The 140,926-nt window shown below is 54.2% G+C and overlaps 3 protein-coding genes and 1 long non-coding RNA gene across 9 annotated transcripts in view; 1 reads left to right on the plus strand and 3 right to left on the minus strand.

Moving 5' to 3' along the window:
- IGSF21 (immunoglobin superfamily member 21) overlaps positions 1-7,208 on the minus strand; it is a gene marked incomplete at both ends in the record, with an annotated part of 49,617 nt that extends 42,409 nt beyond the window's left edge. The window contains one exon of the mRNA XM_082295935.1: positions 7,145-7,208. Within this exon, the coding sequence (XP_082152061.1) occupies positions 7,145-7,208 (64 nt within the window). The remainder of the gene's footprint in view (positions 1-7,144) is intronic.
- Positions 7,209-48,458: 41,250 nt separating this feature from the next.
- On the minus strand, positions 48,459-117,016 carry ARHGEF10L (Rho guanine nucleotide exchange factor 10 like). 6 transcript variants are annotated; one of them, XM_082295813.1, is made up of 29 exons: positions 116,882-117,016; positions 107,524-107,595; positions 105,951-106,172; positions 105,825-105,852; positions 104,961-105,046; positions 104,739-104,822; positions 103,354-103,517; positions 99,851-99,946; positions 96,656-96,764; positions 94,523-94,629; positions 91,828-91,905; positions 91,511-91,690; positions 90,031-90,147; positions 84,505-84,597; positions 78,477-78,650; positions 72,875-73,020; positions 68,636-68,650; positions 68,283-68,461; positions 65,567-65,682; positions 65,318-65,445; positions 64,025-64,125; positions 62,010-62,131; positions 61,022-61,108; positions 60,718-60,938; positions 60,475-60,629; positions 58,475-58,620; positions 55,278-55,446; positions 51,683-51,805; positions 48,459-49,403 (listed from the first exon to the last, which is right to left on the minus strand). In XM_082295813.1, the coding sequence occupies exons 2-29, from the start codon at positions 107,546-107,548 to the stop codon at positions 48,922-48,924; spliced, it is 3,753 nt and encodes a 1,250-aa protein (XP_082151939.1). In that variant the 5' UTR covers positions 107,549-107,595; positions 116,882-117,016; the 3' UTR covers positions 48,459-48,921. The 6 variants fall into 6 exon arrangements, with proteins under 6 accessions (XP_082151939.1, XP_082151937.1, XP_082151940.1 ...); XM_082295811.1 differs by having other exon boundaries at positions 99,851-99,967; XM_082295814.1 differs by lacking the exon at positions 99,851-99,946.
- A 17,879-nt stretch (positions 117,017-134,895) lies between these two features.
- Positions 134,896-139,749, minus strand: LOC309581156. Its single transcript, XR_014227025.1, has 3 exons — positions 139,617-139,749; positions 137,697-137,789; positions 134,896-135,294 (listed from the first exon to the last, which is right to left on the minus strand). It is a non-coding gene; the product is annotated as an uncharacterized lncRNA (long non-coding RNA).
- Positions 139,686-140,926, plus strand: part of RCC2 (regulator of chromosome condensation 2) — a gene marked incomplete at its 5' end in the record, with an annotated part of 30,270 nt that continues 29,029 nt past the window's right edge. The window contains one exon of the mRNA XM_082295602.1: positions 139,686-139,997. Within this exon, the coding sequence (XP_082151728.1) occupies positions 139,686-139,997 (312 nt within the window). The remainder of the gene's footprint in view (positions 139,998-140,926) is intronic.

The raw sequence follows: 140,926 nt of genomic DNA on the forward strand, positions 1-140,926 counted from the left end.
CATCCCATGGTGACAATCATGGGCCAAAAATGTCCCTTCCATCACTTCCCTCTTTTCCAGACCCCAGATCTAGGAGCAAATCCCACCTTGGGACCAGCCCAGCACGAGCGGCCTCCAAAGCAATGTTCTACCCATAAATCCAGGCTTATCCATGGAATTCATCCCAAAAAAAAAGCATTTCCGTGGATGGGAGACTACCACGAAGCAGATCCAAGTGTCACCTCCCATCACTCTTCATCCCACCCATCCCTCTGATCCCAAATTCCCCCCATGGAGCATCTCCCTGGCTCCGGCCCTTCCCTGTGGCTGCAGATCCTTGGGAAAGGAACAAAGAGGTGCAAAAGCAGGAGATGCATCCCAAAGGAAGATTCCCAGCTCCCGCTATCCCTGTCCTGGCCGCATGGGAAGCAGCTCCAGGATTTATCCCTGGGCACAGGGAGGTGGAGTAGGGCTTTCATCCCCTCTGCCCTCCCATCCGGAGAAAATTGACCAAGGAATTACAGGAATGGGAAATTATTCCGGAGCTTTGAGCAGGAGACAAACGAATTCCCTGCCTCCCCTGCTCCAGGCAGGATTTTCGGGATGGAAAAGCACTGCTGGCACCAGAGGAGCCAAAATGTGTGGCCGGGAGGCCGGGAAGGGCTCGGTGGAGCCACATTCCCACCTCCACAGCCCTGTTCCCATTCCCTCTGCTGGGAATTGTGGCGTTTCCTGGCATTTCCCCAACCTCCTCGGAGCTGAATCCAAGGTGGGAGTGGAAATGAGGCACCTTCCCTGATCCAAAGGCTTTTGGAGAGCCCCAATCCCTAATTGGATAAAATCAACAATTCCAAAGAGGGAACAACAGCCGCAGGTTATTATCCCTGCCTTTGGAATCCACCCGCCCTTGGCATTCCCAGCAGATCCGGGTCCCAACGCGCTGAAAACAAGGCCGGTGATTGACGGGTTATTTTGGGAAAGAAGAAAAGAGGGGAAAAGCGGGAAGGAGAGAATGGAATGGGAGCGCCAGCCACGAGTTCGGAACGAGCCCGGCAGCGCGGCCGCAAGCAAACAAAAGGGCAAAGAGAGCAGCTGGATCGGGAACAATTCCAGCCCCATCCGTCAGCTGCATCCCTCCCGCTGGGATTCGCAGAGCCGGGAATTCGCACAGCCGGAGCCGCCTCCCAAAATTCAGGATCTGGGGGCTCCTCACCTCGTTTTGCCTCTCTGTGGGGTCTGAGCACAGAGCCGGACACGGCGTGGCTGAAGTCAAGGATTTGTTGTGGAAAAGTGGGAAAAATCCCCCAAATCCCATCACTAGGGGATCCAAGGGGGTGATGCTGCTTCGTCCCCCTGCACCTGTTCCAGGCAGGAATTTGTGCCCATTCCCAGCCATCCAGGCTGTGATTCCAGCTCCATTCCCAGCTCCCTGCAAAGCTTTTCCCTCGGCAAGCGCTGCCAGAGCCTTGGGAAGATCCTTGGCTCCGTCTCAGCCGAATTCCCACACCTGGATTCACTAAAACCCCACTCTTATCCCGAGAGCTTTTCCTTGGCAGATCCCAGAACATGAGGTGAGAGTCAGTCAAGCATTCCCAAATCCCAAGGATTTCCCAGCAGGAAAAAGCATTTTTGGTGATGGCTATGGGGAAAAAATGGGAATGGGAAACCTCTCCATGGGAAAGGGCGCCTGGTGGGATCATCCGGATGCTCCAGGACCACCCATGGATTCGGGATGCAAGACCTGGAAGAGTCTGGAGGCACCTGAGAAGCCTCCAGGCTTCCAGACCTGGAGAAGTCCAGGAGCGGCCCACAGGAATCTCCTGAGGTTTAACAGGAGCAGGAGCTGCACCTGGAGCGCGGCAATCCCGGGGATGGATCCAGGCTGGGATGAGCACGTGGAGAAGGACCTGGCCATGGAAACCTCCCAAGTCCAGGGCTGATCCCACAGCAGGAAAAGTGGGAATTCTGCCCTCTGGAGCTGCTGGAGTCCAGAGGAGGCTCCAAGGAAAAGCTGGGAGAGTTGGGAATGTTCAGCCCAGAGAAGAGAAGCTTTGGGTTGACCCAGTTTTGGCCTTTCAGGAGCTGAAGGAGCTGATAGAAAAAACGGGAAAAGTCTGTTCAAAAGGGCCTGGAGTGACAGGACACAGGGAATGGGTCCCCAGTTCCAGAGGGAAATTGGAATGAGTTTTTGGGAAGGAATTCCCGGCTGGGAGGGTGGAGAGGCCCTGGCACAGAATTCCCAGAGAAGCTGTGGCTGGATCCTTGGGAATGTCCAAGGCCACGCTGGAGCCACCTGGGATAGTGGGAGCTGTCCCTGCCCGTGGCATGGGATGGGATTGAAGGTCCCTTCCCACCCAGAGCATCCCAGGATTCCGTGGGATGGAGCCGGGAATATTTAACAACTGCACAGGGCAGGGCCCGCTCAGCTCCGGGCTCCCGGCACCTGGATCCCAATTCCTTCTCCCAGGCCGAAGGGCACCAACATTCCCAAGCCAAACCCTGCAACATTCCCAGGCTTTGGTTTTGGGGGGATGCCACCAATCCCAAGGGAATTTGGGGAGTGAACACCTCCAAACAGAGCTCGGGGATCTTTGGGAATGCTCCGGGAGCAGCCACGATTTAACACAGGAGCTTTTCCATGGAGAAATAAAGCCGGGAATGTCTCCCTGTCCTGAAGATGTTGGTTATCCTGGAAAGGCACAAGGAGAGGGAAGATCCTTGCCAGAGTCGCAGCTTTTCCCCGAGCTCTGGATTGGAAGTGGCAGCTCCCAAAAGCAGCCAGTGGGAAGAGGGAAATTGGGCTAATTGGGGAAGGGCAATTAGCACAGCGAGGGGGATTTTCCGAAGGGGCTGCATGGCCTGGATTTACCCGGAGAGGCTCCGTGGAAATGCGGGATTCGTGGACACAGCGGGAAGAACTTCCAAAAACAGAGCTGAATGCAGGATTTGATGGGAAAAGCGTTACTAGGAAAGGGTGGCGGGAATGTGGGATGGATTTTTGGGATTTACAGGTGAATTAAAGCAGGATTCCATCCCCTGCTCCTCCTTTTCCCACACAATTCCCACCAAATTCCTCCTTCCATTAAAAAGAAACAGGAGCAGGTGGCTCCTACTACCCTGGGGAAAGCCCCACGCTGGGTTTTCCCTCCAAAAACGAGGAAAAATCGGCTTTTCCAGGTTGGAAAAGGATCCAGCCGGGGGCTTCCGTGTCAGCTGGGAAAACCCCTGCCAGGAAAACCTCAGGGGGAACGGAGAGGGGCGAGAATTCCAGGTAAAATCCCAACCGCAAAGAGCTTTTTTCCCAAACTCGATTTTTCAGGGATATCCCCAAGGACAAATCCCTGAAAAGCTTCAGACACTTGGATTTTCCCTTTTTTTTCTCCCCCCCCCCCCTTCCCCGGCTGGGGGTGGGCAGCAGAAGCCAACGCAAATCACCGGGATAAAACCTCTGGAAATCTCCGGGAACGCGACACTTCCATCCCTCCCCGGAGGCTTCGCCACGGCCCTAAAACAACCCCCGAGGAGCCCTTTCTGGGGCCGTATTTCAGGCGGGGAGTGAACGAGCCAGCCCTGATCCCGGAATCCATGGATTTGGGGAAGAGGGGCGCTTTTCCAGCCTCTTTTCCTGGCGCTCCGGCTCCTTTTCCATGGTCCAGCCGCTGCCTCCTCCGCGTGGCCTCGTTTTTCCCTCCTGACGGCTCCTTAACCCACTTAGCCCCGGCCCCGGCGGCTTTTTTCCTTTTTTTTTTTTTTTTGGACAAAAGGAGAGGTTGAGCCGAGGACAAAGGAGAAAAAAAAAGCTGGAATCCGAGGGGTGATGCTCCCGGAGGGCTGGGAAACACCTCGGGAATGATCCCAATCCCGCCCAGCTCCGTTCGGGGGTCACAAAAGGGCTTTTCCTGACCGGGTGAGGGATGGAAAAAAAGGGCTGGAAAGCCCAACGAAGCTTCCCAAGGATGATTTGTAGGGCGGGAAGTGCTTCCAGAGGATTTCTGGGGATCGCTCCGGCAGCGGGATCCTCCGGGATGCGGCAGGGATGAGGGGGTCAACGAGGGGACAATAAAACCAGGCGAAATTCCCTACAAAACAAAAGGGATTTGGGGGTCATACGGCAAACGGGGGGATGAACAGCGGGAATCGGCGCGTTGGGGACGTGCCCACCTGGATCTTCCCGGTGTTTTGGATCCCTTGGATCCCTCAGCAGGCGGGCTGGGGAGGGCACGGAGGGCTGGGGAGGGGACAGAGGGACGGGGAGGGCACGGCGGCGGCTCCGGCCAAGGATGCCGTCAGCCAGGGAAAAGCCATCTGCCCTCGGAAATTGGGGAATGGCAAGCGCTCTGCCTCCCCGAAATTCGGGAACAACGCTCTGCCTCCCCGAAATTCGGGAGCAGCTCAGCCCCCGCTGCGCCGAGCAAAGGGAGGTGCCCCAAACCCAGGATTTGGCCGGGATTTGGGGCTGTGTGGTGCAAAAACAGAGCTCGGGCTGGGGTTTTTGGGACAGCCGAGGGGTGGAATCGCAGAATTCCAGGCCGGGTTGGGTTGGAATCCCAAAAAGAGCACGGGCAGGGGCGGCCTCCATAGGGAAGGAGATGCTGAACACGGCGGATCCTCGGGATCCAGCAAAGCCGCGAAGTTCCTGTGGGGTTTGAGAGCCCAAATCCAGCTCCTGGATGTCCAAATCCAAGCAATTCCCGACGCTGCATCCATCACTTCATCACCCGCAACCCCTCCGGGCTCCCCGAGCTCCTCCAGCCCCTCCACGAACCAACTTTGATCCCATTTCCCCCCCTCCCCCGCCCAAAAAACCCCCCCACCCCACAAACAGAGATTTCCCCGCTCCGGAATCAACAGCACGAGAGCAACCGCCCGATCCGCGGCGAGAAAAAAGCAGGAGAGAGGCAGGAAAAATGATCCCTGCGCCAGTGACAGACAGCTGGAGCTACGGAAAAGCCGGGGGGATGCGTTGTTCCTTGGAAATTGTCTGTCCGTGACCTTAAAACGGCGGCGGAGGAGAGCGGGGAGGGGAGGGAGCCGGGGCTGCGTTTGGCACAAGTTCCCCCCCTCCCCTCCCCTCCTTTTCCCGAGCGGGTTTTATTCCCGATGCTGGGATCGTGGGGGATGCTCGGGATGAAAGCGGGGGGGGGGGGGGGGTGGGCTCGGAGCAGCAGCCGCAGCCCGGCAGGACCCAAATCCCAGCGGGAAAGGCAAAGAGGGATGCGGGGAATTCTTGCCAGAGCCCAAATCCAGGCTGGGCTCCTGCTCGGAGATCCCGGAGGGACGGAGCGGGAGCAGCCGGCGAAGAATCGGCTCCTTTGTGTGGCGCCGGCCCCGCAGAGCCGAGGCTCCCCCGCCCCGCGCCCTGCAGCGGCTGCCGGCGCTTCCCGGAGAGGAAAAAGTCCATTAAAAACCCAAAAAAAAATGGGAGATGCCGAGCAGGCTCCGCTCGCGCCTCCAGCTCCCGGAGGCTGGAAAAGCTCCCGGTTTCCCGGGAGCAGCCGGGGCTCGGGAAGGAGCGGCCACCTGAGACCCCCGAGCGGGGATTTGGGGGGAAAAAAGGAGGGAATTGGCCTCAAATGGACATGGAATACAATTCCACGGCTGCTCCTGAGGCTGTGGGATGAGAGGAGGGGAAAGTTTCCCTTCCCGGGTGTTTTCCCCTCCCCGGAGCCGCGGGTTTGGGGCTGCGGTGGGGAGCGGAGTCCCGGGGGTTTTTTTGGGATCTCGGGCAGCTGCAATCCCCCAGCACGGCGGGGATTTGGGGGATGCTGCTCCCTGCTCGGGGTTTGGGGGTCCCAAAGGAGCAGGAGGGGCTGTGACCCCCCCAAAACTGAACTCGTGGGGGTCCCCAGAGCACAGATTCCAACCCCCCCACCCCCGTCTAGAGCAGGGCTGGGATTCGCAGCCGGAGCCCGGGAGAAGCGGGAAAAGGGGACACGGGGGTGGCCCCATGGATGAGACCCCCCGGCCTCTCCCGGGGTCCCCCAGCGCCCCATTGCTGGGTGCAAAGCAGGCGCCCCATTAACGGCACCCCATTAACGGCACCCCATTAACGGCGCCCCATTAACGGCGCCCCATTAACGGCGCCCCATTAACGGCGCCCCATTAACAGATCCCACACCAGTGCCCGGTTATGGGGTGCCCCAATAACAGATCTCACACCGGGTTAGGGGGTGCCCCATTAAAACCGTCCTCTTCAGGGGGTGCCCCAATAACAGATCCCACACCAGTGCCGGGTTATGGGGTGCCCCAATAACAGATCTCACACCAGTGCCGGGTTATGGGGTGCCCCAATAATAGATCCCACACCAGTGCCCGGTTATGGGGTGCCCCAATAACAGATCTCACACCAGTGCCGGGTTATGGGGTGACCCAATAGCAGCTCCCACACCAGTGCCCGGTTATGGGGTGCCCCAATAACGGATCTCACACCAGTGCCCGGTTATGGGGTGCCCCAATAACAGATCCCACACCAGTGCCCGGTTATGGGGTGCCCCAATAACAGATCCCACACCAGTGCCCGGTTATGGGGTGCCCCATTAACAGATCCCACACCAGTGCCGGGTTATGGGGTGCCCCAATAACAGATCCCACACCAGTGCCGGGTTATGGGGTGCCCCAATAATAGATCCCACACCAGTGCCGGGTTATGGGGTGACCCAATAACAGATCCCACACCAGTGCCCGGTTATGGGGTGCCCCAATAACGGATCCCACACCAGTGCCCGGTTATGGGGTGCCCCATTAACAGATCCCACACCAGTGCCGGGTTATGGGGTGCCCCAATAACAGATCTCACACCAGTGCCGGGTTATGGGGTGACCCAATAACAGATCCCACACCAGTGCCCGGTTATGGGGTGCCCCAATAACAGATCCCACACCAGTGCCGGGTTATGGGGTGCCCCAATAACAGATCCCACACCAGTGCCGGGTTATGGGGTGCCCCAATAACGCCCCCAGACCGCGTGTCCCAGTTACCAACCCCAATTCCCCGCTCCAAACCCATTCTCCTCTCCATGGGCGCCCCCCCCCTCCCCCCTCACCCCAAACCCCAGGGCGGGGGCGCCGAACCCCGAGCCCGCCCCGTTCCCAGAGAGGGTGCGGGGGTCACCCCATCCCTCCCGCGGGCCCGCGGGGTCCCTGTCCCCTCGGGGGGTGACACTCACCCAGAGCCAGGTGCCGCAGGTGCCCGAGCAGGAGGCAGAGGGGCAGGGGGCTCATGGTGCGCATGGTGCCCGCGGAGGGGGCTCAGCGGGGCCCCCGCGCCGGGGGGCGGGCGGGCATCGCCGGGCACGGGGAGGGGGCTCGGCCCGGTCCGGGAGGGGACGGGAGGGGAGGGGGCTCGGCCCGGTCCGGGAGGGGGCTCGGCCCGGTCCGGGAGGGGTCTCGGCTCGGTCCGGGAGGGGGCTCGGTTCGGTCCGGGAGTGGACGGGGCTCGGCTCGGCTCGGTCCGGGGAGGGGGCTCGGCCCTGTCCGGCGCTGCCCCCCCGGTGCCGCAGCTCCGCCGCCGCCGCCGCCGCTGCCGCCCTTAAGCCGATTTGGAGCAGCCGGAGCCGAGCGGGGCTGAGCGGCCGCCCCCGGCCCCCCCCGGGCTGAGCCCGCCCCCGGCCCGGCCCCCGGGAGGGGCTGAGGGGGGCGGGATGGAGCGGGGGGGGGAGGAGAAAGGGGGGAGGGATTGAGGGGGGGAGGGAGCGGGGGGGGAATCACGGAGGGATGCGGGGGGATGGATCCGGGGGAGGCGTGGATTGAGGGGGATCCAGGGGGGGAGGGATTGAGGGGGATCCAGGGGGGGAGGGATTGAGGGGGATCCAGGGGGGAGGGAATGTGGGGAGATCCAGGGGGAGGGATTGAGGGGGATCCAGGGGGGAGGGATTGAGGGGGGATCCAGGGGGGAGGGATTGAGGGGGGATCCAGGGGGGAGGGAATGTGGGGAGATCCAGGGGGGAGGGAATGTGGGGAGATCCAGGGGGAGGGATTGAGGGGGATCCAGGGGGGAGGGATTGAGGTGGATCCAGGGGGGGAGGGATTGAGGGGGATCCAGGGGGGATGGATTGAGGGGGATCCAGGGGGGGATGGATTGAGGGGGATCCAGGGGGGAGGGATTGAGGGGGATCCAGGGGGGAGGGATTGAGGGGGGAATGTGGGGGGAGGGATTGAAGGGGATCCAGGGGGAGGGAATGAGGGGGGATCCAAGGGGAGGGAATGAGGGGGATCCAGGGGGGAGGGATTGAGGGCGGACACAGGGATGGATTTTGGGGGGGATGCAGGGATGGATTTTGGGGGAGTCGGGGGGGGGGGAAGGGATGGATTTTGGGGGAGGAGGGGGATCCAGGGATGGATTTTGGGGGGGGTTGCAGGGATGGATTTTGGGGGGAGGAGAGGGATCCAGGGATGGATTTGGGGGGGGTTGCAGGGATGGATTTTGGGGGGAGGAGAGGGATCCAGGGATGGATTTTGGGGGGGGTTGCAGGGATGGATTTTGGGAGAGTGGGGGGGGGAGGCACTGGGAGCTGAGGGGGTGGAAGGAGCAGGGGAAGGGCAGAGCGGTGACAGGAATGGGGACACGGGGGTGAGGGGGGAACATGGATGCAGGAGGGGTTGGGATGTGGGATTGGGATGTGGGGTCCAGGATTGGGATGTAGGATTGGGATGTGGGATGCAGGGTTGAGATATGGGATGCAGGAGGGGTTGGGATGCAGGGTTGGGATATGGGATTGGGATGTGGGATGTGGGATGCGGGATGCAGGAGGGGATGTGGGATGCGGGGTTGGGATGTGGGATTGGGATGTGGGATGCAGGGTTGGGATGCGGGATTGGGATGTGGGATGCAGGGTTGGGATGTGGGATGCAGGGTTGGGATGCGGGATTGGGATGTGGGATGCAGGGTTGGGATGTGGGATGCAGGGTTGGGATGTGGGATTGGGATGTGGGATGCAGGGTTGGGATGTGGGATGCAGGGTTGGGATGCAGGATTGGGATGTGGAATGCAGGGTTGGGATGTGGGATTGGGATGTGGAATGCAGGGTTGGGATGTGGGATTGGGATGTGGGATGTGGGATGCGGGATGCAGGAGGGGATGTGGGATGCGGGGTTGGGATGTGGGATTGGGATGTGGGATGCGGGGTTGGGATGTGGGATTGGGATGTGGGATGCAGGGTTGGGATGCAGGGTTGGGATGCGGGATTGGGATGTGGGATGCAGGGTTGGGATGTGGGATTGGGATGTGGGATGCAGGAGGGGTTGGGATGTAGGGTTGGGATGCAGGGCTGGGATACGGGATGCAGGATCCAGGATCCAGGAGCAGGGACCCACAGGGATGTGGGATACAGGACAGGTTGGGATACAGGATTTTCCCACAGGATTGGAGGCAGGGGGAGAAGGGAGGGAAAACCCAGGAATTCCAGCAATTCATGGATTTAACTGGATGGGGTTTGCATGGATCCAGCAGAGCCTGGGTCCTGTCAGGGAGGTTTTTTGGGAATCAATTCCCACCAGTTTGGATCAGACTGGTGATACTGGGCTGGAATTCCGGCTGTTCCCCATCCCCCTGAAAGCCAATTCCATGGAAAACCCCCCAAAATCCCACCCCAGGATCCTCTTTTGTTTAGGGAAAAAACACCGGGACAAAGTTTTGGAGTCACCCATCCCTCAATGCCCGGAAATCCGGGACAAAACCAACCCAAACCCCGGTGTCCCACTCCAGCTCCTCCATTTCCCCCCTCACGAGGAGTTTTCCATGAAAAACCGAAACACCAGGAGTCAAAAATTCCCAAATCCATCGTTGCAGGATGACCCAATCCAAGACTTTTTCCCAGCCCGAAGTCTGGCTCTTCCCATCCGTTTTTCCACGGGAAAACCGCAACCTCCACATTCCCAAAATTCAGCTTTCCCAGCATTCCCGCTTTCCTTAGCTGAGGGCTTTTCCCATGGTAGAAAGCTCCCATTGGATGGGAGTGACCCCTGGATGAGGCAGGGGAGGATTTTAGGGAAGTCGGGAATTCTTTCTCAAAGATTTTGCGGCTCCGATGCCTCCTTGGAAAACAAAATGGAACCGGGTTTTCAAAAATTCCCACATTTCCACTGCTTCCCAATGGGAATTTCAGCCCTGGCTGCACAACCTCCACCCAGAGCCACGATCCAGTGGGAGAAGGATAAATGGGAATAACTCGGAACGCTGCGAGCCGGATTTGTGATCCGAAGGCAAAGCTTCCTTGGCAGCCTCCAGATTCCACGGGCAAATCCCGGGAGCAGCTCCCGGCCCATCAGGCGGCTCCCAGGACATCGGAGGAGACAGGGAGCGACGGAAATGGTGGGATCCGTGTCCGGCTCGCTCCGATTTCTCCTGGCTTTTAATTCCCTGTGAATCCAACGGTTGGTGAGAGCTCCCTTGGAATGCCCCAGGGAATTCCCGGCCTCGGGAAGGGCGGGAATGATGCTCCTGCCTCGTCCGAGCGCATCCACAGGGGCGATTATTCCCAATGTTTTCATAAAGAAGGATTTTCCCGCTGCCCCTTGCAAAGCCGGATCCCTTCACTCCCTAAAAAAACCAATCCCTGCTTTCGGACGGAGCTGGCGCCCTCTCGTCCTTCCCAGATTCCCGAGGGATCGATCCGGCCTGGAAAACCAGGTGCAAACCTGATTCCTGCAGTCCTTTGGGAGCAGCCGGAATCCAGGGCAGCGCATTCCGGGTGAGTTTCCTCCACCCGCCCTCGGCCATGGGAATTTGGGCCAAAAAAAGGCTCCCGAAGGGAGAATTTCCCAGTTTGGTTCTTTTTTCCTGACCTTTCCAGAACAAATCCAGGTGCTAAATCCCAAATTAGAGAAGAAAACCCTGAATTCAGGGAAGAAGTCCCAAATTTTGGGAGAAAGTCCCAAATTCAGGGAGAAAGCCCCAGATTTAGGGAGGAAATCCTGAATTGTGGGGAGAAAGTCCCAGATTTTAGGAGGAAATCCCAACTTCAGGGAGAAAGCCCCAAACTGGAGGAGAAAGTCCCAAACTGGGTAAGAAAATCCCAAATTTAAGGAGAAAATCCCGAATTTGGGGGGTAAAATCCCAAATTTAGGGAGAAAATCCCAAATTTTGGGGGTAAAGTCCCAAATTTATGGAGAAAGTCCCAAATTGGGTAAGAAAATCCAAATTTAAGGAGAAAATCCCAAATTGGAGGTGGAAATCCCAAATTTAGGGAGAAAGTCCCAGATTTAGGGAGAAATACCCGAATTTGGGGGGTTAAATCCCAAATTCAGGGAGGAAATCCCAAATTTTTGGGAAGAAAGTCCCAAATTTAAGGAGAAAGCGCCAAATTTGGAATAATCGGGAATTTATTCTGGAGCGTCGCCCTGGGAAATGAATCCCGGGGTGGGGGAAGTTTGGATGGAGCATCTCCTCGGATAAATTCCAGGGAGTTTTGAGCAGGGCAATCCCTCCTGGAATGGGGTCTGGGAACCAAAGAAATGGGAGGATTGGGATGGAAAATCCACCGGTGACCAAAAACCGGGAAAGGCAGCAGGAAAATCCAAGAGTGGGAGCGAGGAAAGGCCAGGAATATTCCCGTGCTCCCAGAGCTGAGCTCCAGCTTCCAGAAAAATCCCAGGAGCTGGGAAAAACTGGGGAATTGGGAGGGGAAAGAAGGGAAAACTCGAGGCTCGAAATGGATTTGGAATTTTAACGGGAATTTCCTTGGAATTGAGGGGGTGAAGGATGGAGTCGGAGCCAGGTCGGAGCTGCCCGTGAATTCCCACGGGGTTTTTTGGGATCGAGGCGGTTCTCTGGTGGCTTTGGCATGGAGAAGCCTGGAAAAAAAGTGGGAAAAGGGGGGAAGAATTCCCCATTCCAAAGAAGGTGAGGGATGAGGCGGAGTCAGAGCTGAGCCTCAAAATTCCTGCCCGGATGAGAGAAGTGGATTTGGGATTTCTGCAGGATTTGGGATTTCAACACCGATTTGGGGAGTCAGGAATAATCCCGATTTATCCTGCAGGGATCCAGGAGGTCGGATGGGAACAGGGGGTTGGTTTTTTGGGAAGAAGGGCTGGAAGCGCTGCTTTGGGAATGTTTAGGGATAAAACGGGATCGGTGCCTGGATGTGGAATTTTTGGGATGGACGGGAAGGATGGGGAATCCCAAGCCTGGTTCTGCAGCACTGGCACTAAAAATTCCCAAAAATTCCCAAAAATTCCCAAAAATTCCCAGAAATTCCAAAAAAATCCCAGAAATTCCCAGAAATTCCCAAAAATTCCATAATCTCCTCATTTCATGCTCAGGGCCACTTCCACAGGGGAAATTTCCAGTGCAAATCCCGAAAAAACCTGACTGAGGCTCGGGACAACGGGAAAAACCCCTTGGAGCATTTGCCGGCCCCAAATCCACCCCATGGAATCCTCTCCCATCCAGACGGACACAGGGAAAGCCCCTTGGAAAAGCGGGGACAGCTCCGCACTGCTCCAGAGCTGCTCCCCCCAAAAAAGTGGGATTTTAGGATATTTCGGGCATTTCGTGAAAGCATCCCTGGCTTTGCACCGGTTCCTCCTTCCTGCCGCTTGTTTTTCCTGGTTTTTCATGGAATCTTCTCCCTCTGCAGGTGACGCCAGGTCCCCGAGCCTGGCCCCTGCTGCCCTCTCATCCCGGAGATCTCCGGGATTTTTTTCCGGATGTCCATCCCAATCCTTCACTTCCCAAGGCCTGTCAGGTCCTCTTTGTGTCCAGCGCCTCGCTCCGCCCACGCTGGAACTTCCAGGAGCCTGATCCCGGATTTTTCCTGGATATTTCCATAGGTAACAGGACAACGCATCCATTTTTCCATGGGAAAATCACTCCTAAAAGGGTTTTCCTTGGGAATTCAGGGGGTTCCTGCCCTCAGCGCTGGAACATTCCCAAACTGGGAATGCCGCTGGCAGTGGGAGCTTTTCCAGCTCCGCCTCCGTCCCTTCCCGACCTCTGCTCCTGCCCTAAACCTTGGGAAGAGCCAAGGCTGGGAAGGATAAATGGGATTGGACAGGTGCCTGGAGCCGCCGGGAATGCAGCAGGAGCGGATCCGGTGGGATTCCCGTGCCTGGCACCGGGATGAGCGGCTTTTCCGCACGTTTCCCGCCCCAAAGGCTCGGGAGCAAACACAGCCGGGGCTGCTCAAACAGCGATGCCGCCGGACGGATCCCGGGATATTGACACTCCTGGAAAAACAATCCCACCTTCGCAGCTGGCACCTCCCGGCACGGCTCATCCCCGATTCCCAAATTCTGCTCCGTCCCACATTCCCGGCTTGGGAATTTCCCATTGAGGAATTCCTCCCGGAGGGGCCAATCCGCTTTCTTTGGGAATTCCAGAGCCTGGAGGGGCTGATCCGCTTTCTTTGGGAATTCCAGAGCCTGGAGAGATTGATCCACTTCCTTTGGGAATTCCAGAGCCTGGAGGGGCCGATCCGCGTAATTCCAGAGCCTGGAGGATTGTTCCGCTTCCTTTGGGAATTCCAGAGCCTGGAGGGGCCGATCCGCTTAATTCCGGAGCCTGGAGGATTGTTCTGCTTCCTTTGGGAATTCCAGAGCCTGGAGAGGCCAATCCACTTCCTTTGGGAATTCCAGAGCCTGGAGGGATTGTTCCACTTCCTTTGGGAATTCCAGAACCCTGGAGGGATCAATCCGCTTCCTTTGGGAATTCCAGAGCCTGGAGGGATCAATCCGCTTCCTTTGGGAATTCCAGAGCCTGGAGGGATCAATCCGCTTCCTTTGGGAATTCCAGAGCCTGGAGGATCGATCCGCTTCCTTTGGGAATTCCACAGCCCAGAGGGATCCGTGGGTTTGAAGCTCATTCCCAAAGTTGTCAATGGGATTTTCCTGTTGGGTGGGATTTTCCCATCCTGGAGTATCGTTATTCCTTGGAATAAAAAAGGTGGATTATGGAAGCGCTGCCAGCAGCTCGAGCTACTGCAGCAGGAGAGCTAAAAAATCCTTGGATTTCACCCAAATTGGAGACATTTTGGTCAATTCCCGGCCATCCGTGGAAGGAAAAGGAGCTCAGGATTGGGTTGGGAGCAATGCCTCAGTGGGTGAATATTCCCAGAGAGAATTCCCAGGGAGGAAAAGCTCCAAGGCCTCAAAATGGGGATTTGGGACTCCTGAGCAGGCCGGAGCCAAATTCCAGGTTTTGAGCAGGAGGAGGGATGAGGAGCAGCCAAGCCCGAGGGATTTCCTTCGGGAAAAGGGGATAAATCCCGCTGCCCCTCAGCCCCGAGGATCCTTCCCGGGATTTGCCAGGGAAAATGGGGATAAAGGATTTCGGAGGAGACGTCGGTTCAGCGCCGCTCCTCCGGAATTTGGGAATCGCTGTCAAATCCTGCCCTGATCCTCCCATCCCAGGGCCTTCCCAGCTTCCCATCTTTCCATCTTTCCACCTTCCCATCACTGTGGGAGCAGCCGGAGCAGGAGCTGGGATGTGAAACATCCGTGCGGCAGCGTCGGAATTCCCGCGGGATGAATCCCACTCCTATCTCCAGGAGAATCCGGGCACCTCCTGCTTCATTAAGTCCGTAGAAAGCAGCGTTTGGATCCCAGCACGGAATCCTTGGAGCTGGAAAATCCCTTGCGGAGTTTCCCATTCCGTCTGCTCCGGCTCCCGGCAGCTCCAGGGTGAGGAGAAAGTGGGAATAAGGCAGGAAAAACAAGATCCTGATTCCCGCGTGTTTTCCCCCTCCGTATTTTCCCCCTCTTCCCATCCCTGCTCCACCTCCCGGCGCTGGGAGCAGGATGAGCTGGGGATTGCAGATCCCAGGAAAGGAATTTAATAAATATGGAAAAGGCTGCTCCTCGGGCAGGAGAGGGACGGGAAGAGGCTGGAATGAGGGATTGAATCCATCCGAACACCTGGACAAGAGCTGGAGGAAGCGGGGCTGGAAAAAACAGGTGGGAAAAGGGATCCGAGGGCGACAGGGAAGATTTTCTTGGAAAACGGCTCCAAACCACTGCACACAGGAAGGGAAAACACCTAAATCGGGAAAACAGATCCCAAATCCAGAAAATAAATCCCAGACCCAGAAAATAGATCCCAAATTCAAAAAATAGATCCCAGATCCAGAAAATAGATCCTAAATCCACAAAAATCTATCCGAAATCCAGAAAATAAATTCCAGGTCCAGAAAAGATCTCCTAAATCCAGAAAATAGATCCCAAATCCACAAAATAGACCCTAAATCCAAAAAATAGGTCTGAAATCCACAAAATATCTCCCAAATCCAGAAAATGGAACCCAGATCTGCAAAATAGATCCCAGATCCAGAAAAAACATCCCAAATCCACAAAATATCTCCTAAATCCACGAAATAGATCCCAAATCCACAAAATAGATCGCAAATCCCAAAAGTCGATCTGAGATCCATAAAACACATCCCAGATCCAGAAAATGGAACCCAGATCCACAAAATGGATCCCAGATCCAGAAAAGACATCCCAAATCCACAAAATATCTCCTAAATCCACGAAATAGATCCCAAATCCACAAAATGTGGTCACATTCCAATCTTTTCTCCAGTGAAGTTTCCCCCAGGGATTTTTCCAGCCTCCCGATTCCTCATCTTTCCCCCATCCCACATTTCTCAGGTCCGGAATTCCCGTCTTCCAGGCTCTGCTGCTGGAGAAATAAATCCAGCCTTGGCCGGGGCCCTTTGGAGAGGAATTTTTCCAGGACAGGCAGCTTTGGGAATGTTTCCCCCAAAGGAATAAATCCTGATTTTCCCCCTGGGAGAATTCCTTGGTGTTTTAGCAGGAGTGCACCGGAGCTTTTCCCAAATTTCCAGCCCCAAAAGCTCCCCAATCCAAGGAAAATCGGCATCCCTATAAAAGGTAGGAATAGGATCCGTGGGGATGGGAACACAGCCCTGGAATGGGAGTGATGTGGGAGAAGCCCCTATTTGCAGCCCGCAGGGTTCAGATCCTAAAAATCCTTGGAAAAGAGCCAGAATTCCCAAGGAATGTCGGGAATGGGACAGGAGGGGTTGGGGCAGCACAGCTCAAGCCGTGGCCTTGGCAGCCAAAATTTGGGAATGGGAAAGGATGGAATTGACCTTAAAGGATGTGGAAGAGCAGCCGGATCCAGAGGAAAATCGGGAACTTTTCTTTTTCCAGAGTAAAAATTGGGACAAAGGTGATTTTCCATAAAATTTGTTCCAAAATCCATGAATTTAGTCAATAATGACTTTGGAGCTTCCGATCCTCTCCCGGCCTTGGAAAAACAGGAGCTGGAGCTCCAGGTTTTTCCTGCTTTTGAGCAAATCCAACAGGAATAAATCAAAGCCAGGAGTGGGAAGGAGAAGGAAAAAGGGAAAGATCCCGACCCGGCTCCCCCTGGGATGAATCCAAGAGAGTTGGGACCCCCTGGCTTTGATGGAGCCGATATCCAAGAGAAAATCCTGCTTTTCCAGAGGTTTTGGAACCTTTCAGAGGAGGCTTTGCCCTCCTGGAGCTCGGAGTCTCTCGGAATTCCGGGCACATCCGCGGCCTTTCCTGGCACACCACGGTTCCCTCCAGCCTCAGGCTGGATCAGGAGATACTCCAAGGAGGAAAAGGACCTGGAGGAATTGGCAGGAAAGGGATTTTTAGCCAGGATTTTCCTTTTGCTTCCCAGATTTCAGAGATCGGCAAAGACATCCCCTCTCCCAGGGGACATCGGAACAGGACGAGGAGTCACCAGCAGGAATATCCATCCCGGGATGTTCCCTCTCCTTCAAAGCAAAACCTTCTCCCAGGAGCTTTTCCAGCTCCAAAAGGCGGAGAGGGAAACATTCCAGCTGGGAGAGGCGGGGATGAAGGACGGAGCGAAAAGCGGGAGACGAGCAGCGGAATTCGAATGAAAATTCCTGGATATCAAAGGGGAGTAAAACCCCAGCAAATCCCAAATCCTCCAGCGTTTGCTTGGAATGCTGCCAGGAGAAGGAGCTTGGGAAAAGGCCACGGAAGGAGCTGCCCCCTCCGCATTCCGGAGGCCTCGGAGCTCATCGTTCCCGATCCGGCTCCTTGGCTGCGCTGGCAGCGGGAGGCGAGGAACTGGAATTAAATCGGGATGTGGAAGAGTTCCTGCTCCGTGTCCACGAAGGAGGAATCGGTGGGAATTGCCAGGCTGGGAATGTCAGGGATGGGGGAAGGCGGCTGGTTTTAGGGCAGGGCGATAATGCCAGGGAAATCCAACATTTTCCAGCTCAAAATCCAGCTGGGAGCACCTTCTCCTCGTTAGGAATCCAACCGGCACCTTTTTCCCACAGAAATCCCAGGAATTTCAGGAATGGCCCAAACTCCACCTGCAAATCCCAACCAGAGACTTGGGAAAGGGTGGAAAATCCATGGAATACCTGGGAATGACCTTGGAGACCTTGGCAGACAAAAAATCACCCGGAAAACAGGGTTGGGTCGGAATTCCCACCCCTCTGGAGTAGCTCAAATCCATCCAGGAGCAAGGGATGCGGTGAGCTGGATGAGAAGCTTTTCCTGCAGCCAACATTCCAAAGAATTCCTGGAATGAGGCATCCCCACCCCGCCCTGGCAAATCCCATGGGTGACTCCAGGAAGTCGGTCCAGATCCGGCCACTCCACGTCCCGAGGGATCACCTTTCCCAAGGCACAGAGATGGGAAGGAGCTGAGGAGATCCCAGATCTCCCAGGATTCGATCCCGGGAAAGAGCCGGGAGCTCCGAAAGGATGGAAAAGAGGAGAGGAAGAGGCAGAAGGAGCCGGTTTTAGGTGGAAAATCGGCCGGAATGTCCGGCCTTGGAGCTTCACGGCAGGACAGGACTTGGATCCGTTCCAGGAGGAATTTCTCCATCCTGGGAATATTCGGCTGGCGGGAAGCTCCGGAATCGTTATCTCCCCACGATTTAATTAAAGTCTGGCATTAATGACACAATGGCCGCTAATTAATTTAATTAATTTAATTCATTTAATTCTTTTAATTCTTTTAATTCATTCTCACTCCGCAGGAGATCTGGGAGGGTTCGGGGATTTTGGTGGTTTTAGTTGGGAAGCGAAATGGAAGTTCCAGCCTGGGAAGCGCAGGGGGGGGTTGGGAAAAAATGGGATTTGGGAATGCGTGGGGAGCATCCAGCTGTGCCCACGCAGGACGGGGAACTGGGAATACCAGCCGGGAACTGGGAATGTTGGCTGGGAACTGGGAATATTGGCTGGGAAATGGGAATCTTGGCTGGGAACTGGGAATACTGGCCAGGAAATGGGAATGTTGGCTGGGAATTGGGAATGTTGGCTGGGAACCGGGAATACTGGCCAGGAAATGGGAATAGTGGCTGGGAATTGGAAATATTTATTGGGAATTGGGAATGTTGGCTGGGAACTGGGAATATTGGCTGGGAATTGGGAATCGGCTGGGAACCGGGAATACTGGCCAGGAAATGGGAATATTGCCTGGGAACTGGGAATAGTGGCTGGGAATTGGGAATCTTGGCTGGGAACCAGGAATATTGGCTGGGAATTGGGAATTTTGGCTTGGAACTGCGAATGTTGGCTGGGAATTGAGAATTTTGGCTGGGAAGTGGGAATCTTGGCTGGGAATTGGGAATACCAGCTGGGAACTGGGAATATTGACTGGGAACTGGGAATATTGGCTGGGAATTGGGAATATTGGCTGGAAATTGGGAATACTGGCTGGGATCCATAAATATTGGCTGGGAAGTGGGAATCTTGACTCGGAACCAGGAATATTGGCTGGGAACTGGGAATGTTGGCTGGGAATTGGGAATACTGGCTGGGAACTGGGTTGGAAGGGACCTCAAAAATCCATCCCGGGTTGCTCCAACCCAGCCTTGGACACTTCCAGGGATGGGACAGCCCCAGATTCCCTGGAGAAGCTGCACCAGAGCCTTCCCATCCATGTTATTCCCACACCATCCCGGAGATCTGGAGGGACCACGGCAGCGAGCAGGAATTTCGGGATGAAGCGGAACCGTGGGATCCAAACAATTCCGGCTGCTCCAACTGGCGGCACAAAATCCAGGGGCAGAGTTTGCCGATGGAAGATGAAACTCCTTGGAATGACACTAAAAGCCGCCTTTTCTCCCAAAATAACTTCCCGCGCCTCAGCCGAGCTCCGAGCTGGCACTTTTTTGGGAAAAAATCCCCTTTTTTATCTCAATCCGGCTCTTTCAAGCAGAATTATTCCTGGTCGGAGCCTCCGTCACTCCAAACGCTCCACGGGGATTTCAGCTCCGCGCTTTCACCTCGTCAGCAGAGCAGGGATTTGGGAATTCTGCTTTCCCCTCCCTCCCCCTTCCCCAGCTTTTGGCTGCTGGGAGATTTCCCGGCTTTCAGCCTCAGTTTCCCGGGAATTTGGAGATAACGAGGCCCAAATTGCTTTGATCTCTTTAATTCCGGCACCCCCGGCTCTGCTGCTCCTCTTAAATCCCTGGTGGGGGAATTAAACATGGAATATTCTCATCCCAGGCCGTGAAGTTCTCCAGGGGTCTAGGGAAGTTTCGAAGCTTCGAGAGAATCCCTGGAATTTTTGGGTCCCTTATTTATGGATTCCACCCCCCCGGGATATCCGAATAAATCTCGACATTCCAAAGGGTTTCCTGTAGGAGATCTCCAGCAGATCCCATCTTCCTGCAAGGAAACCCCACTTCGGGAAGCTGGGAATGGGGATTTTCTGGAGATGGCAGAAACGTCCGGCAATTCCGGCTGCTCCAAACGTGGGATTGCCATCCCTGACATCCCAAAAAGTGCAGGTTCATCCCAGCTGATGGATGAGGGATCCTCACACTCCCTGCGGATTCCTTGGATTGGCATCTCTGGAGAGGTCGGGCTGCTTTGAAAGCTTCAAGTACCCATGAAACATCCCAAAATTTGGGGGATTGGGGGAAAATCCTGGAAGATGCTTTTCCTGGCGGCACGACCTTGACTGGGAATGTTGCAAAGACATCCCGGAGCATTTGCATCCATGATTTTCCTCCTCCTCCTCCTCCTCAGCCATCTGCTGCCCTGGAAGGGTTCCTGCTCCTCCGGGAGAAGTTTTCCAAGGCTGGAAGCAGCAGGAAAAGCTGGGATGGGAGCAGGAAAATCCCCGGGAGGGATTGGGAAGGGAGGGATGGAGCCGAGGCAATGGCCTTTTCCTCAGGGATTGTCCCAAGCTTGGACATGAAGGAAAGAGAAAGGAAAAAGGAGGAGAAAAAGGAGGGGAAAAAGGAGGGGAAAGGGGGAGGGAAAATGGAGGAAGAAAAGGAAGGAAAAACAGGAAAAAAAGGAGGGAAAAGGAGAAAAAAAGGATGAAGAAAAGGAGGAAAAACAGGGAAAAGGGAATGGGAAAAAAAGAGGAGGAAAAAGGAGGGAAAAAAGGAGGAGAAAAAAGTTGGAAAACAAGGGGGAAAGGAAGGAAAATAAGGAAGGGGGAAAGGAGGGGAAAATGAGGAAAAGAGGAGGAAAAAAGGAGGATAAAACAGGAAAAAATGAGGAAAAACAGAGGAAAGGGAGAAAAAAAGAGGAAAAAGGAGGAGAAAAAAAGGAGGAGGAAAAAGGAGGAAGAAAAGAAGGAAAAAAATGAGGAAAAAAGGAAGGAGAAAAGGAGGGGGGAAAGGAGGAAAAAAGGTGGAAAATAAGGGGGAAAGGAGGGGGAAAGGAGGAAAAAAGGAGAAAAAGGAGGAAGAAAAAACGAGGAGGAAAAAATGAGGAGGAAAGGAGGAAAAAAGGAGGCCAAAGCAGGAAAAAATGAGAAAAAATGGGGAAAAATGAGGGAAAAATAGGAAAAGGGGAGAAAAAAGAGGGAAAAGGAGAAGGAAAAAAGGAGGAGGAAAAAGGACGAAGAAAAGAAGGAAAAATGAGGAAAAAAAGGAGGAAAAAAGGAGAAAAAGGAGGAAGAAAAAAGGAGGAGGAAAAAATGAGGAGAAGAGGAGGGAAAAAGGGGGGGGGAAGGAGGAAAAAATGAGGATAAAGCAGGAAAAAATGAGGGAAAAATGAAGAAAAACAGGAAAAAGGGAGGTAAAAAGAAGGAAAAAAGAGGGACAAGGAGGAGAAAAAAGGATGAGGAAAAAGGAGGAAGAAAAGAAGGAAAAAAGGAGGAAAAAAGAAGAAAATAGGAGGAAAAAGGGAGGTAAAAAGAAGGAAAAAAGAGGGACAAGGAGGAGAAAAAAGGATGAGGAAAAAGGAGGAAGAAAAGAAGGAAAAAAGGAGGAAAAAAGAAGAAAATAGGAGGAAAAAGGGAGGAAAAAAAGGAAGGAGAAAAGGAGGGGGAAAAGGAGGGAAAAAGGAGGAAGAAAATAAGGGAGAAAGGAGGAAAAAAAGGAGAAAAAGGGAGGAAAAAAGGAGGAAAAAGGAGGGACAAGAAGGAGAAAAAAGGAGGAGGAAAAAGGAGGAAGAAGAGAAGGAAAAAGGGAGGAAAAAAGGAGGAAAAAAGAGAAAAAGGGAGGAAAAAAGGAGGAAATAAGAGGGACAAGGAGGGGAAAAAAGGAGGAGGAAGAGGGAGGAAGAAAAGAAGGCAAAAGGGAGGAAAAAGGAGGGAGAAGAGAAGGAAAAAGGGAGGAAAAAAGGAGGAATAAAAGGAGAAAAAGGGAGAAAAAAAAAGAGGGAAAAGGGAGGGAAAAAAGGAAGCAGAAAAGGAGGCACAAAAGGAGGGAAAAGGCCCCAAATGGATTTTTTAAAAGGGAAAAGATGAGCAAAATGCTTCCCAGGAAAAGCCTCCTTCTCCAGAGGCCATTGGAGCAATTATTTTGGGAAGAGGGATGTGGCTGGAGAAAAGCTTGGGATCCTTTGTGGATCTTTAAACATTCCCAAGAAAATCATGAATAAAACACAGAGGGAGGGCCGGGAAAAATTCCCGTGAAAGCTTTGGATCTGATTCATGGGATCAGAGCCCGAAGGAGCGATTAATTGGGAATTCCTCCAGCAGAAAGGAGCTGGAAAACTCACTGGGGAGAGGGGGCCGGCTTTGCCAGGAAAATCCCAATATCCAGCAGGAATTCCTCCTTTTCTCCCTCCAGTGTTGCCCCAAAAGCAAATTTCTCACCTGGCCTGGCCGCACCGTTCCATAAAATCCAAGATCGTGGAAAAATGTGGGCTGGAAAGGAGCTTTAAATCCAATTTAATCCAACCCTGCAACGATCAGGAACGGCTCCAGTGGGATCGGGATGTTTGGAGCCCCATCCAGCCTGGACCTGGGTGATTCCAGGGATGGAGCAGCTTCCACCTCTCCGGGTGAACTCTGCTGGTGTTTTCCCACCCAAATCCCAGCGGAATGATCATTCCTGTTGGAATAACGGCAATAACCGCATCCAATTCCATATTTCCCCCAGAAATAATCGGGAGAACCTTCTGTGGGAGCTGGGAATTCACCCGGACTGGAATTTTGTGGAGTTTGGGGGGAATTTGGGGCGATGTCGGAGGCCGGAGCCTCAGCCAAAAGTGAGGGATCACTGCACATCCCAGGGGGGTTTTCCCAGCTCTGGGAAGCTCCATAAAACATTGAAAAACTAAGGAATACATTAAAATAACAAGGAAAAAATCCCAACAGCCGTGGCCAAGCCGGAGCTTCCCGAGGGTTGGAAGCGGAGCCATCCCAAATCCATCCCAAATCCACCCCTTTGGAGGCCTCCGGCGTTTTCCTTCTCCTCTGGAGCTTTGGGAACTCAGGGAAAGGGACCTCGGGGGTGGCTGAGCCAATCCCTCGTGCTCTGAGTCACTCCCAGCCGGATTTAGCTGCTCTCCCACGCACATTCCGGGTGTCCCGGCCCACCTGGATTTGTCCCACTCCCGCTGAGTCAGGAGCGCTCCCTTTGCACCCCCCCCCCCCCCGATCCCACACAGTGAATTCCAGGGCATCGGGAACAGCCCGGATTGGGGGGGCCATTCCCTGGAAAAGTGGGGTTCCACGGATGCTCCCAGTCCCCTCTGGCCGCTCCCAAAGGCGCATCCCAGGCGGAGGAATCCCGTGGGATTTTCCCACCGTTTCCCACCAGCCCAACTCGGAGCTTCCCTTTCCTCACTTCATCATTCCCTTTCCCATTCCAGCTGCATTCCCAGCCCATTCCCAGCTCCCTGTGGGTGAAATGCCTTCATCCCAATGAAATCCAGCTTGCACCAGGATCCCAAAAACCCGGGAACCCAGAGGTTTTTCCTCTGTATCGCTCCCAGTTTCTGCACCTCCGCTCGCCCCGGAAATAATTCCATACAAAATTTGGGATGCCCGGCTCTTCCTGCTCCTTCCTCGGCTTCCTTTCCCAGAATCCCTGAGGTGACACCAGCACAATGTCAAAGTTCGGCCCTGCGAAATCCCAAAAAGCCCCAAATTCCCAGGAACACCAATCCCGTCGTCCTCCCAGCACAACTTCACTGCTTTCCTCCTTCAAATCCCAAAAAATGCCCAATTCCCACCAAAACCTCTCCTGCTTTCCCAGCACTTTTAATCCCATCCCTTCCTTCGGCTTGGCCGGGAACAGATCCAGCGGGATCATCCCACACTGGCAAAACCAACCTGACCCCACAACAGGCCCGGAATCGGCAGAAATTCCCCCAAAACCCCGGCTCGCCGCATTCCAGCTGCTCCCTGCATTCCCGGGATCTTCCCACTCCCACAGCGATTCCCTGGCACCGGTGGGTGCTGCTGCTCCCACCTTCTCCTCAAGAACTCGGGAATGATGTCATCCCACAAAACAGAGCGGGATTTTCCCAGCCCCCGTAGGATCCCTAGAAATAAAAACCAAAAAAGGTGGAAAATAGTCCCAGTGCGAGGTGGTGACGGACAAATCCAACCCCGGCTCCAATTCGCTTGGCTGGAAGGATCCTGCTGGGATTTCACGGCCCTGGATCGGGAAAGGAACAGCTCCCAAAATTCTGGGGGAGCTGCTGCTCTGCTTCCCGAGGTGAGGAGCTTTTCCCACCCCTCTGGTTCCAAAAAGGGTCTTCCTGATCCCAAAAATCCGTGAAAATCCGATTTTCTTGCTGCCGGCGCCTCCAAAGCCATGCTTCTCCTGGGAAAAGGGAGCTCAAGAAACAAGGGGAAAAGGGAAAAAAGGGGAAAAAGGGAAAAAAAGGGGAAAAGGGGGGGAAAAGGGAAAAAAGTGGAAAAAAGGGAAAAGGGGGGAAAAAGGGGGAAAAAGGAAAAAAGGGGGAAAAAGGGAGAAAAAGGGGAAGAAAGGGAAAAAAGGGGAAAAAGGAAAAAAGGGGGAAAAAGGGGGAAGAAAGGGAAAAAGGGGAAAAAAGGGGAAAAAAGGAAAAAAGGGGGGAAAGGGGAAAAAAGGGGAAAAAAGGCAAAAAGGGGGAAAAAGGGAAAAAAGGAGGAAGAAAGGGAAAAAGGGAAAAAAAGGGAAAAAAGGGGAAAAAGGGGGAAAAGGGGGGAAAAAAGGGAAAAAATGGGAAGAAAGGGGAAAAAGGGAAAAAAGGGGGAAAAGGGGGGAAAAAGGGGGAAAAAAGGAAAAAAGGGGGGAAAGGGGGGAAAAAGGAAAAAAGGGGGGAAAAGGGAAAAAAGGGAAAAAAGGGGAAAAAAGGAAAAAAGGGGGGAAAAGGGGGAAAAAAAGGGAAAAAAGGGGAAAAAAGGAAAAAAGGGGAAAAAAAGGAAAAAAGGGGAAAAAAGGGGAAGAAAGGGAAAAAGGGGGGAAAAAAGGGAAAAAAGGGGGGAAAAAGGAAAAAAGGGGAAAACAGGAAAAAAGGGAAAAAGGGGGAAAAAAAGGGGAAAAGGGGGAAAAGGGGGAAGAAAAGGAAAAAAGGGGAAAAAAGGGATAGAAAGGGAAAAAAAGGGGGGAAAAGGGAAAAAAGGGGGGGAAAGGGGAAAAAAAGGGAAAAAAGGGGGAAAAGGGGGGGAAAAAGGGAAAAAAGGGGGAAAAAAGGAAAAAAAGGGAAAAAAAGGGAAAAATCTCCATCCACAGCCCCGGCTGAAGAGACAACGGAAATTTCCTGGGGAAGGAGGCGAATCAAGGCTGGAAAACCCAAGGAAAGGGGGGGAAATGCTTCGGTTCCCCCCAGAATGCCACAGAGGAGGAGAAAAACCTGGAAAAAAAGCCCCTCTGGGAATTTTCCAGCCTTTATTCCCACCAAAGTGGGATGGGGAAGGGTTGGGAGAAGCCGACTTGGATCCGAGTCGGCTCCCAAATTCCACGGGAAGGGCCTGAGCAGGCAGCAAAGCCCCGGGTCCAGGGATTTGTCTTTCCCCGAGGTCATTGCAGAGAAGAAAACGGGATTTGTGTGGGATTTCACCAGGAAATCACTCGGATGAGGCACGAACTCGACTTCCCGGGAATTCCTCCCTCTCCGGGGTGATCAGGTGAGCTCCCATAATAACTCCTCAAATCCGGTCGTTTTTTCCGGCTCTTTTCCACCTTCTCCATCCTCAGGCTGGAATGCCGAAACCAGGACTTGGGAATGAAAACACGGATTGAATTCCGACTCCAGGATTATCCCGATCCCGCGCCTCTGCCACCCTCCATAATTCCATGAATCATCCCTAATTCCCTCAGATCTTGGCACGGATCCCGATGGGACCACGAGCCTGGACTGACATGGTCATAACTTATCCGTAATTCCCTGAAATCTTGGGATGGGATTCCACGTCGCCTCCAGGCACCTGTCCATCACTCTGACAGGTGATTGACAGCTCGGGATAACGGAACGAGCAGGATCCATCCATAATGTGGGGATGGAATGGGAATGTGAAGGATTTAAGCCACAAAAACCTGGAAATGGCTCATTCTGGGCATTCCCTTCCCAAAAAACAGCCGGATTTTGGCCATGGACCGAGGGATCGTTTTCTCCTTGGGAGCACAAAACCCTGGGAGCTGCTCGTCTGCCAATAAAAACCAGGAAAACATCCCAAAAATTCGGGATTTGGAGCGGCACCATGGTCCATCCCCATCCTTTGGCATTGGATCATGGAATTAAGGTGGGAAAAGGCCATCGGGATCATGGAGTCCAACCATTCCCACGGCACTTCCATGCACCAAGGGCCACATCCGGGGGGTTTGGAACAATTCCAGGGATGGGAAGCTCATTCCAGGGCTTCAGCACCTTTTCCATGCAGGAATTTTCCCAGTATCCGACCGAAACCCCTCCTGCTGCACCCTGAGGCCGTTCCCTCTTTTCCTGTTGGTTGTCCCCTGGGAAAAGGGATGGATCCCTGGGAACGGTGGCGATGGAGAGGCTCCAAGGGGTGAGGAAAAGCCTCATCCCAACATCTCCCCAATCCCTCAATCCCTGGCTTTAATCCCTAGAAACCTCAGCCAGGAGGAAAACCGCCCCAAGTACTTCCGGTTATCCATGAAAAAGCTGGAAAATCCCATCCCAGCAACAATCGTGGATAATTCCGACGATCCCAGAGGAGGAGCTTTGGGATTCAGCCTCTCCAGCCTGTCCAAACTTGGGAATTCAGCCGTTTTGATTCCACGGATGGATAATTCCCGCTTCTGGGGGATGGGATCATTGCTCTCCACTCTCCTCTCCCACCCGGATGCTTCTCCCGTGGATGGGCCTTTCCTTAAATCCCAAGAAAAGCCAATCCTGAAGAAAAACGACCTTCCAGATCCCACAGTTGATCCCATCCCATCCTCCAAGCTCAGCCTCGGAGGCTCCAAAGGCCTTTCCCTCACCTGGAAGCTCAGAGCCAACATTTCCCCAGCGTGGAAAAGCCAGAGAATTCCGGATCCTTCCCGGGAAAAACACCGGAATGAGGGGCTGCCCTGAGGATCCCGTTTTAGAGGTTTTGTGTTCGGATAAACCGGGAATTCTGGCTCCCTGCCAAGCTTGGGAAAGCTTTTCGCTCCCAAAAAAACCACCAGGGAATGGGTGAACTCGAAAAATCCAGGATCTTTCCCACCCTTTCCTGCCTTTTCCCTCCTCCAGCCGGGGCTCCTTTCTTTGGAGCGAGTTCAGTGCTGGAAAATCTCCTTTTTCCAGCTCTTTTTCCCTCCCCTCCTCCTTCCCTCTCCCCCCCCCAATTCCTGATGCAAATTTATGCAAATCAGGCAGCGCCTGCTCCCAGCCAGGGATAATAAAGGAGAGGTATGAAAAGAGGGAGGAATCCCAGCACGGGAGGGCTGGAAAAATCCATTGTTCCATGGAAAGGGGTGGAATTCTTTTCCTGTTAAAGGCAAGGTTGGGTTTAATTAAATTTGTGTTTTCCATGCTTTTAATCAGCTCCGTTGGTGGGTGGCTCTTTCCCGAGGGATCGCGGTGGGAATGGGAAAAGGGGGATCCGGCTCATCCCAATCCCAGCAGCGCTTGGCCGAGGATGGGAAAGAGCCGAACGGGGGTGAAATCCATCGAAAACGCATTTTTTCCTGGGAAATTCGACCGTGATCCCAATTTAAAGTTCATATTCCCAAAAATGCTGCATTTGGAGGATCCAAACATTCCCAAATCCCTCAAATTCCCAAAACCACCACGTTTGGAGGATCCAAACATTCCCAAATCCCTCAAATTCCCAAAACCACCACGTTTGGAGGATCCAAACATTCCCAAATACCTCATACTCCCAAAAAATGCCGCGTTTGGAGGATCCAAAAATTCCCATGTCACTCACATTCCCAAAAATGCTGCATTTGGAGGATCCAAACATTCCCAAATCCCTCACATTCCCAAAAACACCGCGTTTGGAGGATCCAAACATTCCCAAATCCCTCACATTCCCAAAAACTCCGCATTTGGAGGATCCAAACATTCCCAAACCCCTCACATTCCCAAGCACACCACGTTTGGAGGATAAAAATGCCCAAGGACCCCTTGGAAAGGAGATCAGAGCCAAATCCAGCCGGGAATTGCAGGAAAAGCTCCTCTGCAAAGGAGCCAAATCCCAGCAGGAACAGGAGCGAAAGCAAATCCGAGGAGATGCAGCCCATGGAAAGCCGGAGATGCTCCAGAGAGCCCCATTCCCACATCCCATTCCTGCTCCAATCGGCATCGCCACCGGAAAGGCCGATCCCTTCCCTCTCCTCCTGCTCTCATCCAGCTTTTGGGAGGGGTTTCCATCCTTTCTTCCTTTCCAGGGAATGCGGTCGAGGCCAGTGGGCGCTTCCAGCCCTTCCCGCCCGCTCCGATGCCATCTCGGATCGCTCCATTCTCACTGCTCCAATAATCCCGATCTAATTTGCCGGGAGCCGGCGCCGAGTTCCTTCGGCACTTCATTAGGGAGCGTGAGCAGCATCTCATTATCCCCACCCCGCCACCATTCCCGGCAAATTCCCCACTGGAAAAATCCCAAATCCAAGCCGGATTTGGGATCCCTTGGGATGGGGGATCCCGAGTTGATCCTTGGTCGCACAGGGAGCAGTTTCCGCTCTCCAGGCCTGGATTTATCCTTCGGGATCCCCCGGGTTGAGCTCAGTTTTAGCTTTTCCCAAAAATTTTGACTTCTTGGACATTTGTGCTCATCCCAAGCTTGGAATTATTTCTGGAAATCCACATTCCCACGGGCCAAGGGATCCTGCTCCCAATCCACGTGCAGCCATTCCCTCCCAATCCATCCCAACCCCATTGTGCCCAAAAAAAGGCTGGAAAACATCATCTTTCCTTCGGGAAACGCACAAATTTAGGGATATCTGTGGGGTGGAAACCCAGTGACGTGGTCGGGGGGGAGTTTGTAGGAAGCGACTGCCTGGATTTGGGAACATCAGGAAGGATAAAAGGAAATACAGGAATTAATTATGGGGGATCAGGGAGGAAATTGGGGGGGGGGTGCATAAATCCAGTGAAAAATTCCCCCACGTGCTTTGGATGCTGCCGATTTCAGGGATGAGGGGGACATGGATGAGCTCAACCCCCACTCCTGGATTTTCCGGCGGCTCCTCCTGGCAGGAGAAGGGACAGACAAGGAGAAAAGAAGACGGATCCGCGGGAGGGAGGGAGAGAGGGAGGGAGGGGGAGCGAGCACGAGCCGCGGTTATTTATAGGAGCTGCGTTTGTGCGGGAGGAGGGAGCGCTGCCAAAAAGGGATGGGAAAAATAATCCCGGAGCCAGGTGCTGCTGCCTCGGGAAGAGCTGGGGGGGAGCTCAAGGTGAGGCAGAAAGGGAGGAAAAGGAGGAAAAAATAAAATCGGGATTTGTTTGGGTTTCTCTGCCAGCTCCGGCCTCTGCGACCCCCTCGTGCCACAGAATCGGAGGCTGGGCACGAAGGATTTTCCTTCCTGCTGGGAATTTGGGATGCGGCCTCGCCTCTGGATCAGGGTTTGGGGAGAGGAGGTCCCCGAAATCCAGAGGAAGGGCCTGGGAAGGGATTAGAGTCAGGGCACAGCTGACAACAGATTCCCAAGGGAACCGTAGGGAAAATAACCCCTGCATCTGATGATGAATCCCAGCCCGCCGTGCCCCATGGATGGAAACCCTCATCCCAAAAATCTGCATCCCAAAAAACCCGTTTCCACAGCTAGGCTCCTGCCTGAATTGCATATTAATTAAAAATTCATTAACTCAGCCTGCAAAGGTCTTACCCTCGCCTTGGGGGCAAAAAGAGGAAAATTCCCTATTATTTTAGGGAAAAGACCCATTTTGCCCTAATTTTGGAGCCATCCCGGGGTTCTTTGTGCTCCAGGTTGGACGTGGGAAGGGACAATCCCGGATCCACGTGGATCCTTCCACGTCCTCGCATCGCACGGCACTGGGATGGCTCCTGATTTATTTACGGAAAACCATAAATATAAAATACGTAAAATCTATAAAAATAAACCCGGGAAAAGCCGGGAGAGGCAGGGGAGGACACGGATCCCATCTCCCAGCGAAGGGGGAGGCGGCTCCGGCTCCGAGGAGCCGGGATGGGATAATCACGGTGAGTGTGAGCAGCAAAGTGGCATCTCCACGTCTCCTTGGTCCTTCCCTCCCTCCCTCTTCCCAGTTTTTCCCCCTCGCACGAATCCATCTCCTCCCCCTCTTCCCAGAGCCGCTGTCATCACGTTGTCACCCGGCGATGCCGAGTTGGGCTCTGAGTGAGACGGGAAAAAATCCGGAGGGAAAAGCAGGAAAAAACAGAAGAAGGTTCCAAATCCCCGGAACTCCATTTGCCATCCCAGGAACACAAAACCTGGGAATTTATTCCTAAACCGGAGGCGGTCTTGGCAGGAGGAGCTGGCAGCAGCGAAGGGAAGAGGGATCACGGAACTGGAGGTTGGAAAAGATCTCCGAGGTCGTGGAGTCCAACCATGAACTGAATTTGGCCCCAGGGGCCACGTGCACAGGGTTTGAGCGCTCCCAGGGATGGGGATTCCACCGTTTCCTTGGGAAAAGGAGGAGGAGAGAGAGGGGCCAAGCCCCGCTGGGGATTTAGGGAGGAAAGGCCAAGTTGGGCTTTAGGAAGGAAAGGTCAAGTCAGGCTTTAGGAAGGAAAGAACCAAGTGGGGCTTTAGAAAGGACGAGCCAAGTGGGGCTTTAGGAAAGAAGAACGAGTCAAGTTGGGCTTTAGGAAGGAAAGAACCAAGTGGGCTTTAGGAAGGAAAGGTCAAGTTGGGCTTTAGGAAGGAAAGGCCAAGTCAGGCTTTAGGAAGGAAAGGCCAAGTCAGGCTTTAGGAAGGAAAGAACCAAGTAGGGCTTTAGGAAGGAAAGGCCAAGTCAGGCTTTGGAAAGAAAGAACCAAGTCAGACTTTAGGAAAGAAAGAACCAAGTGGGGCTTTAGGAAGGAAGAAAGAGTCAAGTTGGGCTTTAGGAAGAAAAGGCCAAGTCAGGCTTTAGGATGGAGAAGACTAAGTCTGGCTCTGGAAAGAAAAGTCAAGAGGGGCTCCGGAAAGGAAGAGCCAAGTGGTGATTAAGGAAGGAAAGGCCAAGTCGGGTTTTGGGAAGAAAGAGCCAAGTGGGGCTTTAGAAAGGAAGAGCCAAGTCAGGCTTTAGGAAGGAAATGCTAAATCAGGCTCTGAAAATCAAGGGCCAAGTTGGGCTTTAGGAAGACAAGTCCAAGCCAGGCTTTGGAAAGAAAAGGCCAAGTTGGGTTTGGGGAAGAAAGAGCCAAGTGTGGCTTTAGAAAGAAAGAGCCAAGTCAGGCTCTTGCCAGAAAACACCAAGCTGGGCTCTAGGAACAAAGAGCCAAGCCAGGCTTTAGCCCGTGCTGGGCCAGGATTAATTCTCGTTGCGAAGCAGACAAGAAAAACCCCCTGGGTTTTATGGCTTTTCTCGCCTTTCCCGCGTTCCCAGCCCGTGGAACGCGGGAGGACGAGGCCAGGAGGGATCTCCCCGGCGCTGCACTGACAAGGGGAGGACAAATGAGAGCATTTAGGCTCTAATTAGGCACTAATGACCCGCTCCGAGGTCTCCGGCGGGCAGGAATCGGCGCAGCCGGGCGGGAGCTCAGCAATTTGTCAGGTCCTTGCCAAGCCCGGGGGAAGCGCGGCCGAGTCATTGACCCCATTATGGACTCTGCCTCTTCCAGACACCCGGCTGGGAATAAAACCACGCTTTATTCCCGACTTTTCTCCAAGCCTGGCTCCTGGAGGCTCTCGGAACAGAGCCAAGAGGCTTCCCCAGGGTGCTCGAGGGTGCGGCGCTGCCCCGCTGAGCCGACGTGGGGAGAAAAGAAGGGGTTTAGCCCCAGTTTTCCAGCTTTTCTTCCCCCAAAAGAGCCTTTGGAAATGTTGAAACCTCTTCCCGTCGCTATTTATAGAGGATATTTATAGACGAAAGGAATTGATTGTACTTTGGGGGGAGGAAACGGCGGCTTTGTCCAAGTTTCAGATTCCAACTCTGCCAAGCTCCTGCAATTTTAACGAGGGCTTTGGCACTCTGCTCAGCTGCAGCGAAACCTCATCGTCCCTCTCTGCTGCCGCGGCTCCGAGAGACCCCAAATCCAAGCAGCCACGCTCGGCAGGGCCTGGATGGGATCCCACCCTCCTGGGAAGGAGCTGCATCCAAGCGGAGCCGCCCTGCGGGGAGTTTGGAGCCGTCCCGGGGTGGTTTTGGCAGAGAAAGCCGCAAAGACGAACCCCACACCGTGACGGGAGCAGACGATTCCAGGCCTGGCACCGGCACAGTTTGGTTTCTGCTCCGGATCCAAGTCCAAGCTTTTCCTCCCTTCCAGTTGACTTCCTCCCCACAGACGCCAGCGGGATTCAGGCATTTCAGAGGCAGGAAAAGGATGGAAAAAAGGCAGGAATCAGATTCTTGGGCCGTCCTGGCCCCCAACAGAAGGAGAAACCCAAGGTGGCTTCACCTTCAGCATCCGAGATGGCTTCTGGATAATCCCAACTCATCCGTGACCTTCACGCTCCGGAGGAGCAAAGGGAGAGGTTTGAGCAGGAAGGGGGAGGAAAAGGACGTTAATTCGAGGTAACAGCGCCCCAAAGGTTCGGATGGCGCCCTGGGAACGAGCACAACCTGCCACGGCACCAGGATCATCCCCACGGGCACCAAATCCTGGGAAAACTCAGCCCTGTCCCGCCGCATCCCGCTCCGGCAGCTCCAGGGATCGCACTCTCCCTGGATTCACCGGCGTGGCCATCAGGGATGATCAGAGCCTCGTTAATAATCCCTCGGCTGGGATCATCTCCAGGCTGGGATCATCTCCCGGTGCCAGCGCGGGGCCTCCTCACACCCTTAATGCGCTGTGACTTCCGCAGCTCCGGCGCCGGCTACGCCGCAATCCCGGGATCGGTGCCACCGATCCGGTCCCCGACCTGTCACGGAGCCTTAAAATCATCCAGGGACGGCTCGGGGACACAGCAGTGCCGGCGAAGGGCGTGAATAATTCACGGAAGCGATGCGACAGCGCGGGAGAGGATCCCGGGGGGAATCGCGGTGGGGCGGGATGGGGAGCGCTCAGCGGATCCGTGGGGAAAGGGGAAAGGTGGGAAAGGTTCCATGCTGCTTAATTAATTAGCACAGATCAGAACGAGGGGTTTGGCATTGCTCTGGTTCCCAGAGGTGGCCTCGTTCCCCAGCGTTGTTTCCCGTAAGAAAAATTCCCATGTTTTCGTAGGATTAGGAGCATTAAGTGCCACAAAAATCCCCAAAAAATCCCAAAAAAAAAGACAGGAGAGACCCAGCACACGGCGGGGCAGGAGCAGCCCTCACCGAGAGGTTATTCCCAAAAAATGCAACATTCCACCCCAAATCTTCCCTTTCCCCAAAACCCTTTAAATCCACGAAAAGCCAACAGCAGCGAAAATCCCACTTGGAACGGGAGGGAAAATGGCCCCGAATGGGGCTTTGCTTCTCCTGGAGAGCTTCCCGAGCTCACTGGAATTCGTTTTTCCCGTTTTCCCAGCAAATACAACCAGGAATGTTGCACAGGAAGTGTCGTTGATGACCTCAGGTCGGGATGGGGCCCACGTCACATTCCAGGAGCATCCCAAGGGAGAATTGGCTCCTCCCAATGCTTCCAATCCCATTATTTGGTTTATTCCCAAATTCTGGAGGATCTCTTTCTCCCTTTTTTTCCCCTTCCCAGGCACAAAATCCGAGATCGAGGAGGACAGGGAGACACCCGAGGTCATCCCGGAGCTTTTCCAAGGGCTGAACCTGGAATCGATGCTCCGGAGCTCGGTTACACGGAGCTTTCTTGGGATAAACATGAGCTGGGGGGTGAACTCATCATTTCTGGCACCTGGAGCATCCCAAACAAGGTCATTCCAAGGTCATTCCAAGGTCATTCCCACTGGGATCCACCAGGAGCCGCTGATCCATGGCCAGGGATCCGCTCCGGGTCTGGAAAGGGATTGTTAAGGTTAAAACCCAAATATTCCTCCTCACTTGGAGCATCGAATCCAGGAGTTTTGTGGCTCATTCCATGGGGTCAAATCCCACTTCCAGAGCTCCAGATCCCAATTTTTCCATCCACATGGACAGAGGGCCAATGCCTGGTGTTCATCCCTTGGGGCCAGCCCCTCCCATCCCTTTGAATTCCTTATTGCCTCCCAAAATTCCCTTTTCCTTTGCAGAATTCCTTATTCCCTCCACAAAATTCCTTATTGCCTCCCAAAATTCCCTTTTCCTTTGCAGAATTCCTTATTCCCCCCACAAAATTCCCTATTTCCTCTGCAAAGTCCCAGGAAAACCCCATGGAGGGAGTCCAGTGCTACGGAAATTCCCCTCTTCCCCCAAACTTGATGGTTTTGGAGGCCTTTTCCAAGCTCGGTGGCTCCAGCAGGGAGCCATCGATGGCTCCGTCCCCGGCAATTCCCAATTCCCGGCGCCTGGAATTGCAGATAAGGACATCTCCCTGTTCCCAAGGCTCCTTGGCTGCTCTTTTCCCGCTGATAACGGGAATGTGTTTACGTTGGAGGAGTTTAATTTAACGGAACGACGCCCGATGCCTCCGTTTATTCCCTGCCATCGCCTGGAAACGCCTGGAATGAGCAATTCCACTAAAATTAGAGGGAGAGAGGGGGGAAAAAAAAGATGGGAAGTAAGAGAGGATCGCGGATTTATGGCTGGAGCGAGGGAGGCTCCGGGTCAAGGACAAAACGGGAATGTCTGGATTAAAAACTGACTCCACCTGGATCAAAATTTCCCTGTGATGGTCCAGCAGCCAGGAGGGAACACGGCATTCCCGGGAAAGCAAAGAGGACGGAGGAGGGAAAAGCGCAGAGGGCAGGAATGGGGGTAAATGGGACGGGAATGGGGCTGGAAGCGATTCCAACGTCCTTTCCCGGCATAACCCAGCCCAGGGGGTTGGTGCAAGAAAGGGAAATGAGGAAAAAGATGGAAAAATTCAATTCCGGGACGTGGATTTGTGGATGGGGTGGGAAAATGCTCCGGGCACAAGAGGGAAAAGTTTTCCCAAAGCAACAAAATCCCCTGATCCTGGCGAATCCAGGATTTCCCCTGAGCAGCCGGAATTTGGGGAGGTGAAAATCCTGCCTTGGAATTGGGAAGCTCAAGGATCTCCATCCCATTCCCTGCAGGAGCTGGAAAATTGGAGCCAAGGCCAAGCTGGGACACTCTGGAATGGGAGGGTAGGGAAGGACAATGCCAAAAACGATGATTACCCTTCAGAAAAGGGGGATTTATCCCCAAATATCCCAAAAGATCCCAAAATATCCCAAAAATCAGGCTGGAATGGGACGGCAAGGAAGGGCAATGCCAAAAGTGATGATTATCCTCCAAAAAATGGGGATTTAACCCAAAATATCCCAAAATATCCCAAAAGATCCCAAAATATCCCAAAAATCAGGCTGGAATGGGAGGGCAGAGAAGGGCAATGCCAAAAATTGTCACTGTCCTTCAAAAAAGGGGGATTTATCCCAAAATATCCCAAAATATCCCAAAATATCCCAAAATATCCCAAAAATCGGGCTGGAATGGGAGGGCAGGGGAGGGCAATGCCAAAAATGATGATTATCCTCCAAAAAATGGGGATTTATCCCAAAAGATCCCAAAATATCCCAAAAATAAGGCTGGAATGGGAGGGCAGAGAAGGGCAATGCCAAAAATTATGTTTATCCTTCAAAAACCAGGGATTTATCCCAAAATATCCCAAAAATCAGGCTGGAATGGGAGGGTAGGGAAGGACAATGCCAAAAGTGATGATTATCCTTCAAAAAAGGGGGATTTTTCCCAAAATATCCCCAAAATATCCCAAAAATCAAGCTCTAACGGGAGGGCAGAGAAGGACAATGCCAAAAATTGTCATTATCCTTCAAAAACCAGGGATTTATCCCAAAATACCTCCCCTAAGCCAACACCTCGAGTTAAGCTGGATAAGATCCCAGTTCTCCCAGTTCCTCCTACTGGTCCATGCAGCGATTCCAGCGGGTTTTTAGGGAAAAACGAGCGGGATTTCCTTTCGATCCCAGCAGAGCACACGAGGCCGTAACGGCTCCATTATCCAGCTCTCAAATGGCCCCGAACGATCCCATTAATTGCTCTTCCCTCCCCTTCCACGGGAGCTTTTCCACTCCGAGCTCATCCCATCACGGCTCCAAGCTCATCCCACCACGTCGTTTCCCATTTTCCTCCTGCTCCGTTAAAAAGCAGGAATTGAGCTTTTCAGTCGCGGCTCCAAACGGCACAAATCCCTCTCCAGCGATTCCCTGGAATGTTCGGCCTCTAAAAGGTTCCCAAACGTGCCGGGAATGCGGCCTTTCCCTCCTCTCCAGCCCGATCCACGCCGGCATTCCAAAGAGCGGGAGGTCCCACGGAATTTTTGTTCCCTTTCTTCGGGAAAAGCTCCCCCCCCCCCCCCACCTTTGATGTTTCCGCCCCAGCGGCGTAAAAATGAGGGGGAAAAGGCAGATTTCTCACTTTTCCCCCCCAAATTCCCGAATTCCGGGTGTTCTGCAGCCGTTGGGGGTCCAACGCAGCCCCAGCTCCGTGCTGGAAGCTGCCACAGGGAGAAGGGACACGGAGCAGTTGCCACTTCCCAAATTAATGGCCTAATTACAAACCCTGCTAATTAAACTCCTTGCCGGGCCAGAGGATGGAGGAAGTGGAGCAGATCCCAAAATCCAGGACGCTGCCGGCACTGGAGCGACCCCAAAAAGGAGGTTGGGACGTCAAAGGTGCCCTCAGGGAGGCGTCCCCCATTCCAGAGGCTTGGAAAAGCTCCAGGGCGGGCTGGGATTCATGGAAGAGCTCAAGGAGATGATGAAATCCCAGTTTGGGACACGGGAATAGCACAAAACCCATCCCAATCCCAGTTTGGGACACGGGAATAGCACAAAACCTATCCCAATCCCAGTTTGGGACACAGGGATGGAACAAAACCCATCCCAATCCCAGTTTGGGACACGGGGATGGAACAAAACCCATCCCAATCCCAGTTTGGGACACAGGGATGGAACAAAACCCATCCCAATCCCAGTTTGGGACACAGGGATGGAACAAAACCCATCCCAATCCCAGTTTGGGACACGGGGATGGAACAAAACCCATCCCAATCCCAGTTTGGGACACGGGGATGGAACAAAACCCATCCCAATCCCAGTTTGGGACACGGGGATGGAGCAAAACCCATCCCAATCCCAGTTTGGGATACGGGGATGGAATAAAACCCATCCCAATCCCAATCCATTCCTGAATCCCCGATTTCTGTGGCTGCAAAAATTAAAGGGGAAATTTAAAAAGGGGAAAAAAGGGGGAAATTGGAAAAAAATAATAAAGAGAAGTTCCAAAAACAGTGGGGAAATTTGGCAAATAAAAAGGGGGGGAAAAAAGGGGGAAATTGGAAAAAAATCAAGGGAAATTAAAAAAAAGGAAAGAAAAGGGGGGGAAATTGGGGAAAAAAACAAAGAAATTGCATTAAAAATGGGGAAATTAAAAAAAAAAAAAGGAAAAAAGGGAAAAAAAGGGGGAAAATGGGGAAATTTAAAAAAAACAGGGGAAATAAAGGGGGGGAAATTGGAAAAAAAATCAAGGGAAATTTTAAAAAAAGGAAAGAAAAGGGGGGGAAATTGGGGAAAAACCCCAAGAAATTCCATAAATAACAGGGAAATTGAAATTTGAAAAAAAGGGGGGGGGAAAGGGGGGGATTAGAAAAAAGAATAAAGACAAATTCCATAAAAAATGTGGAAATTAAAAAACAAAAAAGGAAAAAAAGGGGAAAAAAGGGGGAAATTGGAGAAAAATAAGAGAAGTTCCAAAAACAACGGGGAAATTTGGCAAATAAAAAGGGGAAAGAAAAGGAGGGGAAAGTGGAAAAAAATCCAGGGAAATTCCAAAGATAACGGGGACATTTTTTAAAAAGAAGGGAACAAAAAGGAGGGGAAATGCTCAAAAAAAAAAAAAATAAAAGGGAAATTCCGAAAATAAGGGAGAATTTTTTTAAAAAAGAAGGGGGAAAAAAGGAGGGGAAATGGGAAAAAAGGAAGGGAAATCCCATAAATAATGGGGAAAATGGAAAATTGAAGGGAAACGTGTAAGATTTCAAAGGAAACTGCCAAAAGCAGCTGCTTCCCGCAGGAAAATTCCTCCTTCCTGGCTCCTTGGGGAAGGATTTGTGCCAAAGCACGGCTTAAACCCGGCCTAGGCCGAGCTTAACTCCCCGTGGCCAATTCCCAGCGCCGAACTCCTCTCCGTTATTTTCTTTGGAAAAGGTTGGAGTTGAAAGGCTTTGGGGGCAGCTCCAAATCGGAGCGTCCTAAAAAGCCCAGGACTGCCAAAATCTCCGCGGGATTAAAAACCCCCAAAAATCCCAAAAACGCCCCGGGGATGAGGAAAAGCGGGAAAACACGGAATTCCCTGAAATAAATGGATTTCTCTGCTGGTTTTTCCCCCTTCTTGCAGAGCGGAATTGGCGGAATTGCCGGAAGAAAGGGAAGGCGCTCAGCAGATTCTCCTGGATGCATCCAGAGGGAATTTTTTTCCCTCTTTTCCCAAACCGGCTCCGACTCCTGGATGCAGAGGGAGAAAAACGGGAACAAATCGGTGGCGGGGTAGAACAAGGAGCGGGATTTCCTCCCGCGGCTCTTCCCCCCTCCCCGCACGGCTCCGAAAATCCCGGCTCCATCCCAAATCCAGGCGTTTGCTCCTCGTTCATCACCGCGGAGACGCTGGAGTGCTTCGCTGGCTGGGATTCAGCGGGAATTTGGAGCTTTTATGGGGCTTTTGGGAAGCCGCGGGAGGGGTTTTTTGTCCTTGGACGCGAAACGGGAATGTCGAGGATGGGGCAAACGCAGGGAGGATTTCCAGGGAGTCCTGAGGGAGGGAAAGGCCTTGGAATGAGGAAACGCAGGGCGGGGGTGGTTGAGTTATACATCGGGATTTAAAGATGGATGGGAATAAATCCAGCGGGAAGTGGGAGAGGAAGGAAAGGGGGATAAAACCGTCCCAAATTTCCGTATTTGATCCCAGTGCAGCATCGCAGCCCTTTGGGATTTTAGCTCCGTCTTGGAGCATCACAGCCTTCGCAAAGGAAAAATCCCTTTTTCCCGTTATTTGCAGCTTTTCCCTTTCTCCCTTTCCCTGCCAGGCCCCGGTTCCCAAATTTTCCCAGAAAAAGGGGAGAAAAGGCCTGGGAGCTGTTCCCAAATGATTCCCGAGGCAGAGGAAGGGACAATTCGGAGTGGAAAATCCCAATATTCCCATTTTTTTTCCTCCCACAGAAGGGTTAATCCAGCTAGGAAAGAGAAAAAGGGGAAAAAAAATCCACTCGAGCCATCCCATCCCATCCCACTGATCCCATCCCACTGATCCCACCCCATCTTGTCCCATCCCATCCCATCCCATCCCATCCCATCCCACCCCATCCCATCCCATCCCATCCCATCCCACTGATCCCATCCCACTGATCCCATCCCACTGATCCCACCCCATCCCATCCCATCCCATCCCATCCCATCCCATCCCATCCCATCCCATCCCATCCCATCCCACTGATCCCATCCCATCCCATCCCACTGATCCCATCCCACTGATCCCACCCCATCCCATCCCACCCCATCCCATCCCATCCCATCCCACTGATCCCATCCCATCCCATCCCACTGATCCCATCCCACTGATCCCACCCCATCCTGTCCCATCCCATCCCATCCCATCCCACCCCATCCCACCCCACTGATCCCATCCCATCCCATCCCATCCCATCCCATCCCACCCCACTGATCCCATCCCATCCCATCCCATCCCATCCCATCCCATCCCATCCCATCCCACCCCATCCCATCCCATCCCATCCCATCATCCCATCCCATCCCATCCCATCCCATCCCATCCCATCCCATCCCATTCATCCCATCCCATCCCATCCCATCCCATCCCATCCCATCCCATCCCATCCCATCCCACTGATCCCATCCCATCCCATCCCATCCCATCCCATCCCATCCCATCCCCCATCCCTCCCAGCGGATAAATGCGGGAAAATTACCCGGAGCAGCTCGATGACCCTGAGTCATTTCCCGGCAATTTCGGGGGATAACGGTGATTACGGACAAGAACAAGGAAGGACGAACGATCCCGAATCCCGGATCCCGGATCCTGGAGGGACACGGAGGAGCTGAGCCACTGCCTCCACAGGGAACGGGGAATTCCGAACCTCTGGAATTATTCCCTTGGTTTGGAAACCTTGGAAAAAGCAAGTCCAGGGCGTGGAAGGGGGGAATTGCTGGAATCAGGGGGGTTTGGAGCACTGGGAATGTTTTCCCATGGATTGACGCTCGGCCCAGCATTCCCTGAGTGTTCCTGGGCCTCCGCCCCGGACCCAAATCCCATAAAAATCCCTGATTTCCATAAAAATCACCGTTCAGTTCAAATTCGTTTTCCTGGAGAATCGAAGCCAGCAGGGTTTTTGTTTCCTGGGAAAACCCCACCCTAACCAAGCCCAAGGAGACGGGAGAAGGCCGGGATGGGACAGGGAATAGGGGAAGCCAAGAAAAACCCGGAATTCGGGAGCGCTGCCCCCTCCCCGCTCCTGCTTTCTCCAAGTCCCCCACGGGGCCTCTCCTTTGGATGGTGGAACCCTCTCGTCTCCCTGTCCAAGGAAGAATTTAATTAACTTGGAGAAACGCAATTAATTTTAATTGCGGGTGATAATTCATTGTTTCATGGGATATTAATAATTATATTTGGGAAATCCGAGCGCCTGGGAAGTGCCCTGGAACGTCCTAATTAACGGCTCGGGTGGGAAGCCTTTAATTGGAAACGTCGGGAAATTGGTTCTGCTCCCCAGGGCCGGAATCCGGGACCCGAGGACATGGAAAAGGAGGAAGGGAGGGAGCTCGGGCTGCTCCCGCCGCTTCCCAAATCCCAAATCCACCTGGGCTGGGTAGTGACACACCTGCATATTCCTTTTTCCCGGATTTTTGGCCCCCAGGAATTTTGGGATGGGAAATTTTTTCCACGTTTTCCGCTCTTCTCGTCTCGAGCACCTGAAAATCCCATTTCCATCAAGGAATTACAGGCTCGGAATTCCCAGCAGCCCCGGGAAAACGGGAATGCACCCCCCGCGGAGCTGTTTGGGTTCTTGGAGTGGGATCAGCCTCGGGAAGGGTTTGTCCTCGGATTGCTCCATCTGCAATTCCAGCCCCGCTCCGGCTCCGCTTTTCCAGTTTCTCCTTCATTTTTCTCCCGGCCGGGCGGAAAACTCGGCAATTCCAGGTCCTGATGGGACATCATCCTAATCCAGGACTGGGATGCTCAGAGCCCCAGATCCCGCTGGCCCCACAATCCAGGATTGGGATGTTTGGACAACCCAGATCCCAGGCCAGGATTTGGATTCTCAGCCCCCCAGGTCCCAATATCCTCTCAAATCCCAACGACCCCCCCAAATCCCAGCATCCCCCAATCCCAGGATTTGGATGCTCAGACTCCCCAATCCCAATTTTCCTCCCCCAATCCCAGGATTTGGATGCTCAGACTCCCCAATCCCAATTTCCTCCTCCCCCAATCCCAGGATTTGGATGCTCAGACTCCCCAATCCCAATTTTCCCTCCCATCCCAGGATTTGGATGCTCAGACTCCCCAATCCCAATTTCCTCCTCCCCCAATCCCAGGATTTGGACGCTCAGACTCCCCAATCCCAACTTCCTCCTCCCCCAATCCCAGGATTTGGATGCTCAGACTCCCCATCCCAATTTTCCCTCCCATCCCAGGATTTGGATGCTCAGACTCCCCAATCCCAATTTTCCCTCCCATCCCAGGATTTGGATGCTCAGACTCCCCAATCCCAATTTCCTCCTCCCCCAATCCCAGGATTTGGACGCTCAGACTCCCCAATCCCAATTTCCTCCTCCCCCAATCCCAGGATTTGGATGCTCAGACTCCCCAATCCCAATTTTCCTCCCCCAATCCCAGGATTTGGATGCTCAGACTCCCCAATCCCAATTTTCCCTCCCATCCCAGGATTTGGATGCTCAGACTCCCCAATCCCAATTTCCTCCTCCCCAATCCCAGGATTTGGATGCTCAGACTCCCCAATCCCAATTTCCTCCTCCCCCAATCCCAGGATTTGGATGCTCAGACTCCCCAATCCCAATTTTCCCTCCCATCCCAGGATTTGGATGCTCAGACTCCCCAATCCCAATTTCCTCCTCCCCCAATCCCAGGACTGGGATGCTCAGACTCCCCAATCCCAATTTTCCCTCCCATCCCAGGATTTGGATGCTCAGACTCCCCAATCCCAATTTCCTCCTCCCCAATCCCAGGATTTGGATGCTCAGACTCCCCAGTCCCAATTTCCTCCCCCATCCCAGGATTTGGATGCTCGGAGCACCCCAATCCAATGTTCTCCCAAATCCCAGTGTCCCTCCCCAATCCCAATGTTCCCCCAGCCCAGAACTTGGTTGTTCGGACCCCCCCAATCCCAATTTTCTGCCCCTATCCCAAAATTTGGATGCGTGGATCCCCCACATCCCAATGTCCCCCCAGATCCCAAAAACTCCCCCCACAGGATTTGGATCCTTGGACTCCCAGGTCCCAATGTTCCCCCAATCCTGCATTTGGATGCTCAGATCCCTCTCAAATCCCAAAGTTTCCTCAGGTCCCGATGTCTCCTCAGATCCCAATTTTCCCCCAGTCCAGGCCTTGGATTCCTTGGACCCACCGGCTGCTCCACAAGCCTCAGATTTTGGGATAATTTAGTGGGAAAACCACAACGGATTCCAAAGTAACCCCCGAGGTGGGGTGGGATCTTCCTGCTCCCCCATGCTCCTCAATCCCGGGGCCATGATCCTACTTTTCCTGGCAGGACAGACCCCAAATCCATGGAAATATCCCCAAAAAGCAGGACAGACCCCAAATCCATGGAGATGTTCCCCAAAAAGCAGGATCCCGCTGTTCCCAAGCTGTGGGGCCAAATTGGGGACATGGGAAGCTGATTTGGGATGGGGATGGAATTCCCTGGACATTGGCAACGAGGACCTGGGAATGGAGGATTTGGGAATGGAGGATCTGGGAATGGAGGACCTGGGAATGGAGGATTTGGGAATGGAGGACCTGGGAATGGAGGATCTGGGAATGGAGGACCTGGGAATGGAGGATTTGGGAATGGAGGACCTGGGAATGGAGGATTTGGGAATGGAGGATTTGGGATTGGAGGATTTGGGAATGGAGGACCTGGGAATGGAGGATCTGGGAATGGAGGATTTGGGAATGGAGGACCTGGGAATGGAGGATTTGGGAATGGAGGACCTGGGAATGGAGGATCTGGGAATGGAGGACCTGGGAATGGAGGATTTGGGAATGGAGGATTTGGGAATGGAGGATCTGGGAATGGAGGACCTGGGAATGGAGGATTTGGGAATGGAGGATTTGGGAATGGAGGACCTGGGAATGGAGGATTTGGGAATGGAGGATCTGGGAATGGAGGATCTGGGAATGGAGGATTTGGGATTGGAGGATTTGGAAATGGAGGACCTGGGCCGGTGTTGCTGCACTTGGAAAAGTCATTGCTCCCAAAAATATCCATGAAATCCTCTCTGGATGTGGGGAAAAGCCAGTCCCACACAGGCTGGATCCATGGAAAATTGCAGGGATGGGGTTAAGGAAGGGGGAAAATCCCTCTGGAATCCAATGGAAAAGTGGGATCTTGGTGGCTGGAAGACGCTCATGGACAGCTCCCAAATCCTCATCCCTGAGGATGAGGGGGGGGGAAGGGGCCAAATCCACGGAAAAAACGTAGGAATGGGGTTAAGGGGGGGGAAACACCTCTAAAACCCAGCGGCTCCAAATGAATTCGGGAATTCCGGTAATTCCTTAGGGAATGGGAGGAAACCGAGAGCAGCTGCACCAAAGGGACTCGAGCTTTAATTACTCCTCGTCCTCAACCTCCTCGAGGAATTCCGGCGTCCGCGGTGGGGATGGACGGATCCTCCGGCAGCCGGACGGGCTGATGGATGCAGGACTGAGCCGTGGCTCCCAACCCTTGGGAATTCATCACGGAAATGTGGGAATTGCTCCATGAACCCTTGGAGCCCCCAACAGGAAAACCAAACCACCAACAGCCAAGGAAAGCGGGATTGGGAACGGGGTGGCGGGAAATGATCCCACAGTGCCTTCATTTTCCTGGATTTTCCCAGGAAACAGCGCCAAAAAGGGCAGGAAAGGAGCACCATCTTCCAGCCGCATTCCAGACTCATCCGAGGATCGTCGGCATCCGGCGGCTCTGTCTCCCCCAGGAGAAAGGCGAGGGGGGTTATTTTCCATCCCGTCCCTTCCCCGATCCATGTGACACTAATCAGGGATCCGGCCCCTCGGGAATCGGTGATTAATGGAGTTAAATATAGCGGGAGCTTGCCAGGGTAAAATTAGGCACCATGCATAAAACATCGCGGCTCCTCGTTAGCGCACCTAATTACGCTAATGGGGGGTGTTCACGCGGGGCCTGGAATTAGGGATGGACCTCCCGACCTCCTCCCAGCTGCCCGGCTCCGGGGTGGAGCTGGGAAAGAGCCCAGCCGGAGCCTTAACGAGAACGCAATTAGCGCACAATTAATGCTCCGGGGGGTGGGGTGAAGGGAGGTGGACATCCTGGAGGTCAAGGGTGTCCTGGGGATGGGTTTGTCCCGCTGACCGGGGGGTCGGGGGCTGAGGGTCCGTGTGGTCCAGCATTCCCAAGGACTGGGGTGGGGTTTGGTGCAGCATGTGGTCCTGTATCCCAATGGGGCCGTTGGGATGGACGTCGTCATGGAGTTCCACCACTACGGGTTCTCCATGGGGTCAAGCACCATTAGGGGTTGGCTTTGGCCAGAGGTCTGGTCACAGATCCAGCATTCCCAAGGGTTGGGATGAGGGTTTGGTGTGATGAACCCTTATCCCGATGGGGCCGTTGGGATGGACGTCGTCATGGAGTTCCACCACTACGGGTTCTCCATGGGGTTCCACCACTATTGGTTGGCTCTGGCCAGAGGTCTGGACACAGATCCCATTCCCAAGGGTTGGGATGAGGGTTGGGTGTGATGAACGCTTATCCCGATGGGGCCGTTGGGATGGACGTCGTCATGGAGTTCCACCACTACGGGTTCTCCATGGGGTCAAGCACCATTAGGGGTTGGCTTTGGCCAGAGGTCTGGTCACAGATCCAGCATTCCCAAGGGTTGGGATGAGGGTTTGGTGTGATGAACCCTTATCCCGATGGGGCCGTTGGGATGGACGTCGTCATGGAGTTCCACCACTACGGGTTCTCCATGGGGTTCCACCACTATTGGTTGGCTCTGGCCAGAGGTCTGGACACAGATCCCATTCCCAAGGGTTGGGATGAGGGTTGGGTGTGATGAACCCTTAGCCCGATGGGACAGTTGGGATGGACGTCGTTATGGGTTGGCTTTGCCCAGAGGTCTGGTCACAGATCCCATTCCCAAGGGTTGGGATGAGGGTTTGGTGCAGCACGTGGCCCCTTATCCCGATGGGATACTTGGGATCAGCATCACTATGGGATTGCCAGGAGGCCGCCACCGTTATGGGTTGGCTTTGCCCGGTGGCAAGGCCACCATTCCAGCATCTCCTTCCAGTGTGTCCATCATTCCAACATCCACCATTCCAACATCTCCTTCCAGTGTGTCCATCATTCCAACATCCACCATTCCAGCATCTCCTTCCAGTGTGTCCATCATTCCAACATCCACCATTCCAGCATCTCCTTCCACCATGGCCGCCATTCCAACTCCCATTGTTCCACCATGGCCACCATTCCAACATCTCCTTCCACCATGGCCACCATTCCAACATCCACCATTCCAACATCTCCTCCCACCATGGCCATCATTCCAACACCCACCATTCCAACATCCATCATTCCAACATCTCCTTCCAGTGTGTCCATCATTCCAGCATCCCTTCCCACCATGGCCATGATTCCAACACCCACCATTCCACCATGGCCACCATTCCAACATCTCCTTCCAGCATGGCCACCATTCCAACACCCATCGTTCCAACATCTCCTTCCAGTGTGTCCATCATTCCAACATCTCCTTCCACCATGGCCACCATTCCAACACCCACCATTCCAACACCCACCATTCCAACATCTCCTTCCACCATGGCCACCATTCCAACACCCACCATTCCAACACCCACCATTCCAACATCTCCTTCCACAATGGCCATCATGCCAACATCTCCTTCCACCATGGTCACCATTCCAACACCCACCATTCCAACATCCACCATTCCAACATCTCCTTCCAGTGTGTCCAACATTCCAACATCCATCATTCCAACATCTCCTTCCAGTGTGTCCATCATTCCAGCATCCCTTCCCACCATGGCCATGATTCCAACACCCACCATTCCACCATGGCCACCATTCCAACATCCATCATTCCAACATCTCCTTCCACCATGGCCACCATTCCAGCACCCACCATTCCAGCACCCACCATTCCCACACCCCCTTCCAGCATGGCCTGGAAATCCCTGTTTCCTCAGCCCAGCTTCCCGAAACCCCGCAGCTCCCAGCTTTGCCGCTTCCCACGTCACCTCCCAGCCTCCTGCTCATCCGTTGGCTCCAAGGGAAGCAATTCCGGAGCCCAAATCCGGCGGGAGAAGGAAAGAGAAGGTGAAGCCCTCGACGTTTCCCAGCGGTTCCTCCAAAGGCAGCGCAAGGAACACAAATCTGGCTGTAGCCAACCCCATTATCTCGGGAAGAGGGAGCCGCGGAGCACCGAGAGGGCTGCAAATCCTGGGAATCCGGGCGGGATAAGCCTTCGGGGGAGTTTAAGCTCGGACAGGCACCAGCTCAAAGCCGGTTTTGAGGCAGATTGGAGTGACAGGGAAATAAAGACGGGAGGATTCCGGCCTGGAGCAGGAAAATCCGGGAATGATGAATCCACCGCCCTTTTCCTTACAGAACGAGACAAAAATATCTCAAAAAGGCCTCGGCAGCAGCTCCGCGTCGTTGCATTCCCTGCAAAGCCCAAGCCAGAGGCCGGGATTGGGATGGAATGTGGGATATCCGCCCGAGGATCCGCATCCCGCCCTGCGGAGCTGAGCCACATCCCAAGGATCCTTCAGGAGAGGCGTTTTGGGGCAGGAAAGCCTTTTCCAGGCAGCCCAAGGGGCTGCGCTTGGATTCCAGGGGCAGAGCACAGATCTGGAACGTTCCCAGTTCCCTCGGCTTCTCCCCCTGGCAGCCGGTGCTGGCAGAGCCCAATTCCCAGGAAGGGCCGGGAACAATGATCCCTGATTGCGGCAGCTGCCTCGGATCCTGGGAACAGGGAAAACCCTTCCCAGCAGCTCCGGATCCCGGGAACAAGACCCGGAGCGCTTCACGTCCATCTTTTCCATCCTGACTTCCCACCAGCACGGGGAGGGAGCCAGGGAGGAGTTTCCATGGAAGCGTTTCCTCGAGAAGAGTGGCCAGCAGGACAACCCTTGGAATTCCCGCTGCATCCCTGTTTTCAGCCCAGGAGAGCACGGAGAGCTGGGGGCGAGTCGGGATGAGCGGGACAGGCACCTCCTCAGCAGGGACTGGAAAACTTGGGAAGGGCAAATCCTGCTCGAAGAGGGGGAAAATCCTCATCCGAGCGGGAAAAATCCCATCCGACGTGGGAGGGCTGAGGGATGGATTTTCCCTCTATCCCACCCCATTCCCAGTGGGAAAAAAAGCTCACAGGGATGCTCTGCCCCCTCCGGGGCTGAAATATTCCTGGATTTCTCCCCTAAAATTGGCTCTGATCCCTGTGAACCCACACTGGAAATCCCGGGACGTTTTTCCAAGAGGGATGAGCCCCCAGAAGTTATGGATGTGCCCCCTCATTCCATGGAATGTACGGAAGCTCTGCCCACTCCGGGGCTGAAATATTCCTGGATTTCTCCCCTAAAATTGCCTCTGATCCCTGTGAACCCACACTGGAAATCCCGGGAAGTTTTTCCAAACGGGATGAGCCCTCCCAAGTCACAGATTCCAACCCCTCAATCCATGCAATGCACAGAAGCTCTGCCCACTCCAGGGCTCAAACATTCCTGGATTTCTCCCCTCAAAGTGCCTCTGCTCCCTGTGAACCCACACTGGAAATCCCGGGAACTTTTTCCAAACAGGACGAGCCCTCACGAGTCCCGATTTCCAAGCCCTCATTCCAGGGAATTCCCAGGAGCTGCTGCCGCGCGGAGCCCGCGGCTCAGCCCCGGCACGCAGCGAGCGCCGGTTATTTTTAGCCGTTTGCGCGCGGGAATCCGACCATGAAATCCCGGGATCCGGAGCATTCCCGCTCGCCAGCGCCCGGAGCAGCTGAGCCACGCCGGGCGAGGCGTTCACAGCCTGGAAGTGCCGCTTGACGGCACCTGAGGGCCCCGAGCTCAACCCCCTGCCCCCAATTCCCAGCCTGGAATCCGATCGGAGCCGGTTCCAGGCGGCGGCGGCGGGAACGGATCCAGTCCCGGGATGAGCTCCCGACTCGCTGGGTTGGGATTTCTCCAGCGTGGATGGAGAGGGGGGAAGCAGAGGAATGAGGGATGGATTTTCCCTCCATCCCACCCCATTCCCAGTGGGGAAAAAAAGGGATTTGGGGGCTTTGAAGTGATTTTTAGGATGAGCAGCTCCCAGAATTCCGGGATGGGTTGGAATGACCTTAAACTCATCCCATTCCATGGGAAACCTTCCGCTATCCCATCCAAGCCATCCTGGAGCATTCCCAGGGAAGCAGAACCCTTGGAATTCTGCCCCCAAATCCAGGGAAAGACCCAAACCTACAAACCAAGGACGCCACGGCGATTCCTATGGGATTTATTTCCACACTCCCCCTCTTTTCCTTTCCTCGGGAAGCCGAGCGGGCTCGGCTCCCAAATCCAGGGGATTTCGGTACCGAAGATCCTCAAATTCACAGTCGGGAATTGAAGTGGATATTGCAGCCGGAGCCGCTTTTTTGGGAGCTGCTCCCGCTCTTCCCAGCATTCCCAATATATACAGATTCCTTCTTTTTACAGGTAATAATGTACAGCCTATTTATAATCCAGGGATTCTCTAGCTCTAGGGATTATCCACACACACACACACGGCCCGGCCCGCTCCCGATGCAGGGAACCGGGAAAATCCCACCGCTCCCAACTCTCCTTTGCCAGCAGAACCGCTGGATTCGGGGCAAAACCCCACGGTTTTCCCGGTTTTTTTTTCCCCTCGCAGCGGCCAAAGTGCTCCCGGGAATTTGGGGGATTCCTGAGGTAGGAAATTCAGGAGTTCCAGGTGGGAGCTCCGGCGGGCTCACAGCGCCAGCGGGAGCTGCCAGATGAGCAGGGAGCTGTCGGCGGCTCCGGAGCGGCGCGCGGATTCCGCCCGGAAATCCCGGTAGCCGCGGCCTCCGGAGACGATGGCCACGGAGGAGATTTCCTTGCGGGGCGAATCCCGGGAGCAGGGCCGGCTCCGCACCCAAACGTCGGGATCGTCGGCCAGCTCGTAGATGGATCCGTCCTCCTCGGCGTGTCCCGGCGTTCCCGGCGGCGCTTCCTGCACGGAGAGCAGCTGCCCGGGCAGGTGGGACGTGGAGCGCAGCCGGTATTGTAACAAAATCCCTTTTTTCCGCATTTCCCGGGGCGGGAGCCCCTCCGGATCCGGGGATTTCTCCTCCTCGGCCTCCTCGTCCTCGTCCTGCTCGGCCCGGAGGGCGTCGGGGGCCAAAGTGCTCAGAGCCAGCGCCAGGAACTGCACGGGGCCGGCGTGGCCGTTCAGGGACACCATGCCCTTCCCTGGAAAAAAGCGGGATGGGCTGGGAACGGGCTGGGAATGGGGTGGGAATGGGATGGGAACGGGATGGGAACGGGGTGGGAATGGGGTGGGAATGGGATGGGAATGGGATGGGAATGGGACAGGAATGGGGTGGGAATGGGATGGGAATGGGATGGGAATGGGGTGGGAAGGGGATGGGAATGGGGATGAGAATGGGGTGGGAATGGGTGGGAACGGGGTGGGAATGGGGTGGGAACGGGATGGGAATGGGAATGGGATGGGAATGGGATGGGAATGGGGTGGGAATGGGATGGGAACGGGGTGGGAAGGGGATGGGAATGGGAATGGGATGGGAATGGGGTGGGAATGGGATGGGAATGGGGTGGGAATGGGGTGGGAATGGGGTGGGAACGGGGTGGGAATGGGGTGGGAACGGGATGGGAATGGGATGGGAATGGGATGGGAATGGGGTGGGAATGGGATGGGAACGGGGTGGGAATGGGGTGGGAATAGGATGGGAATGGGATGGGAATGGGGTGGGAATGGGGTGGGAACGGGGTGGGAACGGGGTGGGAATGGGGTGGGAATGGGATGGGAATGGGACGGGAATGGGGTGGGAATGGGATGGGAATGGGGTGGGAAGGGGATGGGAATGGGATGGGAATGGGGATGAGAATGGGGTGGGAATGGGTGGGAACGGGGTGGGAATGGGATGGGAATGGGGTGGGAATGGGGTGGGAATGGGGTGGGAATGGGGTGGGAATGGGATGGGAATGGGGATGGGAATGGGCTGGGAACGGGAATGGGATGGGAATGGGATGGGAATGGGATGGGAATGGGGTGGGAATGGGATGGGAATGGGGTGGGAATGGGATGGGAATGGGGATGGGAATGGGCTGGGAACGGGAATGGGATGGGAATGGGATGAGAACGGGAATGGGATGGGAATGGGATGGGAATGGGATGGGAATGGGGTGGGAATGGGGTGGGAATGGGGTGGGAATGGGATGGGAATGGGAATGGGATGGGAATGGGATGGGAATGGGGTGGGAATGGGATGGGAAGGGGATGGGAATGGGATGGGAACGGGGTGGGAATGGGATGGGAATGGGGTGGGAATGGGGTGGGAATGGGATGGGAATGGGGTGGGAACGGGTTGGGAATGGGGTGGGAATGGGGTGGGAACGGGGTGGGAATGGGATGGGAAGGGGATGGGAACGGGGTGGGAATGGGGTGGGAACGGGGTGGGAATGGGGTGGGAATGGGGTGGGAACGGGGTGGGAATGGGATGGGAAGGGGATGGGAACGGGGTGGGAATGGGATGGGAACGGGTTAGGAATGGGATGGGAATGGGACGGGAAGGGGATGGGAATGGGATGGGAATGGGGTGGGAATAGGATGGGAATGGGATGGGAATGGGATGGGAATGGGGTGGGAATGGGGTGGGAATAGGATGGGAATGGGATGGGAATGGGAATGGGAATGGGATGGGAATGGGGTGGGAATGGGATGGGAACGGGGTGGGAATGGGATGGGAATGGGACGGGAAGGGGATGGGAATGGGATGGGAACGGGGTGGGAATGGGGTGGGAATAGGATGGGAATGGGATGGGAATGGGATGGGAATGGGGTGGGAATGGGGTGGGAATAGGATGGGAATGGGATGGGAATGGGATGGGAATGGGGTGGGAAGGGGATGGGAATGGGGTGGGAATGGGATGGGAACGGGGTGGGAATGGGATGGGAATGGGATGGGAATGGGATGGGAATGGGGTGGGAATGGGGTGGGAACGGGGTGGGAATGGGGTGGGAAGGGGATGGGAATGGGGTGGGAAGGGGATGGGAAGGGGATGGGAATGGGATGGGAACAGGGTGGGAATGGGATGGGAACGGGATGGGAAGGGGATGGGAATGGGATGGGAACGGGATGGGAATGGGATGGGAACGGGATGGGAAGGGGATGGGAATGGGATGGGAACAGGATGGGAACTGCCTGGAAACTGGCTGGGAATGTGCTGGGATTGAGCCTGGGAATGAGCCCAGGAATGGGCTGGGAATGGGCCTTGGATCTCCGGGAATGGGCCCCGTTTCCCTGGGAATGGGCCCCGTTTCTTCGGGAATGGTGCCATTTCTCTGGGAATGGGCCCTGTTTCCCTGGGAATGGCCCTGTTTCTCCAGGAATGGGCCCCGTTTCTCCGGGAATGGTGCCATTTTTCCGGGAATGGGCCCTGTTTCCCTGGGAATGGGTGCTGTTTTTCTGAGAACGGCGCCGTTTCCCTGGAAGGGCTCCGGGGCTCACCGGTGATTTTCGGGATGCCCTCCAGGCGCGGCACCGGGAGCAGGACGATGATTCCCAGATCCGTCCCCACCCAGAGGGAGCCCTGGCACAGCAGGAGGCTGGTGACGCGCACGAGCTTCTGCCCTGGAACGGGAGCGGGAAAAAACCGGGATCAGGGAGAATCCCGCGGCCGAACTCCCGGTGGCTCACGGGGCTTCCGTAGGGAGCAGCCTCCGGAATTCCCGGCAGCTCGGCAGCGAGTGGGAAGCGCCGGGAAGAGGAATAAAGGAAAAGAGGAAGAAAAAGAGGGAGAAAAGCGGGAGAAAAGTGGGAGAAAAGCGGGAGAAAAAAGGGAGAAAAGTGGGAAAAAAGTGGGAGAAAAGAGGGAGAAAAGCGGGAGAAAAGAGGGAGAAAAGTGGGAGAAAAGCGGGAGAAAAGAGGGAGAAAAGTGGGAGAAAAGTGGGAGAAAAGCAGGGGAAAAGCAGGAGAAAAGTGGGGGGAAAGTGGGAGAAAAGTGGGAGAAAAGTGGGAAAAAAGTGGGAGAAAAGTGGGAGAAAAGCGGGAGAAAAGTGGGAGAAAAGTGGGAGAAAAGCAGGGGAAAAGCAGGAGAAAAGTGGGGGGAAAGTGGGAGAAAAGTGGGAGAAAAGCGGGAGAAAAGCAGGAGAAAAGTGGGGGAAAAGCGGGAGAAAACTGGGAGAAAAGCGGGAGAAAAGTGGGAGAAAAGCGGGAGAAAAGCGGGAGAAAAGCAGGAGAAAAGCGGGAGAAAAGCGGGGGAAAAGTGGGAGAAAAGCGGGAGAAAAGTGGGGGGAAAGTGGGAGAAAAATGGGAGAAAAGTGGGAGAAAAGTGGGAGAAAAGAGGGAGAAAAGTGGGAGAAAAGCGGGAGAAAAGAGGAAGGAAGGCAGGAGAAAAGCAGAAAGAAAGCGGGAGAAAAGTGGGAGAAAAGTGGGAGAAAAGCGGGAGAAAAGTGGGGGAAAAGTGGGAGAAAAGCAGGAGAAAAGCAGGAGAAAAGTGGGAGAAAAGCGGAAGAAAAGCGGGGGAAAAGTGGGGGAAAAGCGGGGGAAAAGCGGGATTCCCACAGGAAACGAGCATTTTCTGGCAAGGGCTTAGCGCGGAGTCGGGAAGGAGACAAATCCCGGGAAAGCGAGAGATCCACGGAGCAGCAGTTCCGGAGCGGCTCGTTAAGGAGCTGCCACATTCCAGAGGGGGAGGGAGCCGGGGCTCCAAAGGGATCGAATCCCAACACTGCTGCCCGGGAATGTGGGGATGGCAGGGATGTCGGGATATCGGGATATCGGGATGTCGGGATATTGGGATGTCGGGATATCGGGATGTCAGGATATTGGAATGTCGGGATATCGGAATATTGGGATATCAGGATGTCGGGATATTGGAATGTCGGGATATCGGAATATTGGGATGTCAGAATATTGGGATATCGGGATGTCGGGATGTCGGGACTCGGGATATTGGGATATCGGAATATTGGAATATCGGAATATCGGGATGTCGGGATATTGGGATGTCGGGATATCGGGATATCGGGATATTGGAATATTGGGATATCGGGATGTCGGGATGTTGGGATATTGGAATATTGGGATATCGGGATGTCGGGATGGGCCCGGGAAGAAGGGGAAAACCAGGGAATCACAGGAGTCTGGTGCTCGGAAGTAATGAAGGGATTATGGAGCATCCAGGGATGGGATCCCAGGGATGAATCTGGGATCCAGGGATGGGATCCCAGGAGAAATTTGGGATCCAGGGATGGGATCATGGGATAAAGTCGGGATCCAGGGATGGGATCCCAGGGATGAATCTGGGATCCAGGGAGGAGATCCCGGGATAAAGCTGGGATCCAGGGATGGGATCCCAGGGATAAAGTCAGGATCCAGGGATGGGATCCCAGGAGAAATTTGGGATCCAGAGATGGAATCCAGGGATAAAGTCAGGATCCAGGGATGGGATCATGAGATAAAGCCAGGATCCAGGGATGGGATCCAGGGATAAAGTCGGGATCCAGGGATGGGATCCAGGGATGGGATCCAGGGGTGGGATCCAGGGATAAAGTCGGGATCCAGGGATGGGATCCAGGGATAAAGTTGGGATCCAGGGATGGGATCCAGGGATAAAGGCGGGATCCAGGGATGGGATCCAGGGATGGGATCCAGGGGTGGGATCCAGGGATAAAGTCGGGATCCAGGGATGGGATCCAGGGATGGGATTGCAGGAGAAATTCAGGATCCAGGGATGGGATCCCAGGGATGAAGTTGGGATCCAGGGATGGGATCCCAGGAGAAATTTGGGTTCCAGGGGTGCTCCAGGGACACGATTCCCGCCCGGGAAATTCCAGGCCCAGCCCTTCCCAGCTGGGCGGGAAAGCTGCGGATCCCGGTGGGACCCGAATTCCCCAGGGATCCACTCATAACTCCCCTAATTAGTCATTAATTAGGATCTCACCAGGCAGAAGCAGCATCCCATTCCCAAATTCCCCATGGATCCGTTAATTAATTTCTCTCATTAGTCATTAATTGGCTCTCACCGGGCAGCAGGAGCATCCCATTCCCAAACTCTTTGTGGATCCATTATTAATTAATGACCCCTCATTAGCGCTGATTGCTCTCAATGAGCAGCAGGAAGATCCCATTCCCGAATTCCCCACGGATCCATTAATTAATGAATTAACTCCCCTCGTCAGTGATTAATTAGGATCTCACTGGGCAGCAGGAAGATCCCATTCCCGAATTCCCTGCGGATCCATTAACGGATTAATTAAGTGCCCTCGTTAGCGGTTAATTGGCCTCTCACCGGGCAGCAGCAGCGTGGTGCGCGTGGCCGCGTTGAGGATCCATTAATGCACTAATTAATGCCCTCGTTAGCGGTTAATTGGCCTCTCACCGGGCAGCAGCAGCGTGGTGCGCGTGGCCACGTTGAGGATCCATTAATGCACTAATTAATGCCCTCGTTAGCGGTTAATTGGCCTCTCACCGGGCAGCAGCAGCGTGGTGCGCGTGGCCGCGTTGAGGATCCATTAATGCACTAATTAATGCCCTCGTTAGCGGTTAATTGGCCTCTCACCGGGCAGCAGCAGCGTGGTGCGCGTGGCCACGTTGAGGATCCATTAATGCATTAATTAATGCCCTCGTTAGCGGTTAATTGGCCTCTCACCGGGCAGCAGCAGCGTGGTGCGCGTGGCCACGTTGAGGATCCATTAATGCACTAATTAATGCCCTCGTTAGCGATTAACGAGCCTCTCACCGGGCAGCAGCAGCGTGGTGCGCGTGGCCACGTTGAGGATCCATTAATGCACTAATTAATGCCCTCGTTAGCGGTTAATTGGCCTCTCACCGGGCAGCAGCAGCGTGGTGCACGTGGCCACGTTGAGGATCCATTAATGCATTAATTAATGCCCTCGTTAGCGGTTAATTGGCCTCTCACCGGGCAGCAGCAGCGTGGTGCGCGTGGCCGCGTTGAGGATCCATTAATGCATTAATTAATGCCCTCGTTAGCGGTTAATTGGCCTCTCACCGGGCAGCAGCAGCGTGGTGCGCGTGGCCACGTTGAGGATCCATTAATGCACTAATTAATGCCCTCGTTAGCGGTTAATTGGCCTCTCACCGGGCAGCAGCAGCGTGGTGCGCGTGGCCACGTTGATCTCCTGCAGGTGCTCCAGGGTCTCGGTGTGGAAGAGGCGGATGGAGGAGCCGGCGGCGAAGGCCATCCACACGCCGCTGCCGGCGCGCACCATGCGCGTCACCGCCGCCTCCGGGTGCGCCTCGAACCTTTGCTAACGGCGGTTCCCAACAGACATTCCCAACAGACATTCCCAACAAACATTCCCAACGTTCCCAAGGTTGCCGCGATTCCCGCAATTCCCCCGACTCCCCCAGAAATTCCGCTCTCGGGAGCTCCTGGGAATGGGATCTCCCTGGGGTTCCCATGGAGATCCCATTCCCATGGATCCCATTCCCATGGATCCCATTCCCATGGAGATCCCATTCCCACGGAGATCCCATTCCCAGAGATCCCATTCCCAGAGATCCCATTCCCATGGAGATCCCATTCCCATGGATCCCATTCCCAGGGAGATCCCATTCCCAGAGATCCCATTCCCATGGAGATCCCATCTCCCCAGAGATCCCATTCCCATGGATCCCATTCCCATGGAGATCCCATTCCCAGAGATCCCATTCCCATGGATCCCATTCCCATGGAGATCCCATTCCCAGAGATCCCATCTCCCCAGAGATCCCATTCCCAGAGATCCCATTCCCAGAGATCCCATTCCCATGGATCCCATTCCCACAGAGATCCCATTCCCATGGAGATCCCATTCCCAGAGATCCCATCTCCCCAGAGATCCCATTCCCAGAGATCCCATTCCCATGGATCCCATTCCCATGGAGATCCCATTCCCATGGAGATCCCATCTCCCCAGAGATCCCATTCCCATGGATCCCATTCCCATGGAGATCCCATTCCCATGGATCCCATTCCCAGGGAGATCCCATTCCCAGAGATCCCATTCCCATGGAGATCCCATTCCCATGGAGATCCCATCTCCCCAGAGATCCCATTCCCATGGATCCCATTCCCATGGAGATCCCATTCCCAGAGATCCCATTCCCAGAGATCCCATTCCCATGGATCCCATTCCCATGGAGATCCCATTCCCAGAGATCCCATTCCCACAGAGATCCCATTCCCATGGAGATCCCATTCCCAGAGATCCCATTCCCAGAGATCCCATTCCCATGGATCCCATTCCCATGGAGATCCCATTCCCAGAGATCCCATTCCCATGGAGATCCCATTCCCATGGAGATCCCATTCCCAGAGATCCCATTCCCAGGGAGATCCCATTCCCAGAGATCCCATTCCCAGGGAGATCCCATTCCCATGGATCCCATTCCCAGAGATCCCATTCCCAGGGAGATCCCATTCCCAGAGATCCCATTCCCAGAGATCCCATTCCCATGGAGATTCCATTCCCACGGAGATCCCATTCCCATGGAGATCCCATTCCCATGGAGATCCCATTCCCAGAGATCCCATTCCCAGGGAGATCCCATTCCCAGAGATCCCATTCCCAGAGATCCCATTCCCAGGGAGATCCCATTCCCATGGATCCCATTCCCAGAGATCCCATTCCCAGGGAGATCCCATTCCCAGAGATCCCATTCCCAGAGATCCCATTCCCATGGAGATTCCATTCCCACGGAGATCCCATTCCCATGGATCCCATTCCCATGGAGATCCCATCTTCCCATGGATCCCATTCCCATGGATCCCGTTCCCCCAGGGATCCCATTCCCATGGAGATCCCATTCCCATGGAGATCCCATCTTCCCAGAGATCTCATTCCCACAGAGATCCCATTCCCAGAGATCCCATTCCCACAGAGATCCCATTCCCACAGAGATCCCATCTCCGCAGAGATCCCATTCCCAGAGATCTCATTCCCATGGAGATCCCATTCCATTTCCAGAGATCCCATTCCCATGGATCCCATTCCCATGGATCCTATTCCCATGGATGCCATTCCCAGAGATCCCATTCCCATGGAGATCCCATTCCCATGGATCCCATTCCCACAGAGATCCCATCTCCCCAGAGATCCCATTCCCAGAGATCTCATTCCCACAGAGATCCCATTCCCAGAGATCCCATTCCCACAGAGATCCCATTCCCACAGAGATCCCATTCCCACAGAGATCCCATCTCCGCAGAGATCCCATTCCCAGAGATCTCATTCCCATGGAGATCCCATTCCATTTCCAGAGATCCCATTCCCATGGATCCCATTCCCATGGATCCTATTCCCATGGATGCCATTCCCAGAGATCTCATTCCCATGGAGATCCCATTCCCAAGGATTCCATTCCCATGGAAATCCCATTCCCATGGAGATCCCATCTCCCCAGAGATCCCATTCCCAGAGATCTCATTCCCATGGAGATCCCAAAAAATCCTTCCCAAACCACGGACAAACAGGGAATTCCAGGTCCCATTCCCATTCCCATCCCTGCTCCCACTCTCATTCTCACTCCCATTCCTGCTCCCATTCCCATTCCCATTCCCATCCCCATCCCCGTTCCTATTCCCATCCCTTCTCCCGTTCCTATTCCCATTCACATTCCCGTTCCCATTCCTGTTCCCGCTCCTGTTCCCATTCCCATTCCCATCCCTGTTCCCATCCCCATTCCATTCCCATCCCCATTCCCATTCCCATCCCCGTTCCCATTCCCGTTCCCACTCCCATTCCCGTTCCCATTCCCATTCCCGTTCCCATTCCCGTTCCCATTCCCGTTCCCATTCCCATTCCCGTTCCCATTCCCATCCCCGTTCCCATTCCCGTTCCCACTCCCATTCCCGTTCCCATTCCCATTCCCGTTCCCATTCCCGTTCCCATTCCCATTCCCATTCCCGTTCCCATTCCCATTCCCGTTCCCGCTCCCGTTCCCATTCCCATTCCCATTCCCACTCCCATTCCCATTCCCGTTCCCATCCCCATTCCCGTTCCCATTCCCGTTCCCATCCCCGTTCCCGTTCCCGTTCCCATTCCCATTCCCATTCCCGTTCCCGTTCCCATTCCCGTTCCCATTCCCGTTCCCGTTCCCATTCCCGTTCCCATCCCCGTTCCCGTTCCCGTTCCCATTCCCATTCCCATTCCCATTCCCGTTCCCGTTCCCATTCCCGTTCCCATTCCCGTTCCCGTTCCCATTCCCGTTCCCATTCCCATTCCCGTTCCCGTTCCCATTCCCATTCCCGTTCCCATTCCCGTTCCCGTTCCCATTCCCGCTCCCGCTCCGTGCCTGGCTCTGCAGCTCGGCCGTTCCCAGCACGGTGACGACGTTGTCGGAGCTGGCCCAGAGCGACTCCTCCAGCGCCAGCAGCGCCCGCACCGGCCCCGATCCCACCCGGAGCAGCCGCGGCGGGGAGTCGGCATCCCATAAACCCCCTGGAACACAGGGATCAGCACGGGGAATGGGATCGGGGAATGGGATAACCGGGAATGGGATCGGGGAATGGGATTGGGGAATGGGATAACGGGGAATGGGATCAGGGAAGGGGTAATGGGGAATGGGATCAGGGAATGGGATTGGGGAATGGGATTGGGGAATGGGATAATGGGGAATGGGATCATGGGGAATGGGATAACGGGGAATGGGATAATGGGGAATGGGATCCATGGGAATGGGATAACTGGGAATGGGATAATGGGGAATGGGATCAGGGAATGGGATCAGGGAATGGGATAAGGACGAATGAGATCACAGGGAATGGGATCAGGGACTGGGATAACAGGGAATGGGATTGGGGAATGGGATCACGGGGAATGGGATCATGGGGAATGGGATCAGGGAATGGGATCAGGGAATGGGATAAGGACGAATGAGATCACAGGGAATGGGATCAGGGACTGGGATAACAGGGAATGGGATTGGGAAATGGGATCACGGGGAATGGGATCACACGGAATGGGGTAACACAGAATGGGATCAGGGAATGGGATCAAGGAATGGGATCGGGGAATGGGATCACGGGGAGTGGGATCACAGGGAATGGGATCACAGGAATGGGATCACGGGGAGTGGGATCACAGGGAATGGGATCACAGGAATGGGATCACGGGGAGTGGGATCACACGGAATGGGATCACGGGGAGTGGGATCACAGGGACAACACGGAGCACTCGGCGCACCTGGGAAGCTCCGGCTGCAGCTCCAGGGGTCCCCAGGGCCCCCCCCCCAAAGGGCCATTCCCACTTCCCAACATTCCTGAAATTCCCTTTTCCCGCTGCAGCCGGCGCCGGAGCAGGGAAGGAGCGGCCCCTGCACCCCGAGGGCTCCTCGGGAAAGGCCAAATCCCCCTTTTTTTACTGGATTTGCTCCTGCAGGGCCACTCCAGGCCCGATCCCGAGGGTCTGGGAGCAGCTCCCGGCGGGATCGGGATGAATCCAACGCCAGCGGCCCCAATCCATCCTTACTCTCCCTCTCGTTATTCCCAATCCCTGCTCTTACCCAAACCCTAATCCCAGGGATAAAGGAGCCCTTGGGGTGCTCCACGCCCTGCTCCCAGCAAATCCCGACTTCCAGGGAAAAGGAGCCATTCCAGGGAAGCTTTTTCCCTCCCGAGAATCGGGATGACGTTAAAAACTCCTCCCGTGGCTGCCACTTCAATTAATTAAAGTTCATTAACATCCCTTTAATTGGCTCCCAGCTTCGCCGTCATTCGGGAAAGGGGGTGGGCACAATCCCAAAAATCCGAATTTAGCGGGATTTGGTGGCTCGGGATTGAGCCAGGTGCCGTTTCCTGGAGCTTTTCCTGGAGAAAACCCAGGATTCCGTCCAAAAGCGGCCCGAATTCCACAGGATTCCAGGCTCTTTCCCACCCCCTGGCGACGAAGAGAAGGAATTTCCCAGTCCAGGCCAGGAATTCCTGGGAAAGAGGGATGGCAGCGGGGTGGGAGCCAAATCCAGGGAAAACAACCCCAAAACCACGGGAACAAAGGGAATTTTCCACGTGGATGGGACCAACTCCATTTCCAGCCCCAAGAAGGGGAATTTCGGGAAGGCAATTCCCATTCCTTGCGCATCCCATGCTGGATCCCACAGCAACCCCTCTCCAGGACCGTTTTCCCAATGTTTTCCCCCAAAACGAGTTTGCTTTGGATCCACCACGGGAAAATCGCATTTTCCTGCCCCGGGGCTGCCGAGGGAAAAGATCGGGGAAAACCACGGGAAAACGGGGATTTCTCCTCATTTCAGCAGCGGAGGAGCTCTCGGCCCGCGGGATTCCCGGGAATCCTCACCGCTATTCCTGGGAAAGGCGGCCACGCTGCCGTCCTGCAGCCCCGCGAACAGGAACTCGGGGCTGTGCTGGAGGCACAGGATGGGCAGCATTCCCGGGATTTTGCAGCTCAGCAGGCACGGCGTTCCCGAGTCCACGCTGCCGTACACCAGGAGGCTGCGGAGGGAGCGCGCCGGGAATTTCGGGATCAGCCCCGGCAGAGCGGGGAGGGATTGGGGAGAGGAGAGGGGAGCTGGGATCTCACCTCCCGTCCTGCAGCCCCAGGACCACGGTGGGGTGTGGGGGGGTCGGGGCCGGATCCGGGGCCGTTCCCGGCTCCGTGGGATCCTCGGGATGCGGCTCCGGGATGAATTCCATGCACAGCACCGGGGCGGGCACCGGGAAGGATTTGACGGTGCGGGGCACGGAGCGGTTCAGGGAGAAGATCTCCACCTGTCCTCCCGCGCCCTCCTGGCCTCCTCCCACCTGCGGGGCGGGAAAAGCGGGAATGAGCCATCCCAGCATCCCAAAGAGCCCCAAATCCCGGGATCCGCCGGGGCTGCGCTCACCCAGAGGAAGCCCTGGGGCAGGGAGGTGCTGACGGCCGAGAATCCCAGGAGCGAGGAATGGACGGGATTGTGGACGGCGGCTCCGAGCTGGGGAGAGCATCCCAAGAGGTCAGCGGGAATCCCCAGAATTTGGGATTCAGCCACAATCCAGCTGCTATTCCCGACTTTCCAAGGTGGATTCCATCAATTCCTGCTTTTCCAACCTTTTCCAGCCCCTCCAGAGCAGGATTTGTGTTTGTCCCCCAAAATTCTGGATCAAAGGGAACGAGGGGATGGAGAACCCAAACAGGCAGGGGTCAGGGGGAACCCCAGAAGTTGGGATCCAGCCACGGCCCAGCTGCTATTCCCGACTTTCCAAGGTGGATTCCATCCATTCCTGCCTTCCCAACCGACTTCTGCAGCCCCTCCAGAGCGGGATTTGAGCCTTTCCTCCCAAAACGATGGATGGGAAGATGCGATGGAGAACCCAAATCAGCCCAAACAGCCAGGATGTCCCCAAAATTTGGGATCCAGCTGCTATTCCCGACTTTCCAAGGTGGATTCCATCCATTCCTGCTTTTCCAACCGACTTCTGCAGCCCCTCCAGAGCAGGATTTGTGTTTGTCCCCCAAAATTCTGGATCAGAGAAAATGAAGGGATGGAGAACCCAAACAGGCAGGGGTCGGGGGAACCCCAGAATTTGGGATCCAGCCACAGCCCAGCTGCTATTCCCGACTTTCCAAGGTGGATTCCATCAATTCCTACTTTTCCAACCAACTTTTCCAGCCTCTCCAGAGCGGGATTTGTGTTTATCCCCCAAAATGCTGGATCAGAGGGAATGAAGGGATGGAGAACCCAAATCATCCCAAACAGCCAGGATGTCCCCAAAATTTGGGATCCAGCTGCTATTCCCAACTTTCCCCCTTGGATTCCATCCATTCCTGCTTTTCCAACCGACTTCTGCAGCCCCTCCAGAGCGGGATTTGCGCCTTTCCCACCCGGCTCTCACCTGCAGATCCAAGGCTTTGGAGGAAAAGGCGGGAATGTGGCAGGACAGGATGGGACACCAGAAGGGAGCTTTGCTCCTCTTGTCCTCGTCGGGACAGAGCCAGCCCGGCTGGTTCTCCTCCCCTGCGGAAAACCGGCAGCGCCGGGATCAGCCGGGCCCCAAACCCCTCCTCGGGGCTCCCGAGCCGCCGTTTTCCGTGGATTCGGGATGCGCCGCATCCCCTCCTCTAAGTTCTTGCGGCGCGGAGGCAAAAAAATCCCCCGGGAACCGAAGAAACGGGAAAAAATTCCATCCGGCCGCGTCCCCTCGCGGCAGGCTGGGACACGCTCCCATTTCCAGCTCGGGGAGAATTCCCAGATTTTTTTGAAAAACAGGGAAAAGCCAAAGTGTTAAAAGCCAGGGAATCCCCGAATTGCAGCCCGGGGCGATCCGAGCGCGCCAAGGGAATTCCAGATTTTCCGTGTTTTGCTCCATGGGATTTTCCTGAGGGAGCTGGGATGGGAGCAGGGATCGGCAGGAGGAGGGGCGGATCCTCCTCCCTGATCCAGCCCAGCCCATGGGGAACGGGGATCCCACAGGGGGCGGCTCCAGCCGGGAGATTCCGGCCGGGAGCAGCAGATCCCAGACACAGAACCGACAAATCCCGGCAATTCCGAAAACCAAACGTTATCCGGAACCTCCCCAAACCACCTCCAGAACCTCCCCAAAAACCTTCTCCAGAACCTCCCAAAAACCTTCTCCAGAACCTCCCCAAAACCTTCTCCCAAATGTTCTCCAAAAGATCCCCAAACCCTTCAAAAACTCCCCAAAACCTTCTCCAGAACCTACCAACTTCTCCAGAACCTCCCCAAACCTTCTCCAGAACCTCCCAAACTTCTCCAGAACCTCCCCAAACCTTCTCCGGAACCTCCCCAAAACCTTCTCCAGAACCTCCCAAAAACCTTCTCCAGAACCTCCCCAAAACCTTCTCCAGAACCTCTCAAAACCTTCTCCAGAACCTCCCAAAAACCTTCTCCAGAACCTCCAAAAAACCTTCTCCAGAACCTCCCCAAACCTTCTCCAAAAGCTCCCAACCCTTCCCAAAGCCTCCAAATCCCCAAAACCTCCCGAAACCTTCCCCAAAACCTCCAGAACCTTCCCCAAACCTCCCAGACCTCCCAGGCCTTCTCCAGAACCTCCCCAAAACCTTCTCCAGAACCTCCCCAAAACCTCAAAGACCAGAGCCTTCCCAAACCTTCTCCCAGATGTTCTCCCAAAGTTCCCAAACTCCCAGAACCTCCCCAAGCTTTTCCAAACTTTCCAAACCTTCTCCTGAACCTTCCAAACCTTCTCCCAAATGTTCTCCAAAAGGTCCCAGAACCCTTCAAAAGCTCCCCCAAACCTTCTCCAGAACCTCCCAAACCTTCTCCAAACCTTTTCCAAAGCCTTCCCAAGCCTTCCCCAAAAGCTCCCAAACCCTCCTGAAGCTTCTCCAAAACCTTCTCCAGAACCTTCCCCAAACCTCCCAGACCTTCTCCAGAACCTCCCAGATCTTCTCCAGAACCTCCCCAAAAACCTTCTCCAGAACCTCCACAAAACCTTCTCCAGAACCTCCCCAAAACCTCCAGAACCTTCCCCAGACCTCCTCCAGAACCTCCCAGACCTCCTCCAGAATGTCCCAGGCCTTCCCCAGACCTCCCAGACCTTCTCCAGAACCTCCCAGATCTTCTCCAGAACCTCCCCAAAAACCTTCTCAAAAACCTTCCCAAAACCTCCCAGACCTTCTCCAGAACCTCCCAGATCTTCTCCAGAACCTCCCCAAAAACCTTCTCCAGAACCTCCCCAAAAACCTTCTCCAGAACCTCCTCAAAACCTTCTCCAGAACCTCCTCAAAACCTTCTCCAGAACCTTCCCCAGACCTTCTCCAGACCCTCCCAGACCTCCTCCAGAAGGTCCCAGGCCTCCTGCACCACCTCGGCCCCCGTTTCCCGTTCCCCGCCCGGAGCGCGGCTCTTCCCGGGACAGGTGGGACTCACGGAGGCCGATCTTGGCCAGGTGCAGCCGGTTCACCCAGGAGATCTTGCTCAGGGGGTTGGGGGTGATGAACACCACCATGACGCTGATGGGGCGCCCGGACCTGCGGGGACACGGCCTTCAGCCTCCTCAGCCTCCTCCTCCTCGTCATCATCATCCTCCTCCTCCTCCTCATCATCCTCATCATCATCATCCTCCTGCTCATCCTCATCATCATCCTCATCATCATCATCCTCCTCCTCATCCTCCTCCTCATCATCATCCTCATCATCCTCCTCATCATCCTCATCATCATCCTCCTCATCATCATCCTCATCATCATCATCCTCCCCTTCATCATCTTCCTCATCCTCCTCTTCATCATCACCATCCTCCTCCTCGTCCTCATCTTTCTCCTCCTCCTTCTCCTTCTCCTCCTCATCATCATCATCCTCCTCATCATCCTCATCCTCCTCCTCATCATCATCATCCTCATCATCATCCTCCTCATCCTCATCATCATCCTCATCATCCTCTTCATCATCATCATCACCATCCTCCTCCTCGTCCTCATCTTTCTTCTCCTCCTTCTCCTTCTCCTCCACCTCCTCATCATCCTCCTCCTCATCATCCTCCTCATCATCTTCCTCTTCATCGTCATCATCACCATCCTCCTCCTCATCCTTATCTTCATCCTTCTCTTCCTCTTCCTCCTCCTCATCATCTTCATCCTCCTCCTCATCCTCTTCTTCATCATCACCATCCTCCTCCTCCTTCTCATCATCATCCTCATCCTTATCTTCATCCTCCTCTTCATCATCACCACCATCCTCATCCTTATCTTCATCCTCCTCCTCCTTCTCCTCCTCCTCATCCTCCTTCTCTTCGTCTTCCTCCTCCTCTTCCTCCTCCTTCTCATCCTGCTCCTCATCCTTATCTTCATCCTCCTCCTCCTCATCCTCCTCATCATCATCTTCACACTCCTCCTCCTCCTTTTCTTCGTCATCATAACCACCATCCTCCTCCTCCTCTTCCTCCTCCACTTCCTCCTCCTCCTCCTCCTCCTCCTTCTCCTTCTCCTCATCTTCATCTTCATCCTCCTCATCATCCTCCTCCTTCTCCTCCTCCTCCTTCTCTTCCTCCTCCTCATCATCCTCCTCCTTCTCCTCCTTCTCCTCCTCCTCATCATCCTCCTCCTCATCCTTATCTTCCTCCTCCTCCTCCTCCTCCTCCTCCTCCTCCTCCTCCTCCTCATCCTTATCTTCATCCTCCTCCTCCCGGTCCAGGACGAGCCCACCCCCCATTGCCCAACTCACTTGTCCGGCTTGCCGGGCAGCAGCAGCCGCAGGCGGCACTTGTTGGCCGAGTGGATCTCCTCCTCCTTCACCTTCATCATCCTCTGCAGGGCCAGGCACCAGTCCTGCGCCACCGTCATGTTCAGGTTCTGGAGAACACCGGGGATGTTCATCTGGAGAACATCTGGAGAACTCCGAGGCGGCCGCAGGAGGAGCCGGCAGCTCCCGAGGAGCGCCGCGGCCACGGCGAGGCGGCGGCGCGGGCGGTACCTGGTAGGTGCCGTGCAAGGTGCTGACGAGCAGCGTGATCTGCTCCACCACCGCCAGGTCCTTCTGCAGGTCCTGCAGCTCCTGGAAGAGCCGCGGAGGGCCCAGGTAGACCTTATCTTTGGGGGGAAAAGCCGCGATTTCAGGCCCACGGCATCCATGGGGATGGAGAAGAGTCCGAGATGCAGCCCAAGCCCTGAGCCAACACCACCAGGGACGGCCCCGAGCGCCGCGTCCGCTGCTCCTCAAACACCTCCCGGGGGGCGGCTCCACCACGTCCGAGAGCGGTGAGACCCCCTCAACGCCCCCAATCCCAGCCCAGGGAGGTTCTCCCACCGGGAATGAGGCCTGGAGTGCCCCATCTGTGACTCCACCACCTCCTGGAGTGGTGAAACCTCTCTAAAACTCCCCAAATCCCAGCCCAGGAACATTCTCCCACCAGCAATGAAGCCCCAAACACCCCATCCATGACTCCACCACCTCCCAGAACGATGAAATCCCTTAAAACCCCCCAAATCCCAGCCCATCGAGGTCATCCTGCTGGGAATGAAGCCCCAAACACCCCATCCATGACTCCACCATCTCCCAGAACGATGAAACCTCCCTAAAACCCCCCAAATCCCAGCCCAGGAACATTCTCCCACCAGCAATGAGACCCCAAACACCCCATCCATGACTCCACCACCTCCAAGAGTGATGAAACCTCCCTAAAACCCCCTAAATCCCAGCCCACTGAGGTCATCCTGCCGGGAATGAAGCCCCAAACACCCCATCCATGACCCCACCACCTCCCAGAACGATGAAATCGCTTAAAACTCCCCAGATCCCAGCCCAGGAACATTCTCCCGCCAGGATTGAAGCCCCAAACACCCCATCCATGACTCCATCGCCTCCCAGAACGATGAAACCTCCCTAAAACCCCCCAAATCCCAGCCCAGGAACATTCTCCCGCCAGCAATGAAGCCCCAAACACCCCATCCATGACTCCACCACCTCCCAGAACGATGAAATCCCTTAAAACTCCCCAAATCCCAGCCCAGGAACATTCTCCCACCAGCAATGAGACCCCAAACACCCCATCCATGACTCCACCACCTCCCAGAACGATGAAACCTCCTTAAAACCCCCCAAATCCCAGCCCATCGAGGTCATCCTGCTGGGAATGAAGCCCCAAACACCCCATCCATGACTCCACCACCTCCCAGAACGATGAAACCTCCCTAAAACTCCCCAAATCCCAGTCCACGAATGTTCTCCTGCCAGGAATGAGACCCCAGACACCCCATCCATGACTCCACCACCTCCCAGAACGATGAAATCCCTTAAAACTCCCCAAATCCCAGCCCACGAATGTTCTCCCACCAGCAATGAAGCCCCAAACACCCCATCCATGACTCCATCACCTCCCAGAACGATGAAATCCCTTAAAACTCCCCAAATCCCAGCCCACGAATGTTCTCCCACCAGCAATGAAGCCCCAAACACCCCATCCATGACTCCACCACCTCCCAGAACGATGAAATCCCTTAAAACTCCCCAAATCCCAGCCCATCGAGGTCATCCTGCCAGGAATGAGGCCCCAAACACCCCATCCATGACTGCACCACCTCCAGGAGTGATGAAACCTCCCTAAAACCCCCCAAATCCCAGCCCAGGAACGTTCTCCCACCAGCAATGAGACCCCAAACACCCCATCCATGACTCCACCACCTCCAAGAGTGATGAAACCTCCCTAAAACCCCCTAAATCCCAGCCCACTGAGGTCATCCTGCCGGGAATGAGGCCCCAGGCACCCCATCCATGACTCCACCACCTCCCAGAATGATGAAACCTCCTTAAAACCCCCCAAATCCCAGCCCATCGAGGTCATCCTGCCGGGAATGAGGCCCCAGGCACCCCATCCATGACTCCACCACCTCCCAGAACGATGAAATCCCTTGAAACTCCCCAAATCCCAGCCCACGAATGTTCTCCCACCAGCAATGAAGCCCCAAACACCCCATCCATGACTCCATCACCTCCCAGAACGATGAAACCTCCCTAAAACCCCCCAAATCCCAGCCCACGAATGTTCTCCCGCCAGGAATGAGACCCCAAACACCCCATCCATGACTCCACCACCTCCCAGAACGATGAAACCTCCTTAAAACCCCCCAAATCCCAGCCCATCGAGGTCATCCTGCTGGGAATGAAGCCCCAAACACCCCATCCGTGACTCCACCACCTCCTGGAGCGGTGAGATCCCTTAAAACCCCCCAAATCCCAGCCCAGGAACGTTCTCCCGCCAGGATTGAAGCCCCAAACACCCCATCCATGACTCCATCACCTCCCAGAACGATGAAACCTCCCTAAAACCCCCCAAATCCCAGCCCAGGAACATTCTCCCGCCAGGATTGAAGCCCCAAACACCCCATCCATGACTCCATCACCTCCCAGAACGATGAAACCTCCCTAAAACCCCCCAAATCCCAGCCCAGGAACATTCTCCCGCCAGGATTGAAGCCCCAAACACCCCATCCATGACCCCACCACCTCCCAGAACGATGAAACCTCCCTAAAACCCCCCAAATCCCAGCCCAGGAACATTCTCCCGCCAGGATTGAAGCCCCAAACACCCCATCCATGACCCCACCACCTCCCAGAGCGCTGAAACCCCCTCCAAGCGCCCGCAGCTCCCCTCCCCGGGGCCCATCCCGCCGGGCTGGCGGCCGGTGCTCACTGTGGGCGGGCTGGCCGGCGGGCGCGTGCCTGCGGCTACCGGGCCCCGGCGCCGCGTCCTTGTCGCAGGCGCCGCTGTCCTGCCCCACCTCCACCACCTGCACCTGCGGGAGGGCCGTGCTCCACTTCAGCACGTACTTGGGGCCCAGGGGCACCAGGCTGCTGATTTCCAGCTGGCCTCTGCCAAGGCAAGGATTCCAGGTCAGGAGAACCCTCGAGTTTGGGATTTTCCCCCCCAAAATAATCCCCCCGACCCCGCGCGTCGCGAGCCACCCCCCCCCTCCCCCACACGCACGCGGTGCGGGAACCCCCGAATCGGGGCACACGGCACAGCACAGCACACCCGGCACCTACCCTGCGGGCACCGGCCTGCCAGGGGGGAAAAAGAGGGGTTCAGAGGGGTTTGGGGCAATCCCGGGAGCTTTTCCCACCCAGCGGCGGCGAATTCGGCCAAGTCCGGCCCCGGGCCTGGGGCCCCGCGGTGGCTCCAGGGGCCCGCGGGCAGCGGGGATGGAGATGGGGCAGAAGCGGGCAGATAAACCCCAAACTCAATGGGATCCCCCCCCAAAAAGCCCAAACTGGATGGGAATTTCCCCCAAAAACCCCAAATTCAAAGGGATTGCCCCAAAAACTCCAAACTCAATGGGAATTTCCCCCAAAAACCCCAAATTCAAAGGGATTGCCCCCAAAAAACCCAAACTCAATGGGATCCCCCCAAAACCCCAAATTCAAAGGGATTGCCCCAAAAACTCCAAACGGGATGGGATCCCCCCCAAAACCACCAAACTCAATTGGAATTTCCCCCCAAAATCCCAAACTGGGTGGGATCCTCCCAAAAACCCCAAACTGGATGGGATCCCCCCCAAAAACCCCAAACTGGGTGGGATCCTCCCAAAAACCCCAAACTGGATGGGATCCCCCCCAAAAACCCCAAACTGGGTGGGATCCTCCCAAAAACCCCAAACTGGATGGGATCCCCCCCAAAAACCCCAAATTCAAAGGGATTGCCCCCAAAAACTCCAAACTCAATGGGAATTTCCCCCAAAAACCCCAAATTCAAAGGGATTGCCCCAAAAACTCCAAACTGGATGGGATCCCCCCGAAAAACCCCAAATTCAAAGGGATTGCCCCAAAAACTCCAAACTGGATGGGATCCCCCCCCAAAAACCCCAAACTCAATGGGAATTTCCCCCAAAAACCCCAAATTCAAAGAGATTGCCCCCAAAAACCCCAAACTCAATGGGATCCCCCCAAAACCCCAAATTCAAAGGGATTGCCCCAAAAACTCCAAACTCAATGGGATCCCCCCCCCAAAAACCCCAAACTCAATGGGAATTTCCCCCAAAAACCCCAAATTCAAAGGGATTGCCCCAAAAACTCCACACTGGATGGGATCCCCCCGAAAAACCCCAAATTCAAAGGGATTGCCCCAAAAACTCCAAACTGGATGGGATCCCCCCCCCAAAAACCCCAAACTCAATGGGAATTTCCCCCCAAAACCCCAAATTCAAAGGGATTGCCCCAAAAACTCCAAACTCAATGGGATCCCCCCCAAAAACCCCAAATTCAAAGGGATTGCCCCCAAAAACTCCGAACTCAATGGGAATTTCCCCCAAAAACCCCAAATTCAAAGGGATTGCCCCCAAAAAACCCAAACTCAATGGGATCCCCCCAAAACCCCAAATTCAAAGGGATTGCCCCAAAAACTCCAAACGGGATGGGATCCCCCCCAAAAACCCCAAACTCAATGGGAATTTCCCCCAAAAACCCCAAATTCAAAGGGATTGCCCCCAAAAAACCCAAACTCAATGGGATCCCCCCAAAACCCCAAATTCAAAGGGATTGCCCCAAAAACTCCAAACTGGATGGGATCCCCCCCAAAAATCCTAAACTGGATGGGAATTTCCCCCAAAAACCCCAAATTCAAAGGGATTGCCCCAAAAACTCCAAACGGGATGGGATCCCCCCCAAAAACCCCAAACTCAATGGGAATTTCCCCCAAAAACCCCAAATTCAAAGGGCTTGCCCCAAAAACTCCAAACTGGATGGGATCCCCCCCAAAAATCCTAAACTGGATGGGAATTTCCCCCAAAAACCCCAAATTCAAAGGGATTGCCCCAAAAATCCCAAACAGGATGGGAATTTCCCCCAAAAACCCCAAATTCAAAGGGCTTGCCCCAAAAATCCCAAACTGGATGGGATCCCCCCGAAAAACCCCAAATTCAAAGGGATTGCCCCAAAAACCACCAAACTGGATCAGAATTTCCCCAGCAAAACCCAAATTCAAAGGGATTGCCCCAAAAACTCCAAACTGGATGGGATCCCCCCCAAAAATCCTAAACTGGATGGGAATTTCCCCCAAAAACCCCAAATTCAAAGGGATTGCCCCAAAAACCCCAAACTCAATGGGATCCCCCCCAAAAACCCCAAACTCAATGGGAATTTCCCCCAAAAACCCCAAATTCAAAGGGCTTGCCCCAAAAATCCCAAACTGGATGGGATCCCCCCCAAAAACCCCAAATTCAAAGGGATTGCCCCAAAAATCCCAAACTCAATGGGATCCCCCCCAAAAACCCCAAACTCAATGGGAATTTCCCCCAAAAACCCCAAATTCAAAGGGCTTGCCCCAAAAATCCCAAACTGGATGGGATCCCCCCGAAAAACCCCAAATTCAAAGGGATTGCCCCAAAAACCACCAAACTGGATCAGAATTTCCCCAGCAAAACCCAAATTCAAAGGGATTGCCCCAAAAACTCCAAACTGGATGGGATCCCCCCCAAAAACCCCAAATTCAAAGGGATTGCCCCAAAAAACCCAAACTCAATGGGAATTTCCCCCAAAAACCCCAAATTCAAAGGGATTGCCCCCAAAAAACCCAAACTCAATGGGATCCCCCCAAAACCCCAAATTCAAAGGGATTGCCCCAAAAACTCCAAACGGGATGGGATCCCCCCCAAAAACCCCAAATTCAAAGGGATTGCCCCAAAAACCACCAAACTGGATCAGAATTTCCCCAGCAAAACCCAAATTCAAAGGGATTGCCCCAAAAACTCCAAACTGGATGGGATCCCCCCCAAAAATCCTAAACTGGATGGGAATTTCCCCCAAAAACCCCAAATTCAAAGGGATTGCCCCAAAAATCCCAAACTGGATGGGAATTTCCCCCAAAAACCCCAAATTCAAAGAGATTGCCCCAAAACCACCAACCCCCCAAAACCCCAAATTCAAAGGGATTGCCCCAAAAACACCAAACTGGATGGGAATTTCTCCCAAAACCCCCAAACTGGATGGGAATTTCTCCCAAAACTCCAAACTCGATGGGAACTCCCCAAATACCCCAAACTCGATGAGATTTCCCCCAAAAACCCCAAACTCTACAGGATTCCCCCCAAACCCCACAGTTTTTAGAAGCTTTTCCAACGTTCCAGCCCTCCCTGGGGTCGATCCCACAAATCCCACGGAGCCGACGGGGCTGGGAACGGGAAGGGGCTGCACTGGGATCTCCAGAGGGCTTTTGGGGCCGGGTTTCAGGGCCGGGGTTTGGGGCCAAGTTTTGGGGCCGGCTTTGGGGTGGGGTTTTGGGGCCGTGTTTCAGCGATGGGTTTTGGGGTGGGGTTTTGGGGCTGGGTTTCGGGGCCGCGTTTTGGGGCCGGCTTTGGGGTGGGGTTTTGGGGCCGGCTTTGGGGTGGGGTTTTGGGGCCGGCTATTGGGGTGGGGTTTTGGGGTGGGGTTTTGGGGCTGGGTTTTGGGGTGGGATTTCGGGGTGGGGTTTCAGGGTGGGATTTCGGGGTGGGGTTTTTGGGTGGGGTTTTGGGGCCGGCTCTGGGGTGGGATTTTGGGGTGGGGTTTTGGGGTGGGATTTTGGGGCTGGCTTTGGGGTGGGATTTTGGGGCTGGCTTTGGGGTGGGGTTTTGGGGCCGCGTTTCGGGGTGGGATTTTGTGGTGGGATTTTTGGGGCTGGGCTTTGGGGTGGGGCTTTGGGGCCAGCTATGGGCTGGGATTTTGGGGTGGGGTTTCAGGGCCAGCTTTGGGGTGGGGTTTTGGGGCCGCGTTTCGGGGTGGGATTTTGGGATGGGATTTTGTGGTAGGATTTTGGGGCTGGCTTTGGGGTGGGATTTTGGGGTGGGGTTTCGGGGCCAGCTTTGGGGTGGGGTTTCGGGGTGGGGTTTTGGGGCCAGCTTTGGGGTGGGGTTTTGGGGTGGGGTTTTGGGGCTGCATTTCGGGGTGGGATTTTGGGGTGGGATTTTGGGGTGGGATTTTGGGGTGGGGTTTCGGGGCCAGCTTTGGGGTGGGGTTTCAGGGTGGGGTTTTGGGGTGGGGTTTCAAGGTGGGATTTTGGGGTGGGGTTTCAGGGCCAGCTTTGAGGTGGGGTTTCGGGGCCGCGTTTCGGGGTGGGATTTCAGGGTGGGGTTTTGGGGTGGGGTTTTGGGGTGGGGTTTTGGGGCCGCATTTCGGGGTGGGATTTTCGGGTGGGATTTTGGGGTGGGATTTTCGGGTGGGATTTTGGGGTGGGATTTTGGGGCCGGCTTTGGGGTGGGATTTTGGGGTGGGGTTTCGGGGTGGGGTTTCGGGGCCGCCTTTCGGGGCACGTACTTGAAGTTGATGTTGGCGCACACCAGGAGGTCGTTGAGCAGGAACACCTTGCGCTCCTTGGACTTGATGAGCTGCCCGCGGTCGCCGTACACCGTCTCGGTCAGCGTCTCGCACAGCAGCAGCTGCCGCTGGCCCGAGCTCAGCAGCTGCCAGGGAACGCCCGCGGCTCGTGCCCATTCCAGCCCCGCCGCGGCAAATCCCAGGCACGGAGCCGGAACCGCCCATTCCCGGCGTCGGCAAGAAGCGAAGCTTCCGCAAAAGGTCCCAAAGCTTCGCCAGAAGCTCCCCGAAACCTTCCTCAAAAGCTCCCCGAGACCTTCACCAGAGTCTCCACAAAACCTTCTCCAGAACCTCCTAAAATCACCTCCAGAACCTCCAAAAACCCTTCTCCAGAACCTCCAAAAATCTTCTCCAAAACCTCCAAAAATCTTCTCCAGAACCTCCCCAAAACCACCTCCAGAACCTCCAAAAAGCTTCTCCAGAACCTCCCCAAAACCTTCCCTAAAAGCTTCCAAAAAACCTTCCCCAAAAGCTGCTCGAGACCTTCTCCAGAACCTCCCCAAAATCTTCTCCAGAACCTCCTAAAGCCACCTCCACAACCTCCAAAAAGCTTCTCCAGAAGCTCCCAAAGCCTTCCCCAAAAGCTCCTCAAGACCTTCACCAGAATCTCCACAAAACCTTCTCCAGAACCTCCTAAAATCACCTCCAGAACCTCCAAAAAGCTTCTCCAGAACCTCCCCAAAACCTTCCCTAAAAGCTTCCAAAAAACCTTCCCCAAAAGCTGCTCGAGACCTTCTCCAGAACCTCCCCAAAATCTTCTCCAGAACCTCCTAAAGCCACCTCCACAACCTCCAAAAAGCTTCTCCAGAAGCTCCCAAAACCTTCCCCAAAAGCTCCTCAAGACCTTCACCAGAATCTCCACAAAACCTTCTCCAGAACCTCCTAAAATCACCTCCAGAACCTCCAAAAAGCTTCTCCAGAACCTCCCCAAAACCTTCCCTAAAAGCTTCCAAAAAACCTTCCCCAAAAGCTGCTCGAGACCTTCTCCAGAACCTCCCCAAAATCTTCTCCAGAACCTCCTAAAGCCACCTCCACAACCTCCAAAAAGCTTCTCCAGAAGCTCCCAAAACCTTCCCCAAAAGCTCCTCAAGACCTTCACCAGAATCTCCACAAAACCTTCTCCAGAACCTCCTAAAATCACCTCCAGAACCTCCAAAAAGCTTCTCCAGAACCTCCCCAAAACCTTCCCTAAAAGCTTCCAAAAAACCTTCCCCAAAAGCTGCTCGAGACCTTCTCCAGAACCTCCCCAAAATCTTCTCCAGAACCTCCTAAAGCCACCTCCACAACCTCCAAAAAGCTTCTCCAGAAGCTCCCAAAGCCTTCCCCAAAAGCTCCTCAAGACCTTCACCAGAATCTCCACAAAACCTTCTCCAGAACCTCCTAAAATCACCTCCAGAACCTCCAAAAACCCTTCTCCAGAACCTCCAAAAATCTTCTCCAGAACCTCCCCAAAACCACCTCCAGAACCTCCAAAAAGCTTCTCCAGAACCTCCCCAAAACCTTCCCTAAAAGCTTCCAAAAAACCTTCCCCAAAAGCTGCTCGAGACCTTCTCCAGAACCTCCCCAAAATCTTCTCCAGAACCTCCTAAAGCCACCTCCACAACCTCCAAAAAGCTTCTCCAGAAGCTCCCAAAGCCTTCCCCAAAAGCTCCTCAAGACCTTCACCAGAATCTCCACAAAACCTTCTCCAGAACCTCCTAAAATCACCTCCAGAACCTCCAAAAAGCTTCTCTAGAACCTCCCCAAAACCTTCCCTAAAAGCTTCCAAAAGATCTTCCCCAAAAGCTGCTCAAGACCTTCACCAGAACCTCCAAAAAGCTTCTCCAGAACCTCCCAAAACCTTCCCCAAAAGCTCCCCAAGACCTTCACCAAAACCTCCACAAAATCTTCTCCAGAAGTTCCCAAGACCTTCTCCAGAGCCTCCACAAAACCACCTCCAGAACCTCCCAAGACCCTCTCCAGAACCTCCCCAACATCCTCCAAAACCTCCCCAACCTTCTCCAAAAGCTCCCCAAGGTCCTCCAGACCCTCCCAAAACCACCTCCAGAACCTCCCCAACTTTCCCCAAAACCTTCTCCAGAATCTCTCCAAAACCTTCTCCAAAAGCTCCCAAAAAACCTTCTCCAAAATGTCCCCAACCTCCTCCAGAACCTCCTCCAGAACCTTCTCCCAAACCTCTCAAAATCTTCTCTGGAAGTTCCCCAAACCTTCTCCAGAACCTCCCAAATTCTCCAGAACCTCCCAAAAACCTTCACCAGAACCTCCCAGAACCTTCTCCAAAAGTTCCCCAAGGTCCTCCAGAACCTCCCAAACATCCTCCAAAAGGTCCCCAAAACCTTCTCCGAAACCTCCCCAAACCTCCTCCAGATCCTCCCAAATTCTCCAGAACCTCCCAAAAACCTTCTCCAGAACCTCCCAAAAACCTCCAGAACCTCCCCAATCTTCTCCAGAACCTTCCAAACCTCCTCCAGATCCTCCCAAATTCTCCAAATCCTCCCAAATTCTCCAGAACCTCCAAAACCTTCTCCAGAACCTCCCCAAAACCTTCTCCAGAACCTCCCCAAAACCTTCTCCAGAACCTCCCAGAACCTTCTCCAAAAGCTCCCCAACCTTCTCCAGAACCTTCCAAACCTCCTCCAGATCCTCCCAAATTCTCCAAATCCTCCCAAATTCTCCAAATCCTCCCCAAAACCTTCTCCAGAACCTCCCCCAAAAGCTCCCCAATCTCCTCCAGGACCTCCCAAACCTTCTCCCGACCCTTCCAGACGCCCTGATCCCAAATTTGGGTCTCTTTCCCACCATTTACAAGGCTCTCCTTGTAGGACCTGTAGGACCACCCACCCCGAGAGACCACCAGGGCCCTTTTTGGGGCCTCTCCAGCCCCGATCCCGATGCCAATCCCGATGCCAATCCCGATGCCAGGGCCGAGCCCGCGGGGGCCCCGCTGTGGGGTTGGCATCGAGGTCGCCCAGGGTCCCTTTTTGAACACCAGGAGCTGCGGCACGCGGGGAACGAGACCCCGCGGCCCCGGCGGAGCTGCCCCGCTCCGAGCTCAGCATCCCCGGGGATGCCGCATCCCGAAATCCCCGAGGGGAGAGGAAGCCCCAAAGCCAACCCAGCTGAGGCTGAGGAGGATGGAGGAGGAGGAGGAGAGGATGAAGGAGGAGGAGGAGGAGGAGGAGGACAAGGAGGAGAAGGAGGAGGAGGAGGAGGATGAAGGATGAGGAGGAAGAGGATGAAGATGAAGATGAGAAGGATGCAGAGAATGAGGATGAGGAGAATGAGGAGGAGGAGGACGAGGAGGACGAGGAGAATGAAGACAACGAGGAGGAGGAGGAGGAGGAGGAGGAGGAGGAGGAGCAGGATGATGAGGATGAGGAGGAGGATGAAGGTGAGGAGGAGGAGAATGAGGAGGAGGAGGAGGAGAATGAAGACAACGAGGAGGAGGATGACGAGGATGAGAAGGATGAGGAGGAGGAGGATGCAGAGGATGAGGAGGACGAGGATGAGGAGGAAGAGGAGGAGGAGGAGAATGAAGATGAGGAGGATGCAGAGGATGAGGAGGAAGAGGAGGATGAGGAGGATGAAGCCAAGGAGGACGAGGAAGAGGATGAAAATGAGAATGAGGAGGATGAAGCTGACAAGGATGAGGATGAAGATGAGGATGAGGAGGACGAAGCTGAGGAGGATGAGGATGAAGATGAGGATGAAGAGGAAGATGAGGATGAGGAGGACAAAGCTGAGGAGGATGAGGATGAAGATGAGATTGCAGATGAGGATGAAGATGAGGAGGATGAAGCCGAGGAGAATGAGGATGAAGATGAAGATGAGGATGAGGATGAAGATGAGGATGAGGAAGACAAAGCTGAGGAGCACGAGGAGGAGGATGAAGATGACGACGAAGATGAGGATGAAGATGAGGATGAGGAGGATGAAGCTGAGGAGAATGAGGATGAGGATGGAGATGAGGATGAGGATGAGGAGGATGAGGATGAGGATGAAGATGAAGATGAGGATGAGCACAAAGATGAGGATGAAGATGAAGATGAGGATGAGGAGGATGAAGCTGAGGAGGATGCGGATGAGGATGGAGATGAAGATGAGGATGAGGAGGATGAAGCTGAGGAGGATGAGGATGAGAATGAAGATGAAGATGAGGATGAGCACAAAGATGAGGATGAAGATGAAGATGAGGATGAGGAGGATGAAGATGAGGAGGATGAGGATGAAGATGAAGATGAGGATGAGAAGGATGAAGCTGGGGAAGATGCGGATGAGAATGAAGATGAAGATGAGGATGAGCACAAAGATGAGGATGAAGATGAGGATGAGGATGAGGAGGATGAAGCTGAGGAGGATGAGGATGAAGATGAGGATGAAGATGAGGATGAGGATGAGGATGAGGAGGATGAAGATGAGGAGGATGAGGATGAGAATGAAGATGAAGATGAGGATGAGGAGGATGAAGCTGAGGAGGATGCGGATGAGGATGAAGATGAGGATGAGGATGAGGAGGATGAAGATGAGGATGAAGATGAAGATGAGGATGAGCACAAAGATGAGGATGAAGATGAAGATGAGGATGAGGAGGATGAAGCTGAGGAGGATGCGGAGGAGGATGGAAATGAAGATGAGGATGAGGAGGATGAAGCTGAGGAGGATGAGGATGAGGATGAAGATGAAGATGAGGATGAGCACAAAGATGAGGATGAGGATGAGGAGGATGAAGATGAGGACGAAGATGAGGATGAAGATGAAGATGAGGATGAGAAGGATGAAGCTGAGGAGGATGAGGATGAGGATGAAGATGAAGATGAGGATGAGGAGGATGAAGATGAGGACGAAGATGAGGATGAAGATGAAGATGAGGATGAGGAGGATGAAGCTGAGGACGATGAGGATGAGGAGGAGGACGAAGATGAAGATGAGGAGGATGAAGCTGAGGAGGATGCGGATGAGGATGGAGATGAAGATGAGGATGAGCACAAAGATGAGGATGAAGATGAGGATGAGGATGAGGAGGATGAAGATGAGGACGAAAATGAGGATGAAGATGAAGATGAGGATGAGGAGGATGAAGCTGAGGAGGATGAGGATGAGGATGAAGATGAGGATGAGGATGACGAGGATGAAGCTGAGGAGGATGAGGATGAGGACGAGGACGAAGATGAGGATGAAGATGAAGATGAGGATGAGGAGGATGAAGCTGAGGAGGATGCGGATGAGGATGAAGATGACGATGAGGATGACGAGGATGAAGCTGAGGAGGATGAGGATGAGGATGAAGATGAAGATGAGGATGAGGGGGATGAAGATGAGGAGGATGAGGATGAGGATGAAGATGAGGATGAGGATGAGGAGGATGAGGATGAGGATGAAGATGAGGATGAGGATGAGCACAAAGATGAGGATGAAGATGAAGATGAGGATGAGGAGGATGAAGCTGAGGAGGATGAGGATGAGGACGAGGACGAAGCTGAGGATGAGGAGGACGAAGCCGAGGAGGCCGAGGACGAAGCCGAGGAGGCCGAGGAGGCCGCACCTTGCTGAGGCTGCTGCGCTCGCCGATGCTCCTGCTGAGCTGCTGCATCTCGGCCACCTGGTCGGCCACGCGCTTCTGCTCGTTGAGCTTCTCGGCCAGCGTCTCCAGCTCGGTGAGCGCCAGCTGCAGCGCCAGCCGGTCGGCGTGCCCGCGCGGGGTGTTCTTCAGCATGTCCTGGCACACGGGCACCGGTGGGCGTGGCAGGAGCCGCCTCCGCCCCGGCAGCCCCCGGGCTCGCGGCACGGAGGGCGACCCTCGCGATGGAGCCAGAACTCCAACCGAGGCCCCGTTCTGCAGAGCCCCAAGAGGGGCTTCTGCAGAACCTGCCAAAAAAACCTCCAGAACCTCCCCAAAAACCTCCAGAACCTCCCGAGAACTTCTCCAGAACCTCCCAGAAACCTTCTCCAGAACCTCCCAGAAACCTTCTCCAGAACCTCCCAAAAACCTTCTCCAGAACCTCCCAAAAAAACCCTCCAGAACCTCCCCAAAACCTCCAGAACCTCCCAATGTCCTCCAGAACCTCCCAAAAAAAACCTCCCGAGAACCTCCCAAGAACCTCCAGAACCTCCCAATGTCCTCCAGAACCTCCCAAAAAAAACCTCCCGAGAACCTCCCAAGAACCTCCAGAACCTCCCAAGAACCTTCTCCAGAACCTCCCAAAAAAACCTCCAGAACCTCCCCAAAACCTCCAGAACCTCCCAAAAAAAACCTCCCGAGAACCTCCCAAGAACCTCCAGAACCTCCCAGAAACCTTCTCCAGAACCTCCCAAAAACCTCCAGAACCTCCCAAAAAAACCTCCAGAACCTCCCAAAAACCTTCCGAGAACCTCCCAAAAAAAACCTCCAGAACCTCCCAAACCCCTTTCCCAGAACCTCCCGAAAACCTTCTCCAGAACCCCCCCAACCTCCCCCAAAACCTCCCCAACCTTGCCCAAAATCTCTCAAAACCTTCTCCAGAACCTCCCAAACATCTCCAGAACCACCCAATGTCCTCCAGAAGCTCCCAAAGATCTCCAGAACCTCCCAAACACCTCCAGAACCTCCCAAACATCTCCAGAACCTCCAAAAAAAAACCTCCAGAACCTCCCAAACATCTCCAGAACCTCCCAAAGATCTCCAGAACCTCCCCAAAAACCTCCAGAACTTCCCAAAAACCTCCAGAAGCTCCCAAAGATCTCCAGAACCTCCCAAACATCTCCAGAACTTCCCAATGTCCTCCAGAACCTCCCAAACATCTCCAGAACCTCCCCAAAAACCCTCCAGAAGCTCCCAAAGATCTCCAGAACCTCCCAAACATCTCCAGAACTTCCCAAAAACCTCCAGAACTTCCCAAAAACCTCCAGAAGCTCCCAAAGATCTCCAGAAGCTCCCAAAAACCTCCAGAAGCTCCCAAACATTCCAGAAGCTCCCAAACATCTCCAGAACTTCCCAATGTCCTCCAGAAGCTCCCAAACATCTCCAGAACCTCCCAAAAACCTCCAGAACCTCCCAAAAACCTCCAGAACTTCCCAAAAACCTCCAGAACCTCCCAAAGAGCTCCAGAACCTCCCAAACACCTCCAGAACCTCCCAAAGAGCTCCAGAACCTCCCCAACATCTCCAGAACCTCCCAATGTCCTCCAGAACCTCCCAAATATCTCCAGAAGCTCCCAAAGATCTCCAGAAGCTCCCAAACATCTCCAGAACCTCCCAAAACCTCCAGAACCTCCCAAACACCTCCAGAAGCTCCCAAAGATCTCCAGAACCTCCCAAAAAACCTCCAGAACCTCCCAAAAACCTCCGGAAGCTCCCAAAAAAACCTCCAGAACCTCCCAAAAACCTCCAGAACCTCCCAAAAAAAACCTCCAGAACCTCCCAAAAACCTTCTCCAGAACCTCCCAAAAAAACCCTCCAGAACCTCCCGAGAACCTTCTCCAGAACCTCCCAAAAAAACCCTCCAGAACCTCCCAAAAAAACCCTCCAGAACCTCCCAAAAACCTTCTCCAGAACCTCCCAAGAACCTCCAGAACCTCCCAAAAAAACCCTCCAGAACCTCCCCAAAAACCTCCAGAACCTCCCAATGTCCTCCAGAACCTCCCAAAAAAAACCTCCCGAGAACCTCCCAAGAACCTCCAGAACCTCCCAGAAACCTTCTCCAGAACCTCCCAAAAACCTCCAGAACCTCCCAAAAAAACCCTCGAGAACCTCCCAAGAACCTTCTCCAGAACCTCCCAAAAAAACCTCCAGAACCTCCCAAAAACCTCCAGAACCTCCCAAAAACCTTCTCCAGAACCTCCCCAAAAAACCTCCAGAACCTCCCAAAAACCTCCAGAAGCTCCCAAACATCTCCAGAAGCTCCCAAAGGTCTCCAGAAGCTCCCAAAGTCCTCCAGAAGCTCCCAAAGATCTCCAGAACCTCCCCAAAAACCTCCAGAACTTCCCAAAAACCTCCAGAAGCTCCCAAAGATCTCCAGAAGCTCCCAAAAATCTCCAGAACCACCCAAAAACCTCCAGAAGCTCCCAAACATTCCAGAAGCTCCCAAACATCTCCAGAACTTCCCAATGTCCTCCAGAAGCTCCCCAACATCTCCAGAACCTCCCCAATGTCCTCCAGAACCTCCCAAACACCTCCAGAACCTCCCAAAAACCTCCAGAAGCTCCCAAAGATCTCCAGAACCTCCCAAAAATCTCCAGAACCTCCCCAAAAACCCTCCAGAACCTCCCAAACATCTCCAGAAGCTCCCAAACATCTCCAGAACTTCCCAATAACCTCCAGAACTCCCCAATGTCCTCCAGAACCTCCCAAAAAAACCCTCCAGAACCTCCCAAAAACCTCCAGAACCTCCCAGAAACCTTCTCCAGAACCTCCCAAAAAAAACCTCCCGAGAACCTCCCAAGAACCTCCAGAACCTCCCAAAAAAACCCTCCAGAACCTCCCAAAAACCTCCAGAACCTCCCCAAAACCTCCAGAACCTCCCAATGTCCTCCAGAACCTCCCAAAAAAAACCTCCCGAGAACCTCCCAAGAACCTCCAGAACCTCCCAGAAACCTTCTCCAGAACCTCCCAAAAACCTCCAGAACCTCCCAAAAAAACCTCCAGAACCTCCCAAGAACCTCCAGAACCTCCCAAGAACCTCCAGAACCTCCCAATGTCCTCCAGAACCTCCCAAAAAAAACCTCCCGAGAACCTCCCAAAAACCTTCCGAGAACCTCCCAAAAAAAACCCTCCAGAACCTCCCAAACCCCTTTCCCAGAACCTCCCGAAAACCTTCTCCAGAACCCCCCCAACCTCCCCCAAAACCTCCCCAACCTTGCCCAAAATCTCTCAAAACCTTCTCCAGACCCTCCCAAACATCTCCAGAACCACCCAATGTCCTCCAGAAGCTCCCAAAGATCTCCAGAACCTCCCAAACACCTCCAGAACCTCCCAAACATCTCCAGAACCTCCCAAAGATCTCCAGAACCTCCCCAAAAACCTCCAGAACTTCCCAAAAACCTCCAGAAGCTCCCCAACATCTCCAGAACCTCCCAAACATCTCCAGAACTTCCCAATGTCCTCCAGAACCTCCCAAACATCTCCAGAACCTCCCCAAAAACCCTCGAGAACCTCCCAAAGATCTCCAGAACCTCCCAAACATCTCCAGAACTTCCCAAAAACCTCCAGAAGCTCCCAAAGATCTCCAGAAGCTCCCAAAAATCTCCAGAACCACCCAAAAACCTCCAGAAGCTCCCAAACATTCCAGAAGCTCCCAAACATCTCCAGAACTTCCCAATGTCCTCCAGAAGCTCCCAAACATCTCCAGAACCTCCCAAAAACCTCCAGAACCTCCCAAAAACCTCCAGAACTTCCCAAAAACCTCCAGAACCTCCCAAAGAGCTCCAGAACCTCCCAAACACCTCCAGAACCTCCCCAACATCTCCAGAACCTCCCAAAGTCCTCCAGAACCTCCCAAATATCTCCAGAAGCTCCCAAAGATCTCCAGAAGCTCCCAAACATCTCCAGAACCTCCCAAAACCTCCAGAACCTCCCAAAACCTCCAGAACTTCCCAAAGATCACCAGAACCTCCCCAAAAACCTCCAGAACTTCCCAAAAACGTCCAGAAGCTCCCAAAGGTCTCCAGAACCTCCCAAAAACCTCCAGAACTTCCCAAAAACCTCCGGAAGCTCCCAAAGATCTCCAGAAGCTCCCAAAGGTCTCCAGAAGCTCCCAAAGGTCTCCAGAACCTCCCAAAAACCTTCTCCAGAACCTCCCAAAAAAAACCTCCAGAACCTCCAAAAAAACCCTCCAGAACCTCCCAAGAACCTCCAGAACCTCCCAAAAAAAACCTCCCAAGAACCTCCCAAGAACCTCCAGAACCTCCCAAAAAACCCCTCCAGAACCTCCCCAAAACCTCCAGAACCTCCCGAGAACTTCTCCAGAACCTCCCCAAAACCTCCAGAACCTCCCAAGAACCTCCAGAACCTCCCAGAAACCTTCTCCAGAACCTCCCAAAAAAACCCTCCAGAACCTCCCAATGTCCTCCAGAACCTCCCAAAAAAAACCTCCCGAGAACCTCCCAAGAACCTCCAGAACCTCCCAAAAACCTTCTCCAGAACCTCCCAAAAAACCCCTCCAGAACCTCCCAAAAACCTCCAGAACCTCCCAAACATCTCCAGAACCTCCCCAATGTCCTCCAGAAGCTCCCCAACATCTCCAGAACCTCCCAAACACCTCCAGAACCTCCCCAACATCTCCAGAACCTCCCAATGTCCTCCAGAACCTCCCAAACATCTCCAGAACCTCCCAAAAACCTCCAGAACCTCCCAAAGATCTCCAGAAGCTCCCAAACATCTCCAGAACTTCCCAAAACCTCCAGAAGCTCCCAAAGATCTCCAGAAGCTCCCAAAGATCTCCAGAACCTCCCAAAAACCTCCAGAAGCTCCCCAACATCTCCAGAAGCTCCCAAACATCTCCAGAACTTCCCAATGTCCTCCAGAAGCTCCCAAACATCTCCAGAACCTCCCCAATGTCCTCCAGAACCTCCCAAACATCTCCAGAACCTCCCAAAAACCTCCAGAACTTCCCAAAAACCTCCAGAACCTCCCAAAGATCTCCAGAAGCTCCCAAAGATCTCCAGAAGCTCCCAAACATCTCCAGAAGCTCCCAAAGATCTCCAGAAGCTCCCAAAGGTCTCCAGAAGCTCCCAAAGTCCTCCAGAAGCTCCCAAAGGTCTCCAGAAGCTCCCAAAGTCCTCCAGAAGCTCCCAAAGATCTCCAGAAGCTCCCAAAGGTCTCCAGAAGCTCCCAAAGATCTCCAAAAGCTCCCAAAGGTCTCCAGAAGCTCCCAAAGATCTCCAGAAGCTCCCAAACATCTCCAGAACTTCCCAAAACCTCCAGAACCTCCCAAACACCTCCAGAACTTCCCAATAACCTCCAGAACTTCCCAAAAACCTCCAGAACCTCCCAAAGAGCTCCAGGAGCTCCCCAACATCTCCAGAACCTCCCAAAAATCTCCAAAACCTCCCAAACACCTCCAGAACTTCCCAACATCTCCAGAACCTCCCAATGTCCTCCAGAACCTCCCAAACATCTCCAGAACCTCCCAAACACCTCCAGAACCTCCCAAACATCTCCAGAACCTCCCAAACACCTCCAGAACCTCCCAAAAACCTCCAGAACCTCCCAAAAACCTCCAGAAGCTCCCCAACATCTCCAGAACCTCCCAAACATCTCCAGAACTTCCCAATGTCCTCCAGAACCTCGCAAACATCTCCAGAACCTCCCCAAAAACCTCCAGAACTTCCCAAAAACCTCCAGAACCTCCCAAAGAGCTCCAGGAGCTCCCCAACATCTCCAGAACCTCCCAAAAATCTCCAGAACCTCCCCAAAAACCTCCAGAAGCTCCCAAAAACCTCCAGAAGCTCCCAAAAACCTCCAGAAGCTCCCAAAAACCTCCAGAAGCTCCCAAACATTCCAGAAGCTCCCAAACATCTCCAGAAGCTCCCAAACATTCCAGAAGCTCCCAAACATTCCAGAAGCTCCCAAACATTCCAGAAGCTCCCTCCTCTCACCTGCAGCAGGAGGATGAACTGAGGGAACCTCTGGATGGGCTTCACCATCAGCCCGTAGAGCGTGACACGGTCAGCGCTGGCCATCTGCCGCTTCTGGGGCAATCGGGGCAAAAAGCGGGGATTTTGGGAAAAGTGGGGAAAAAGGGGTTTTTTGGGAAAAGTGGGGGAAAAGGGGTTTTTTGGGAAAAGTGGGGAAAAAGGGGTTTTTTGGGAAAAGTGGGGGAAAAAGGGGTTTTTTGGGAAAAGTGGGGGAAAAGGGGTTTTTTGGGAAAAGTGTGAAAAAGGGGTTTTTTGATAAAAGGGGGGAAAAAGGGGTTTTTTTGGGGAAAAGTGGGGGAAAAAGGGTTTTTTTTGGGGAAAAGCGGGGAAAAAGGGGTTTTTTTGGGGAAAAGTGGGGGAAAAAGGGGTTTTTTGGGAAAAGTGGGGAAAAAGGGGTTTTTTGGGAAAAGTGGGGAAAAAGGGGTTTTTTGGGAAAAGTGGGGGAAAAAGGGGTTTTTTTGGGAAAAGTGGGGAAAAAGGGGTTTTTTGGGAAAAGTGGGGAAAAAGGGGTTTTTTGGGAAAAGTGGGGAAAAAGGGGTTTTTTGGGAAAAGTGGGGGGAAAAGGGGTTTTTTGGGGAAAAGCGGGGAAAAAGGGGTTTTTTGAAAAGTGGGGGAAAAAGGGGTTTTTTTGGGAAAAGCGGGGGAAAAAGGGTTTTTTTGGGGAAAAGCGGGGGAAAAAGGGGTTTTTTTTGGGGAAAAGTGGGGGAAAAAGGGTTTTTTTTGGGGAAAAGTGGGGGAAAAGGGGTTTTTGGGAAAAGTGGGAAAAGGGGTTTTTTGGGAAAAGTGGGAAAAAAGGGGTTTTTTTGGGGAAAAGTGGGGGAAAAGGGGTTTTTGGGAAAAGTGGGGAAAAAGGGGTTTTTTGGGAAAAGTGGGGAAAAAGGGGTTTTTTTGGGGAAAAGTGGGGGAAAAAGGGGTTTTTTGGGAAAAGTGGGGAAAAGGGGTTTTTTGGGAAAAGTGGGGAAAAAGGGGTTTTTGGGAAAAGTGGGGGGAAAAGGGGTTTTTGGGGAAAATTGGGGGAAAAGGGATTTTTTGGGAAAAGCGGGGGAAAAGGGATTTTTGGGAAAAGTGGGGGAAAAAGGGGTTTTTGGGAAAAGTGGGGGAAAAAGGGGTTTTTGGGAAAAGTGGGGGAAAAGGGATTTTTTGGGAAAAGCGGGGGAAAAGGGGTTTTTTGGGAAAAGTGGGGGAAAAGGGATTTTTTTGGGAAAAGTGGGGGAAAAAGGGGTTTTTGGAAAAGTGGGGAAAAACGGGTTTTTTGGGAAAAGTGGGGGAAAAGGGGTTTTTTGGGAAAAGTGGGGGGAAAAGGGATTTTTTGGGAAAAGTGGGGGAAAAGGGGATTTTGGGAAAAGTGGGGGGAAAAGGGGATTTTGGGAAAAGTGGGGAAAAAGGGGTTTTTTGGGGAAAAGTGGGGGAAAAAGGGTTTTTTGGGAAAAGTGGGGGGAAAAGGGGATTTTGGGAAAAGTGGGGAAAAAGGGGTTTTTTTGGGGAAAAGTGGGGGAAAAAGGGTTTTTTGGGAAAAGTGGGGAAAAGGGGTTTTTTTTGGGAAAAGTGGGGGAAAAGGGGTTTTTGGGAAAAGTGGGGGAAAAAAGGGGTTTTTGGGAAAAGTGGGGGAAAAGGGGTTTTTGGGAAAAGTGGGGGAAAAGGGTTTTTTGGGGAAAAGTGGGGGGAAAAGGGGTTTTTGGGAAAAGTGGGGAAAAAGGGGTTTTTTTGGGGAAAAGTGGGGGAAAAAGGGTTTTTTGGGAAAAGTGGGGAAAAGGGGTTTTTTTTTGGGAAAAGTGGGGGAAAAGGGGTTTTTGGGAAAAGTGGGGAAAAAAGGGGTTTTTGGGAAAAGTGGGGGAAAAGGGGTTTTTTGGGAAAGTGGGGAAAAGGGGTTTTTTGGGAAAAAGTGGGGGAAAAAGGGGTTTTTTTTGGGAAAAGTGGGGGAAAAAGGGGTTTTTTGGGAAAAGTGGGGAAAAAGGGGTTTTTTTTGGGAAAAGTGGGGAAAAAGGGGATTTTGGGAAAAGTGGGGGAAAAAGGGGTTTTTTGGGAAAAGTGGGGAAAAAGGGGTTTTTTGGGAAAAGTGGGGGGAAAAGGGGTTTTTTGGGAAAAGTGGGAAAAAGGGGTTTTTTGGGAAAAGTGGGGGAAAGGGGTTTTTTGGGAAAATTGGGGGAAAAAGGGGTTTTTTGGGAAAAGAGGGGGAAAAAGGGGTTTTTTTTGGGAAAAGTGGGGAAAAAGGGGTTTTTTGGGAAAAGTGGGAAAAAGGGGTTTTTTTGGGAAATTGGGGGAAAAGGGGTTTTTGGGAAATTGGGGAAAAAGGGGTTTTTTGGGGAAAAGTGGGGAAAAAGGGGTTTTTGGGAAAAGTGGGGAAAAGGGGTTTTTTGATAAAAGTGGGGGAAAAAGGGGTTTTTTGGGAAAAGTGGGAAAAACGGGGTTTTTGGGAAATGTGGTGAAAAAGGGGTTTTTTGGGAAAATTGGGGGAAAAAGGGGATTTTTTGGGGAAAAGCGGGGGAAAAAGGGGTTTTTTTGGGAAAAGTGGGGAAAAAGGGGTTTTTTGGGGAAAAGTGGGGGAAAAGGGGTTTTTTTGGGAAAAGTGGGGGAAAAGGGGTTTTTTGGGAAAAGTGGGGAAAAAGGGGTTTTTTTGGGGAAAAGTGGGGGGAAAAGGGGTTTTTTGGGAAAATTGGGGGAAAAGGGGTTTTTTTTGGGAAAAGTGGGGAAAAAGGGGGATTTTGGGAAAATTGGGGGAAAAGGGGTTTTTTTGGGAAAAGTGGGGGGAAAGGGGTTTTTTGGGGAAAAGTGGGGGGAAAAGGGGTTTTTGGGAAAGTGGGGAAAAAGGGGTTTTTTGGGAAAAGTGGGGGAAAAAGGGGTTTTTTTGGGGAAAGTGGGGAAAAAGGGGTTTTTTGGGAAAAATGGGGAAAAAGGGTTTTTTTGGGAAAAGTGGGGAAAAAGGGGTTTTTTGGGGAAAAGTGGGGGGAAAAGGGGTTTTTTGGGAAAAGTGGGAAAAAGGGGATTTTGGGAAAAGTGGGGAAAAGGGGTTTTTTTGGGAAGTGGGGAAAAAGGGTTTTTTTGGGAAAAGTGGGGAAAAGGGGTTTTTGGGGAAAGTGGGGGAAAAAGGGGTTTTTGGGAAAAGTGGGGGAAAAGGGGTTTTTTGGGAAAAGTGGGGGAAAGGGGTTTTTTGGGAAATTGGGGGAAAAAGGGGTTTTTTGGGAAAAGTGGGGGAAAAAGGGGTTTTTTGGGAAAAGTGGGGAAAAAGGGGTTTTTTGGGAAAAGTGGGGAAAAGGGGATTTTTGGGAAAAGCGGGGGAAAAAAAGGGGTTTTTTTGGGGAAAAGTGGGGAAAAAGGGGTTTTTGGGAAAAGTGGGGGAAAAAGGGGATTTTGGGAAAAGTGGGGGAAAAAGGGGTTTTTAGGAAAAGTGGGGGAAAAAGGGTTTTTTGGGAAAAGTGGGGGAAAAGGGGTTTTTGGGAAAAGTGGGGGAAAAAGGGGTTTTTTGGGAAAAGTGGGGGAAAAAGGGGTTTTTTTGGGAAAAGTGGGGAAAAAGGGGTTTTTTGGGAAAAGTGGGGAAAAAGGGGTTTTTTTGGGAAAAGTGGGAAAAAGGGGATTTTGGGAAAGTGGGGGAAAGGGGTTTTTGGGAAAATTGGGGGAAAAGGGGTTTTTTGATAAAAGGGGGGAAAAAGGGGTTTTTTTGGGGAAAAGCGGGGGAAAAAAGGGTTTTTTTTTGGGGAAAAGCGGGGGAAAAAGGGGGATTTTGGAAAGCGGGGGAAAAAAGGGGTTTTTTTTTGGGGAAAAGTGGGGGAAAAAGGGGGATTTTGGGAAAAGCGGGGAAAAAGGGTTTTTTTTGGGGAAAAGCGGGGGAAAAAGGGGTTTTTTTTGGGGAAAAGTGGGGAAAAGGGGTTTTTTTGGGAAAAGTGGGGGGAAAAAGGGGTTTTGGGGAAAAGTGGGGAAAAAGGGGTTTTTTGGGAAAAGTGGGGGAAAAAGGGGTTTTTTGGGAAAAGTGGGGAAAAAGGGGTTTTTTTGGGAAAAGTGGGGGAAAAAGGGGTTTTTTTGGGAAAAGTGGGGAAAAAGGGGTTTTTTGGGAAAAGTGGGGGAAAAGGGGATTTTTGGGAAAAGTGGGGAAAAAAGGGGTTTTTTTGGGAAAAGTGGGGGAAAAAGGGGTTTTTTGGGAAAAAGTGGGGGAGAAAAAGGGGTTTTTTTGGGAAAAGTGGGGAAAAGGGTTTTTTGGGAAAAGTGGGAAAAAGGGGTTTTTTGGGAAAAGTGGGGAAAAAGGGGTTTTTTTGGGAAAAGTGGGGGAAAAGGGGTTTTTTGGGAAAAGTGGGGAAAAAGGGGTTTTGGGAAAAGTGGGGAAAAAGGGGTTTTTTGGGAAAAGAGGGGGAAAAAGGGGTTTTTTGGGAAAAGTGGGGAAAAAGGGGTTTTTTGGGAAAAGTGGGGGGAAAGGGTTTTTTGGGAAAAGTGGGAAAAAGGGGTTTTTTTGGGAAAAGTGGGGGAAAAAGGGGTTTTTTTTGGGAAAAGTGGGGAAAAGGGGTTTTTTGGAAAAATTGGGGGGAAAAAGGGGTTTTTTTGGGGAAAAGTGGGGGAAAAGGGGTTTTTTTGGGGAAAAGTGGGGGAAAAAGGGGTTTTTTTGGGGAAAGTGGGGGAAAAGGGGTTTTTTGGGAAAAAGTGGGGAAAAGGGGTTTTTTTGGGGAAAAGTGGGAAAAAGGGGTTTTTTGGGAAAAGTGGGGGGAAAAGGGGATTTTTGGGAAAAGTGGGGGAAAAAGGGGTTTTTTGGGAAAAGTGGGGGGAAAAGGGGTTTTTTTGGGGAAAAGTGGGGGAAAAAGGGGTTTTTTTGGGGAAAAGTGGGGGAAAAAGGGGTTTTTTTGGGAAAAGTGGGGAAAAAGGGGATTTTGGGAAAAGTGGGGAAAAAGAGGTTTTTTGGGAAAAGTGGGAAAAGGGGTTTTTTGGGAAAAGTGGGGAAAAGGGGTTTTTTGGGGAAAAGTGGGGGGAAAAGGGGTTTTTTTGGGAAAAGTGGGGGAAAAAGGGGTTTTTTTGGGAAAAGTGGGGGAAAAAGGGGTTTTTTTGGGAAAAGTGGGGGAAAAAGGGTTTTTTTTGGGGAAAAGTGGGGGAAAAAGGGGGATTTTGGGAAAAGCGGGGGAAAAAAGGGTTTTTTTTGGGGAAAAGCGGGGGAAAAAGGGGTTTTTTGGGGGAAAAGTGGGGGGAAAAAGGGGTTTTTTGGGAAAAGTGGGGGGAAAAGGGGTTTTTTTTGGGGAAAAGTGGGGGAAAAAGGGTTTTTTTTGGGGAAAAGCGGGGGAAAAAGGGGTTTTTTTTGGGAAAAGTGGGGGAAAAAGGGGTTTTTTTTGGGAAAAGTGGGGGGAAAAGGGGTTTTTTTGGGGAAAAGTGGGGGAAAAAGGGTTTTTTTTGGGGAAAAGCGGGGGAAAAAGGGGGATTTTGGGAAAAGTGGGGGAAAAAGGGTTTTTTTTGGGGAAAAGTGGGGAAAAAGGGGTTTTTTTGGGAAAAGCGGAGCCGGGGAGGGGCGGCGCTGACCTTGAGGAAGTCGAGGAAGGCGGGCTTGGTCAGACAGGCCTTCTTGATGAGGGCCATGGCCGTGGTGAAGTTGTTGACGTAGTCGCTGTAGACGTCCAGCACCATGGACTTGGAGAACTGGGAGAGGGCGGCAGAGCGGGAAGGGCTGGGGGTGATTCCCGATCCCTGATGGGATCCCAGGGGGGTTTGGGGGTGATTCCCGAGCCCTGATGGGATCCCAGGGGGGTTTGGGGTGATTCCCGATCCCTGATGGGATCCCAGGGGGGTTTGGGGTGATTCCCGATCCCTGATGGGATCCCAGGGAGGTTTGGGGCGATTCCTGAGCCCTGATGGGATCCCAGGGGGGTTTGGGGCTGATTCCCGAGCCCTGATGGGATCCCAGGGGGGTTTGGGGGTGATTCCCGATCCCTGATGGGATCCCAGGGGGGTTTGGGGGTGATTCCCGATCCCTGATGGGATCCCAGGGGGGTTTGGGGGTGATTCCCGATCCCTGATGGGATCCCAGGGGGGTTTGGGGGTGATTCCCGATCCCTGATGGGATCCCAGGGGGGGTTGGGGGTGATTCCCGAGCCCTGATGGGATCCCAGGGGGGTTGGGGGTGATTCCCGAGCCCTGATGGGATCCCAGGGGGGTTTGGGGCGATTCCCGAGCCCTGATGGGATCCCAGGGGGGTTTGGGGGTGATTCCCGAGCCCTGATGGGATCCCAGGGGGGTTTGGGGGTGATTCCCGAGCCCTGATGGGATCCCAGGGGGGTTTGGGGTGATTCCCGAGCCCTGATGGGATCCCAGGGGGGTTTGGGGGTGATTCCCGATCCCTGATGGGATCCCAGGGGGGTTGGGGGTGATTCCCGATCCCTGATGGGATCCCAGGGGGGTTTGGGGGCGATTCCCGAGCCCTGATGGGATCCCAGGGGGGTTTGGGGGTGATTCCTGAGCCCTGACGGGATCCCAGGGGGGTTTGGGGGTGATTCCCGATCCCTGATGGGATCCCAGGGGGGTTTGGGGGTGATTCCCGATCCCTGATGGGATCCCAGGGGGGTTTGGGGGTGATTCCCGATCCCTGATGGGATCCCAGGGGGGTTTGGGGGTGATTCCCGATCCCTGATGGGATCCCAGGGGGGTTTGGGGGTGATTCCCGAGCCCTGATGGGATCCCAGGGGGGTTTGGGGGTGATTCCTGATCCCTGATGGGATCCCAGGGGGGTTTGGGGGTGATTCCTGATCCCTGATGGGATCCCAGGGGGGTTTGGGGTGATTCCCGATCCCTGATGGGATCCCAGGGGGGTTTGGGGGTGATTCCCGATCCCTGATGGGATCCCAGGGGGGTTTGGGGTGATTCCCAATCCCTGATGGGATCCCAGGGGGGGTTTGGGGTGATTCCCGAGCCCTGATGGGATCCCGGGGAAAGCTTTTTGGCGATTCCCGATCCCTGACGGGATCCCAGGGAAGTCTTTTTGGTGATTCCCACTTTTCCCGGGTACCGAGGCCACGAAGAGATCCCCGATCTTCTCGGCCGAGTCCCACTCGGCCACGCGGGAGGCGAGGGCGATCTGGAACATGGAGTGGCACTGCAGGATCTCCTTCAGCCGGAAGAACACCAGCTGGCACTTGCGGGCGCTCAGCACCTTGGGCTCCATCTCCAGCAGCGGCTTCCGGTAATCCTGCGGGAACGGGGGCCGGGAATGCCGGGGGCCGGGAATGCCGGGGGCCGGGAATGCCGGGGGCCGGGAATGCCGGGAGCCGGGAATGCCGGGAGCCGCGCCGGACCGGCCCCGGCCCCGCGGGAAGGGGCTCCCACCTGCAGGATGCGCTTCAGGGAATCCACGTAGCTCCGCTCGCTCTGCACGATGGAGCCCAGGATGTGGCGGCGCACCACCTGCCGCGGGACACGGGGATCGGCCGGGATGCCACGGAGCCCAAATCCCGGGATCGGGGAAATGCAGGCACAGCCGTGATCCCAAATCCCGGGATCGGGGAAATGCAGGCACAGCCGTGATCCCAAATCCCGGGATCAGGGAAATGCAGGCACAGCCGTGATCCCAAATCCCGGGATGAGGGGAAATGCAGGCACAGCCGTGAGCCCAAATCCCGGGATCAGGGAAATGCAGGCACAGCCGTGATCCCAAATCCCGGGATCGGGGAAATGCAGGCACAGCCGTGATCCCAAATCCCGGGATCAGGGGAGGGGCAGGCACAGCCGTGATCCCAAATCCCGGGATCAGGGAAATGCAGGCACAGCCGTGATCCCAAATCCCGGGATCAGGGAAATGCAGGCACAGCCGTGATCCCAAATCCCAGGATCGGGGAAATGCAGGCACAGCCGTGAGCCCAAATCCCAGGATCGGGGAAATGCAGGCACAGCCGTGAGCCCAAATCCCGGGATCGGGGAGGGGCAGGCACAGCCGTGATCCCGAATCCCGGGATGAGGGGAGGGGCAGGCACAGCCGTGATCCCAAATCCCGGGATCGGGGAGGGGCAGGCACAGCCGTGATCCCAAATCCCGGGATCGGGGAGGGGCAGGCACAGCCGTGATCCCAAATCCCGGGATCGGGGAAATGCAGGCACAGCCGTGAGCCCAAATCCCGGGGTCGGGGAAATGCAGGCACAGCCGTGATCCCAAATCCCGGGATGAGGGGAAATGCAGGCACAGCCGTGATCCCAAATCCCGGGATGAGGGGAAATGCAGGCACAGCCGTGATCCCAAATCCCGGGATCAGGGAAATGCAGGCACAGCCGTGAGCCCAAATCCCGGGATCGGGGAAATGCAGGCACAGCCGTGAGCCCAAATCCCGGGATCAGGGAAATGCAGGCACAGCCGTGATCCCAAATCCCGGGATCGGGGAGGCGCAGGCACAGCCGTGATCCCAAATCCCGGGATCGGGGAGGCGCAGGCACAGCCGTGATCCCAAATCCTGGGATCGGGGAGGGGCAGGCACAGCCGTGATCCCAAATCCCGGGATCAGGGAAATGCAGGCACAGCCGTGATCCCAAATCCCGGGATTGGGGAGGGGCAGGCACAGCCGTGATCCCAAATCCTGGGATCGGGGAGGGGCAGGTACAGCCGTGATCCCAAATCCCGGGATGAGGGGAAATGCAGGCACAGCCGTGATCCCAAATCCCGGGATCAGGGAAATGCAGGCACAGCCGTGATCCCAAATCCCGGGATCGGGGAAATGCAGGCACAGCCGTGATCCCGAATCCCGGGATCGGGGGAAGCACAGGCCCAGCCTGTGGGGCTCAGCTGTGCCGCCCCAATCCCAAATCCCAGGAAAAGGGAACCAACCCCAGCCCAGCAGAAGCGCTGACTCAGCAGCGCCGTTTTTGCTGACTCGGCCTTTCCCCCGTTGCTCAACCGGGGGAAGCTGCGGCCCGCCCTCCGATCCCCGGAAAGCCCCGGTAACAAATCCCTGGTAAGCCCCGATCCAGAGCCCCGGAGAGCCCCGATCCCGAGCCCCGGAGAGCCCCGATCCAGAGCCCCGGAGAGCCCCGATCCCAGATCCCCAGAGAGCCCCGATCCAGAGCCCCGGAGAGCCCCGATCCCAGATCCCCAGAGAGCCCCAGTCCCAGATCCCCAGAGAGCCCCAATCCCAGAACCCCAGAGAGCCCCAATCCCAGATCCCTGGAGAGCCCCAATCCCAGATCCCCAGAGAGCCCCAATCCCAGATCCCCAGAGAGCCCCAATCCCAGATCCCTGGAGAGCCCCAATCCCAGATCCCCAGAGAGCCCCGATCCCAGATCCCTGGAGAGCCCCGATCCCAGATCCCGGAGAGCCCCGGAGAGCCCTGATCCCAGACCCCTGGAGAGCCCCCGGAGAGCCCCGATCCCAAATCCCCAGAGCCCCGATCCCAAACCTCCAGAGGGCCCCGGTGCCAGAGCCCCTGGAGAGCCCCGATCCCAAATCCCCAGAGAGCCCCGATCCCAAACCCCCGGAGAGCCCCAATCCCAAACCCCTGGAGAGCCCCGGTGCCAGATCCCCGGAGAGCCCCGATCCCCGAGCCCCGATCCCAGAGCCCCGGTGCCAGAGCCCCGATCCCAGAGCCCCGGTGCCAGAGCCCCGATCCCAGAGCCCCGATCCCAGAGCCCCGGTGCCAGAGCCCCGATCCCCGAGCCCCGATCCCAGAGCCCCGATCCCAGAGCCCCGATCCCAGAGCCCCGGTGCCAGAGCCCCGGTGCCAGAGCCCCGATCCCAGAGCCCCGGTGCCAGAGCCCCGATCCCAGAGCCCCGATCCCAGAGCCCCGGTGCCAGAGCCCCGGTGCCAGAGCCCCGATCCCAGAGCCCCGATCCCAGAGCCCCGATCCCAGAGCCCCGGTGCCAGAGCCCCGGTGCCAGAGCCCCGATCCCAGAGCCCCGATCCCAGAGCCCCGGTGCCAGAGCCCCGGTGCCAGAGCCCCGGTGCCAGAGCCCCGATCCCAGAGCCCCGGTGCCAGAGCCCCGATCCCAGAGCCCCGGTGCCAGAGCCCCGGTGCCAGAGCCCCGGTGCCAGAGCCCGCACCTGCTGGGGGCTCAGCCCGTCGGGCATGGGGCCCAGCTCGGGCGGGGGGTGCTTGGCGTCGGACACGGTGACCTCCAGGAATCCGGTGTCCTCGTCCTCCGAGTCCCCTGCGGGCACAGCAGCAGCCGCTGCCACGCCGAGCCGCGCCGGGGCCGCCGGAGCGGTGCGGGAGCCGCGTCCCGCTGCTCCCGGTGCTCCCGGTGCTCCCGGTGTTCCCGGTGTTCCCAGTGTTCCTGGTGCTCCCGGTGCTACCCGGTGCTCCCGGTGCTCCCGGTGTTCCCGGTGCTACCCAGTGCTCCCGGTGTTCTCAGTGCTACCCGGTGCTACCCGGTGCTCCCGGTAATCCCGGTGCTCCTGGTGCTACCCGGTGCTCCCGGTAATCCCGGTGCTCCTGGTGCTACCCGGTGCTCCCGGTGTTCCCAGTGTTCCCGGTGTTCCTGGTGCTCCCAGTGCTACCCGGTGCTCCCGGTGTTCCCGGTGCTCCCGGTGATGCCGGTGCTACCCGGTGCTCCCAGTGCTACCCAGTGTTCCCAGTGCTCCCGGTGCTACCCAGTGCTCCCGGTGCTACCCGGTGTTCCCGGTATCCTGAGTGCCTCCAGAGCCACCAGCATGAGTCCGGTGGGATTGGGGACGGCAGGGAGGGGACAGGGAGGGTCCCCATCCCAAAATCCGCCCGGGATGTGGGAACGGCACCTCGGCCTCGCTCCAAGCCAGCCGGGAAGTGAGTCCCGGGAAGTGAGTCCCGGGAAGTGAGTCCCAGGAAGTGAGTCCCAGGAAGTGAGTCCCGGGAAGTGAGTCCCAGGAAGTGAGTCCCGGGAAGTGAGTCCCAGGAAGTGAGTCCCGGGAAGTGAGTCCCAGGAAGTGGGGCTCAGCCGCGATCCCACAAATCCCGGGGGAAGGGACATGCAGGCACAGCACGCGGGGTTCAGCCGCCATCCCCCAATCCCAAATCCTGGGATTTGGGAAGAGGTGCCGGGAGCGGAGGAAAAGTGGGAAGCACCAGAGCGGGGACCAGGCCAGCGCCGCAGGGAGGGGACAGGGAGGGTCCCCATCCCAAAATCCGCCCGGGATGTGGGAACAGCACCTGGGCCTCGCTCCAAGCCAGCGGGAAACGGGAAAAGGAGCCGGGAGCGGGGGAGAAGCGGGAAGCGGCGGAGCCCTTACCCGAGGCCGAAGCAGCCGAGGAGGAGGAGGGCGAGCGAGGCTGGGCCGGGTCGGGCCGGGAGCGCGGCCGCCGGCTCCACATGGCCCCGGCCCCATCCCGGGCTGCCCAGAGCCGGGAGCGGAGCGAGGGAGGGAAGGAAGGAAGGGAAGGGCTGCGGGGAGGGCGCTGCCAGCTCCGGGACCTTTTCCTTCCCCAATTTGGGCCGGGCCCGTCGCCGCCCGCGGCTCCTTCTCCCCGTGCCGGGATCGCCGCGCCCCAAAGCCATGCGGGAGCGCCGGGACACGCGCGGCGGATCCCACGGGAAGCTCCGGGCGCGGGGCGGCCCGGCGGGATCGTACCTCCCCTCCGGAGCTCCGGGGAAAGCCGGGAGCCGCGGCGGGAGCGCGGCGGCCTCTCCGCCTCGGCCGCCCTCCTCCTGCGCTCCCCGTCCCCTGCGGGACAGGGAAAGCCCCGGGATTTGGGAATTCTGGGGAAAATCCCCAGGGAAAAACCTAAGCGCACCCCCGGTGCTTTATCCCAAAAATGCTTGGAGCAAGGAGCGAGTTCCCAGAGAGCGGGGACAGCCACGGGGAAGCTGAAAACGCCAGGAATAATCCAGGAAAAAAAGGGGAAAGGTGAGCGGGATGAGGATTCCCTGGAATCCGCCCTCTCCGGGGGCTCCGGGTGGGGTTTTCCCGCTCACCTGGGGCCTCCCTGTGCTCCTCATTCCCTGCGGGACAGGGAAACCCCCGGGATTGGGAATTCAGGGAAAAATCCTGAAGGAAAAACCCAAGGACACCGCGGTGCTGCTGGGGGGGAGCCGCTGCTTTATCCCACGAGGATAAAAGGAGCGAGCTGAGAGTGGGAACAGCCACGGGAAAACTGAAAACGCCGGGAACAATCCAGGAAAAAGTGGGAAAAGGTGAGCGGGATGAGGATTCCCTGGAATCCGCCCTCTCCGGGGGCTCCGGGCGGGGTTTCCCGCTCACCTGGGTTTTCCCGGCGCTGCAGGAACGTCACCTTCCTCATCACCGCCATCCGCGTCTTCTCCAGCCCGTCCTTGGTGCCGCTCCGCGCCGCCCGCATCAGCTGCGACATCTGGGAATGGGATCCGGGATCAGGGATCACAGGGATCACAGGGATCACAGGGATCACGGATCAGGGATTGGGAAGCTCGAGGCAGCCCCAGGATCGCCGGCTGGATCCAGTTCCCTCTCAGGAACATCCGTGGAGCGCCGTTCCCTGTTTTCCCTGCAGGCGGGAGCAGCAGGCACAGGCGGGGCGCTCCGGGATCCCGGCAGGATGGATCCCAGCAGGATCCCGGCAGGATGGATCCCAGCAGGATGGATCCCAGCAGGATCCCGGCAGGATGGATCCCGGCAGGATCCCGGCAGGATGGATCCCGGCAGGATGGATCCCGGCAGGATCCCGGCAGGATGGATCCCGGCAGGATGGATCCCAGCAGGATCCCGGCAGGATGGATCCCGGCAGGATGGATCCCAGCAGGATGGATCCCAGCAGGATGGATCCCAGCAGGATCCCGGCAGGATGGATCCCGTCAGGATCCCGGGAGGATGGATCCCAGCAGGATGGATCCCGGCAGGACGGATCCCAGCAGGATCCCGGCAGGATGGATCCCAGCAGGATGGATCCCAGCAGGATGGATCCTGGCAGGATGGATCCCGGCAGGACGGATCCCGTCAGGATCCCGGCAGGATGGATCCCGGCAGGATGGATCCCGGCAGGATGGATCCCGGCAGGATCCCGGCAGGATGGATCCCAGCAGGATGGATCCCGGCAGGACGGATCCCAGCAGGATGGATCCCAGCAGGATGGATCCCAGCAGGATCCCGGCAGGATGGATCCCGGCAGGATGGATCCCGGCAGGATGGATCCCAGCAGGATCCCGGCAGGATGGATCCCGGCAGGATGGATCCCGGCAGGATGGATCCCAGCAGGATGGATCCCGTCAGGATGGATCCCGGCAGGATGGATCCCGTCAGGATCCCGGGAGGATGGATCCCAGCAGGATGGATCCCAGCAGGATGGATCCCAGCAGGATCCCGGCAGGATGGATCCCGGCAGGATGGATCCCGGCAGGATGGATCCCAGCAGGATGGATCCCGGCAGGATGGATCCCGTCAGGATCCCGGGAGGATGGATCCCAGCAGGATGGATCCCAGCAGGATGGATCCTGGCAGGATCCCGGCAGGATGAATCCCGGCAGGATCCCGGCAGGATGGATCCCAGCAGGATGGATCCCAGCAGGATGGATCCCGGCAGGATCCCGGCAGGATTGGCAAGCGGGGATGGCGCAGCAGAGCCGAGCGCAGCCCGGGCAGGGAGCGGAGCCGGGAGCGGATCCATCCCTTCCCTGGGCCGGGATCGGACGTGGGGGAGAGGAAGAGGGGGAGACGGGCCTTTCACTGCCCAAATCCCAGCGTTTCACCCCAAATCCCAGCGTTTTATCCTAAATCCCAGCGTTTTATCCTAAATCCCAGCGTTTCACCCCAAATCCCAGCGTTTTATCCTAAATCCCAGCGTTTCACCCCAAATCCCAGCGTTTCACTCCAAATCCCAGCGTTTTATCCTAAATCCCAGCGTTTCACCCCAAATCCCAGCGTTTCACCCCAAATCCCAGCGTTTCACCCCAAATCCCAGCGTTTCACCCTAAATCCCAGCGTTTCACCCTAAATCCCAGCGTTTTATCCTAAATCCCAGCGTTTTATCCTAAATCCCAGCGTTTCACCCCAAATCCCAGCGTTTCACCCCAAATCCCAGCGTTTCACCCCAAATCCCAGCGTTTCACCCCAAATCCCAGCGTTTCATCCTAAATCCCAGCGTTTCACTGCCCAAATCCCACTGTTTTATCCTGAATCCCAGCATTTGACTCCAAATCCCAGCATTTCACCCCAAATCCCAGAGTTTCGCTCCAAATCCCAGTGTTTTATGCTAAATCCCCGTTTCATCCTAAATCCCACTGTTTCATCCTAAATCCCACTGTTTCACTCCAAATCCCAGCGTTTTATCCCAAATCCCAGCATTTCATCCTGAATCCCAGCATTTCACCCCAAATCCCACTGTTTTATCCCAAATCCCACTGTTTTTATCCCAAATCCCAGCGTTTTATCCTAAATCCCAGCGTTTCACCCCAAATCCCAGCATTTCATCCTGAATCCCAGCATTTCACCCCAAATCCCACTGTTTTATCCCAAATCCCACTGTTTTTATCCCAAATCCCAGCGTTTTATCCTAAATCCCAGCGTTTCACCCCAAATCCCAGCATTTCACCCCAAATCCCACTGTTTTATCCTAAATCCCACTGTTTTATCCCAAATCCCACTGTTTTTATCCCAAATCCCAGCGTTTTATCCTAAATCCCAGCGTTTCACCCCAAATCCCAGTGTTTCACCCCAAACCCCAGCGTTTCACCCCAAATCCCACTGTTTCACCCCAAATCCCAGCGTTTCACTGCCCAAATCCCAGCATTTCATCCTGAATCCCAGCATTTCACCCCAAATCCCACTGTTTTATCCCAAATCCCACTGTTTTATCCCAAATCCCACTGTTTTTATCCCAAATCCCAGCGTTTTATCCTAAATCCCAGCGTTTCACCCCAAATCCCAGCATTTCACCCCAAATCCCACTTGTTTTATCCTAAATCCCACTGTTTTATCCCAAATCCCACTTGTTTTATCCCAAATCCCAGCGTTTTATCCTAAATCCCAGCGTTTCACCCCAAACCCCAGCGTTTCACCCCAAATCCCAGCGTTTCACCCCAAATCCCAGCGTTTCACCCCAAACCCCAGCGTTTCACCCCAAACTGACGCTGGCACCCCCTTCCCACCCCCTGGAGCTCCAGCTGGGACGGCGCAGGCTGGGAAAGGCTCCGCACGAAGATCCCGCAACTCCCAAAATTCCGCTTCCCTTCCCTTCCTTCCTCCTCCTCTCCCCCCTCCTCCCGTACCAGCCCCTCCTGGGATCCCTCTCTCCCGGCGTGCCCCGAGCTCCCTTCCCAAGAAAAGCCCGGAATTCCGACGGCTGGGCCGGCGTTTTTCGGGAGCGGGGCACGGAATGGGACGAGCTCAGCCCGGATGGGATCCCACGAGGGGTTTCCCCCCTCCCCGGCCCCGGCGCACCGGGAATTTCGGGAAGAGCGGGATGCGGGGCGGAGCGGGAGGTACCTTCCAGTCGCATTTGTGCTTCAGCTCGTGCATCTCCTTCCCCCCAACTCTGAGCGCCAGGAGGTCCCGCTTAGTCCTGGCGCATTTCTGCCGGAGCTTACGGAGGTCCGGAGAGAGCTGAGCCCGCAGCAAAGCAGCAGCAGGAGAAGGAACAGGAGCAGGAACAGGAGCAGGAACAGGAGCAGCAGCAGCAGCAGCAGGAGAAGGAACAGGAGCAGGAACAGGAGCAGGAACAGGAGCAGCAGCAGCACGAGCAGCAGGAGAAGGAACAGGAGCAGGAACAGGAGCAGGAACAGGAGCAGCAGCAGCAGGAGAAGGAACAGGAGCAGCAGGATCAGGAGCAGGAGCAGCAGGATCAGGACCAGGATCAACAGCAGCAGGAGCAAGATCAGGATCAGGAGCAGCAGGATCAGGAGCAGGAGCAGGAGCAGGAGCAGCAGCAGCAGGATCAGGAGCAGGAGCAGGAGCAGGATCAGGAGCAGGATCAGGAGCAGGAGCAGCAGGATCAGGATCAGGAGCAGCAGGATCAGGAACAGCAGCAGGAGCAGCAGGATCAGGAGCAGCAGGATCAGGAGCAGCAGCAGCAGGATCAGGAGCAGGATCAGCAGCAGGATCAGGAGCAGGAGCCGCAGGAGGATCAGGATCAGGAGCGGGATCAGGATCAGGATCAGCAGCAGCAGGAGCAGCAGGAAGAAGAGCAGAGATCCGGCAGCGGCAACACAAACACAGCAAACATCACCCGGAGCGCGGCACATCCCGATCCCGGCCGGCATGGAGAGGGCATGGAGCGGGCATGGAGCGGGCATGGAGCAGGGATGGAGCGGGGATGGAGCGGGGATGGAGCAGGGATGGAGCAGGGATGGAGCGGGGATGGAGCGGGGATGGAGCAGGGATGGAGCGGGCATGGAGCGGGCATGGAGCAGGGATGGAGCGGGGATGGAGCGGGGACGGAGCGGGGGATGGAGCGGGGATGGAGCGGGGATGGAGCGGGGATGGAGCAGGGATGGAGCGGGGATGGAGCAGGGATGGAGCGGGGATGGAGCGGGGACGGAGCGGGGGATGGAGCGGGGATGGAGCGGGGATGGAGCGGGGATGGAGCAGGGATGGAGCGGGGATGGAGCAGGGATGGAGCGGGGATGGAGCGGGGGATGGAGCGGGGCTGGAGCGGGGATGGAGCGGGGATGGAGCGGGGATGGAGCAGGGATGGAGCAGGGATGGAGCAGGAGCGGGGATGGAGCGGGGATGGAGCGGGGATGGAGCGGGGATGGAGCAGGGATGGAGCAGGGATGGAGCAGGGATGGAGCAGGGATGGAGCAGGGATGGAGCGGGGATGGAGCGGGGGATGGAGCGGGGGATGGAGCGGGGATGGAGCAGGAGCGGGGATGGAGCGGGGATGGAGCAGGGATGGAGCAGGGATGGAGCAGGGATGGAGCGGGGATGGAGCAGGGATGGAGCAGGAGCGGGGATGGAGCGGGGATGGAGCAGGGATGGAGCAGGGATGGAGCAGGGATGGAGCGGGGATGGAGCAGGGATGGAGCAGGGATGGAGCAGGGATGGAGCGGGGATGGAGCGGGGATGGAGCGGGGATGGAGCGGGGATGGAGCAGGGATGGAGCGGGGATGGAGCGGGGATGGAGCGGGGACGGAGCGGACATGGAGCGGGGATGGAGCGGGGATGGAGCGGGGATGGAGCGGGGATGGAGCGGGGATGGAGCAGGGATGGAGCGGGGATGGAGCGGGGATGGAGCAGGAGCGGGGATGGAGCGGGGATGGAGCGGGGATGGAGCGGGGATGGAGCGGGGATGGAGCAGGGATGGAGCGGGGATGGAGCGGGGATGGAGCGGGGATGGAGCGGGGATGGAGCGGGGATGGAGCGGGGATGGAGCGGGGATGGAGCGGGGATGGAGCGGGGATGGAGCGGGGATGGAGCGGGGATGGAGCGGGGATGGAGCGGGGATGGAGCGGGGATGGAGCGGGGATGGAGCGGGGATGGAGCGGGGATGGAGCGGGGATGGAGCGGGGATGGAGCGGGGATGGAGCGGGGATGGAGCGGGGATGGAGCGGGGATGGAGCGGGGATGGAGCGGGGATGGAGCGGGGATGGAGCGGGGATGGAGCAGGGATGGAGCGGGGATGGAGCAGGGATGGGAGCAGGGATGGAGCAGGGATGGAGCGGGGATGGAGCGGGGATGGAGCGGGGATGGAGCGGGGATGGAGCGGGGATGGAGCGGGGATGGAGCGGGGATGGAGCGGGGATGGAGCGGGGATGGAGCGGGGAATGCAGCGGGAGCGGGGAGAGGCTCAAAGATGGGAGAAATCATCCTGAAATTCCAGCCGGGATGGAGCAGGGAAAGGCTCAAACCCAGGAGGAAGCACCCCGAGCGGCACAGCCCGGAATCCCGGCCGGGATGGAGCGGGGACAGGCAGGGAGAGGCTCAAAACAGGGAATCATCCCGAAATTCCGGCCGGGATGGAGCAGGAATGCAGCAGGAGCGGGGAAAGGCAGGGAGAGGCTCCAGGGGGAGGAAATCCCAAGGGAAGGAGGAAAGGAGGAAGGAAATTCCAGGGAAAAGGCAGCAGCAGCAGCTGCGGGTGCTTCGCTTTCCTCCACGGAAAAGCCGGGATGAGAATTCCAAAGGAGGGATACCTTGGGCTGCAGGGATGGGGATTCCCGGGGTGGATGGGGGTTCCAAGGGGGGCTGAAGATTCCAAAAGAATGGATACCTTGGAATGGAGGGATGAGAATTCCAAAGGAGGGATGAGAACCCCCAGAGGTTGGATACCTTGGAATGGAGGGGTGGGGATTTGCGGGATGGGTGCAGATTCCAAAGGAGGGATGAGGCTGGAGGGACGGATGAGAATTCCAAAGGATGGAAGGAGGATGAGGAGCCCAAGGCAGGGATACCTTGGGCTGGAAGGATGGGGATGCCAAAGGAGGGATGAGAATTCCTGGGATGGATGAGAATTCCCGGGATAGATACCTTGGGCTGGAGGGATGGATGGATGGATGGACACAGGGATGGATGGATGGATGGATGGAGGGATGGATGGATGGATGGATGGATGGATGGATGGATGGAGGGATGGATGGATGGATGGAGGGATGGATGGATGGAGGGATGGATGGATGGATGGATGGATGGAGGGATGGATGGATGGATGGATGGATGGATGGATGGAGGGATGGATGGATGGAGGGATGGATGGATGGATGGATGGATGGATGGATGGATGGAGGGATGGATGGATGGATGGATGGATGGATGGATGGATGGATGGATGGAGGGATGGATGGATGGATGGATGGATGGATGGATGGATGGATGGATGGATGGATGGATGGATGGAGGGATGGATGGAGGGATGGATGGAGGGATGGAGGGATGGATAGATGGAGGGAGGGATGGATGGATGGAATGACGGAGGGATGACCATTCCCCCATGGATCCCCTGGGCTGGCAGGAGGCATGGAATGACGCGGGGATGGCCCTTCCCACCCGGATACCTTGGGCTGGAAGGCCGCTCGCTGCTTGGCCGGCTCCGCTTCCCGCCGGGATTCGTCTCCGGACTCTCCGTCGCTGTAGCTCTCGAAGTCGCTGGAGCTCCAGCCCAGCTCCGGCTCCGGCTGCGGCTGCGGCTGCGCGGCGTCCCCGCGGATCGGCCCCGGCCCTGCGGCACAGCCCCCGCTCATCCCACTGCTCCCACTGCTCCCATCCCAGCTCATCCCAGTGCTCCCACTGCTCCCATCCCGGCTCATCCCACTGCTCCCAGTGCTCCCATCCCAGCTCATCCCAGTGCTCCCAGTGCTCCCATCCCAGCTCCATGTGGGTGGGAGGGAGCCGGGAGCGCCCCGGGATGGACGGAACCAGGGGGGGCTCCTCTTCCCGGGGGTGGGAATGGGGAGGGCAAGGAGGGAGGGGGGAAAGGAAGGGAAGGGGGATTTTGGGAGCTGTGGGATCTCAGGGCAGAATTCCCGAATTCCCAAATTCCCGAAATCCCAAATTCCCCACCCCTCGGGGTCCCACGGCTCCTCTGGGAGCGGCTCCGGCCCCCCCAAATCCCAGCGGTTCCCATGGGATCCCCAGCCGGAGCCGCCTGGGGGAGGGGATCCCCTTCCTGATGGAAAACGGGATGGGGGGCCTGGAAAAGCGGGAAGAGGTGATTCCCATGGGATCAGGGCCTGGAAAAGCGGGAAGAGGCCGTTCCCATGGGATCAGGCTCTGGAAAAGCGGGAAGAGGCCGCTCCCATGGGATCAGGGCCTGGAAAAGCGGGAAGAGGCCGCTCCCATGGGATCAGGCTCTGGAAAAGCGGGAAGAGGCCGCTCCCGTGGGATCAGGGCCTGGAAAAGCGGGAAGAGGCCGTTCCCACGGGATCAGGCTCTGGAAAAGCGGGAAGAGGTGATTCCCACGGGATCAGGCTCTGGAAAAGCGGGAAGAGGCCGTTCCCATGGGATCAGGGCCTGGAAAAGTGGGAAGAGGCTGCTCCCATGGGATCAGGGCCTGGAAAAGCGGGAAGAGGCCGTTCCCACGGGATCAGGGCCTGGAAAAGCGGGAAGAGGCCGCTCCTGTGGGATCAGGGCCTGGAAAAGCGGGAAGAGGCCGCTCCCATGGGATCAGGGCCTGGAAAAGCGGGAAGAGGTGATTCCCATGGGATCAGGGCCTGGAAAAGCGGGAAGAGGCCGCTCCCGTGGGATCAGGGCCTGGAAAAGCGGGAAGAGGCCGCTCCCATGGGATCAGGCTCTGGAAAAGCGGGAAGAGGCCGTTCCCATGGGATCAGGGCCTGGAAAAGTGGGAAGAGGTGATTCCCATGGGATCAGGGCCTGGAAAAGCGGGAAGAGGCTGCTCCCATGGGATCAGGCTCTGGAAAAGCGGGAAGAGGCCGCTCCGTACCGTCCGGCTCCGCCTCCAGCCCCTCGCAGGGAACGTCGTCGTAGATGACCTCGGGCTCCACCTCCGGGAAGGAGAAACGCTCCCCTGGAAAAGGCCGGCAGCGGGATCGGCATCCCGGGATCCGGTGGGGCGGGAATCCCATCCCAAACCCAGCCTGGGGGATCCAGGGGGATCCAGGGGTACCCGGAGGTTTTCCAGGGGGTTATCCCAGATTTCCCCCACCTCGGCAGATGCTCTCCCTCTTCCAGGTGCGGTTCCGGATGTGGGAATCTCCTCCGGCCTCTCCATTGCTCACCCGCGCCGGGAGCCTGCGGGAATGGGCTCAGGCAGCATTGCAGGGAAAAATCCCTCGGGATCAGGGCAAACCCCTCGGGATCAGGGACAAACCCCTCGGGATCGGGGGCAAACCCCTCGGGATCAGGGCAAACCCCTCGGGATCAGGGACAAACCCCTCGGTATCGGGGCAAACCCCTCGGGATTGGGGCAAATCCCTCGGGATCGGGCGCCCCCAAAGCTCCCGCCCCCATTCCTATCCCAGGAACAAAATCCATCCCGTTCCAGCCCCCTCTGCCCCTCGGCATCCCGGGATTTGGGGCCATCCCAGCTTCTCAGGGATGTGGGAAAGATCCCAAAATCCCGGAGTTCTCCTGCTTGGAACTCGGGAATGGGGAGAGGTTGGGGAAACTGAGGCCCGGCAGCGGAGGGGACGGAGCCCCACGATCCAACCAGGGAGCCAAAATCCCAGCAGAACCCCCGGAATTCCCAGCAGAACCTCCTGGGAGCCCTGGAAATGCCACCAAATCCTCCAAAATCCCAGCAGAACCCCCAAAACTCCATGGAAATCCCACCAAACCCCCCAAATCCCAGCAGAATTCCCTGGGAATCCCACTAAACCCCCCAAATCCCACAGGAACCCCAAGGAAACTCCATGGAAATCCCACTAAACCCCCCAAATCCCAGCAGAATTCCCAGGAAATCTCCCCAAACCCCCCAAATCCCAGCAGAATTCCCAGGAAATCCCACTAAACTCCCCAAATCCCACCAGAATTCCCAGGAAATCCCACCGAATGCCCCGATCCCACTCACCCTTCCTGGGTCTCCGGGCCCAGCCCGTCTGCGGGGAAGGAAAGCAAAGAGAAGCGGCTTTGGCACCCCCGGGACACGCCGGGAACGCCGGGAATCGGCCCCGGCAAGACCGGGAACGCTCCTCACCGGAGCCGGGCGCGCGCCGCCGGCGCGGGGGCGCCTGGAGAACCACGGCAGCACCGGGATCGGCTCCGGGATCGGCTCCGGGATCGGCTCCGGGATCGGCTCCGGGATCGGCTCCCGAATCCTCCTCCTCCTCCTCCTCCTCCTCCTCCTCACTGTCCTCGAAGTCGAAGGCCTGGCCCAGCTCCTCCGTGCCCGGGGGGCTGGGGGGATCCGGGGCACATCCTGCACCGGGAACGGGCACGGAAACCATGGAATGGGCAGCGGGAGAACGGGAAACGGGGATGGGGAAAAGGGAGGGAGGAGGTGGGAAAGGGATGGAGGGGGTGGGAAAGGGAATGGAGGGGGTGGGAAAGGGATGGAGAGGATGGGAAAGGGATGAAGGGGATGGGAAAGGGAGGGAGGAGGTGGGAAAGGGATGAAGGAGGTGGGAAAGGGATGGAAAAGGGGATGGAGGGGGTGGAAAAGGGATGGAGGAGGTGGGAAAGGGAGGGAGGAGGTGGGAAAGGGATGAAGGAGGTGGGAAAGGGATGAAGGAGGTGGGAAAGGGATGGAAAAGGGGATGAAGGGGGTGGAAAAGGGAGGGAGGAGGTGGGAAAGGGAGGGAGGGGATGGGAAAGGGATGGAAAAGGGATGGAGGGGGTGGAAAAGGGAATGGAGGAGGAGGAGGAGCAGGGGATGGAGGAGGAGAAGGGGATTGAGGGAGAGGAGGGAAAGGGAGAAGGAGAAGGGGAAAAGGGATGGAGCAGGAGGAGGAAAAGGGAATGGAGGGAGATGAGGAAAAGGGGATGGAGGAGATGGAGGAAAAATGGGATGGAGGAGGAGCAGGGGATGGAGGGAGAGAAGGGAGGTGGAAGAGATGGAAGAAGAAAAAGGGGACGGAAATGGAACAGGAGAAGGGGAATGGAGGGAGAGGAGGGAGATGGAGGAGAGGGGGAGGGAGGAGATGGAAAAGGGGGATGGAGGGGATGGGATGGGATGGGATGGGATGGGATGGGATGGGATGGGATGGGATGGAGGGGATGGGATGGAGGGGATGGGATGGAGGGGATGGGATGGAGGGGATGGGATGGGATGGGATGGGATGGGATGGGATGGGATGGGATGGAGGGGATGGGATGGAGGGGATGGGATGGGATGGAGGGGATGGGATGGGATGGGATGGGATGGGATGGGATGGGATGGGATGGGATGGGATGGGATGGAGGGGATGGGATGGAGGGGATGGGATGGGATGGGATGGGATGGGATGGGATGGGATGGGATGGAGGGGATGGGATGGAGGGGATGGGATGGAGGGGATGGGAGGGATGGAGGGATGGACGGATGGAGGGAGGGGATGGAGATCGGGATCAGCTCCCCCCGAACCCCGGGATCCAGCGGCCCCTCCGCATTCCCGATCCCAGCGGCTCCAGCCGGGATACCCCGGGTGCTGCTCCCTCCTTCCCGGCCCGGCCCGGGCGTCCCCTTCCCGCGATTCCCAGGATTCCCAGGGGATTCCCAGGGGATTCCCAGGGGATTCCCAGGGGATTCCCAGGGGATTCCCGGGATTCCCAGATCCCGGCGCTGCCAGTACCTGCTGCGGGCGGGGCCGAGGCCATGGCGGGGGGGCCCGGCTGCTCCGCCCGGAGCCGCTCCCGGCGCGTTCCTGCGGAAAACAGGGAAAAGGGCTCGGGAAAGGGGCCTCGGCCCCAAATCCAGCCCTGGAAAAGCTCCGGGAGGCTCCCGGCGGGACGGAGCCGGCGCCGGCAGAGCGGGCACGGGCTCAGGGAGAGCTTATCCCGGGAAAAGGCGGATCCCGCTGCCGGGGAAGCGCCGGGAGCCGGCCGGGATCGATCCATGGGATCGATGGAGCATCCGCCCGGAAATCCGGGAGCGCCTGGAGGGCAGCGGGGAGCTCGGGAAGGTCAGAGCCTTGGGAAGGCTCCCCTTGCCAAGGGATGATCCCGGGGAAATGTCCCGGGAAAGGTTGGGATCTTCCCTCCTGGAATTCTCTTCCTGCAGCGGGAACCTCTCCCAGCTCACCCAGCCTGGGAATTCTCCCTGCGGATGCACAGAAACCAGGACAGGAATCCACGGGAACCCGAGAATTCCAGGAGGAGAATCCCCAAAACCCGGGAGATGAATCCCGAAAAACACGGCAGATGAATCCACAAAATCCCAGGGCAATCCACCAAAAAATGGGAGAAGAATCCCCCCAAAACCGGGAGCAGAATTCCCAAAATCCCAGGAGAAGGATCCCCAAAAACCTGGAGATGAATCCCCAAAAACCTGGGGATGAATCCACAAAAAAACCGGGAGCAGAATTCCCAAAATGCCAGGAGGAGGAGGATCCCCAAATCCCAGGAGCAGCTGCGGAGCCGAGGATTCCCGGGACCCAGCGAATTCCCGGTTTCTGCAGCGAAGTTGGGAATCCTTGGGAGAAGCAGCGCCGGGATCTGCCCGGATCCGGCCCCTTCCCGCTCTGGATCCTTCTCCCGGCGATCCGGCGGCTCCCAGGGCGGGAATCGCGGCCGATCCCAATTTGATCCCGGGAAAAGCTCAGCTCCCAGCACCTCCAGAGGAACCCTCGGGGCGGGATTTTTCCAAGGAAAAACGGGGATCCTTCCCGGAGTTTTTCGCTCAGTGCGGGGCGGGAACATCCCGGGATCCCGTGGGATGAGGGAAAAATGGGATGGACCCCAGGAAAAGCGGGAAATCCAAGGATGGGGGGATGGGAGAAGATCCTTGGGAATGGAGATTCCCGGGAGCTGCCGGGAATAAAGAGGGACGGGAAACTCGGGATTGGGGAGAAGCCCGGGATGTGGGAATGGGGAATCATCCTGGGAATGGGGAATCATCCCAGGGAATGAGGAATCATCCCAGGAATGGGGAATGGGGAATGGGGAATGGGGAATGGGGAATGGGGAATCATTCCAGGAATGGGGAATGGGGAATCATCCTGGGAATAGGGAATCATCCCAGGGATGGGGAATCATCCCAGGAATGGGGAATGGGGAATGGGGAATGGGGAATCATTCCAGGAATGGGGAATGGGGAATGGGGAATCATCCTGGGAATAGGGAATCATCCCAGGGATGGGGAATCATCCCAGGAATGGGGAATGATCCTGGGAATGGGGAATGGGGAATGGGGAATCATCCTGGGAATGGGGAACCAACCCAGGGAATGGGGATTCCTGAGCAGGCCCCGGCTCTTCCCGCTGGGAGCGAGAGCAGCCGGATGGATCCAAAGCCCCCGGGCCGGCCCCGGCTGCTGCCGATCCCGGGATATTTTGATCCCAGATATTTTGATCCCGGATATTTTGATCCCGGATATTTTGATCCCGGGCACCGCAGCTGCGGCCGGGGAGCCGCTGCCAGCTCCACACCGGGATCATCCCCAGCCCTTCCCGGCACATCCGGAGCCATCCCGACCCCGCCGGGATCGGATCAGGGAGTGGGAACGGCAGCCGGAAATCTGGGATCCATCCCAGTGGGAAACCTGGGATCCAGCCCAGTGGGAAATTCGGGATCCATCCCAGTGGGATTGGCCGGGACCCATCCCAGTGGGAAATCCAGGATCCATCCCAGAGGGAAATCCGGGATCCATCCCAGTGGGAAATCCAGGATCCAGCCCAGAGGGAAATTCGGGATCCAGCCCAGTGGGATTGGCCGGGAATCGGCCCCACCCCGCCGCTAATCCCGGGAATGAATAACCGGGAATGAATAACCGGGAATAAATAACCGGGAATAAATAACTGGGAATAAATAACTGGGAATAAATAACCGGGAATAAATAACCGGGAATGAATAACCGGGAATAAATAACCGGGAATAAATAACTGGGAATAAATAACTGGGAATAAATAACCGGGAATAAATAACCGGGAATTATTTCTAGGATGAGGGGGAGGGGAGGGACCGATCCCTGGGGATTTGCGCTCCCAAATCCCCTCCTCTTCCCGATTTTCCAGCCCCCCCGGCCCCAAGGTGGGCTCATTCCCGGTATAACCACGGCACAGGAGGCCCCAGAGGGAGCTGGGATGGTCCCTGGATCCCTGGATCCCTGAATTGTTGGATCCCTGGGTCCCTGGATCCCTGAATCGCTGGATCCCTGAATCCCTGAATCCCTGAGTCCCTGAATCCCTGGGTCCCTGGATCCCTGAATCCCTGGGTCCCTGGATCCCTGAATCCCTGGATCCCTGAATCCCTGGGTCCCTGAATCCCTGAATCCCTGGATCCCTGAATCCCTGGATCCCTGAATCCCTGGGTCCCTGGATCCCTGAATCCCTGGATCCCTGGATCCCTGAATCCCTGGATCCCTGAGTCCCTGGATCCCTGAATCCCTGGATCCCTGAATCCCTGAATCCCTGGATCCCTGAATCCCTGAATCCCTGGATCCCTGAATCCCTGGATCCCTGAATCCCTGGGTCCCTGAATCCCTGAGTCCCTGGATCCCTGAATCCCTGAATCCCTGGATCCCTGAATCCCTGAATCCCTGGATCCCTGAATCGCTGAATCCCTGGATCCCTGAATCCCTGAATCCCTGAATCCCTGAATCCTTGAATCCCTGGGTCCCTGGATCCCTGGATCCCTGAATCCCTGGGTCCCTGGATCCCTGAATCCCTGGATCCCTGAATCCCTGAATCCCTGAATCGCTGGATCCCTGAATCCCTGAATCCCTGGATCCCTGAATCCCTGGATCCCTGAATCGTTGGATCCCTGGATCCCTGGATCCCTGAATCCCTGGGTCCCTGGATCCCTGAATCCCTGAGTCCCTGAATCCCTGGATCCCTGAATCCCTGAGTCCCTGAATCCCTGGATCCCTGAATCCCTGGATCCCTGGATCCCTGGATCCCTGAATCCCTGGATCCCTGAATCCCTGGATCCCTGAATCCCTGGATCCCAAGGCTTGGGAATCACCCATGAAATCAATTCAGTTCAGTTCAGTTCAATTGGAAGTTGGGGAAAGGGAAGGGGACGGAAAAACGAAGGGAAAATCCCAACTTTGACGGGAAAAGCAACGGCAAACGGGGATGAAACGGGAAAAACGGGGATGAAACGGGAAAACGGGGATGAAACGGGAAAAACGGGGATGAAACGGGAAAAACGGGGATGAAACGGGAAAACGGGGATGAAACGGGAAAAACGGGGATGAAACGGGAAAATCCCGGAATTCCCATTTCCGAACGAAGGGGAGCTGAAAACTCGCCGGGAAAACGGAGCGGGAACCCAAACTCCAGGGGAAATCCCTGGGAAATGAAAATCCCACGGGAAAAAAGTGCAAATAAACTTCCCTTTCTCGTCCCCAAAATCCCTTTTATTTATCCCAAAAATGCTCTTTATTCAGCCTCAAGAATCCCATCTATTTATCCCAAAAATCCCCTTTATCTTCCCCAAAAAATCCCTTTTATTTCCCCAAAAATCCCCTTTCTTTTCCAAAACAATTCCATTGTTTGCCTCCCAAATCCCCTGTATTTGCCCCAAAAATCCCTTTCTTTGCCCCAAAAATCCCCTTTATTTTCCCCCAAAAAATCCACTTTTTTGCCCCCAAAAATTTCCTTCCTCTTCCAAAAATAATCCCTTTATCTACTCCAAAATCCCCTTTATTTATCCCCAAATCCCCTTTACCTACTCCAAAATTCCCTTTATTTGCCCCAAAATCCCCTTTTATTTATCCCAAAATTCCCTTTATCTATCCCAAAATCCTCTTTATTAGCCCCAAAATTCCCTTTATCCCAAAATCCCCTTTATTTGCCCCAAAATTCCCATTATTTATCCCAAAATTCCCTTTATTTATCCCAAATCCCCTTTATTAGCCCCCAAATCCCCTTTATTTGCCCAAAAATCCCCTTTCATTTATCCCAAAATTCCCTTTATTTACCCCAAAATCCCCTTTTATTTATCCCAAAATTCCCTTTATTTATCCCAAAATCCCTTTATTTGCCCCAAAATCCCCTTTATTAGCCCCAAAATTCCCTTTATTTATCCCAAATTCCCTTTATTAGCCCCAAAATCCCCTTTTATTTATCCCAAAATTCCATTATCCCAAAATCCCCTTTATTTGCCAAAAAATTCCCTTTATCTATCCCAAAATTCCCATTATTTATCCCAAAATCCCTTTATTTCCCCCAAAATCCCCTTTATTAGCCCCCAAATCCCCTTTTATTTATCCCAAAATCCCCTTTATCCCAAAATCCCCTTTATTTGCCAAAAAATTCCCTTTATTTATCCCAAAATTCCCATATTTATCCCAAAATTCCCTTTATCTATCCCAAAATTCCCTTTATTTATCCCAAATCCCCTTTTATTTATCCCAAAATCCCCTTTATCCCAAAATTCCTTTATTTACCCCAAAATCCCCTTTTATTTATCCCAAAATCCCCTTTATTAGCCCCAAAATTCCCTTTATTTATCCCAAATTCCCTTTATTTATCCCAAATTCCCTTTATTAGCCCCCAAATCCCCATTTATTTATCCCAAAATTCCCTTTATTTGCCAAAAAATTCCCTTTATCTATCCCAAAATTCCCATTATTTACCCCAAAATTCCCATTATCTATCCCAAAATTCCCTTCATCCCAAAATCCCCTTTATTTGCCCCAAAATTCCCTTTATCCCAAAATCCCCTTTTATTTATCCCAAAATTCCCTTTATTTATCCCAAAATTCCCTTTATTTGCCAAAAAATTCCCTTTATCTATCCCAAAATTCCCTTTATTTACCCCAAAATCCCCTTTTATTTATCCCAAAATTCCCTTTATTTATCCCAAAATCCCCTTTATTAGCCCCCAAATCCCCTTTATTTGCCCCAAAATCCCCTTTTATTTATCCCAAAATCCCCTTTATCCCAAAATTCCCTTTATTTACCCCAAAATCCCCTTTTATTTATCCCAAAATTCCTTTATCCCAAAATCCCCTTTATTTGCCAAAAAATTCCCTTTATCTATCCCAAAATTCCCATTATTTATCCCAAAATTCCCATTATTTATCCCAAAATCCCTTTATTTGCCCCAAAATCCCCTTTATTAGCCCCAAAATTCCCTTTATTTATCCCAAATTCCCTTTATTAGCCCCAAAATCCCCTTTTATTTATCCCAAAATCCCCTTTATTAGCCCCAAAATTCCCTTTATCCCAAAATCCCCTTTATTTGCCAAAAAATTCCCTTTATCTATCCCAAAATTCCCTTTATTTATCCCAAATCCCCTTTCTTTATCCCCAAATCCCCTTTCTGTTCCCACAGCTCCGGCCCCAGGAGCTGCTCCCGATGGATCCCAGCTTTTATCCCAGCTGAAAACCCTGGGAATTCCGCCCCTCCGGCTTTTTCCCTGGAATCCTCGGGAAATTCCCGCTCCTCGCCACCTCTTTATTCCCTCAAACCCCAAAGAATCCCTTCAAACCCCAGCCAAAAGCAGCGAGGAACATTCCAGAGGCTCCAGCATCCCGGGCTCCCAGCGCCCCGCTATCCCAAAAATCCCCAAAAAAAACCGGGAAAAGCGCCGGGATTCCCGCGGGAAGCGAGGACAACGCCGCGGGGGGTTTGGGAATGCGGGCGGGGAAAGGGCCGCAATGGGAGGGATCCCTGCGCATTCCCGGATTTTGGGGCTTGGAATTCCAACCCTTCGGGAAAAGCGGGGAATTTTACAGCGGGAATACCGGGGGGGGGCAGGGCAGGGCGGGCTCCTCCCGCCGGGATCCCCTCTGGATCCTGGGATTTGGGATCCAGGGATTTGGGGCTGGATCTGTGGGATTGGGGGCTGGATCCAGGGATTTGGGGCTGGATCTGTGGGATTTGGGGCTGGATCCTGGGATTTGGGGCTGGATCCTGGGATTCGGGGCTGGATCCTGGGATTTGGGATCCAGGGATTTGGGGCTGGATCCAAGGATGTGGGGCTGGATCCTGGGATTTGGGGCTGGATCCAGGGATTTGGGGCTGGATCCAGGGATTCGGGGCTGGATCCAGGGATTCAGGGCTGGATCTGTGGGATTTGGGATCCAGGCGTTTGGGGCTGGAGGTGTGGGATTTGGGGCTGGATCCAGGGATTCAGGGCTGGATCCAGGGATTCAGGGCTGGAAGTGTGGGATTCAGGGCTGGATCCAGGGATTTGGGATCCAGGCGTTTGGGGCTGGAGGTGTCAGATTTGGGGCTGGATCCAGGGATTTGGAGCTGGATCCTGGGATTTGGGGCTGGATCCAGGGATTTGGGGCTGAATCCAGGGATTTGGGGCTGGATCCTGGGATTCGGGGCTGGATCCTGGGATTCGGGGCTGGATCGGTGGGATTTGGGGCTGGATCCTGGGATTTGGGGCTGGATCCTGGGATTCGGGCATTTGGGATCCAGGAATTCGGGGCTGGATCCTGGGATTTGGGATCCAGGGATTTGGGGCTGGATCCTGGGATTTGGGGCTGGATCCTGGGATTCGGGGCTGGATCCAAGGATTTGGGGCTGGATCCTGGGATTTGGGGTTGGATCCTGGGATTTGGGCTGAATCCAGGGATTTGGGGCTGGATCTGTGGGATTTGGGGCTGGATCCAGGGATTTGGGGCTGGATCTGTGGGATTTGGGGCTGGATCCAGGGATTTGGGGCTGGATCTGTGGGATTTGGGGCTGGATCCAGGGATTTGGGGCTGGATCCTGGGATTCGGGCATTTGGGATCCAGGGATTCGGGGCTGGATCCTGGGATTTGGGATACAGGGATTTGGGGCTGGATCCAGGATTTGGGGTTGGATCCTGGGATTTGGGGCTGGATCCAGGATTCGGGGCTGGATCCTGGGATTTGGGATCCAGGGATTTGGGGCTGGATCCAGGGATTTGGGGATGGATCTGTAGGATTGGGGGCTGGATCCTGGGATTCGGGGCTGGATCTGTGGGATTTGGGGCTGGATCTGTGGATTTGGAGCTGGATCCAGGATTTGGGGCTGGATCTGTGGGATTTGGGATCCAGGGATTTGGGGCTGGATCCAGGATTTGGGGCTGGATCTGTGGGATTTGGGATCCAGGGATTTGGGGCTGGATCCAGGATTCGGGGCTGGATCCTTTGATTTGGGGCTGGATCTGTGGGATTCGGGGCTGGATCCTGGGATTTGGGATCCAGGGATTTGGGGCTGAATCCAGGATTTGGGGCTGGATCCTGGGATTTGGGATCCAGGGATTTGGGGCTGGATCCAGGGATTTGGGGCTGGATCTGTGGGATTGGGGGCTGGATCCTGGGATTTGGGGCTGGATCTGTGGGATTGGGGGCTGGATCCTGGGATTCGGGGCTGGATCCAGGATTTGGGGCTGGATCCAGGGATTCGGGCATTTGGGATCCAGGGATTCGGGGCTGGATCCTGGGATTTGGGGCTGGATCCAGGGATTTGGGGCTGGATCCAGGATTTGGGGCTGGATCCAGGGATTCGGGCATTTGGGATCCAGGGATTCGGGGCTGGATCCTGGGATTTGGGGCTGGATCTGTGGGATTTGGGGCTGGATCGGTGGGATTTGGGGCAGGATCCAGGGATTTGGGGCTGGATCTGTGGGATTTGGGATCCAGGGATTTGGGGCTGGATCCAGGATTTGGGGCTGGATCTGTGGGATTTGGGATCCAGGGATTTGGGGCTGGATCCAGGATTCGGGGCTGGATCCTGGGATTTGGGGCTGGATCTGTGGGATTCGGGGCTGGATCCAGGGATTTGGGGCTGGATCCTGGGATTTGGGGCTGGATCCAGGGATTTGGGGCTGGATCCAGGGATTTGGGGCTGGATCCAAGGATTCGGGCATTTGGGATCCAGGGATTCGGGGCTGGATCCTGGGATTTGGGGCTGGATCTGTGGGATTTGGGGCTGGATCGGTGGGATTTGGGGCAGGATCCAGGGATTTGGGGCTGGATCTGTGGGATTTGGGATCCAGGGATTTGGGGCTGGATCCAGGATTTGGGGCTGGATCTGTGGGATTTGGGGCTGGATCTGTGGGATTCGGGGCTGGATCCAGGGATTTGGGGCTGGATCCTGGGATTTGGGGCTGGATCCTGGGATTTGGGGCTGGATCCAGGGATTTGGGGCTGGATCCAAGGATTCGGGGCTGGATCGGTGGGATTTGGGGCTGGATCCAGGGATTCGGGGCTGGATCCTGGGATTTGGGATCCAGGGATTCGGGGCTGGATCTGTGGGATTTGGGGCTGGATCCAGGGATTTGGGGCTGGATCCAGGGATTTGGGGCTGGATCGGTGGGATTTGGGGCTGGATCTGTGGGATTTGGGGCTGGATCCAAGGATTCAGGGCCGGATCCAGGGATTTGGGGCTGGATCCAAGGATTCGGGGCTGGATCGGTGGGATTTGGGGCTGGATCCAAGGATTCGGGGCTGTATCCTGGGATTCGGGGCTGGATCCAGGGATTCGGGGCTGGATCCAGGGATTCAGGGCTGGAAGTGTGGGATTCAGGGCTGGATCCAGGGATTTGGGGCCGGATCCAGGCGTTTGGGGCTGGAGGTGTCAGATTTGGGGCTGGATCGGTGGGATTTGGGGCTGGATCCAGGGATTTGGGATCCAGGCGTTTGGGGCTGGGTCCAGGGATTTGGGATCCAGGCGTTTGGGGCTGGATCCAGGGATTTGGGGCTGGATCCAAGGATTCGGGGCTGGATCCAGGGATTTGGGGCTGGATCTGTGGGATCTGGGGCTGGATCCAGGGATTTGGGGCTGGATCCAGGGATTCGGGCATTTGGGATCCAGGGATTCGGGGCTGGATCCAGGGATTTGGGGCTGGATCCAGGGATTCGGGGCTGGATCCAGGGATTTGGGGCTGGATCCAGGGATTCAGGGCTGGATCCAGGGATTCGGGGCCGGATCCAGGCGTTTGGGGCTGGAGGTGTGGGATTTGGGGCCGGACGTGTGGGATTTGGGGGCGGACGTGTGGATTTCCGGGCGGCTCCGGGGATTTTTGGGAAGCGGGCGCAGGAAAAGCGGGAATGTGCTGACCTGGGCAGGCCGCGGCCGCTCCTTTGTGTCCGCATGGGCCGCGCGGCGCCGGGAATCGCCCGATCCCGGCGGGAATCGCCCGATCCCGGCGGGAATCGCCCCCTCCGCGGGATCCCGGGATGGGCCCGGGGCGCTGCCGGGAATTCCCCGATCCCGGCGGGAAGCGGCGGGCCCGGCCCGGAGCCGCTTCCAGCGGCGGAGCGAGGGATGCCGGGATTCGGGAATCATCATCTCCTCCTCCCCTTCCTCCTCCTCCTCTTCCTTCCCCTCCTCTTCCCAGGATCCCCGCGATTCCCGAGCGCGGCAATTCGGGATTTCTCCGCTCTCCCCGCAATTCCCGAGCGCGGCAATTCGGGATTTCTCCGCTCTCCCCGCAATTCCCGAGCGCGGCAATTCGGGATTTCTCCGCTCTCCCCGCAATTCCCGAGCGCGGCAATTCGGGATTTCTCCGCTCTCCCCGCAATTCCCAGCTTTTTCCCGGGTTGTTCCAGCTCCAATCCCACCGTCCCTTTTGAAATCCTGCCCTTTCCAGCGCCTCCAAAACTCCCAAAAATCCAGCCGGGAGCCAAAACAAAACCCCCGAAGCCGCCGGGATTTGGGGCGTCCAGCGCGGATCCCCCGGAGCGGCGCAAACATTCCCGGTTTTCCCGCTCCGGAGCGGGAAGGGAAAAGCGGGATAAGGAATTCCCGGGGCGAGTCCCGGGAAAATCACCGGGCGCGGCCCTTTTCCTGTGGATCCTCCCGGTCTGGGGACCCGGAACCTCTCCCGGATTCTTTTTTGGGAAGCGGCGAAAGCGTCTTTGGGGTTTCGCTAAGGAGAGGGAGTTTTCCTGGGGTTTTCTGGGAATTAGAGCCAGTTTTCTGGGAATTAAAGTGATTTTTTGGGGGTTTTTTGGGAATTAAAGTGATTTTTCCTGGTTTTTCTTTGCGGGAGTCAAAGTGACTTTTCTGGGAATTAAAGTGATTTTTCTGGGTTTTTTTCTGGGAATTAAAGTGATTTTTCTGGGGTTTTTCTGGGAATTAAAGTGATTTTTCTGGGTTTTTTTGGGAATTAAAGTGATTTTTCCTGGTTTTTCTTTGCGGGAGTCAAAGTGACTTTTCTGGGAATTAAAGTGATTTTTTTGGGTTTTTTTCTGGGAATTAAAGTGATTCTTTGGGGTTTTTTGGGAATTAAAGTGATTTTTCCTGGTTTTTCTTTGCGGGAATCAAAGTGACTTTTCTGGGAATTAAAGTGATTTTTCTGGGTTTTTCCTGGGAATTAAAGTGATTTTTTGGGGGTTTTTTTGGGAATTAAAGTGATTTTTCCTGGTTTTTCTTTGCGGGAGTCAAAGTGACTTTTCTGGGAATTAAAGTGATTTTTCTGGGTTTTTTTGGGAATTAAAGTGATTTTTCCTGGTTTTTCTTTGCGGGAGTCAAAGTGACTTTTCTGGGAATTAAAGTGATTTTTCTGGGTTTTTTTGGGAATTAAAGTGATTTTTCCTGGTTTTTCTTTGCGGGAGTCAAAGTGACTTTTCTGGGAATTAAAGTGATTTTTCTGGGTTTTTTTCTGGGAATTAAAGTGATTTTTCTGGGGTTTTTTGGGAATTAAAGTGATTTTTCCTGGTTTTTCTTTGCGGGAGTCAAAGTGACTTTTCTGGGAATTAAAGTGATTTTTCTGGGTTTTTTTCTGGGAATTAAAGTGATTTTTCTGGGTTTTTTTGGGAATTAAAGTGATTTTTCCCGGTTTTTCTTTGCGGGAATCAAAGTGACTTTTCTGGGAATTAAAGTGATTTTTCTGGGTTTTTCCTGGGAATTAAAGTGATTTTTCTGGGTTTTTCTGGGAATTAAAGTGATTTTTCTGGGGGTTTTTTGGGAATTAAAGTGATTTTTCCCGGTTTTTCTTTGCGGGAGTCAAAGTGACTTTTCTGGGAATTAAAGTGATTTTTCTGGGGTTTTTTTGGGAATTAAAGTGATTTTTTGGGGTTTTTCTGGGAATTAAAGTGATTTTTCTGGGTTTTTTTGGGAATTAAAGTGATTTTTCCTGGTTTTTCTTTGCGGGAATCAAAGTGACTTTTCTGGGAATTAAAGTGATTTTTCTGGGTTTTTCCTGGGAATTAAAGTGATTTTTCTGGGTTTTTTCTGGGAATTAAAGTGATTTTTTGGGGTTTTTTCTGGGAATTAAAGTGATTTTTCTGGGTTTTTCCTGGGAATTAAAGTGATTTTTCTGGGTTTTTTTGGGAATTAAAGTGATTTTTCCTGGTTTTTTTGGGAATTAAAGTGATTTTTCCTGGTTTTTCTTTGCGGGAGTCAAAGTGACTTTTCTGGGAATTAAAGTGATTTTTCTGGGTTTTTCCTGGGAATTAAAGTGATTTTTTTGGGGTTTTTTTGGGAATTAAAGTGATTTTTCCTGGTTTTTCTTTGCGGGAGTCAAAGTGACTTTTCTGGGAATTAAAGTGATTTTTCTGGGTTTTTCCTGGGAATTAAAGTGATTTTTCTGGGTTTTTCTGGGAATTAAAGTGATTTTTTTGGGTTTTTTTTGGGAATTAAAGTGATTTTTCCTGGTTTTTCTTTGCGGGAATCAAAGTGACTTTTCTGGGAATTAAAGTGATTTTTCTGGGGTTTTTTTTGGGAATTAAAGTGATTTTTTTGGGGTTTTTTTTGGGAATTAAAGTGATTTTTCCGGGTTTTTCTGGGAATTAAAGTGATTTTTCCTGGTTTTTCTTTGCGGGAGTCAAAGTGACTTTTCTGGGAATTAAAGTGATTTTTCTGGGGTTTTTTCTGGGAATTAAAGTGATTTTTTTGGGTTTTTTTGGGAATTAAAGTGATTTTTTTGGGTTTTTTTGGGAATTAAAGTGATTTTTCCTGGTTTTTCTTTGCGGGAATCAAAGTGACTTTTCTGGGAATTAAAGTGATTTTTCTGGGTTTTTCTGGGAATTAAAGTGATTTTTTTGGGGTTTTTTTGGGAATTAAAGTGATTTTTCCTGGTTTTTCTTTGCGGGAATCAAAGTGACTTTTCTGGGAATTAAAGTGATTTTTCTGGGGTTTTTTTGGGAATTAAAGTGATTTTTTTTTTCTGGAGATTTGGGGGGGGGGGGGGGGGGAGTGATTAAAAAAAAAAAATCGGGAAAAATCGCTTTAATTCCCAAAAAAAACCTCTAGAAGAATCAGTTTAATTCCCAGAAACGTCACTTCAATTCCCAGAAGAATCTCCAGGAAAATCAGTTTAATTCCTGGGGAAATCGCTTTAATTCCTCAAAATCAAACAAACAAAAAAAAAAAAAAAACACACCAAAAAAAAAAAAAAAACAACAAAAATTCACTTTAATTCCAAAAAAAGAAAACTTCCATAAAAATCTCTTCTAATTCCCAGAAAAATCGCTTTAATTCCCAAAAAAAAAAAAAAAAAACCACAAAAAAAATCCCTTTAATTCCCAAAAAAAAAACCCCAAAAAATCACTTTAATTCCCCCCAAAAACCCAAAATATCACTTTAATTCCCAAAAAAAGAACCCCAAAAAATCACTTTAATTCCCCAAAAAAATCACTTTAATTCCCCCCAAAAAAAAACCCAAAAAAATCACTTTAATCCCCCCCCCAAAAAAACCCAAAAAAATCACTTTAATCCCCCCCAAAAAAACCCAAAAAAATCACTTTAATCCCCCCCAAAAAAAACCCAAAAAATCACTTTAATTCCCAAAAATATCCCCAAAAAATCACTTTAATTGCCAAAAAAAAAAAAAAAAAAACAAAATATCACTTTAATTCCCCAAAAAAAATCACTTTAATTCCCGAAAAAAAAACCCAAAAAAATCACTTTAATTCCCAAAAAAAACCCCAAAAAATCACTTTAATTCCCAAAAAAAACCCCAAAAAATCACTTTAATCCCAGAAAAATCGCTTTTAATTCCCATAAAAACCCCTCCATAAAAATCCCTCCCGATTCCCAGGAGGAATTCCCAGGAGGAGAGCCCCGGGAGGAGCCGCCTCAGCCTCGGCATGCCCCGGTCCCGCCGATTCCCGGCCCCGGGAATGCCGCAGCCCGAGCCGCCCCTCCGGAGCCCCCCGGCCGCGGATCCCCGGCCCATTCCCGGCTCATTCCCGGCTCATTCCCGGCTCATTCCCGGCTCATTCCCGGCTCATTCCCGGATTTCCAACCCCCCCATCCTGGAAAACTCACCTGGGCTCGGGCAGAGCGGCAGCGAGCCGGGGCTGTCCGTGCGGGGACACCGGGGCGGGGCGGCAGCGGGGCCGGGCTCCAGCCGAGCCTGAAATTCCAGGGAAGCGTTCCAAGGATCCACTGGCCCATTCCGGAATGCGCTCATTAACCGGGAATGAATGGAGGATCCCACCGGGAAAAAAAAAAAAAACCCACCCGGCAGCGACTTTTCCGTGGGGTTTTCCAGGTGGATCCCAGGGGTTGGGGGTGGCCTTTTCCCGGCTCTTGGCTTGGGAGAAAATTCCAGGGGCTTCCTGCTCCTTTCCAGGCGGCCAAGGAAAAATCCTGGATCAGCCAGGAAAATTTGGGGATGCTGGGCCTGGGGTGGGTCACAGGGGTCAGATCCGGCCTATGGAATCCAGGGAATATTGGGAATGATGAGCCCGGGCTCGGTCACAGGGGTCAGATCCAGCCTATGGATCCCGGCCCCAGGGGAAGTTGGGAATGCCGAGCCCGGAGCGGGGTCCCCACGTTGGGGTTCCCATCCCTGCCCAGCGCTTCCAGCAGCTCCCGCTGCCCTGGGAATCGCTGCCGCGGGATGCAAATCCATGCGGAAGGTGCAGGGGAGGCGGCGCGGGCCGTGGCAGCGCAGGAAGCAGCGGAACCGGTCCGGGCGGAGCCGGGAGGAGCCCCGGGAACGCCCGGGAACGCCCGGGGTGCGGGAGCCGGGAGCGGCCGGGCTGCCGGAGCTGGGAGGAGCCCCGGGAACGCCCCGGAGTGCCCGAGCCGGAGCCGGGAGGAGCCCCGGGAATGGCCGGGGGGAGACCCGGGAGGAGCCCCGGGAATGGCCGGGAGGAGACCCGGGAGGAGCCCCCGGAGGAGCCCTGGGAACGGTCGGGAGGAGCCCCGGGAATGGCCGGGAGGAGCCCCCGGAGGAACCCCGGGAATGGCCGGGAGGAGCCCCGGGAGGAGCCCCGGGAGGAGCCCCGGAGGGTTCCCGGGAGCAGCCCCGGAGGGTTCCCGGGAGGAGCCCCGGAGGGTTCCCGGGCACGGCCCCGGAGGGTTCCCGGGAGGAGCCCCGGAGGGTTCCCGGGAGCAGCCCCGGAGGGTTCCCGGGCACGGCCCCGGAGGGTTCCCGGGAGCAGCCCCGGAGGGTTCCCGGGCACGGCCCCGGAGGGTTCCCGGGAGCAGCCCCGGAGGGTTCCCGGGCACGGCCCCGGAGGGTTCCCGGGCACGGCCCCGGAGGGTTCCCGGGAGCAGCCCCGGAGGGTTCCCGGGCACAGCCCCGGAGGGTTCCCGGGCACGGCCCCGGAGGGTTCCCGGGCACAGCCCCGGAGGGTTCCCGGGAGGAGCCCCGGAGGGTTCCCGGGAGCAGCCCCGGAGGGTTCCCGGGCACGGCCCCGGAGGGTTCCCGGGAGGAGCCCCGGAGGGTTCCCGGGCACAGCCCCGGAGGGTTCCCGGGCACAGCCCCGGAGGGTTCCCGGGCACGGCCCCGGAGGGTTCTCGGGAGGAGCCCCGGAGGGTTCCCGGGCACGGCCCCGGAGGGTTCCCGGGCACAGCCCCGGAGGGTTCCCGGGCACGGCCCCGGAGGGTTCCCGGGAGGAGCCCCGGAGGGTTCCCGGGAGGAGCCCCGGAGGGTTCCCGGGCACGGCCCCGGAGGGTTCCCGGGAGGAGCCCCGGAGGGTTCCCGGGAGGAGCCCCGGAGGGTTCCCGGGCACGGCCCCGGAGGGTTCCCGGGCACGGCCCCGGAGGGTTCCCGGGAGCAGCCCCGGAGGGTTCCCGGGAGCAGCCCCGGAGGGTTCCCGGGCACGGCCCCGGAGGGTTCCCGGGAGCAGCCCCGGAGGGTTCCCGGGCACGGCCCCGGAGGGTTCCCGGGAGCAGCCCCGGAGGGTTCCCGGGAGGAGCCCCGGAGGGTTCCCGGGCACGGCCCCGGAGGGTTCCCGGGAGGAGCCCCGGAGGGTTCCCGGGAGCAGCCCCGGAGGGTTCCCGGGCACGGCCCCGGAGGGTTCCCGGGCACGGCCCCGGAGGGTTCCCGGGAGGAGCCCCGGAGGGTTCCCGGGCACGGCCCCGGAGGGTTCCCGGGAGGAGCCCCGGAGGGTTCCCGGGAGCAGCCCCGGAGGGTTCCCGGGCACGGCCCTGGAGGGTTCCCGGGAGGAGCCCCGGAGGGTTCCCGGGAGCAGCCCCGGAGGGTTCCCGGGCACGGCCCCGGAGGGTTCCCGGGAGGAGCCCCGGAGGGTTCCCGGGCACAGCCCCGGAGGGTTCCCGGGAGGAGCCCCGGAGGGTTCCCGGGAGCAGCCCCGGAGGGTTCACGGGCACGGCCCCGGAGGGTTCCCGGGAGGAGCCCCGGAGGGTTCCCGGGAGCAGCCCCGGAGGGTTCCCGGGCACGGCCCCGGAGGGTTCCCGGGAGGAGCCCCGGAGGGTTCCCGGGAGCAGCCCCGGAGGGTTCACGGGCACGGCCCCGGAGGGTTCCCGGGCACGGCCCCGGAGGGTTCCCGGGCACGGCCCCGGAGGGTTCCCGGGAGGAGCCCCGGAGGGTTCCCGGGCACGGCCCCGGAGGGTTCCCGGGCACGGCCCCGGAGGGTTCCCGGGAGCAGCCCCGGAGGGTTCCCGGGCACGGCCCCGGAGGGTTCCCGGGAGGAGCCCCGGAGGGTTCCCGGGCACGGCCCCGGAGGGTTCCCGGGAGCAGCCCCGGAGGGTTCCCGGGCACAGCCCCGGAGGGTTCCCGGGAGCAGCCCCGGAGGGTTCCCGGGCACGGCCCCGCTCCCTCGCGCAGTTCATCTCCCGTTCATGGTCTCATTTATTTATTCATTCATTTATTTATTTAATTTCATGGTTTCACTTGTAATTGTGAATTTTTATTTTTAAATTCCGACTTGTATTTCTATAATTTCACTTTCTACCTTTATTTATGACTCTGTTTATGTTCACCTTTATACTCCTGGTTGTACTTTCATTTACGTCATGTGGTTAATTCTATATTTGTATTTGTAACTATATTGCTATTATTGATATTTATCTGGTTAATTCTATATTTGTATTTGTAACTATATTGCTATTATTGATATTTATCTGGTTAATTCTATATTTGTATTTGTAACTATGTTGCTATTATTGATATTTATCTGGTTAATTTTATATTTGTATTTGTAACTATATTGCTATTATTGATATTTATCTGGTTAATTCTATATTTGTAATTTTGTTGCTATTACTTCTATTCGCTTTTCTATTCATACTTACATGGATACTGCTACTCACATTTAGATATTTCATTTTAAATTGGTGTTTGTATTTGTGTTTGTACCTGTAATTACATCTATACTCATGCCCATATTTGGACTTAATTTCATATTGGTATTTATTTTGTATTTGTATTTATATTGATAGTTACATATCTATATCTGTATTTTGTATTTGTATTTATCCTGTGTTTATATTGATATTTATTTTATATATTTGCTTTGTATTTGTATTTATATTTTGTATTTATGTTTATATTTCTATGTATATTTTGTATTTATTTTGTATTTGTATTTATATTTGTATTTATATCTACATCTTTATATTCCTATTTTTATTGTATTTATATTGTATTTATATTTATATTTTGTATTCATATTTATATGAATACAAATTATTATGAATACATGTATATATCTATATATGAATGTATTATGAATACATTTATATTTTGTATTTATTTTGCATTTGTATTTATATTTATATTTATATTTATATTTATATTTACATTTATATTTATATTTATATTTATATTTATACCTCTATCTATATATCTATATATCTAAATGTATTTATGTTTATATTGTACTTGTATTTATAGCTATGTTTATATTTGTATTTATGTTTATATTTATAATTATTTTGTATTTATATTCATATGTATAGCTATATGTGTATTTATGTTTGTATTTTCCTTATATTGTATTTGTATCTATATTTATATTTGTATTTATATTTATATTACATTTATGTTTATATTTCTATTTTGTATTTGTATCTATATTTATATTAATATTTATACCTATATCTATTTGTGTATTTGTATTTTTATTGTATTTATATCTATATTTATATTTGTATTTGTATTTATGTTTATATTTATATTTATTTTCTATTTATATTCTTATTTATATATTTATATTTAAATAAATATTTATACTAATATTTGTATTTATATCTATACCTATATCTATATATGTGTACATTTATATTGTACTTATATTGTATTTATATCTATATTTATATTTGCATTTATATTGTATTTATATTTATGTTTATATTTATATTTATATTTATATTTATATTTATATTTATGTTTTGTGTTTAGATTATATTAATATCTATATTAATATATGTATATGTGTATTTATATTTGTATTGTACTTATATTCATATTTGTATTCATATTTATATTTGTATTTATATTCATATTTGGATTCATATTTATATTTATATTTGTATTTATATTCATATTTGGATTCATATTTATATTTGTATTTATATTTATATTTGTATTTATATTTATATTTATATTTATATTTGTATTTATATTTATATTTGTATTTATATTTATATTTATATTTGTATTTATATTTATATTTATATTCATATTTGTATTTATATTTATATTCATATTCACATTTGTATTCATATTTATGTTTATATTTATATTTATATTCATATTTATATTCATATTTATGTTTATGTTTATATTCAAATTCATATTCATATTTATATTTATATTTGTGTTCATGTTGATGTGTATCTTTGTAGCTGTCTTTCTGTACCTTGTGTTGATATTTCATGCAGTTTCTTATATTTTTACATTTTATACCTTTCTATAAGTTACAGATCTGTTTCTATTTTATCTATTTTATATCCCTTTTTAGGTGTGTTTATATCAGTTACAGCTGCATCTGGGTTTATATTTTGGGTGGGTTTAGGTGTTTCCATGAGTTATATTTACATTTATGGTTCATATATTTGATGTATTTTCACATTTTATGCATTTGTAAGTTGTATTTTATAAGTCATATTTACATCTCTGTTCCTATTTTTTATATTTTATATCCCTCATTATTATCATAATACATGTAAAATATATGTACCTATATAATATATATATATATAATATAAAATATATATATTATATATATATATAATGTACATGTTTATGTTCACATGAGTTACAGCTACATCAGTGTTTATATTTGGGGTGGGTTTAGGTGTTTCCATGAGTTATATTTACATTTATGGTTCATATATTTGATGTATTTTATACCTTTCTATAAGTCACACCCATATCTCTGTCCCTGTTTTAAATGTTTTATTTCCCTTTTTATATTTTTATATATTTATATGAGTTGTATCTACATCTCTGTTTATATTTTGGGTGGGTTTAGGTGTTTCCACGAGTTATATTTACATTTATGGTTCATATATTTGATATATTTTCATATTTTATACATTTATAAGTTATATTTTATAAGCTGTATTTACATCTCTGTTCCTATTTCATGTATTTTATATCCCTTTTTGGATATGTTTACATGAGTTACAGCTACATCTGTGTTTTGGGTGGGTTTAGGTGTTTCCATGAGTTAATTTACATTTAAATTCCATATATTTGATACATTTTATATTTTATACATTTATATTTACATCTCTGATCCTATTTGATATATTTTATATCCCTTTTTATATTTTTGTGTGTTCACATGAGTTATAGCTACATCTGGGTTTATATTTTGGGTGGGTTTAGGTGTTTCCACGAGTTATATTTACACTTATGTTTCATATATTTGATATATTTTCATATTTTATACATTTATAAGTTATATTTTATAAGTTGTATTTACATCTCTGTTCCTATTTTATATATTTTATATCCCTTTTTACATTTCTGTACATTTACCCGAGTTGTACCTCCACCAGTGATTGTATTTGGGGTGGTTTCAGGCGTTTCTGTTCCTATTTTATATATTTTATATCCCTTTTTACATTTCTGTACATTTACCCGAGTTGTGTCTCCACCAGTGATTGTATTTGGGGTGGTTTCAGGTGTTTCTGTTCCTATTTTATATATTTTATATCCCTTTTTACATTTCTGTACGTTTACCTGAGTTGTACCTCCACCAGTGATTGTATTTGGGGTGGTTTCAGGCGTTTCTGTTCCTATTTTATATTTTTTATATCCCTTTTTACATTTCTGTACTTTTACCTGAGTTGTGTCTCCATCAGTGATTGTATTTGGGGTGGTTCCAGGTGTTTCTGTTCCTATTTCATATATTTTATATCCCTTTTTACATTTCTGTACGTTTACCCGAGTTGTACCTCCATCAGTGATTGTATTTGGGGTGGTTTCAGGTGTTTCCATGAGTCCCTTCCCATCCCGTACATTCGATCTATTTTATATTTTTTTACATTTATATTTACACCTCTGTTCCTATTTTATATATTTTATATCCCTTTTTACATTTCTGTACATTTACCTGAGTTGTGTGTCCATCAGTGATTGTATTTGGGGTGGTTTCAGGCGTTTCTGTTCCTATTTTATATTTTTTATATCCCTTTTTACATTTCTGTACGTTTACCTGAGTTGTGTCTCCACCAGTGATTGTATTTGGGGTGGTTTCAGGTGTTTCTGTTCCTATTTTATATATTTTATATCCCTTTTTACATTTCTGTACGTTTACCTGAGTTGTACCTCCACCAGTGATTGTATTTGGGGTGGTTTCAGGTGTTTCTGTTCCTATTTTATATATTTTATATCCCTTTTTACATTTCTGTACTTTTACCTGAGTTGTACCTCCATCAGTGATTGTATTTGGGGTGGTTTCAGGTGTTTCTGTTCCTATTTCATATATTTTATATCCCTTTTTACATTTCTGTACATTTACCCGAGTTGTATCTCCACCAGTGATTGTATTTGGGGTGGTTTCAGGTGTTTCTGTTCCTATTTTATATATTTTATATCCCTTTTTACATTTCTGTACATTTACCCGAGTTTTACCTCCACCAGTGATTGTATTTGGGGTGGTTTCAGGCGTTTCTGTTCCTATTTTATATATTTTATATCCCTTTTTACATTTCTGTACATTTACCCGAGTTGTACCTCCACCAGTGATTGTATTTGGGGTGGTTTCAGGTGTTTCCATGAGTCCCTTCCCATCCCGTACATTCGATCTATTTTATATTTTTTTACATTTATATTTACACCTCTGTTCCTATTTTATATATTTTATATCCCTTTTTACATTTCTGTACATTTACCCGAGTTGTACCTCCACCAGTGATTGTATTTGGGGTGGTTTCAGGCGTTTCTGTTCCTATTTTATATATTTTATATCCCTTTTTACATTTCTGTACGTTTACCCGAGTTGTACCTCCATCAGTGATTGTATTTGGGGTGGTTTCAGGCGTTTCTGTTCCTATTTTATGTATTTTATATCCCTTTTTACATTTCTGTACATTTACCTGAGTTGTATCTCCACCAGTGATTGTATTTGGGGTGGTTTCAGGTGTTTCCATGAGTTCATTCCCATTCCCATCCCATACATTCGATCTATTTGCTATTTTACACATTTATAAGTTCTATTTACACCTCTGTTCCTATTTTATATATTTTATATCCCTTTTTACATTTCTGTACGTTTACCTGAGTTGTACCTCCACCAGTGATTGTATTTGGGGTGGTTTCAGGCGTTTCTGTTCCTATTTTATATATTTTATATCCCTTTTTACATTTCTGTACTTTTACCTGAGTTGTACCTCCATCAGTGATTGTATTTGGGGTGGTTTCAGGTGTTTCTGTTCCTATTTTATATATTTTATATCCCTTTTTACATTTCTGTACATTTACCCGGGTTGTGTCTCCATCAGTGATTGTATTTGGGGTGGTTTCAAGTGTTTCTGTTCCTATTTTATATTTTTTATATCCCTTTTTACATTTCTGTACATTTACCCGAGTTGTGTCTCCACCAGTGATTGTATTTGGGGTGGTTTCAGGTGTTTCTGTTCCTATTTTATATTTTTTATATCCCTTTTTACATTTCTGTACATTTACCTGAATTGTACCTCCACCAGTGATTGTATTTGGGGTGGTTTCAGGTGTTTCTGTTCCTATTTTATATATTTTATATCCCTTTTTACATTTCTGTACGTTTACCTGAGTTGTACCTCCACCAGTGATTGTATTTGGGGTGGTTTCAGGTGTTTCCATGAGTTCATTCCCATTCCCATCCCATACATTCGATCTATTTGCTATTTTACACATTTATAAGTTCTATTTACACCTCTGTTCCTATTTTATATATTTTATATCCCTTTTTACATTTCTGTACGTTTACCTGAGTTGTACCTCCACCAGTGATTGTATTTGGGGTGGTTTCAGGTGTTTCTGTTCCTATTTTATATATTTTACATCCCTTTTTACATTTCTGTACTTTTACCTGAGTTGTGTCTCCACCAGTGATTGTATTTGGGGTGGTTTCAGGCGTTTCTGTTCCTATTTTATGTATTTTATATCCCTTTTTACATTTCTGTACGTTTACCTGAGTTGTACCTCCACCAGTGATTGTATTTGGGGTGGTTTCAGGTGTTTCCATGAGTTCATTCCCATTCCCATCCCATACATTCGATCTATTTGCTATTTTACACATTTATAAGTTCTATTTACACCTCTGTTCCTATTTTATATATTTTATATCCCTTTTTACATTTCTGTACGTTTACCCGAGTTGTACCTCCACCAGTGATTGTATTTGGGGTGGTTTCAGGTGTTTCTGTTCCTATTTTATATATTTTACATCCCTTTTTACATTTCTGTACTTTTACCTGAGTTGTGTCTCCACCAGTGATTGTATTTGGGGTGGTTTCAGGCGTTTCTGTTCCTATTTTATATTTTTTATATCCCTTTTTACATTTCTGTACATTTACCCGAGTTGTACCTCCATCAGTGATTGTATTTGGGGTGGTTTCAGGCGTTTCTGTTCCTATTTTATGTATTTTATATCCCTTTTTACATTTCTGTACTTTTACCCGAGTTGTACCTCCATCAGTGATTGTATTTGGGGTGGTTTCAGGTGTTTCTGTTCCTATTTTATATATTTTATATCCCTTTTTACATTTCTGTACGTTTACCTGAGTTGTGTCTCCACCAGTGATTGTATTTGGGGTGGTTTCAGGTGTTTCTGTTCCTATTTTATATATTTTATATCCCTTTTTACATTTCTGTACATTTACCCGAGTTGTACCTCCACCAGTGATTGTATTTGGGGTGGTTTCAGGTGTTTCTGTTCCTATTTTATGTATTTTATATCCCTTTTTACATTTCTGTACGTTTACCTGAGTTGTACTTCCACCAGTGATTGTATTTGGGGTGGTTCCAGGTGTTTCCATGAGTCCCTTCCCATCCCGTCCATTCCATCTATTTGATGTTCCGCACGCTCCTCGCAGTTGCTCCCCATCTCTGCTCCCGTCTGCTCTCTTTTCCCTCTTTTCCAGCATTCCCGGCTCTCCGCACGTTCCGTTTCCCTGCCCTGTATTTTCTATGGGTTCCTATTCCGCACATTCAAGGAGCGCTTTTCCCTGGATCACCTGCGCGGGCACGGAAATCCCGGGAATTCCGCCCTGGGGCCGCCCCTCGCCGCCAGCATTCCCGGGAATCCCCGCAGCGCCCTTCCCACGGTTTGCTGGGATTCGCTCCCGCGGCTGCCGGGGCCGGGCCCGCTCCCGCTGCTCCAGCCCGAATCCCCCCGCGCGGCTCCGCAATTCCAGCTCGTCCCTGCTCCTCCTCCCGCAGCAATTCCCGGCAAAGTCCCAGCCGACCCCGCCCAGCCAGGCCTTGGATCCGCCCTGTCCCCCACGAAATCCTTGGGAAAAGGGGCAAATCCCACGTTTGTGTCACCCCGAGCCTCTGCAATTCCTGGAAAAGCTCTGGAGCAGCAGCCTGGCTGGGAAAGGAGCCTGGGAAGGGCCGGGGCTGGATCCCATCCTGATGCCATCCCTGCATCCCATCCCGATCCCATCCTGATCCCATCCCGATCCCATCCTGATGCCATCCCTGCATCCCATCCCATCCCATCCTGATCCCATCCCGATGCCATCCCTGCATCCCATCCTGATCCCATCCTGATCCCATCCCAATGCCATCCCTGCATCCCATCCTGATCCCATCCTGATGCCATCCCTGCATCCCATCCCCGCATCCCATCCCAATCCCATCCCTGCATCCCATCCCTGCATCCCATCCCGATCCCATCCTGATCCCATCCCATCCCAATCCCACCCCCATCCCATCCTATCCCATCCCAATCCCATCCCATCCCGATCCCATCCCAATCCCACCCCAATCCCATCCCATCCCATCCCTGCATCCCATCGCGATCCCATCCCAATCCCATCCCGATGCCATCCCTGCATCCCATCCCTGCATCCCATCCCTGCATCCCATCCCTGCATCCCATCCCAATCCCATCCCATCCCATCCCGATCCCACCCCAATCCCATCCCATCCCGATCCCATCCCAATCCCATCCCTGCATCCCACCCCAATTCCATCCCACCCCAATCCCATCCCATCCCATCCCTGCATCCCATCCCCATCCCATCCCAATCCCATCCCAATCCCATCCCAATCCCATCCCATCCCATCCCTGCATCCCACAGCTGCTCCAGCCCCATCGGGCCCCCATTCCCAGGCTGCTCCCAACGCTTCCCAATCCTGGGATTTCGGCACATGGTCCCACTGCAAATCCCCCTTTCCCAGGGATCCCCGTCCCTATGGACACAAATCCCCCTTTCCCAGCGATCCCATCCCATACAAATCCCCCTTTCCCAGAGATCCCCATCCCACAGATTCCCCCTTTCCCAAAGATCCCAATCCCACAAATCCCCCTTTCCCAGCGATCCCAATCCCACAAATCCCCCTTTCCCAAAGATCCCAATCCCCCAGATTCCCCCTTTCCCAAAGATCCCAATCCTACACAAATCCCCCTTTCCCAGCGATCCCATCCCATATAAATCCCCCTTTCCCAGCAATCCCAATCCCACAAATCCCCCTTTCCCAGCGATCCCATCCCATACAAATCCCCCTTTCCCAGGGATCCCAATCCCCCAGATTCCCCCTTTCCCAGGGATCCCCGTCCCTATGGACACAAATCCCCCTTTCCCAGCGATCCCAATCCCACAAATCCCCCTTTCCCAGCGATCCCAATCCCACAAATTCCCCCTTTCCCAGCGATCCCATCCCATATAAATCCCCCTTTCCCAAGGATCCCAATCCCACAAATCCCCCTTTCCCAGCAATCCCATCCCATACAAATCTCCCTTTCCCAGCAATCCCAATCCCACAAATCCCCCTTTCCCAGCAATCCCAATCCCACAGATTCCCCCTTTCCCAGCAATCCCAATCCCACAAATTCCCCCTTTCCCAGCGATCCCATCGGATATAAATCCCCCTTTCCCAAAGATCCCAATCCCACACAAATCCCCCTTTCCCAGCGATCCCATCCCACGGATTCCCCCTTTCCCAGCGATCCCAATCCCACAAATCCCCCTTTCCCAGCGATCCCAATCCCACACAAATCCCCCTTTCCCAGCGATCCCATCCCATACAAATCCCCCTTTCCCAGCGATCCCATCCCATACAAATCCCCCTTTCCCAGCAATCCCAATCCCACAAATCCCCCTTTCCCAGCGATCCCATCCCATACAAATCCCCCTTTCCCAGCGATCCCAATCCCACAAATCCCCCTTTCCCAAAGATCCCATCCCATACAAATCCCCCTTTCCCAGCGATCCCAATCCCACAAATCCCCCTTTCCCAGCGATCCCATCCCACAAATCCCCCTTTCCCAAAGATCCCATCCCATACAAATCCCCCTTTCCCAGCGATCCCAATCCCACAGATTCCCCCTTTCCCAGCGATCCCATCCCACACAAATCCCCCTTTCCCAGCGATCCCAATCCCACAAATCCCCCTTTCCCAGCGATCCCATCCCACAAATCCCCCTTTCCCAAAGATCCCATCCCATACAAATCCCCCTTTCCCAGCGATCCCAATCCCACAAATCCCCCTTTCCCAGCGATCCCATCCCACAAATCCCCCTTTCCCAAAGATCCCATCCCACACAAATCCCCCTTTCCCAGCGATCCCAATCCCACAAATCCCCCTTTCCCAGCGATCCCAATCCCACAATTCCCCCTTTCCCAGCGATCCCATCCCACACAAATCCCCCTTTCCCAGCGATCCCAATCCCACAAATCCCCCTTTCCCAAAGATCCCATCCCATACAAATCCCCCTTTCCCAAAGATCCCATCCCACACAAATCCCCCTTTCCCAGCGATCCCAATCCCACAAATCCCCCTTTCCCAGTGATCCCAATCCCACAAATCCCCCTTTCCCAGTGATCCCATCCCACACAAATCCCCCTTTCCCAAAGATCCCAATCCCACAAATCCCCCTTTCCCAGCGATCCCAATCCCACAAATCCCCCCTTCCCAGCGATCCCAATCCCACACAAATCCCCCTTTCCCAGGGATCCCAATCCCACAGATTCCCCCTTTCCCAGCAATCCCATCCCTATGGACACAAATCCCCCTTTCCCAGCGATCCCATCCCACACAAATCCCCCTTTCCCAGCGATCCCATCCCACACAAATCCCCCTTTCCCAGCGATCCCATCCCATACAAATCTCCCTTTCCCAGCAATCCCAATCCCACAGATTCCCCCTTTCCCAGCAATCCCAATCCCACAAATTCCCCCTTTCCCAGCGATCCCATCGGATATAAATCCCCCTTTCCCAAAGATCCCAATCCCACACAAATCCCCCTTTCCCAGCGATCCCATCCCACGGATTCCCCCTTTCCCAAAGATCCCAATCCCACAAATCCCCCTTTCCCAGCGATCCCAATCCCACAAATCCCCCTTTCCCAAAGATCCCATCCCATACAAACCCCCCTTTCCCAGCGATCCCAATCCCACACAAATCCCCCTTTCCCAGCGATCCCAATCCCACAAATTCCCCTTTCCCAGCGATCCCATCCCATACAAATCCCCCTTTCCCAGCGATCCCATCCCACACAGATTCCCCCTTTCCCAGCGATCCCAATCCCACAAATCCCCCTTTCCCAGCGATCCCATCCCACACAAACCCCCCTTTCCCAGTGATCCCATCCCATACAAATCCCCCTTTCCCAGCGATCCCATCCCACAGATTCCCCCTTTCCCAGGGATCCCAATCCCACAGATTCCCCTTTCCCAGCGATCCCAATCCCATACAAATCCCCCTTTCCCAGCGATCCCATCCCATACAAATTCCCCCTTTCCCAGCAATCCCAATCCCACAGATTCCCCCTTTCCCAGCGATCCCAATCCCACAAATCCCCCTTTCCCAGCGATCCCAATCCCACAAATCCCCCTTTCCCAGCGATCCCAATCCCACAAATCCCCCTTTCCCAGCAATCCCAATCCCACAAATCCCCCTTTCCCAGCGATCCCATCCCAGGAACCCTCCGAGCCCCGCTCCCGGGGCGCCGCAGCCGCCGGCGTTTGGGATCCCTGGAGAGCGGGGTTATCCCGGGTGAGCCGCTCCCGCTCCAGCCTCCCTCGGCAGATCCAGTTTTTCCGTATCCCAGGAAAAACCAGTTCCACCCCCAGCCTGCCCCGGCCTGTCCCGAGCCTTCCCTTCTCCCTATAAATCCCAGCCGGGCCTTTTGGGGGGAAAATCCCATTTTTGGGGCTGAGCGGCCGGATCCCGGCTCAGGCAGGGGCTGGGCCCATCGCATTCCATGGGAATCCCGGACAATCCCTGAGCGGCCCCGCTCCCTCGGCCGGCCCCGAAGTGATGCTGGAAGCGCTGGCGGCTCCGGGGCTCCTTCCGTGAGTAAGGAATTCTTTGGGGGGCCTTGGATCCCGTTTTCCCTCATCCCAAGGCTTTTCCCAGGGTTTTTTTGGGGGGATTTTGGGGGTGGGGGTTTCCACTGGAATTGCGCGGGCTCAGGTCCCAGAATTGCATCATCCCTTGGGATTGCATCAGGCTTTGGAAAAGCATCGGATGCTGCAGTGATAGCCCAGTCAAATACCCCACATTTATCCCAGATGTTCCAAATCCATCCCGAATATTCCGAATCCATCCCGAACATTCCAAATCCATCCCGAATATTCCGAATCCATCCCGAATTCCCAAGGCGCCACCGATTCCCCTGCGCGAAATCCCTGCTGGCAATGAAGGGAATTTCCTCCTGGTTCAAAACCTGGAATAAAGGGGGAGTGAGCAAAAGAAACCCCTTGGGATGAGGGGAATATTCCCATTTATTTCTTGGAAAACCCACTTCTAAATATCTGCATTTAGCTTGGGGGTGGAAAACTTGGAATAAGGGGAATATTCCCATTTATTTCTTGGGGAAAACCTTGGAATAAAGGGAATATTTAAATTCATTTCTTGGGGAAAATCCACTTTTAAATGCGTGCATTGCGTTTTGGGTGGAAAAGTTGGAATAAAGGCAATATTCCCATTTATTTCTTGGGAAAGGAATCCACTTTTAAATGTGTTCATTGAGTTTTCGAGGGAGGGAAAAATCCTTTGGAATACAGGAACTCATTTGGAGGAATCCTTTGGAATCTGTGCAATTATTTGGGGGGGGGGAAGAAATCCTTTGGAATGAGTGAATTTAATTTTGGGGTGAAAAATCCCATTGGAATAAGTAATTTTTGGGGGGAGGCGAAATCCCTTTGGAAAAAATGAATTTAATTTGGGGGGGGGGGGAAATCCCTTTGGAATGAGTGAATTTAATTTTGGGGTGAAAAATCCCATTTGGAACGCGTGGATTTATTTTTTGGGGGGAACAAACCCTTTGGAATGAGTGAAATTAATTTTGGGGGGGGAAAATTCCTTTGGAATGAGTGAATTTAATTTGGGGGGGAAAATCCCTTTGGAATGAGTGAAATTAATTTTGGGGGGGGAAAATTCCTTTGGAATGAGTGAAATTAATTTTGGGGGGGAAAAATTCCTTTGGAATGAGTGAAATTAATTTTGGGGGGGAAAAATTCCTTTGGAATGAGTGAAATTAATTTTGGGGGGGAAAAATTCCTTTGGAATGAGTGAAATTAATTTTGGAGGGGGGGGCGAAATCCCTTTGGAAATAATGAATTTAATTTGGGGGAGGGGGAAATCCCTTTGGAATGAGTGAATTTAATTTTGGGGGGAAAATCCCTTTGGAATGAGCGAATTTAATTTTGGGGTGAAAAATCCCATTTGGAACGCGTGGATTTATTTTTTTGGGGGGGAACAAACCCTTTGGAATGAGTGAAATTAATTTTGGGGGGGAAAAATTCCTTTGGAATGAGTGAATTTAATTTTTGGGGGGGGGCCAAATCCCTTTGGAATGAGTGAATTTAATTATTTGGGGGGATCAGACCCTTTGGGATCTGTGCATTTTGGGGGGATCAGACCCTTTGGGATCCGTGCATTTTGGGGGGATCAAACCCTTTGGGCTCCGTGCATTTTGGGGGGATCAGACCCTTTGGGATCTGTGCATTTTGGGGGGATCAAACCCTTTGGGATCTGTGCATTTTGGGGGGATCAAACCCTTTGGGATCCGTGCATTTTGGGGGGATCAAACCCTTTGGGATCTGTGCATTTTGGGGGGATCAGACCCTTTGGGATCTGTGCATTTTGGGGGGATCAGACCCTTTGGGATCTGTGCATTTTGGGGGGATCAAACCCTTTGGGATCTGTGCATTTTGGGGGGATCAAACCCTTTGGGATCTGTGCGTTTTGGGGGGATCAAACCCTTTGGGATCCGTGCATTTTGGGGGGATCAGACCCTTTGGGATCCGTGCATTTTGGGGGGATCAGACCCTTTGGGATCCGTGCATTTTGGGGGGATCAGACCCTTTGGGATCTGTGCATTTTGGGGGGATCAGACCCTTTGGGATCTGTGCATTTTGGGGGGATCAGACCCTTTGGGATCTGTGCATTTTGGGGGGATCAGACCCTTTGGGCTCCGTGCATTTTGGGGGGATCAGACCCTTTGGGATCTGTGCATTTTGGGGGGATCAGACCCTTTGGGATCTGTGCATTTTGGGGGGATCAAACCCTTTGGGATCTGTGCATTTTGGGGGGATCAAACCCTTTGGGATCCGTGCATTTATTCCCTGCAATAATCACCCTACACCCATTTTCCCCTGGAAAAACCCCACTCCTCCCCTTCCAGCGAGCGCCCTTCCCTCTCCTCAATCCCTAAACCCCCAATCCCTGCCTTTCCCTTCCCAAAAAAGCCCCCGAGCAAGGAGGGATGAGCTGGGATGCAGGCGGGAGGAGGAGCAGGATGGGATCCTGGGCTCTCCCGGAGTCTTCCAGCCCTAAAGATGGAGCTGCTCCGCGCGGCCTCTTCCTCTCCCAGGCACGATGGATCCGGGTTTTTTTTTTTTTTTTCTTTCCCTTTTTTCCCGTTCCCCCTTTTCCTGCCCATCCATGTGTTTCTGTTTTGTATTGTCCCATTCGCTCGCGTTTACGTTTTGAGCGGAGCCGGTGGGTGGGATTTGAGGGAGGAAAAGGGGAACAGAAAGGAGAGGGGGGGAGAGAGGGGGGAAAGAGGAAAAAAAACGAGAGGAGGAGGGGAAAAAAAAGCGAGAAAAAAACCCCCAAAATTACCTTTTTTTTTTTTCTTTTCCTGCAACAGGAACCGCCACCAAAAATAGTGCAAAGGCCCCGCGCTGCCGCTTTCTTTATGCTGCACCTTTCGCCCTAAAATCAGGTTTGGAATGGGGGGGGGGGGGTCAAAAAGTGGGATCGGGGAGGGGGAGGGGGAGAGGGGTGGGGGGGAGGGGGGGGGCGTAAAAAAGATTTTAAAAAAACCCCAAAAAACCAAAAAGGCGGATCCACGTGGTGCGAGGGGGGCAGACAGAGATCCCATTGTTCCAGGGGAACGGGAATGGGAATGGGATCCGAGGCGGCGGGGCGCCGGGGACGGCCGGGCACGGGCACGGGGGGAGACCCCGGCGGGGCTGGGCCCCCTCCCCACTTGGGCCCCGCGCTGTAAAAGAACCCCCCCCCCCCCAAAAAAAAAAAAAATCCAACGGGAGCGCCACGAGAGCGGCGGGGATTTGGGATTTTGGGGCTTCCGGCAGGTTTGGGGTGGGGATAAAGGAGGGGGGATCCCCAAAATCCCCGCCGGTGCTCCCCTCCCTCTGCTCCGCTTTGGGGGGGGGGGGGGGGGGGGGAAGGCAGCGCTTTGTCTCCGGGCCCTTTTCCTGCCGTGGATCCCCTTTGGGACCACCCCAAAAACCCCAAAACGCCCCCCCGGGACCCCCCCCTTCCCGAGCACCCCCAATTGCAAAACCTCCCCGCGACCCCGCCGTGTGACCCCCATTGCACCCCCACTTTGAACCCCCCCCGGGCACCCCCTTTTCCCAAATCGTCCCTTTGCAACCCCCCCCCCCTTTCCACCTCCCCTTTGAACCCCCCTTTTCCAGACCCCTTTTCCAGACCCCTTTTCCAGACCCCTTTTCCAGACCCCTTTCCCAGCCCCCCACAGCCCGGGGCTCCCCTCTGTCCCCCCAAATCCCCCCCACGTCCCCTCGCTGCGGGTCACCCCTGTCCCCCATTGCTCCCCCCATCCCGTGTCCCCCATAACCTCCTCATTCCGTGTCCCCCATAACCCCTCATCCCCACCACCGTGGGTCCCCCTTTTCCCCACATCCCGTGTCCCCCGTGTCCCCCATCTCCCCTCACCCCCTGTCCCCCCGTGTCCCTTCAATGTCCCACTCACGGGGGGGGGGGTCTCCCCTTTGTCCCCCCCATCCCGTCTCCCCTCATATCCCCCCATTTCCCCTCATCCTATGTCCCCCATAAGCGCCCATCTCCCCTCACCCCCTGTCCCCATTTCCCCTCACTGTCCCCTCACGGTGCTCCCTCAACTCCCTGTCCCCATTTCCCCTCACGGCGCCTCCTCACCCCCTGTCCCCATTTCCCCTCACTGTCCCCTCACCCCCTGTCCCCCTGTCCCCATTTCCCCTCACGGTCCCCCTGTCCCCATTTCCCTCACGGTGCTCCCTCAACTCCCTGTCCCCATTTCCCCTCACGGTGTCCCCCTGTCCCCCTTTCCCCTCACGGTGCCCCCTCACCCCCTGTCCCCATTTCCCCTCATGGTGCCCCCTCACCCCCTGTCCCCATTTCCCCTCACTGTCCCCTCACCCCCTGTCCCCATTTCCCCTCACGGTGCCCCCTGTCCCCATTTCCCCTCACGGTGCCCCCTGTCCCCCTGTCCCCATTTCCCCTCATGGTGCCCCCTCACCCCCTGTCCCCATTTCCCCTCACGGTGCCCCCTGTCCCCCTGTCCCCATTTCCCCTCACGGTTCCTCACCCCCTGTCCCCATTTCCCCTCACGGTGCCCCCTGTCCCCCTGTCCCCATTTCCCCTCACGGTTCCTCACCCCCGTCCCCATTTCCCCTCACGGTTCCTCACCCCCTGTCCCCATTTCCCCTCACGGTTCCTCACCCCCTGTCCCCCTGTCCCCATTTCCCGTCACGGTCCCCTCACCCCCCGTCCCCCTTTCCGCTCACGGTTCCTCACCCCGTGTCCCGCGTGTCCCGGCGGTGGCGGTGCCCGCGGCTGCGGGTGTGTGACGGTGGCTCCGCAGCCATGCCCCGCAGGAAGGCGGCGGGGCCGCCGTGGGACGCGGGCCCGGGCGCTGCGGGCGGCGGGAGGCGGCGGCCGGGCCCGGCGGGCGGCGGGAGGCGGCGGCCCCGGCCCGGCGGCGGCAGCAGCGGCGGCAGCAGCGAGGAGGAGGCGCCCCGGGAGCGGCGGCCGCGGGACGGCAGCCCCGGGGCCCGCAGGCCCGGCAGGCCCGGCGGGGCGGCGGCGGCGGCGGCGGCGGCGGCGGGGCCCGGAGGCCCTGGGGCCCGCGGACAGAGCGTGGTGATCTGCGAGCCCGAGCACAGCAAGGAGCGCATCGTGAGCTCGGGGGGGGAGGGCACCCCGGCACCCCTTAACCCCCCTGTGCCCTTATAGGGCCCCCTTTACACACCCCCACTGCACCCCTTAAAGCACCCCCTGTGCCCTTATAGAGCCCCCTTTACACACCCCCACTGCACCCCCTGCACCCCCTGTGCCCTTATAGAGCCCCCTTTACACACCCCCACTGCACCCCCTGCACCCCCTGTGCCCTTATAGAGCCCCCTTTACACACCCCCACTGCACCCCCTGTGCCCTTATAGGGCCCCCTTTACACACCCCCACTGCACCCCTTAAAGCACCCCCTGTGCCCTTACAGAGCCCCCTTTACACACCCCCACTGCACCCCTGCACCCCCTGTGCCCTTACAGAGCCCCCTTTACACACCCCCACTGCACCCCTTAAAGCCCCCCCTCATTGTCCCCGTGTCCCTGCTGTCCCCGTGCCCCCCGTGCCCCCACATGCCCCCAATGCCATCTCCCCCGTGCCCCCCACATCCCTGATGTCCCCAATGCTCCTCACGTCCCCAGTGTCCCCTTTGTCCCCCCCATCCCCAGTGTCCCCCCCATGTGCCCCGTGTCCCCCCAGCCCTGCTGTCCCCACATCCCCCCATCCGCTGTCCCCTATCCCTGACCCTGTCCCTGACCCTGTCCCTCACTCTATCCCTGACCCCTCTGTCCCCTCTGTCCTTCTGTCCCTGTCCCCTCTGTCCCTGACCCCTCTGTCCCCTCTGTCCTTCTGTCCCCTCTGTCCCTCCTTCCCTCTGTCCCTCTGTCCCTGTCCCCTCTGACCCCTCTGTCCCTCTGTCCCTGTCCCCTCTGTCTGTCTGTCCCTCTGTCCGTGTCCCCTCTGTCCCTCTGTCCCTCTGTCCCTGTCCCCTCTGTCCGTCTGTCCCTGTCCCCTCTGTCCCTCTGTCCCTCTGTCCCTCT

The sequence above is a fragment of the Coloeus monedula genome (genome assembly GCF_965178545.1).
Source record: "Coloeus monedula genome assembly, chromosome: 22".
Lineage (NCBI taxonomy): Eukaryota > Metazoa > Chordata > Aves > Passeriformes > Corvidae > Coloeus > Coloeus monedula.

Bases quoted from the DNA above. Each gene is read 5' to 3' on its own strand.
- ARHGEF10L (XM_082295811.1), bottom strand. From the start codon at position 107,548: ATGGCCTCGGCCCCGCCCGCAGCAG. The intron at 62,132-64,024 runs GTGAGTCCCACC...GGTTTTCCGCAG, and splicing joins CCTGGCCAAGATCGGCCTCC to GGGAGGAGAACCAGCCGGGC. The intron at 55,447-58,474 runs GCACGGAGCGGG...AACCGCCGTTAG, and splicing joins CGGCCGAGCTGCAGAGCCAG to CAAAGGTTCGAGGCGCACCC.